The sequence below is a fragment of the Pristiophorus japonicus genome, chromosome 26 (assembly GCF_044704955.1).
Source record: "Pristiophorus japonicus isolate sPriJap1 chromosome 26, sPriJap1.hap1, whole genome shotgun sequence".
Taxonomy (NCBI): Eukaryota; Metazoa; Chordata; class Chondrichthyes; family Pristiophoridae; genus Pristiophorus; species Pristiophorus japonicus.
Window position 1 is genome coordinate 23,490,960 of NC_092002.1, and position 144,179 is coordinate 23,635,138.

General features: G+C 46.9%; 1 long non-coding RNA gene across 1 annotated transcript; it reads left to right on the plus strand.

Moving 5' to 3' along the window:
* Positions 1 to 7,295: 7,295 nt before the first annotated feature.
* LOC139239247 (uncharacterized) lies at positions 7,296 to 92,347 on the plus strand. The gene is made up of 3 exons (XR_011588624.1): positions 7,296 to 7,383; positions 33,657 to 33,730; positions 90,942 to 92,347. It is a non-coding gene; the product is annotated as an uncharacterized lncRNA (long non-coding RNA).
* The last annotated feature ends 51,832 nt before the right edge of the window (positions 92,348 to 144,179 follow it).

The window sequence follows — 144,179 nt, forward strand, 5'->3', positions numbered from 1 at the left end:
TCGCGACCTTATCCAGGGGTTCGCGGATTTCCCATCAAATTGGAGCCAGTTCTCCACAACCTGGAGCAAGTTCTGCATGCGCTTCACCAGTTGGTATTCTGAGCAGTCACAGACTGCTCGGGAGACGTTGAAGGCGATTAGGCAGCAGACAGCTGCAACAAATGCCCTAGGCATGCGTTGCCGGCTGGACATGGCGCTGCACCCCAAGGTGTCGTGTCCAGTCGCAGCGAGACCCCAAGCACACAAGCGAGTACGGAAGACACAGTTCCTCCTGACTCGGAAGTGGAGCCGGAGGCTTCTACTTCCGCTCCGTCACCTCCACCACGGCAGGAAGTCTTGCCGTCACAAACTGCACAATGCATTCGTGTCGGTCTGCGTAGACCAAAACGGGGTGCGAACACGGGGTGGGACAGGATCTGGAGGGAAACGTGGCCGCAGGTAGGGAGGGGGGAATGTTTTTCAAAAGTTCCATCAATGTTATTGTTACTTAAATGTTCACTTGTTATTATTACTTAAATGTTCACTTGTTGTTATTACTTAAATATTAAATTTTTTCATGTTATAACGTTTTGGGGATTTGAGGGAAGGGTGGGTTGGTGCAGGTGGGGGGGGGGGGGAGTTGGAGGGAGGGTGTTGTTCATTTGTGTATTAAAAAATTTCTATCTTTGTTAATAAAAAAAAATTAATTCAACAACTTTTGTGCCTTCCCTCTTAGTTACATTAGTTTTCAAATTTACAGTTTTTCATCCACATTTGTTTGTTTATTCTGTTATTATACCAGTACTTTTATGATGCCAATACTTTAAACTTTACTTAAACTAATTCAGATGATAGCCAGTGCAGGAAAGACAACAAGGAAACCCCACGCAAATGAAATTTTTGATTAACCCTTACTGCAATTGAACATATGACTATCCGCAATTAATAGTTCATAAGAACATAAGAACATAAGAATTAGGAACAGGAGTAGGCCATCCAGCCCCTCGAGCCTGCTCCGCCATTCAATAAGATCATGGCTGATCTGGTTGTGGACTCAGCTCCACTTACCCGCCCTCTCCCGGTAACCCTTAATTCCTTTATTGGTTAAAAATCTATCTATCTTTGACTTGAAAACATTCAATAAGCTAGCCAAATTAATTAATTAACTAGTTCATTAATGAGCTGCTGATGCAAGAGCTTAGCGGCCGTGTAACTGCCACTGGCTACTGGTCTTCGGGAGAGGTGTGGTGGTACCGGTGCAAGATCGCCAGGCTGATTAAGCTCCCCTATGTCCTCGCCCGCGTCCTCTCCCACCTGTTCCTCCTCTTCATCCTCACCGGCTGCCACTTCTTCTCATCTCCTTCTGGAGGTGGACCTGCAGCATGATCTGGCATTATTCGTCCTCTGTTTATAGCTAGGTTATGCAGCATGCAACACACCACAATAAACTCTGCTACCTGATCAGGGTGGTACTGCAGGCTGCCTCCAGAATGATCCAGGCATCTGAAGTGCTGAGAGATATGGCAGATATCGCCAGCTGAAGCTTGAAAAGATCCCGATGCGTAGAAGGCAAGGGCAGCAGTAAACCTCACCTCAACGGACAGTGTGGTTCTGATGGTGCCGGAAGGCTGCAGATCACCCTTGACGAGTTGACATATCTCATCAATGACCTCCTTCCGAAATCGCAGCCTCCTAAGACAAGCATTTTCAGACAAGTTCAGGTAAGATTGTTTTTAAAAGTACCTTCATTGGCTGTACGGTATCCTCTTCTGTCTTCGGCTCCGTCTACGCATTACTCTGCCATCGCTTTGATTGATCCTTTCAGTGACCAGTGTGTGCGCAGTTGCAATTAAAGGCAGGGAAAGCATGGGCCCCATCACTATCAATAATTACTTTCACTAATTTTAATAATCTCTCGACTATATGCTCTCTAATTAGTGTACTCTGCAACCTCTGTACGCTCTACGCTGTATACCAGTCAGTTTGATAGGCAAAAAAATCAGTAAATAACTTCACTATGTAAAAGCTATTTACAAAATAATTTAAATACATAAAAGTTTTCAAAAAACAACTTGATAATACCTTTTTATATTCCCTGTCCCAATATTCTGAGTACAATTATCTTTAAATTAACGAAATAACTCATAACTAATCCTCCACCCTTCCTCTGAAGTTCAAAATGGCTTCCGTAGTGCCCATTATCCTTCTCTTAGGCCCAGAAAAAGCAACTATTTCTCAGCACTCTTTTTGGCCTTGCATCGACCCAGCGAAGTGCATGCTAGGTACTGAAGCTTGGGATGGGCCTTGTGTGGGCTATCATTGGGGCGATCTTCTCGGCGATCAAAGTGGAAAATTAGGCACCTGTTTTTCCGGCGATGTTTTGGGCCTAGTTTCCACTTTTTACTCAAAATGGGTGATAGAGTTCCATTTTGGGCAATAGATGGGCCATAGATGGGCGATGTGAAGTGGAAAATTTAGCCTCACAGAAAATAAGTGCAGGAGTAGGCCATTCGGCCCATCGAGCCTGCACCACCATTCAATAAGATCATGGCTGATCATTCAGCTCAGTATCCATTTTCTGCTTTCTCTCCATACCCCTTGATCCCTTTAGCTACAAGCGCCACATCTAACTTCCTCTTGAATATATCTAACGAACTGGCCTCAACAATTTTCTGCGGTAGAGAATTCCAAAGGTTAACAACTCTCTGAGTGAAGAAGTTTCTCCTCATCTCAGTCCTAAATGACTTACCCCTTATCCTTAGACTGTGACCCCTGGTTCTGGACTTCCCCAGTATCGGGAACATTCTTCCTGCCTCTAACCTGTCCAATCCCATCAGAATTTTATATATTTCTATGAGATCCCCTCTCATACTTCTAAACTCCAGTGAATACAGGTCCAGTTGATCCAGTCTCTCCTCATGTCAGTCCTGCCATCCCGGGAATCAGTCTGGTGAACCTTCGCTGCATTCCCTCAATAGCAAGAACATCCTTCCTCAGATTAGGAGACCACAACTGAACACAATATTCAAGGTGAGGACTCACCAAGGCCCTGTGCAACAGCAATGACTTTGATGAGAGCCGGGGTAGGGGCGGAAACTAGACTGAAGGGATTCAAATATGGAGTTCCCCTAAAGATAGGCACGAATTTGGGAGGCGACAACACGTTTAAGGACTTTGGAGAGGAAAGGGAGGTTGGAAATGGGGCAATATCTATCAAGTACAGTGGGGTCAAGGGTGTTTTTTTGAGGAGAGGGGTGATGATTGCAAATTTGAAGGGGGGACAATACTTGAGGAGAGAGAACCATTAACAATATCGGCTAACATGGGAGCCAGAAAAGGAAGTTGGATGGTCAGCAGTTTACTGGGAATAGGGTCAAGGGAGCAGGAAGTGGATCTCATGGACAAGATGAGCGTGGAGAGATCAATGATCTTGTTGAATGGCGGAGCAGGCTCGAGGGGCTCGATGGCCTACTCCTGTTCCTAATTCTTATGTTCTTATAAGAGGGGAGATCAGTGAGAAACTAGACAAGGATACCAATCTAGAACTAGGACAAGGGGGAACCTCAGAGGAACTTTCCCCCCATGGACTAGGGGAAGGAAGTGAACTGGAAGAGGCAGATGATTGGATGGTTTCAATCTTTGAGACAAATAAGTCCATGAGCTCCTCACACTTATTGTTGGAGGTGAGTCTGGTGGAGACAGGGGAGAGAGGTTTAAGAAGACGTACAAACATAGAAACATAGAAAATAAGTGCAGGAGTAGGCCATTCGGTCCTTCAAGCCTGCACCACCATTCAATATGATCATGGCTGAACATTCACCTCCGTACCCCTTTCCCGCTTTCTCTCCATACCCATTGATCCCTTTAGCCGTAAGGGCCACATCTACCTCCCTTTTGAATATAACCAATGAACTGGCATCAACAACTCTCTGCGGCAGGGAATTCCACAGGTTAACAACTCTTTGAGTGAAGAAGTTTCTCCTCATCTCAGTCCTAAATGGCCTACCCCTTATCCTAAGACTGGGTCCCCTGGTTCTGGACTTCCCCAACATTGGGAACATTCTACCCGCATCTAACCTGTCCCGTCCCGTCAGAATCTTATACGTTTCTATGAGATCTCCTCTCATCCTTCTAAACTCCAGTGTATAAAGGCCCAGTTGATCCAGTCTCTCCTCATATGTCAGTCAGCCATCCCTGGAGTCAGTCTGGTGAACCTTCGCTGCACTCCCTCAATAGCAAGAACGTCCTTCCTCAGATTAGGAGACCAAATATTCCAGTTGAGGCCTCGCCAAGGCCCTGTACAATTGCAGTAATACCTCCCTGTTCCTGTATTCAAATCCCCTCGCTATGAAGGCCAACATTCCATTTGCCTTCTTCACCGCCTGCTGTACCTGCATGCCAACTTTCAATGACTGATGAACCATGACACCCAGGTCTCGTTGCACCTCCCCTTTTCCTAATCTGCCGCCGTTCAGTTAATATTCTGCCTTCGTATTTTTGCCACCAAAGTGGATTACCTCACATTTATCCACATTATACTGCATCTGCCAAGCATGCACATGCCAAAAAACCGGCGCAAATAACCGGGGAAAATTGAGCCCTATATGTGCACATCGGGTCCCATGATGTCATTGGTACCATACCGCTATTGTAACTGGGCGGAGGCCGGTCCCCTGAGCAATTTCTCATGGGATAGGCCTCAGAAACTGACTGGAAGAACTATTTAAAGGGACATTCGCCTGACGTCATTTGAATTATTAGGATCTCTGTACTTTACTGATTACTAGATTCCCAAGCCATTTAAGAGCTAAAAGATTACTTCCTTTTGATATGTTTGCCCTAATCACCCTGAATTAGCAATTTCATCTCATCATGGGCACCTCTTTTGCTTCTCTATTCTGGAGGAAGAAACGGTTGGTGGAAGCGCAGAAGCTGCCTTGGCAACCATGATGAGCAGCAGCTGGCCTATTAAAGCACAACAGGTGAAGAGGACTGCTTGTAAAAGGCCTTACTCGGCCCAAAAGGTTCATATGCCAAGAGTTGCTTTCCTGGACATCTCAGAGGAGCAGTGCATCAGCAGACTGTTACAGATCTGTGCAGCCTCCTGCAGCAGGACCAACTGCTGCTGGACCAGTGTGGCCTGCTTTACCAGTGGCTATGAAAGTTGCACCGCCCTGATTGTATTGGCCTCAGGCTATGGGAGACACCACCCGCTTCTCTCAGTCTGCAGTCCACAGCTGCATTAAGGAGGTCATTCATGCCCTCTGAACCAGAGTCAATCAGTACATTTCTTTCCTAATGGATTCCAACAGCTAGAATGAGAGAGTTCTGAGATTTGCAGCCGTGGCTGGCTTCCCTCATAGCCAGGGCATCATTGACTGCATGCATGTAGCTATCAGGGGGTCAGATTTTGAGTTAATTTCTGGTTTTACTCTTTTTTTTTCTCCTAATCTACCCAATCTGCATTTATTAAATTATCCTCCCTTAAGAAATTCTGTTTAAGAAATTTTACTTACCTTTGCTTTCCTTCTTTGTATTTTGCACTTCAGACCAGGAAGAGTGTTGCCAACAAAGTAGGCACATCAGTGTTGTCTGACATGAACTGGGCAAGTAAGCTTTTCCATGATGCTGAAAGCGTTAACGATTAAAAAAAATAAGATAATTAGTGAATGTAGTTATTCTTAATATGTGGTTGTTGCATACCTCAATTAGTACTAGTAGCTGCAAGATAATTTGATTTAAGGAGTGAGTTATGCCACAAAAAGGCTTGCACTAGAAAATGCAAACCCTGTATGAATTGGTTGAACCAATTTCCAGTTTTATCAATAGTTTCAGATGATAGTATTTTCTTTTGTGAAATGTAATAATTTTTTTTAAGTCCATAATGAGCCTTGTCTTTCTGGTATAATTTGCTCCTTTTTTGAGTATATTCGGTAAAAGAAAAAGCCTTGCATTTATATAGTGCCTTTCATGACGTTAGGAGGTTCCAAAGTGCTTTACAGTCAATGAAGTACTTTTTGAAGAGTAGTCACTGTTGTAATGTCGAGAACCCATGAGCGAAAATTGTGCAGAACATGGTCCCACACACAGCAACAAGCTAATGACCAGATAATCTTTCTTTATTGATTAGTAGATGTTGTTGAGGGCTAAATATTGGCCAGGACACCAATGCAGCATTAATTTACCAGAATGATACCTGGACTCCAAGGGTTAAATTACAAAGAGAGATTACACAAATTAGGGTTGTACTCCCTGTAATTGAGAATGTTAAGGGTGATTTGATTGACATTTTCAAGATATGAAGGGGAACTGATAGAGAGGAAGTATTTCTGCTGGTTGGGGATTCTAGGACTAGGGGTCATCATCTAAAAATTAAAGCCAGGCCTTTCAGGAGTGAAGTTAGGAAACACTTGTACATGCAAAGGGTGGTAGACGTTTGGAAATCTCTTCCGTAAACAACTGATGCCAGGTCAATTGTTAATATTAAGTCCAAGATTGATTTTTTAAAAATTAACCAAAGGTATTAATGGATATGGGACAAAGGCGGGTATATGGAGTTAGGTGACAGATCAGCCATGATCTCATTGAATGGTGGAAAAGACTCGAGAGGCAAAATGGTCTACTCCTGTCCCTACGAGAACTTCCCTGCTGCTTTGAAACAGTGCCATAGAATCTTTTACATCCACCTGAGAAAGCAGGTGGGACCCCGGATTAACGTCTTACCTGAAAGACTCCCTCAGTATTGCACTGGAGTGTCAGCCTAGCTTATATGCTCAAGACCCTGGGGGAAAAAAACACAAGTCCAGAATGAGTCTTGTCTTTCTGGTTTCATTTGCTCTTTTTTTGAGTGTATTCAGTCATTGCCCCAGGACTTTAATGATGTTTCTGTCAGTGCTTACCCAGGTGCTGAAAGCAACCCTACATCTCCCAACAGCAATTCACTGCTCGGGCAACACTATTTTATACACATTTAAAAGTAAAGTCCTTATTTGAATCATGTTAAAAGTAGTAAATATTGAGAATGTAATGCTGAAAGGTTTATGTTGATCACCTCCACTGAACGAGTGCTAAATCTACCAGCAAACACAGCAGCACCCAGCGCCGCGCCACCATCGCCCACCGCCCACGCAACAACCGCCAATCGCCCAGGGCACGCGGCCGGCCGGCGCGCGAGGCCACCAGCAACACACGTGGGCCCCCAAATCCCCGCTCAACCAATCCGCTCTCGCCCTCCTCCTCCCAGCCGCACTTTCTGTCCAATGGGCTGCGGTGTGGGGGGCGTGGCCTGGCTTGGCGCCGGCTGGAGCCGTTAGTGTGGGGCGCGTGGCGGGCAGAGAGAGCGCGCGGGAAACACCAAGCGTGGCTGCGGGCGGAGGAGAGGAAGAGAGGGTGTTCCTCACAACAGTAAGTGCAGCTCTCGGCAAACAATGTGGCGCCGCATCTGCTGCCCCCGGGGATCCGTGTGTCAGGCAAGGGAACCCTCATTCTGCTTTAGCACATACCAGGGGCTCAAGCGGCACAATTGTCCGTATCTTTGCGAGAAAGAATGGTTGAGGCGCTTTAATATCTCTGGAATGTTAACATTTTATTCTGCAAGGGTGGAAATGAGCTGCAGTTCTCGGAAATTGCTAGTTATTCTCTGAGAATTATTATTATTGGACTTTATCGTGACTCAGAATATGAAGGAGCGAAATGCTGCATGGTGCTGGCTCTCATTCTCTGACTCAGACCTCACTCTATATATATATATATATATAAAATATATTTGCCATTTGAAATGAATGTTATACCGCCAAAAAAGCTGCTGGAGTGACAGCCAGCCAGAATTATTCCCCTGAAGATAAAACCGAGCTGAATGGTATCGAGTACATGCCATGCAGTGTGTGGGGGGTTATTGGCTTAATTCCAATAACTCTGTATTTTCATTTATTTGCAGAGGTTCTGCATCTGAGCGAACAACAAACAGGTGTTTCAGAGTTATATTGTGAATTTTGCTTTGACCATAGATGCTTGTCAATTTTGGGTCGTATTTCCACGACCGAAATAGCTGGCAACACTTGGTGCCTTCTCAAAACTCAGGAATTGAATAATTTTTGGAGAATTGTCAGCTGTATGTTAACAAATGATTAAAATATGATTTGGGCTCTAACCAGAGATGTTTTAATCAACACTGGTTGATAACTTGCGGTTATCCAAAATTTGTGTCGTGAACAGAAACAAAACACGGATCGCAGTCCTGCATGTGGGACACAATTCTTCAAACGTGTGGTGTTCATTCTCTATAACTGTGCAGAGAGTGTTTAAAATATTGTAGCATTATTAATGCAAAAAAACCCTCTCTGTAACCATCCAAAACTTATAATTTGGGGGAGGACTTAAAATATACAGAGTTGCTCCAGATGATAAACTATATCTGGAAAGTTCAGAAATTTATATCTGATCTACTCTTATATACTGCAAATACATGCTTTTAAACTAACTGTTTCACGTTGCAACACTACCTGTGCTGAGAATGCACATTTTGTGTTGTATATAGTTGGTGTAATAAATCTGCCTCTGCAGATTTTGCTGCCTGTCTGCTCCCCTGTCAGCGAGAAGCAGAGTCTTGCTGCTGCTGCCCTCATTCTGATGTCATTTTTATTCTATGATTTATGACTTGCATATGGTTAAAAATAGGAAATTAGATCGGAGGCCATTAGAGGACCTTTCTCATTTGGGATGCTAATGATATCCCTTTTTAAAATTTCCATCCGTTTTCCTCCCCATGTCTCTTGAAGGCATTCACGCCTTAGAATACATTAGATAAGAAATAGGAGCAGGAGCAGGCCATACGGCCTCTCGAGCCTGCTCCGCCATTTAATACAATCATGGCTGATTCGATCACGGATTCAGGTCCATTTCCCCGCCCGCTTTCCATAACCCCTTATTCCCTTATCATTTAAGAAACTGTCTATTTCTGTTTTAAATTTATTCAATGTCCCAGCTTCCACAGCTCTCTGAGGCAGCAAATTCCACAGCTCCACAATCCTCAGAGAAGAAATTTCTCCTCATCTCAGTTTTAAATGGATGGCCCCTTATTCTAAGATCATGGCCTCTCGTGTTAGTCTCTCCCATCAGTGGAAACATCCTCTCTGTATCCACCTTGTTAAGCTCCCTCATAATCTTATACGTTTCGATAAGATCACCTCTCATTCTTTTGAATTCCAATGAGTAGAGGCCCAACCTACTCAACCTTCCCTCATAAGTCAACCCCCTCATCTCTGGAATCTACCTTGTGAACCTTCTCTGAGCTGCCTCCAATGCAAGTATATCCTTTCGTAAATATGGAAACCAAAACTGCACGCAGTATTCAATGTGTGGCCTCACCAATACCCTGCACAATTGTAGCAAGACTTCCCTGCTTTTATACTCCATCCTCTTTGCAATAAAGGTCAAGATTCCATTGGCCTTCCTGATCACTTGCTGTACCTGCATACTATCCTTCTGTGTTTCATGCACAGTACCCCCAGGTCCCGCTGTACTGCAGCACTTTGCAATCTTTCTCCATTAAAATAATAACTTGCTCTTTGATTTTTTTCAATATATTACCCCCAACCCCGGCTAACTTCTATAGTTTCCTGCTTTTTGTCTGCCTCCTTTTTTTAAATAGGGGCGTTAAATTTGCAGTTTTCCAATCTGGTGGGACCTCCCCAGAATCCAGGGAAGTTTGGTAACTTACAACCAATGCATCCACTATCCCTGCTGCTACTTCTCTTAAGACCCTAGGGTGCAAGCCATCCGGTCCAGGGGATTTATCCACCTTTAGTCCCATTATCTTACTGAGTACCACCTCCTTAGTGATTGTGATTGTGTTAAGTTCCTCCGCCCTCCCCCCCCCGCATAGCCCCTTGACGATCCACTGTTGGAATATTGTTGGCTTGATGGGTACATTTCCATGGGCAGCTGCTCGCCTCGCCCAAACGGCCACTCTTCGTGTACAAGTCTTGACAGCGAGTGTTGACAGGCTGTCAGAATGCAGGGAAGAGTTGGATGTCACAAATGGCCTGGATCCTGTCCTCACCTGACATTCACAGACATGTAATTCAAACAAGGGCTTGTTGAACACCATTCAGGAGCAGGAACCCGAGCCAATTTGTTTCCACGCCAACAAAGGTATCAAAGCTAATTGTGGTATCCCCGGTGCTGCTCCAACTCAGATCAACGAACTCCGTACAAACCAGGGACAATGGGCCCAAGTTTCCACAAGAAAAAAAACGGGCACCCCTCCGAGCTGGGCGCCCGTTTTTCGCACCTAAAACGGCGCCTAAAAAAATCCTCGGTATTCTCCACCTACTTACAGGTCCTCTGGCCCTCGGCGCAGCCAGCACGAGCTGTGGGGGGGGGCGGAGCCAGGTCCCGGCGCTGAAAACAGTGCCGGGACCTCTGCACATGCGCGCTACAGTCGGCACGCAAGTGCAGTAGCTCCAGGCGCCGAACTGTGTGGGAGGGGCCCGAAGCACGCAGCCCCTAGCCCTGGCTGAATGGCCTCACTGGGGCTGCGTGAATAAGGCTCCTCCCACGGCCAGCTCCTGCTCCCCGCCCCCGACAAGACCGACACCCGCGCCCCCCCCACCCCGCCGACCAGATCTGACACCCGCCCCCCCCCCCCCCGACTGACCCAACCCGCGCTCCTGTTCCCCGACCCGCGCCCCCCCCCTCCCCCACTGGACCCGACTCCCGGACTGGATCCGATCCGACCTGACCTCTCCCTTCACCCCCCCACTCTCTTTCCCCCCCCCCCCCGCTCTCTCTCTCCCTCCCTCCCCTCTCCTCTCTCTCTCCCTCCTTCCCCCTCTCTCCCCTCCCTCCCTCCCTCTCTCTCTCTCCCTCCCTCCCTCGCTCTCTCTCTCTCTCCCTCTCTCTCTCTCTCTCTCTCTCCCCCCCCTCCCGCTCAGCGACATGAACGGCTGCAGAATTCTCCCTGGCTGAAGCACTTTCACACAGGTAGGAAGATGGTTTATTTAATCTTTTCTTGCCTTATAAATGTTTATTCAGGTTGGATTTATCTGTATAATATTTGTAGAAGTATAAATAAGGATTTATTGTCAAATTTAATAAGTTCCCTTCCCCCCCCCTCCCCCCACCTCGTTCTGGGCGCCTAATTTGTAACCTGTGCCTGATTTTTTAATGTGTAGAACAGGTTTTTTCAGTTCTACAAAAATCTTCACTGGCTCCATTCTACTTTAGTTTGGAGTACATTTTCACTGTGGAAACTTTCAAATCAGGCGTCAGTGGCCGGACACGCCCCCTTTTGAAGAAAAAATTCTGTTCTAAACTCGAACTGTTCTACCTGACTAGAACTGCAGAAAAAAAAATGTGGAGAATTGCGATTTCTAAAATAGTCCGTTCTCCACCAGTTGCTCCTAAAAATCAGGTGCGAATCATGTGGAAACTTGGGCCCGAAGTGTGGACTTTCTTGGTCTACACAGCTTAGTTACTCACTGGATAAACTTGGTGAGCCATTGGAAAATGAGAAACTACAATTTGCCTAAACAACATAATTGTGCAAAGCCCAAGATAAAGCTAAATGTTTTATTCCTTGGATTGATACTACCCATAAGCCTTGATAATAAGAAAAAGTATTATGAAATACAGAACAAAGGACATAACAGACTCTCTTTGTTCTTGAAGGAGGGTACATTTATAGTTAATGGTGCATGATGTATTGTTATTGGACAGAAGGTTCATTGAGGTGAAAATGTTAGGCATTAAAAAAAAATCGGTGAATATTTTTGACTTTGTCACATTTCACTGAGATTAGAATTCAGTAAAACATTTCCCACTCGCTGGAAGAGCTGAATTGGTCACAGAGACATGACACTTTTTTTAGGAACAGAAAAAAGCCATTACTTTTGAACAAACGTATCCCTTTTCCATAATCATTGATGTCCTTTATTTTGAAGGCTTTTTTTCTAAGTGCTAAATTTAAATGAGTAAATGTTCCAATGACTCTCTGAAACCTTCAGGACTCAATATTGACAAGATTTATTAATAAAAATAATATTATTAGTAGATAGTCTCAGCTTAGCTTGGTGGTACCACTCCTCTAAATCAGAAGGTGATGCTTTAAAGCTTCACTCCAGAACTTGAGTACATAATCTAGGCAAGCACGAAGTGCAGTACTGAGGAAGTGCTGCATTGTTGGAGGGCCTACCTTTCAGATGAAATGTTAAACCATCAGTCTGTTCAGATGATTAGAAAATACCCCGTGTCTTTTTTTTGATGAGCAGGGAGTTCTCCCAATATCCCCAGCTATTATCCTCAACTGACAGCAGCAACATCGATTGGCTGGTTATTGATCCTATTGGGGTTGTGGGACCTTACTGTGTGCACATTAGCCATGAGATGTGCCACATAAGAACAGTGACTACACTTCAAAAGTAATTCATTAGTGATAATTTGGGGGATAATCTTCGAACATGACAGATGCTTAATTATGCATGTTATTTGTTCTATGTTGACTCGTTACTGAATTGTCAAAAACTTAACAATTTTAACTTCACCAACACAGTAAAATTAAACTCTTTCCTGGAGCAGTGCAAAAACAGCAGCATTCCAATTCCGAGTTGATCGTGATATTACCGTTGATTTTAAAATTGGAATTGGGCTAGTTAGTATGTTTTGCCATTTTGCTAGGTGAGCAAAACTGCTTACATGTGATGAGAACATTTATGCAAGACATTTCTATAACAACAAACATATATCAGCTAGATCTGTATCAGTCTTTCGGCTGAGACATAAAACCAAGACCCTGTCTGGCCTCTCGGGTGGATGTAAAGGATCCCATGGCACTATCTCGAAGAAGAGCAGGGGAGTTATCCCTGGTGTCTTGGCCAATATCCTTCAGCCAACATCACTAAAACAAATTATCTGGCTATTATCTCATTGCTGTTTGTGGGAGCTTGTTGTGTGTAAATTAGCTGCCATGTTACCTACATTACAACAGTGATTACACTTCAAAAATACTTAATTATTTGTAAAGTGCTTTGGCAGTCTTGAGGTAATGAAAGACACTATATAATGCAAGTCTTTTTTTCATTTAAATGTCCATGTTGCCTCACTAATACTAGTAACGAAGGTGACGGTACTTGAACTAAGTTTCAGAATCTATCTATGTCTGTCCAAAGGGGTAAGCTCAATTGCTAACTCAAAATATTCTCACACTTTCCATTACCATTGGAACCAGAAATATCTTTGGGGAAATAACTGAAATGAATTTTTTTTTTAAAAAAGATGTGTAACTATTTTTTATTACAAACTGTGACTCGTTGGAAAAAAAATGAAACGTGACATTCTTCACCAACACCATTTCAAACATTGAATATGTAGATTCTGCCGTTGGATCTTCACTGCCCTAATGAGGAAAACCTTCAAACTGTTCGATTCAAATGCATTGATCCCATTGAGCATTACTGCCAATTGAAGATTTACCGTTCCATCTCCTGGAGATTCACATTTCTGAATCCAAGCTGAAACTATCCTCTCACCTTCGTGACCAGGCTCTGCTACATCATGGTGATGTCACCCCTCCTCCATGGCAAGTAAAATGTTCTTAACCCTAAAACACACTGGGCAGAGATTCTGCTAGTTCCACTGTTTTTTCCCCCACCGCAATTCGCCTGAAATCAGTCACACCAGCACAAAAGATCTAGGAATATCGAACACAAATTACATGCAGCGCAAATCGAGTTTCGCGCTAGTTTAAAAAAATATCGTGCTAGAAGCCGGCCCCGCCCCCAGATCGAATTCATCACCATTGCGAGTTGCCACTAATTGCGCCCATGTGTCGGCCTTTGACGAGGCTCTTAAAATTAAGCTATTTTATAATGGCGCATGGAGAGTCTTCGGCATGTTTTAAAGCTTTTAATTTTTAAAAAATTAATAAGAAACTGACTACTTTATATCAATGTTACTAGTAAATGGTTCTGTTTAGTTTTTTTTAAATAATAGCCAGCTATTTAAGATTGATTTTACTCAGGTGGTGGCCAAGATACTAATTAAAATACTTATTTTTGTGATAAATCCATTTTCAGATGTATTAATAAAACCGCACAAGGTTACATCAAGGAATGTTTTTTAATGCAAACACGTTTAAAATTACTTTCTAAAACACTGTCCAATTGCACTGGTTCATGGAAGGTTTATGTTCGGCATTATTCAAATGTGTTTGAGTGGAAACTTGAGCAAAAAACCCATCTTTTTAAAACTAGTGCAATTTTGAGCAAAATTTGTGCCTGGATCATGATTGCGCCTAAGGTGGAAACTCTTGGCCATTGTGTCAGAACCATCCTACATGTACATTATAAATAGAATACTTTGCAATAGGTTTATTCCAGTCATGAGGGTAACACTGAATAAAAATATTGTTCCATCTAATAATCTTTATTGAATACTATCTGGAATTTTTACTAGAAAGTCAAGAAAGTGATTCCAACTGGAGTATAGTGGGCACTGCACTCTAGGCAGGACATGAAGGCTTTAGAGAAGATATAGAGAGATTTACTAGAATAGTTCCAGGGTGGAGGGAATACAGTTACGTGGATAGACTAGAGAAGCTGGGGTTTTTTGCCTTGAAATCATGAAGGATTTGGATAGAGTAAATAAAGAGAAATTGTTTCCAATGGCTGAAGGTTGGATAATGAGAGGGCACAGATTTAAGGTGATTGGCAAACTTACTCGAGGCGACATGAGGAAAAACGTATTTACGCAAGGGGTGGCTCGGATTTGGAATGCACTGCCTGATAAGGTGGTCGATACAGATTCAATAGTCGCCTTCAAAAGGAAATTGTCATTTTTTCTCCAAGTATTTATCCAATGAAAGAGTGGGGAATGGGACTGATGGACTGAATGATTCGATGTAAGCAAGGAAGGAAAGTATTTTGTTGGTTATGTTTTTGTGAAACTGCACATTCATCCAAGATGCAGGAAATGTAAACCCATCTTCCTGAGAAGTTGAAGGTGGGTCGGGGGATGGGTGGGTGAGCACCATATAAAGAGTCTCCAGGATCAGAACTATGGAGACTATTCTCTGCCGGCCGTCTGGATACTATACAGTAATGATTTCTCTGTGAACTAACTCCATTGCTCTTCTGGCCGGTTACCATCTTCCACCCTCCATACACTTGAGCCCATCCGAAACTCTGCTGCCCGTATTCCTAACCTCCCATTCATCCATCATCACTGTGTTTCCTGACTGTTCGCGCAAATGTTTCCCAGGAAGAATCACTCGACACTCTGGGTCGGTTCCAACATCAAAACGGTCTTTATTACTCTCTGCCAAACAAAGAAATTCAGTGATATTTATATGTTTTCCAACAGTTCACTACAATTACTCAACCTATGCCGGATGGATAAATCCAATTGTAACGATTATAGATTACATACAGGTTTCTTTAGGCCAATAGAATTGACCCTTAAACATCAAGGGGCTGCATGGTCAGCTCATATTTAGCTGGAGCTAATTCATGTCCTTGTGATGTTTTCCAGATCCCCCCTTATCTCTGTTGTCCTTGGGTTCTGCCTGTGCCTGACTTTCTTATCTTAACATAGTTTCAGGGATTCCTTTGTTCAGTGTTCTGCTAGGACATCTTGTCTGGGGTTGTTGATTAAAGACATTCTGCTGAACTGCAGTGCCATCAGCTATCCAGAAATTTAGCCAACTTGGTTAGCTGAATACCCCGTGCTTTGCGGAATCCCTGGCAGCCATTTTATGTCTGGCAGCCATTTTACACATATATATATAGACATATATTCTGCAGGTGCCTTCGCCTTTGAAAGTGCCCTACAATTCTGACCGACACTAGCTCCCGGTCTGGCAATACCTTGATTTCAAAATTCTCATCCTCCTGTTCAAATCGGTTCATGACCTCGTATCTACCTATATCTGTAACCTACTCCAGGCCGACCACCTTTCGAGAACTCTACATTCCACCAACTCTGGCCTCTTGTGTATCCCCCATTTCTTTTGCTCCACCATTGGCAGCTGTGCCATCAGCTGTCTAGGCCCTAAGCTCTGGAATTCCCTCCCCAAACCTTTGCCTCACCACCACTCTGCTGCTTTAAGGCGCTGCTTAATGCCTACCTCTTTGACCAAGCATTTCATCACCTGTCCTTCTTTGGCTCGGTGTCAATTTTTGTTTGATTTACATTCCTGTGAAGCGCTTAGGGATGTTTTGGCACTATCTAAATGCAAATTACTGTTGTAGTGTCTAACCTGCGTTTTCAGATTTCTGTTCCTCTGCCGGGAATTGTTCACTCTCTGCTGGGTTTGTTGCGATCTGCTGGTCCCTATCTTGCTCTGGATTCTGTCCCACCGGTGCTGAGTGCCCTTTGCTCATTAGATTTATTGGGGCTAAAATTCTGGTTGGAGGCTTCCTTCGTAAGAATGCCTCCGACTCCAAAAAATCTACGAATCTACCTGTTGCTCCCGGAGAAATGTAGGATCCCGGTCGGAGGTCTAGATTCGCTGCACATCGCAGGGGGACCTGACTTTAAGGTATGTAAGGCCAAGCTGGAGTCACGTGGGCCTGGACAACCAATCACGATGCAGTATTCTCATTGATAATAATGTGAACTCCGTTTCTCCGAGTTCCCATTACTATCAATGAGAAAACCCCCTAAAACACCCAAACTCAACATCCTAAATAAATAAAACACCTCACATACTTAAAATTAACTGGAATTAAATGTTTTAGAAAAAATATTTTTGTTTTGAATTTTTTTCAAATGTGTGTTAATACAGTTTAAAATAAACTTATCTTAATGGACAGGGTTTTAACATAAAAATGTGTTTTTAAATTTAATTTTTACATGTTTTAAAACTCTGGTAAAAGTTGGCTATACCCCTGCTTTCACCGGGCATAAGAGTTTGAAGGACACTTGCTGGGCATGAGTTGGGCAAATAGCCTAATCTCACCCGCGCGAATGTCCTTCTCCCGGGGATGCGGAAGATCTGTCAGACAAATCTTGACAGATCGGAAAAGCTGGCTTTCGCCACATGCGTATCGCGCCCCGAGAAGCGGCTTTTGCGAGTCCTTGCCAGGTCCGTCCGCACTTCGTAGGCACCCGGTGAGGCTGGAATTTCAGCCCCACTCTCTTTCCTTCTCCAGGATTCCATTCCTTTCAGATTGCTTGCTCCATCATGCTTTATCTTGGTGCTCCCTCTTGTGGTAATCCATACTAAAGTCCTAACTTATGAACATAAGAATTAGGAGCAGGAGCAGACCATATGGCCCCTGGAACCTGCTCCGCCATTCAATATGATCATAGCTGATCTTCAATCTCAACTCCACTTTCCCACCCAATCCGCATATCCCTTGATTCCCCTAGAGTCCAAATATCTATCAATCTCAACCTTGAATATAATCAACAATTCAGCATCCACAGCTCTTTGGGGTAGAGAATTCCAAAGATTCACAAGCCTCTGAGTGAAGAAATTCCTCCTCATCTCAGTTTTAAATGGCCGACCCCTTATCCTGAGACAATGGCCTGTAGTACTAGACTTTGTAGCCAGGGGAAACAACCTCAGCATCAAACCTGTCAGCGCTCCTCTCATAATCTTATATGTTTCACTGAGATCACCTGTCATTTTTCTAAACTCCAGAGAGTTTTTAAAATTCATTCCTGGGATGTAGGAGTCGCTGACAAGGCTAACATTTATTGCCCATCCCTAATTGCCCTTGAGAATACCATGCAATGGAGATACTCCCGTAGTGCTGTCAGGGAGCGAGTTCCAGGATTTTGACCCAGTGATGATGAAGGAACATCGATATATTTCCAAGTCAGGATGGTGTTGTTCCCTTGTCCTTTTAGATGGTATGTCAAATCCATTGATGTCCAGCTGAATTCTACTATTAGAATCATCACTGACATGCTTTTATCGACACCAACATCTTGGCTGCCTGTGCTTGCGAACATTGCACTAACACACCAACGCCGCGAATATAGTCTCCAGAGAATACAACCGCTACACCAGTAAAGGCTTGCTTATCCAGGCCAAATTGAACAACCTACCACCAACCCATCGCAAATCTAGAAGGCCATTTTGGACCGTCGCCGAAGCCCTTCAGCGATGTTCCCTCAGCCTTGATGACCGATGGCAATATGTTTGGAAGAACTGCGACAAATGGAATGGATTCCTTATAGAGGACCCCACAGTACAACCTGAAGGTTCAAACATTCCTCGCAAACAGTGAACAACCATCAACCGCCTCAGAACCGGTTATGGTAGATGCTGCCACCTCCTCTATAGATGGAAGACTAAACCATTCCCATCATGCGACTGTGGAGCTCCGAATCAGACCCTGGAGCACATCATTGAGCACTGCCCTCAGAAAATTCGCAGGCAGCCTACAAGATATCCACGCTGTTATACTGAAAGCTTTGGCCTGGATATCTGACTTAGATATTGACATTTGATTTGCTTTGCTACTACCATACAATAGAAGAAGAAGATGGTAGAGGTCGCGGGTTTTGGAGGTGCGGTCAAAGAATATAAGCCCAATCCACTCAATCTCCCTCATAGGACAACCCTCGCATCCCAGGAATCAATCCAGTGAACCTTTGTTGCACGTCTAAGGCAAATATATCCTTTCTCATATAATGAGACCAAAACTGTGCAGAGTAGAGCGTTTGCTTTGGAAGTCTCATGTCTGGCATGCGGAGCTGATCAAGTGTGGTCAATGCTTGAATGCTGGGGATGTTGGCCTGGACGAGGACGCTAATGTTGGTGCGTCTGTCCTCCCAGGGGATTTGTCGGATCTTACGGAGACATCATTGGTGGTATTTCTCCAGTGACTTGAGGTGTCTACTGTATATGGTCCTTGTCTCTGAGCCATACAGGAGGGCGGGTATTACTACAGCCCTGTAGACCATGAGCTTGGTGGCAGATTTGAGGGCCTGGTCTTCGAACACTCTTTTCCTCAGGCGGCTGAAGGCTACACTGGCACACTGGAGGCGGTGTTGAATCTCGTCATCAATGTCTTGCTCTTGTTGATAAGAGGCTCCCGACGTATGGGAAATGGTCCACTTTGTCCAGGGCCGTGCCGTGGATCTTGATGACTGGGGGGCAGTGCTGGTGGAGGACCTTTGTCTTACGGAAGTTTAGCGTAAGGCCCATGCTTTCGTACGCCTCAGTAAATACATCGATGATGTCCTGGAACTCGGAACTCCTTCACAGCAAACGAGCCAAAGGTGGGCAGAGGAAACATTACAAGGACACCCTCAAAACCTCCCTGATAGTGCAACATCCCACCTGTAGCATATGTAGGCACCATTAGTAATGACTCCACGAGGCAGAGTGTGATACTTAAACTGTGTAGACCTGCAGTCCTTTATTTGCAGCTCCTGAGTGCAGACAACAAGCTGTGTGTTCCTTTTCATACTGGGTTACCTGCAGTGTGCAGGTTACCCTTAGGTCTCCAGCAGCAGCACCCTCTGGTGTACAGGCGAGGTGTGTACAGTGTAAGGGTACATTCAGTGTTGCATAACAGTGTTACAAATATCACACAGTAAACAGGCATGCATACACAACAACACTTCCCCCCGCCCCCCCTAAGCATTTTTCATATCCTTATTGTCATGCCCAGGGGAGGTGATCAGTGGTGGGCTATGGGAGGTTGTTGTGAGGGTTGTGTGGTTTCCAGGTGTGACCCCTGTGCTTGAGGCTGGCCTCGTACGTTTCCCCTCCCTCACACACACAAACCAAGTGGGTGTCACTGTTGTGGGATTCCCTCTGGGGGTAGCCACGGTAGCAGTGGGTGGTGAGTATACACTGTGATGTGGGTAGTTGTGGGGTGGTGGGCAGGGCCACAAGACTGGGTGGGCTCCTTGTCCACCAATTCGGATGAGGGTTAGGTCAACCCAGGGTTTGCCAGGGAAGCTGGAGGGTATTGGCCTCTTGATCCTGGTGTTGGCCCTGGTGGGCAGGGGTTGTGCAGGTTGCCATTGGTGGTGGCTGGGCTGCCCATTGACCACTGTCCCTGTAGTGGGTCTGCTCCCACTGGCTGTGTGTGTGTGTCCTGCAAGGGGCATCACATTAATTCCAAAGGTCCAGGCTACATGGTCAGGTAGCCTGCTGGACCTGGGGGTATCCCACAGGGGGATTCCATTGGCATCAGCATGGTCCCTGTAGGACCCAATGTCCTTTGGTAGTGTCCTATCGGTATACATGATACCTTGGCTCTGATCACACATAGTCGAGCCTGCATTATACATTCCAGCATTTGCATCACTTTTGGGTGACCTGGTTTGAACAGGCATGGGTTATGTTAGGCATTTCACATTCTCTATCATTATTGTTAAGCATAATAAACTTGTTCTTAACCTTACTGACACCTGCATTCATCTCATTAGTCACATTAGTTAAACCAGCATCACAATTCATTGTTACATTGCATACATTTTCATACTTGTACCCTTTAATCACATCTTTAGCTTTAAAGTCCCATGTACTCAAATAGTTGAAACTTTCCCTTTAAATTTCTTTGGTTACCGGTCTCCTTTAAGGGAGCCTTCAAATCTGATTGACCCCTCGATGTCACATTATGCTCCTCCATGTTCACTCGTGCATGGCGGAGGCCATTTTGATTATAGGTTCAGCTGCTTGTGGTGCTGCAGCCATTTTCTGGTCTTGCTGCAGGTAGGCTGTGGTGCTCTTTTCTTCCACAGGTTCGATCCTGGATGTTGGGAATCTATTTATTTCGTCGATGTTCACCTCTTGCATTTTGCCGGGGTGCTGTGGGCAGTTGAGCTGGACAGTGGAACCTCCGGATGCTGCAATGGATCCATGTTTGAGGTCGATTGCCGGAGGCCTGGGAGCAACTTCGCTTCGACAGGCTGCCGTTGTGGTCGATTGGCGGGATTCATCCAAAGTTCTTCAAAGGTCGCTTGGCTCATCACAAACTGGCTTGCCCCTGTGTCGCTCTCCATAGAAACTGGGACCCCGTTGACGTCTACTTTCATCGCCCACAGAGAACTTTCGGTGGAACAGGTATGAGTTCCATACTCTTCTTCCAGGGGTTGAACAACTTCACCTTCCTCTGTGTCGGAGCCCCGGTGATCAGCCAACTCATCAGAGACGCAGTGAGTAAAGCTTTTTCTGCACCTCCTTTGAAGGTGCCTTTTCTCTTTGCATGCATAGTCTTTGTAGCGGCACTGGTGGGCCCTGTGGTTTCCTCCACAGCGCCAGCACGGGGCTAGCCGGTTTGCCCCACGTGGTGGACTCAGGGTTGCGGGACTCGGGGCAGCGTTTCTGCCCTTAGAAGTATCAATGCGGTGCACTGCTCTCGTCAGTTTAGAGTCCCTTAGTACTTCATTTAGATGGTCGACAAAGTCGCACAGTGCAGCCAGTCTCCTTAAGTGTTCCAATCTTTCTACAAAAGCATCCCAATCTTCCCCATCGGTAAATTGCTGAAAGTTGCTGAGATTCGACATGCTGAGTGTGTGGATCGTGACTTCGTATTCCCGTCACCAGTTGTAGCGTATGTAGGCACCTTTAGTAATGACTCCACGAGGCAGGGTGTGATACTTAAACTGTATAGACCTGTAGTCCTTTATTGCAGTATGCAGGTAACCCTTAGGTCTCTGCAACAGCAGCACCCTCTGGTGTACAGGCAAGGTGTGTACAGTGCAAGGTGTGTACAGTGTAAGCGTACATTCAGTGTTGCATAACAGTAAACAGGCATGCATACACAACACCACCAACACCGGGAGTTCCTGGCCAAAGACTACCCTATGTGGAGGAAGTGCATCCGGGAGGCCGCTGAGCACCTCGAGTCTCATCGCCAAGAGCATGCAGAAATTAAGCGCAGAGGAATCTCCCTGTTATCAGCCACTGGGAAGATCATCGCTAGATGCCTCCGCAACTGTCTTCTCCCTGTGGATGAGGAGCTCCTCCCGGAGTCACAATTCCGGGGAACAACGGACATGATCTTTACGGCGCGATAACTGCAAGAGAAATGCAGGGAACAATACCAACCTTTGTACATGACCTTCTTTGACTGTTAACCGCGAGGGACTATGGAGCGTCCTCCTCCATTTCAGCTGCCCCCAAAAATTTGTTGCCATCCTCCGCCTGCTCCATGATGACATGCAAGCCGTGATCCTGACCAATGGATCCACCACAGACCCAATCCACGTCTGGACCGGTGTCAAGCAGGGCTGCGTCATTGCGCTTCTAGATCTTGCTCGCTATAATGCTCCACCTGACACTCAACAAGCTCCCCGCTGGAGTGGAACTAGACTACAGAACCAGTGGGAACCTGTTCAACCTTCGTCGTCTCCAGGCCAGATCCAAGACCTTCCCATCCTCTGTGTCGTCGAGCGACAGTACGCAGACGACGCGTCAGCGCACGAAAAAGACAACTCCAAGTCATAGTCAACATCTTCACTGAGGAGTATGAAAGCATGGGCCATTACACTAAACATCTGTAAGACAAAGGTCCTCCACCAACCTGACCCCGCCACACAGCACTGCCCCCCAGTCATCAAGATCCACGGCGTGGCCCTGGACAATGTGGACCACTTTCCATACCTGGGAGCCTATTAGCAGTAAGGGCAGACATTGACGACGAGGTTCAACCTTGAGGTTCAGTCTTTGGCCGCCTGAGGAAGAGAATTTTCGAAGATCAGGCCCTCAAATCTGGCACCAAGCTCATGGTCTACAGGACTGTGGTGAGACCCGCCCTCCTGTATGGCTCAGAGACGTGGACCATATACAGTAGACACCTCAAATCGCTGGAGAAATACCACCAACGATGTATCCGCAATATCCAGCAAATCCCCTGGGAGGACAGATGCACCGTTGGTGTCCTCGATCAGGCCAACATCCCGAGCATCGAAGCATTGATCACACTCAACCTGCTCTGTTGGGCGGGCCACACATTGTTCGCATACTTGACACAAGACTCCCAATTCAAGCACTCTACTCAGAACTCCTTCACGGCAAACAGGCCCCAGGTGAGCAGAGGAATCGTTACAAGGACACCCTCAAAGCCTCCTTGATAAAATGCACCATCCCCATCGACATCTGGGAGTCCCTGGCCAAAGACCGCCCTAAGTGGAGGAAGAGAATTCGGGAGGGTACTGAGCACCTCGAGTCTCATCAGCAAAAGCATGCAGAAAGCAAGCGCAGGCAGTGGAAGGAGCGTGCGGCAAACCAGACTCCCCAACCACCCTTTCCTTCAACCACTGTCTGTCCCACCTGTGACAGGGACTGTGGTTCCCGTATTGGACTGTTCAGTCCCCTAAGAACTCACTTTTAAAGTGGAAGCAAGTCTTCCTCGATTTCAAAGGACTGCCTATGATGATGATGATGATGTACAATTGTAGCAAAACTTCTTTACTCTTGTACTCCAACCCCCTTGCAATAAAGGCCAACATGCCATTTGCCTTCCTAATTGCATGCTATACCTACATGCTAACTCTGTTTCTGGTGCCTCACCCTGTGTAGATCCCACTTCTATAGAACACCAAAATCTCTGAACGCCGACATTTAATAGTTCCGCACCATTGAAAAAATATTCTGTTTTTCTATTCTTCCTGCTGAAGTGAATAACCTCATATTTCCCCACATTAGACTCCATCTGCCTCCTATTGCCCACTCACTTGACCAGTCTATATCCCATTACAGGTGCTTTGTGTCCTCCTCACAGCTTACTTCCCTACCTATCTTTATATCGTCAGCAAACTTCAGTACATTACATTTAGTTCCATCATCCAAGTCATTAATATAAATTGTAAATAGCTGAGGCTCAGCCACTGATCGCCACGGTCTCTTCGGGAGTGTACCATCATTTCCAGACTGGAAATCCTGGGCTCCATTCTCAGCGCACAGCTCTGGCCAGTTGTGTTGCCAGGAGGCTCTTTGGCAGGCTTGCCATTGCACCTCGCAATTCAGTGTGCATGTCCATCACCCTTCTACTGAAAGGCTCCCCATTGAGGTCCTCATCTGAGTCCTGTGCAGCAGAACCTGCGCGCAATATCGCACTCCGGGGATTAGGCCTCTGAGCTACCTTTTCCCCGTATCTTTGCTGCAGCCCACTCATGCCCGGTGTCTCACCCTGTGTAGATCCTGCTTCTATCGTACCCTCTAAATTATAGCACTGGACCACAAGACCATGGGGCGGAGATACCGCAGAAATTCACCTCTTTGGGTTTTTTTGCTCGGGGCAGATGTCGTGGTGGCTGAGGGGCGGAAGCACCCTTGCAGCGGGTCAGCCGCCCCGACCAGTCATCAGCGCCACGCTGACGCGTCACAACGTCCCTCCCCTTCAGCTAAAGGGGAGAGCCGCTGCGAATTCTGCAAAGTTTTTAGTTGGGTCCTCCGAAGGGCCCGCCCTGGCACTCGTCGCTGTCTCTTCACGAGGATCAACTCTAACTGTCCCATGTTACTCTCTCACCGACCTTGCTGCCCAGCTTGTCCATGGAGGGCTAACCTTGCCAATGTCCTCCCCATCCAACTCATTCCTCCAAGCGCTAACCCTGTGTATGCTGGTAGTGGATCAGCCATCACCGATCCTCTCCGGTTCTCTTTGCAGAATGTCCGTTCACATGTGAACAAGGACCTTGCCATCCATGAGCTTATCGTAGATGATTGCATCGACATCATGGCCCAGACGGAAACTTGGCTGAGGGATGATGACACCTTGCCTTTAAACGAAGCCTCCCTGCCTGGCTATACCTTCCACCACTTGCCCCGTCCAGACTGCCATGGTGGCGATGTGGCTCCCATCAGCAGATCACACCATGGTCTGTCCCCCTACTCCTCCGGTACGTTCTCCTCCTTTGAGCATCTCACCTTATACCACCCCTCTCGCCTCTCATTTAAAATTCTCGTTTTCTACCATCCACACAAGTATGATAAAAATTTTATCACGGAGATATCGTCAATGCTTTCTTCCCTCCACCTCTGCACCGAGCGACTTCTCATTCTCGGTGATTTCAACCTCCATCTCAATTCATCATGCTCTCTCTCCTCTGAGTTCACTACCCTCCTGTCCTCCCTTAATCTCTCCCTCCAAGTGAATTCCTTAACCCATATTCACGGCCACCCCTTGACCTTGCCAGCTCTCGTGGCCTCACTATTCTTACTGTGTCAAATACAGATAAGACCATCTCTGACCATTTCCTTGCATCGCTCTCCACCCACATCCCCCTTCTCCCACCCAACCATACTTCCTTCTGCATCCGCCTCTGGAAAAAAACTCTCCAAACTCTCTTACAACTCCACTTATGAACTCCAAACTGTCCAGCCTTTGGCTCTCCTTTCACCATGACATTTCTGCAACCACTGATCTGCTGAACCACACACTCACATATTAAAACCATTACTCTCTCTTACCCTGGCCGTTGCCCCTGGTACAGCCCTCATCTTCACTCTCTCAAGTCCAAGGGGCGCAGACTTGAATGGATGTGGTCGACAACTGGTTTAGCCATTCACTGCCAGATCTGACTGAATCACATAAAGCATTCTCGGGTCCCTTGTTTGCTAAAACTGCTCACTATTCCAGAACCATTCTGGGATGCAAAGATAACCCCCGGCTACTATTCTATACTGCTAACCGTCTTCTTAAACCCCTCTCCCCTGTCTCCACCACACTCACCTCCAACAATAGGTGTGAGGAGCTCATGGACTTCTTTGTCTCAAAGACTGAAACCATCCGATCATCTGCCTCTTCCAGTTCCCTTCCTTAGTCCATGGGGGCAAAGCTCCTCCCTTGACCCTATTCCCACTAAACTGCTGAGCACCCAACTTCCTTTTCTGGCTACCATGTTAGCCATCATTGTTAATAGTTCTCTCTCCTCAGGTATTGTCCCCTCTTCTTTAATTTTGCAATCATCACCCCTCTCAAAAAAACACCCTTGACCCCACTGTGCTTACTAGCTATCGCCCTATCTCCAACCTCCCTTTCCTCTCCAACGTCCTTGAATGTGTTGTCACCTCCCAAATTCGTGCCCATCTTAAGGGGAACTCCATGTTTGAATCCCTTCAGTCTGGTTCCCACCCCTGCCACAGTACCGAAACGGCTCTCATCAAAGTAACAAAGTCACATCCTTTGTGACTGTGACGAAGGTAAACTAACCTTCCTCATCCTTCTTGACCTGTCTGCAGCCTTTGACACAGTTGACCACTCCCTCCTCCAATGCCTCTCCACTATCATCCAACTGGGTGGGACTGCACTCTCCTGAATCCATTCCTATCTATCTAATCGTAGCCAGAAAATCTCCTGCAATAGATTCTCTTACCACTCCCACATCGTTATCTCTGGTGTCCCCCAAGAATCTATCCTTGGTCCCCTCTAATTTCTCATTTACATGTTGCCCCTTAGCGATATCATCCGAAAACATGGCGTTAGTTTCCACATGTCCGCTGACGACATCCAGCTCTACCTCTCCACCACTTCTCTCTACCCCTTCCTGGCCTCTAAATTGTCAGACTGCTTGTCCGACATCCAGTACTGGATGAACAGAAATGTTCTTCAATTAAATATTGGGAAGACCGAAGCCATTGTCTTTGGTCCATGCCATAAACTGCGTTCCCTAGCCACTGACTCCATCCCTCTCTCAAGCATCTATCTGAGCCTAAACCAAACTGTTCGCAACCTAGGCATCATATTTGACCCTGAAATGAGCTTCCAGCCACAAATCCTCGGCATAATTAAAACCGTCTGTTTCCACCTCCGTAACATTGCCCGTCTCCGCCCCTGCCTCAGCTCATCTGCTGCTGAAACCCTCATGTTTTGTAACCTCTAGGCTTGACTACTCCACCGCACTCCTGGCTCGCCTCCCACATTCTACCCTATGTAAACTTGAGGTCATCCAAAACTCAGCAGCCCGTGTCCTAACTCGCACCAAGTCCCGATCACCCATCACCCCTGTGCTCGCTGACTACATTGGCTCCTGGTTAAGCAACACCTCGATTTTAAAATTCTCATCCTTGTTTAAAAATTCCTCCATGGCCTTGCCCCTCCCTATCTCTGTAATCTCTTTCAGCCTCACAAACCCCTGAGATGTCTGTGTTCCTCAAATTCTGCCCTCTTGAGCATCCCTGATTATAACTGCTCAACCATCAGTGACCATGCCTTCTGTTGCCTGGGCTCTAAGCGCTGGACCTCCATCCCTAAACCTCTTTGCCCCTCTACCTCTCTCCATCTTTAAGACACTCCTTAAAACCTACCTCTTTGATCTGCTTCTGGTCATCTGCTGTAATTTCTTCTTACGTGGCTCAGTGTCATATTTATTTGTTTTGTCTTGCAACACTGCTGTGAAACGCCTTGTTAAAGGTCGATATATAAATAAATTTTGTTGTTGTAGTGTCTCGCCTGCTGCTGCGTTTTCAGATTTCTGCTCCTCTGCCGTGAATTGTTCACTCCCTGCTGGATTAGCTGCGATCCATTGATTTCTGCTGGTCCCCATCCTGCCCTAGATTCAGTTCCACTGCTGCCGAATGAACTTTGCTCAGTTGATTTTCTGCCTTTTCTTCTCCGGGATTTATTCCATTCCTTTCCATTCTCTTTCCTGTCCGTGCTTTATTTTTGAATTCCCTCTTGTGGTAACCCATGCTAAAGTCCTAACGTAAGAACATAAAAATTAGGAGCAGCATTAGGCCATATGACTCCTCAAGCCTGCTCTGCCATGCAATAAGATTATGGCTGATTTCGAACTCAAATCCTTTTCCTCGCCCAATCTCCATATCCCTTGATTCTCCTCGAGTCCAAAAATCTAGCGATCTCAGCCTTGATTATATTCAACGATTCACATTCACAGCCCTTTGGGGCAGAGAATTTGAAAGATTCACCTCCCTCTGAGTGAAGAAATTCCTCCTCCATCTCGGTCTTAAATGGCCAACGCCTTATCCTGAGATTATGCCCCCTAGTTCTAGCCAGAGCAAACAACCTCTCAGTATCTATCCTGTCAATCTACCTCAGAATTTCAATGACATCACCTGTCATTCTTCTAAACTCCAGCGAGTATAGGCCCAATGTACACAATCACTCCTCACAGGACAATCCTCTCATCTCAGGAATCAAGCCAGTGAACTGTCATTGCACCGCCTCTAAGACAAGTATGTCCTTCCTCAGAAAATTAGACCAAAACTGTGCACAGCACTCCAGATGTAATCTCACTAAAACCCTGTACACTTGTAGCAATACTTCCTTATTCTTGTACTCCAACCGCCTTGCAATAAAGGCCAACATCCATTTGTCTTCCTAATTGCTTGTTGCACCTCCATGCTGTACGAGGACACCTAAATCTCTCTGAGCACCAACATTTAATAGTTTCTCACCATTAATAGTTTCTTCTGTTTTTTTTATTCTTCCAACCAACCTCACATTTCCCCACATTATACTCCATCTGGCACCTGATTGCCCACTCACTTAACCTGTTGCAGGCTCTTTATGTCACAGCTTACTTTCCCACCTAGCTTTGTATCATCAGCATATTTGGATACATTACACTCGGTCCTTTCATCTAAGTCATTAATATAGATTGTTAATAGCTGAGGCCCAAACATTGATCTTGCGGCACCCCACTAGTTACCGCCTGCCAACCTGAAAAAGACCCGTTTATTCCGACTCTGTTTTCTGTCCGTTAACCAATCCTCTATCCTTGCTAATATATTACCCCTAACTGCATGAGCCCTTATCTTGCATAACAATCTTTTATGTGGCACCTTATAGAATGACTTTTGGAAATCCAAATATACTGTATCCGCAGGTTTGTCCTTTACCCTACTAGTTGTGTCATGTATTCAACTGTCATTGTAATCCATGTGTAAACTGACCTAAGTTGTACACCGTGAGAACACTGACCACTAGGTGGTGAACTTGTGGGAGACATTCCTAACCTGGACTTTCAGGTATAAAAGGGGAAACTCCACCATCTTCTCCACTTCAGTGCTGGCTAATAAAGGTTACTGGTCACAGAGTGACCTTCTCTCTAGTATGGGCCTCATATGCATTTGTACTGTATAATAAGGACGTATTAATTTGCATCCTCAATAAACTAATACATTTGTCAAACGCAATTTCCCTTTCATAAAACTATGCTGACTCTTGTCTAATCATATTATGATTTTCTATGTGCCCTGATACCGCTTCCTTAATAATAGATTCCAGCATTTTCCCGACGACTGATATCAGGCTAACCGTCCTGTAGTCCACTGTTTTCTCTCTCCTTTCTTGAACAGCAGTATTACATTTGCTACCTTCCAATCCACTGGAAATGTTCCAGAATATCGGGAAGTTTGGAAAATCACAACCAGTGCATCCACTATCTCTGGAGCCACCTCTTTTAGAATCCGAGGATGTAGGCCATCAGGTCCAGGGGATTTGTCAGCTTTTAGTCCCATTAATTTCTCTCATACTTTTTCTCTACTGATATTAATTACTTTAAATTCCTTTCTCTCATTAGCCCTTTGGTTCCCACTACTTTTGGTTGGCTTTTTGTGTCTTCTGCTGTGAAGACAGATACAATTTTTTTTAAGTCTCTGCTAGTTCCTTATTCCCCATTAGAATTTCTCCTGTCTCACCCCTAAGGGACCAACGCTTACTTTTTCTACACTCTTCCTTTTTACATACTTATAGAAGCTCTTACAATCTGTTTTTATATTTCTTGCTAGTTTGTTCTCATTCTATTTCCTCCCTTTTTATGTCATTTTTTGAACATCCTTTGCTGGTTTCTAAAGCTCTCCTGAACCTTAGGCTTACTACTATCCTTCACAACATTAAGAACATAAGAAATAGGATCAGGAGTAGACCATTTGACCCCTCGAGCCTGTTCCACCATTCAATAAGATCATGGCTGATCTGATCATGGGCTCAGCTTCACTTCCCTGCCCGCTCCCCACAACCCTTCACTCCCTTATCATTCAAAAATCTGTCTATCTCCACCTTAAATATATTCAATGACCCAGCCTCCACAACTGTCTGGGGCAGTGAATTACACAGATTTTTAAACCTCTTGAGAAGAAATTCCTCCTCATCTCCGTTTTAAATGGGCGACATTATACGCCTCTTCTTTTAATCTAATACTATCCTTAACCTCTTTAGTTAGCCACAGATTGATCATTTTTCCTGTGGAGTTTTTATTTCTCCATGGAATGCATATTCATTGAGAATATTGGAATATTTCTTGAAATGTTTGCCACTGCTCATCTACTGTCATACCTTTTAATCTAATTTCCCAATCTACCTTAGCCAACTCACCCCTCATAATAATGTACTTGTCTTTATTTAAGTTTCAGATTCGGACTTAAGTATGTCCCTCTCAAACTGAACGTGCAATTCTATCATATTACGATCACTCTTCCTCAGAGGATCCTTTACTGAGCGATTACTAATGAACCCTGTCTCATTACACAATTCAAGATCTAAAATAGCTTGTTCCCTGGTTGGTTCCACAACATATTGTTCCAAGAGAACTATCTCAAATGCATTCCATGAACTTGTCCTCTAGACTATCTTTGACAATTTGATTTGCCCTGTCTATATGAAGTTGAACTCCCTCACGATTACAGTATTACCTTTGTTACAAGCTCCTATTATGTCTTGATTAATACTCTGTCCAACAGTGTGGCTATTGTTAGGGGGCCTATAAACTACTCCCACCAGTGTTTTCTGCCCCTTGTTATTTCTTATTTCCACCCATATCGATTCTACTTCCTGATCTTCTGAGCCAAGATCCTTTCTCACTACTGTCGTTATGTCATCCTTTCTTATCTGCTCTACCCCCCTCCTTTTCCATTCTGCCTCTCTTTTCAAAATGCCAAGTACCCTGGAAAATGCCAAGTACCATGAGTTCCTCGAGATGCAGTAAGTGTCTGCATAACGAGGAACTTCAGCTCAGAGTTACCTAGGGCCCAATTTTCCCCAACCCCTTTTTTTGGCGCACTTACCTTAAATGCGCTAACTTGGCATGCTGGAAACGGCACCGAAAAAAGAGGGCCCCATCCTGCCCGCTTTGCCGAGTCTCCGGTGTCCCAGCGTGGCGTAGCTAGCGAAGTGGGGGGGCGGAGCAACAGACCAGCGCAGAAAGCACTGCCGGCACCTGCACGCATGCGCAGTGAAGTCTGCACGCATGCTCCTGCCCTCCCAGCTTGTCCTGCGGGCTGTGAGCAGGACCCAATGCTTGCAGCCCCTATCCCCAGCCGAAGAGATGCCCCGATCTTCGCCATACTCTATCTCCGGCCGAGTGGCCTCCCGCACTGGCCGACCGGGTTGCTGACTTCCCGAGCCTAGGTAGGACTTCAGTTTTATTTTTTATTTATTGATGGTTGTGCTTGAAAGTTTTGATTGAGGGGTGGGAGAAGGAGGAGAGTTTTGGGGGTGGGGAGAAAGAGTGTTTTGATGACAGGGGAGGGGAGAATTAAAAGAAAACTTGAGTCTGGCATAAAGGTAAGACTTCTATATTTTATTTTTGATATTGATTGATTGCTTATTACTTTTTGTGGTTTGTTTAGTGCTTTGTAAGTCTTGGTGCAGGTCCTCTCAGCTTCCTTGTATTTTTTATTTGTTATTGAATGCTTATTTTTGTGCTTTGTTTAGTGCTTTGTAAGTGTTGGTGCTTTAAATGTACTAACCTGCGCCGAATTCTTAACTGCCCGCAATGCTTTTCAGAGCTGGCCACATACGCTGACCTAAGTCGATTTGGAGTAAGTTTTAGCTGGCCAAAGTGGCATAAATGGCCAAAACTGGCGTAAGTGTCTGGGAACGCCTCCTTTTGGGAAAAAAAGCTGAACTAAAAAAAATCGGACCTAACTGACTTAGTCTGGAGCAAAATTTTTGGGGAAAATGGCATTTTTTAACATACGCCAGAAAAAACAACTTACTCCAAAAAAATTGATGCAAGTCATGGCCAAAATTGGGCCCCTAGAAACTTTGATCCAGGGCAGTCACATCCTTTTAGGTTAGGTAGTGATACAGGTTTGGTTACTGGTCAGGGATAGGAGGGTGTGACAGCGACTCAAGACAAGTTAGGTGCAGTGCTGGATGAGCCTAGGCCGATGCCGTTATCCAACAGGTACGAGGTGCTTGCTGTCTGTGTGGATGAGGGCAAAGTGTGCAGGGTGAATGAGCAAACTGACCACAGCACCATGGTACAGGAGACCATTCAAGTGGGGGCAGTGAGAATGAATGTTGTAGTGGGCATTTGGTCACGTGTCCTAATAGGGGACAGTATAGTCAGGGGGATAGAAACTGGTCTCTGCAGCTGCGACCGTGAGTTCTGATGGCTGTGTTGCCTGCCTGCTGCCAAGGTTAAGGATATTCCCTCACGGCTGGAGAAGAACTTGGAGTAGGAGGAGGAGGATCTAGCTGTCGTGGTCCATGTAGAAACCAACGACATTGGTAAAACTAGGAATGAAGTTCTCCTGAGAGAGTTTGAGGAGTTAGGATCGAAATTAAAACGCAGGACCTCAAAGGTAATAATCTTTGGATTGTTACCTGAACCACGCGCAAATTGGCATAGGGACAAGCAAACCAGAAAAAGGTTTAAATGTTTTATTAGGTAGCACATTTTTATCTTTTACATGGCTGAAAGAGTGGTGTGAGTGGAAGGGAGTTTGATTCATGGGGCACTGGCACCAGTACTGGGACTGTTCTGTTGAGACAGGCTCCAATTAAATCAGGCTGGGACCAGTGACCTGTCAAATCGAATAACTAGGGCTATCGATAAGGCTTTAAACTATAAAGGGCGGAGGGAGAGGTCAGGTGAGAGAAAATGGAGCAGTGTAGCAATTTGGGTAAAGATAAGCAGAGTGTGACAGGAAAGGACAGAAAATTCAACAGTAATATTGCATCAGTGAGTAAGGTGAAAATGGAATAATAGTAAAAAGTTATAATTAAAGGCTCTTCATCTGAATGCACAAAGCATTTGTAACAAGATCGATGAATTAGTGTTAAGCTAGAGATAAATGGGTTTTGATCTAATAGTCCTAGAGTTTCTGGCAGTGTCTGCCTATCTAATGCCTGACTCTCCAGATGAGAATATAATAATTTGTGGGCTGTAAAGCTTTTGGGACGTCCAGAGGTCATGAAAGGAGCACTTAGGTCAAATTGTCATTCCTAGCACTAAATCCCATTCACCACTGAGACATTAGGACAGGTGACCAAATGCTTGGTCAAAGAGGTAAGTTTTAAGCGAGCCTGAAAGGAGGAGCGATAGGAGGAAAGGTGAAGAGGTTTGTCGAGGGAAATCCTGAACTAAAATTGGGCTGTACCATTTTAATCTTGGACTGAAGGTTGGGGAAAGACTGGGCCATTAAGGAGAACCCGAGGATCCTGTAGTGCCCCATGGTGAAAGTAAATCATGAAAAGTAAACGTCTGAGAATTGTGTCTCTGCACCTTGTTACAAACTCACACGAGGCATGGATATCTCAGACACGGTCACTCTGTGACCTTTACTTTATTCCCAGGACTAAAGAGTGCTGATCCTGGGTGGGACCTCCCCTTTTATATCTGGAAGCCCAGGTGAGGAGCTCACTCCCTGTGGTCAGGGTGTGTATTACAAGGGTACAGGTACAGTATGCATGAGTTACAGTTACATACTTATAGTTATTGCAAGATGGTGAAATACATGACAGGAATGATCATAATTAGGCCTGTGTGACAGTGTCCATTTTCTCCCTCTTTTTATACAGTAAAAGAAAGAACTTGAATTATATCGCGCCTTTCATGGCCTCCGGACATCCTAAAGCGCCTTACAGCTAACAAAGTAAGTGTTGAAGTGTAGTCACTGCTGTAATGTAGGAAACACGGCAGCCAATTGCACACAGCAATATCCCACTAACAGCAATGCGATAATGACGAGATTATCTGTTTGATTTTCAGTGATGTTGGTTGAGGGATAAGTGTTGATGGAGTCAGTGAATGTTAATGGAATCAGTGAGTGAGTGAGTCTTCACGAGCAGAATAACAAAAGGTCAACTTTTCAAACTGAATGATAAAGCTAACAGCAGACCATTGTGCGTACTGCTAGCTCTTCAACTGGATCTACCTACTGCTGACCCTTCCCGGCCTTACCCTGGATCCCACAGGGTCCTAGTGCTGATGTTGTGAAGTGCCTCTGGCAGCATTGAGCTGGATGGTTTGGTGGGGCAAGGAAATTCCGCAGCGAGAGGACAGTGCAGGTCAGATTTTAATATTATAATTATGGCAATCAGGCCTCACATGTAATGCCACCACCTTCTGCCGAGCTATGCCCAGCACTCACTCACCTGCTTATCTAGCTGATGGCCGAAAATACAAGGGGGGTGAAATTCGCAACGGGGCGCTGACTTTTCAAATCTGGAAAATTTAGCGGCAGGCGCTAATGATTCTCAGTTTTTTCAAAATTGGGTGTTTGCGCTCCAGGAAGGAAGTAGAGCACTAAATCAAGTGCTACCACTTCCTTTGGAGCGCTGAACCATGCAGGCAGGGCGGTAGTGGTGCAGCGCTGCACAGTGTCTGGTGCAGCGCTGCACAGTGTCTGGTGCAGCGCTGCACAGTGTCTGGTGCAGCGCTGCACAGTGTCTGGTGCAGCGCTCCCGGAATCATAGGCTCCTTCCCTCTCTTAAAGGGAAGGGCTATCGCTGCAGGCTCTACATTGGAACGAATTAGATCGTTGCCGACAGCAACCGTGATGTGGCCTGATTTGGAAAAATTACCATTCTGCATTTGCATCCTCTTTAACTTGCGCCCACCAATCTCCCCGCCTCCCGAACAATGCCTGCTGCAGCTGTCGGTATTGCCGCCAGGCGATGCTGCAGGGCATGGAACTGAAGTTTGGGTCCGGGGCGCTGTCCAGGCGATGCGCAGGACAATAACTTCACCTCACGGGGAATTTAGCGGGAGTCGTTTCTTTCGCAAGCGTCCTGTTATCACCCCCTGGAGGTGAATTTGGAGGAGCCTAGAAGGGCAATTTCTATGCCAAGGACTTTGCACCCGGGGCAGAGTCTCGCTTGACAGGCGCACAGATCAGCGAATCAGGCACTGTGGATTTTATGTATTTATGCTTGGGGTCACCAGACACCAGGGGGCGCCACTGTTGGAGATCGTCGGGCTCTGCGTGCGTGGTCACTAGTATAATGTCACACGGGTTACTTTGGGCGCGAGTAAAGTTGGATCAGGTTTGCACCTGAGGCAGTTTACAGTAACAAGTCTTGTGTGTCATTACATTCATTACATTTGGCGACGAGGTAACTTAAGAACCTTCGCATGTACAATGGGCACTATTGGAATTCTGGAGCGATTCACGGATGGCGAGGATTGGGCGTATTTTATCGACCGCCTGGATCAGTATTTTTTGGCCAACAAAATGGAGGGAGACACTGATGCAGTTCGGCGCAGTACGGTTTTCCTCACCATTGTGGTCCAAAAATTTAATGGCCTCATGAAGAATCTTCTCTCGCCTTTCCGTCCAACGGACAAAGAATATGGGGATTTGTGTGCTTTGGTGCGTGACCACCTTAAGCCAAAAGAGGGGATCATCATCTCACAGTATCGCTTCTACACGAATGTTTGTGCTTAGGGTCAGGATGTATCAGGATTCGTTGCTGACCTGTGACGTCTTGCTGAGCTGTGTAAGTTTGGGAATGTGTTGGAAAACATGCTGCGAGATTTCTTTGTGATAGGCATCAACCATGATGTGATTCTTCCGCAGTTATTGGCCGAAGAAAAGCTGGATTTGAGCAAGTAGCAATTGCCCAGACATGCATGATGACTGATGATAATTTGAGGCAGATATCAGAGAATGTGCCCACAACTGAGCAAGCATGCTGCCGCTCATCACATTGCTGATGATGACGAGTCCAGTGCTGGCCCAGATACACAACCCGAGGAGGAAGTGTACGGTCTGTATTCGTTCTTGGGAAAGAGCCAGCCAATAATCATTAATGTGAAGCTGAATGGCTTGCCTGTAACAATGGAGCTGGGACTGGTGCGAGTCAGTCGATAATGAACCAATGGACATTCGACAAGCTGTGGGACACTAAGCTGAGTCCAGTCAATGCCAAGCTGCGTACTCACACTAAGGAACTCATACCGGTGATTGGCAGTGCAGCAGTCAAAGTGTCGTATGATGGCGTGGTTCATGATATACTGTTATGGATCGTCGCAGGTCATGGTGCAACGCTGTTCGGCAGGAATTGGCTCGAGAAAATCAAGTGGAATTGGAATGATATCAAAGCATTATCATCTGTGGATGACACTTCGTGTGCTCAAGTGTTGAAGAAGCTTCCTTCTTTGATTGAACTGTGGATTGGTAATTTTACTGGAGCCAAGGTGCAGCTTCACCTCGATTTGGATGCAAGGCCTGTCTATCATAAGGTTTGCTCTGTTCTTTACATGATGAGGGAGAAGGTTGAAATTGAGCTTCAACGTGAAGGGGTCATATCACCAGTCGGGTTTAACGAGTGAGCCAGTCCTATTGTTCCTCTGTCGAAGAGTGATGGCACAGTCAGGATTTGTGAAGACTACAAGGTTACAATTAACCGATTTTCGAAACAGTATCAGTACCCGTTACCAAAGGCTGATGACCTGTTCACCATGCTAGCTGGTGGAAAGTTGTTCACTAAACTGGATCTGACGTCAACCTATATGACACAGGAGCTTGTCGGCACTAAGAAGAAACTCACCTGCATCAACAGCCATAAAGGACTGTTTATCTGCAACAAGTTTCCTTTTGGAATTTGTACAGCTGCAGCCATATTTCAGAGGAATATGGAGAGTCTACTGAAGTCCGTTTCTAGAACTGTCATATTTCAAGATAACATTCTGGTCACAGGTGGCGACACTAAACATCTGAACAATCTTGGAAGTCCTACATCGTCTGGACAAAGTGGGGCTCAGGCTGAAACATTTGAAGTGTGTCTTCTTGGCACCTGAAGTTGAATTCCAGGAGAGGAAGATTGCTGCTGATGGCATCAGGCCTACTGATGCGAAAACCAAAGTCATCAAAAATGCACCCAGGCCTCAGAATGTGAGGGAGCTGCATTCATTCCTTGGGCTACTCAACTACTTTGGTCATTTCTTACCCAGATTGAGCACTTTGTTCGAGCCACTGCACGTACTACTCAGAAAAGGCGACAACTGTGTCTGGGGTGTGTCTCAAGATAGAACCTTTGAGAAAGCGAAGAATCTGCTCTGCTCAAAGAAGTTGCTTGTTCATTATGATCTGTGTAAGCGTCTGGTATTAGCCTGTGATGCTTCATCATATGGGGTTGGCTGTGTACTCCAACAAGCAAATGAGTCGGGTAAGCTACAACCTATTGTGTATGCTTCGAGAAGTTTGTCAAAGGCGGAACGAGCCTACAGCATGGTAGAAAAAGAAGCTTTGGCCTGTATGGGGTCAAAAAGACGCATCAGTACCTGTTTGGTCTTCGTTTTGAACTCAAAACGGATCATAAGCCACTCATTTCATTGGTATTAATCCCTTTGTTTTCGGAAAACAATGTACCGTCCCGTATCCAGAGGTGGGTGATGACATTGTCTGCCTATGATTATGTTAATCGTCATAGACCTGGCACTGAGAATTGTGCCGATGCACTGAGTCGTCTGCCGTTGCCCATACCTGAGGTGGAGATGCCTCAACCTGCAGATCTACTGTTAGCAATGAATGCTTTTGAGAATGAAGGAACCCCTGTCACTGCTGAACAAGTTAGGATCTGGACCAGCCATGACCCTATTTTATCAGTTGTGAATCGTGTCCTCAGTGGTGATTGGTCTGCTATACCTATGGAAATGTGTGATGAGATCAAACCGTAGAACCGTCGCAAAGATGAACTGTCCATTCAGTCAGACCGTTTACTGTGGGGCAATCGTGTTGTCATGCCTAAAAAAGGTAGAGAGAAATTTGTACGTGAGCTACACAGCACTCATCCTGGTATTCTCATCATGAAAGCCATTGCTAGGGCTCATGTATGGTGTCTTGGAATTGACTCTGATCTGGAATCATGTGTGCATCAGTGCAATACTTGCACGCAGCTAAGTAAAGTACCAGCGGAATCTCCGCTGAGTCTTTGGTCATGGCCATCTAAACCATGGTCGAGGATCCACATCAATTTTGCGGGCCCTTTCCTGTGAAATATGTTTTTTGTTGTGATGGATGCCTATTCAAAGTGGAAATAGTGTATTATTATGTCATCCTATACATCTACAGCCACTATTGAGAGCCTTCGTGTCATGTTTGCTACTCATGGTTTGCCTAACATTCTTGTGAGCGACAATGGATCGTGCTTCGCAAGGCTGAAGTTTCAAGAGTTCATGACACTCAATGGTATTAAATATGTGAGGTCTGCCCCATTCAAACCTGCTTCTAATCGTCAAGCAGAGCGTGCTGTTCAAATAATCAAGCAGAGTATGAAATGTATAACTCAGGGTTCACTGCAGATTCGCTTGTCCTGTATTCTGCTCAGTTGTAAGACCAGACCTCATATGCTTACTGAGATCTCCCCAGCTGAACTACTGATGAAGAGAAGTCTCAAGAACAAGCTCTCTCTTCATCCCGATTTGAATGCTCGTGTTGAAAACCGACGTCAAAGTCAGCAAGGGTATCATGATCGTGCTTCTGTGTCACGTGAGATCTCTGTCAACAATCCGGTTTATGTACTGAACTATGGTCAAGGTCCAAAGTGGATCGCCAGTACTCTTACAGCCAAGGAGGGTAACAGTGTTTATTGTTGTGCTCAAGAATGGGCAAACATGCAGGAAACATGTTGATCAGATAAAACTGCGGCACATGGATGAACTGGACCCGCTTGAGGAAGATGCAGTTGGTGACCAACCAACCAATGTTCATTCATCAGAGGACTTTGCTGTCATTATTGAAATTGGACCTCCAGTGTCTGATGTGATCATTACCACTCCCTTCAGATCGGTTACTCAGCCTTCAGTTACAACTGACTCAGAATGCTTGCCGAGAACTGAAGTTGAACTGAGACGATCAACTCGTGAGCAGAAAGTCCCAGATCGTCTTAATTTGTAAAAAGACTGATATTAAGATCTTGAAAGGGGATGTTATTATGTGTTTATGCTTGGGGTCACCAGACACCAGGGGGCGTCACTGTTGGAGGTCATTGGGCTGTATGCGCGCGTGTGCGGTCACTGGTATATAAGCGCGGGTACCATGTCACGTGGGTTACTTTGGGTGCGAATAAAGTTGGATCAGGTTTGCACCTGAGGCAGTTTACAGTAACAAGTCTTGTGAGTCATTACATTCATTGCAGAGGACCAGTGCCCCTGACTTGCCGAAATGCAGAGCCATGATGGGAGAGCCACAATCTCGGGGCTAGAAACACGCTCGGGAACTCTGAGCGATGATGTCAGTTAGTTTTATCTAGATTCTTTAGCCGCTGTCATGATGGACGCCAGTAGACAATTGGGTGCCACTGATGCCGGCAGACTGACACCCAGACTGAAGGATGAACAATTGTAAATTGATTGCGTGAGAATCAATAGTTGATCAGTGTAAAGTCCTTACTCTACAGTATGAAACCACACGAGGCACATTCTGGGGACAAGATCACTTTGTGACCATAACTCTTTAGTCACAGGACTCCAAAGACGATGACCCTGCGTGGGACCTCCCTTTTTATACCTGTGTGATCAGGTAAGGAGTGTCTCCCACAAGTTCACCCCTTGTAGTCAAGGTGTGCATCTCGGTTACGTGTATACAGTAATACAGTGGTGTTATGTTACATTGTGGTTACGTACATGACAATCAGGAACACATACAGTCAGCTTATCTATGAAGTGTATTGGTGGAAAGTTAGACTACACTATAAAAACTGAGAAAAGCAGAAATCTGGCAAGGGGGGACTTGCAGCCACTTTGGATAGTGACTGGGAATAAACAGGACAGTTCTCCCCACACAGCCCACCAGCTCCTTGCAGATGTATATTAGGTTTTGAAGTACATGTGGTTCTTTCTTTCTGTTTCACCAAACTGAAGATAAGAAAGAATTCACTGCGACAGGTGGGTGAACATGTTTGTGGTTTAACAAACTGTACCAAGGAGTGGTGGGCAGTGGGTTTGTGCTCACAGCAAATCCTCAATCTCCACTAGGCTGTCGGGGGGAGGGAGGGGATCAGGCAGGAGATAGACCCTTCCCCACAGGGAGTAAAATGGGAGGGTGAGACAGCGCATGTCACTGTAGAATGACACTGCTGAAGACCAGGGAGCAGGTTGTCCACATTTCATCTGGGTTAGAGAATGGAATGGGCTGTGTGTGTACATGGATCGGAAGGGAAAAATGCAAAGTAAGGAACGAACGGAAACTTAAATGGATTTCCTAAATAAATAAACCGTAATAAATGGCTGGGTTGGGGTCGGTGGGGAGGTTATAGGTTTAAAAAACTGAATCCCGACCCCCAACACGCCTCTATCCCGCCCACTTCCAGCTTTAAAGGAGGCGGGACCAGGAGGGATTGCAGCCAATCCTCTCCCAGGAGGCAGGTGGCTCATTTAAATAAGATAATGAGTCTGCTGTGGTTCCGATTTAACCATTATTTAAATTTAACTCTGGCTGGTCGGGATTCTCAGGCCTCGGGGAACCAACCAGCTAAAATAAGGCGAGGACTGCTGGATCCAGGAGGTAAGTGCCATTCCAGCATCCGTGCCCACCCCACCTCCGCCGCCCCCACCGTGATAGGAGACCACTCCCGAGACTTCCAACCCCCCCCTCCCCTCCAAGACATACGATCCCTCACTTGAAAGGCCTCAAATCCTCCCCTGAGGCCTCGAATTCCCCCCACCAGTCTGCTGATCCCCCACCCGTAAAGCTTCAGATCCTCCCACAAGGACTCCGATCCCCCCCCCCCCCCCAACCCCCCTGAGTCCTCCGATCGCCTTCCCGGACTCCTTACTCCAGCCCCGATGATCCTCCGATCCTTCCAACCCAACGACCTCCCCACCCATACCCGAGTGCTCCGGCCCCAATCCTTCCCCACCGCCCTCTCACCTGCCACGATGCTCCGGCCCCAATTCTTCCACATCCTCCTCCTCCTCTTGCCCGTTTTTGATGTGAATTCCTCGATTCAGAATCATTTCCCAACACAATACAAACAAATCCCTCACAATAATTTCCTTCTGATGGTCCCTAATACATGTCGAGGTATCACATCGCCTTGGCTGCTTTTGTTCTGACATCTTGTCCATGATCTGACAGCAAGGCAATAATCTGGTCACAAATCTGAGCTACAGTCTGTGATCTGTGGTAATCCGGTGGTGCATTGTACATGAGAAAACCGAGGAATGTCAGTGCGTTCCCTCTGACCTCAGGGAGCACATTCCTGAAGAAGGTGGCACAGCTCCTTATGTACAAAGTGATCTGGTCGGGGAAGTGTTTGTCAATGTGCCTGGAGATGTTGCTTAAATAGTTCTCATAATCCAGGGTGGTCTCCTCCAAGGTAAGCTCTTGAAACATCTTGGATGTGTTTTCTGACTCCATTACTGGACCGTAGGAATTCAGCATGGATTTGCAGACTTTGATGACTTCATTGCTCTCATCGTTGAGATGCAGCAGCAAGCTGATCAAGGTGGACCTGATGTGCTCAACATGTGGAGGGTTCATTTCCACAGTCCTAAATCTTATTAGCTTCCCAAGTACATTAAACGCTGCAGCTCTCACCTTCTCATGCTGATGTTCAAAGTAAGGCTGAACTGCCAGTGCGACATCGCCAAGAATGGGGTTTGTATAATCCTCCTGGAGCTGATTTGGAACTTTGTAAATGCTCGACATTGCCTCAACAGCAATAAGATTCTTGGGTTTGGACTTCTCGTCAATCACAGATATCCTTGTGGCCAACAGGTTGACACAGTATGTGTCTATCTGTTGAGAAGCTCCGATTGCAGCATTACCCAAACCTTGTACAGTGAGCCAAACATTGAAACAAACGCTCCAGAAGGGTATCCATCAGCAACAGGTCCCACACCACGGAGTGATTTGAAAGCTCCCAAAAGAAGGCAGCTATTGTGATTCTGTGACTCTCTCCTACATTGACGAGGAAAGGAGTGAGTTGCTCCACAATGCTGATCAGATGAGGGGCAGCACACATGGTCAATGTGCTTGCCAGTAGTGTAACCTCCTCATGGTGCTTTGTAGGACTCACAAGGAAATCCCAAACTCCCATTTTGCTCATGATGGTATCATCTCCCTTTCGCTGTGCCAGGACAGCTCGAAGTATCTCAGCTGAGTAATGGCAAGCGTCAGCATCATTAGGTTTTAGAGTAGGGCCCAAGGTGTACCCACCCTTTGGAATTGTCAGAAAGTTGGAAGGAAATTGAACCCAGACACTGAAGCTGAGAGGAATCAGAAGAGTGCTGACTAACTGGGGGTATAGAATGTTTATCACATCCCCTGAGTCAGGCTCGCATATGACTTCACGAAGAGCACAGAGGACAGATAAAGGCTACTGAGTTGCAGCATCTTTTGTATCCGTGACATTTGAATTTCTACCACCGTCATACAATGATATTAAGTCATTCAGTAGGTATGTGGCTGTGGCTGCTGCATTATCTGTCAGTAGGGATCGCCATATGTCACGAATATACCTGTCAAGTGGAATGGGGTAAGTGAGGAGAGTGGACAAAACTGTTGGCCTATAATGTGACGCAGAATGGAGATCGAATGCGTCACTGCAGTTGTCACCTGCGGCTCAGTAATTGAACGCAAGCGACTGCACAATACTTTGATTGTTCCCTGAACGTCTGCAAGGGTGGCTCCACATTTTGTAATGAGGATATTTGTCATAATAGAAGCAATGCAGGAAATGTTCCGTTCCTTGTCTGTCAGCCCTTTAAAGATAGTGAAGAGTAGAGTCCAACTGGTCATGAGCTATACACTTAGATAGAACTGTACCTAAGGATAAGGGGTAAGCCATTTAGGACCGAGATGAGGAGAAACTTCTTCACCCAGAGAGTGGTGAACCTGTGGAATTCTCTGCCACAGAAAGTAGTTGAGGCCAATTCACTAAATATATTCAAAAGGGAGTTAGATGAAGTCCTTACTACTCGGGGGATCAAGGGGTATGGCGAGAAAGCAGGAATGGGGTACTGAAGTTTCATGTTCAGCCATGAACTCATTGAATGGCGGTGCAGGCTAGAAGGGCTGAATGGCCTGGTCCTGCACCTATTTTCTATGTTTCTACCAACAGCAGTGCACATTTGAAAGAGGGCCTGACTGGTAAATTAGTTTAATCCGCCTTTGATGGCTTACAGATGCTTCATTTCCTTATCCTGATGACCCACAGGAAACCCTTCAAGGTGTAACTGGATATAAAGCAATCCATACAAGCTTTTAATGGCCACCTCCCTTACAACATGCGATGAATCTGCATATTGAAGCCCCACACATCCAATAATAGTCACCAAGTTATGTGAGGGCACCTTATTACTAACCCAGTTTCTCCAGGTAGAACGTCACCAGCTGTAAAGTGGTCTCCATTGCCTTTTCTCGCTCATGGACCTTTGTGGCTTGGATCCAGTCTCCATAGTTTTAAATACAGAATGAAGCCCATCAGGGGACAGATCCAAAAGCAAGTATTGCTTCAGAAGATGCTGCAGAGAGGCCATTGTCTCGGTGTGAAGCTTCTCAACATGTCCATGATTGTATTTTTGTCTGCAGTGCTGGTCTCCCAATCTGGCAAGCTGAAGACACTATTTAAACAGATGCTGATCAACTCACTCTCACTGTTCAATGAAGGCTCCAGTTTTATGAGGGCTGCACAGGTGTCCATGGCAGACTTTCGAACCAAAGTGGTCATTGTCTCAGTTGGCTCGGCCGTGATCAGCTCCTGCATGCAGGTCATCAATTCTGCCTTTCTGGTCAAAGTGTAGGGGGGCATGTTCTTCACTTGGTTCAATAGCTTTGGCCAAGAGTGTCACAGTATAGGCCAAACTCAGCTTGAGTGTCAAGTCTTTCACCTTAGATTTCATCCCAAAAATCTTTGTGTTGAAAAGTTACAGCACGTTGTGCAGAATGTCGGTCTCGATTCTGGGCAGAATGAGGTCCCGAGGACAGTGTGACATAATCTGCCCATAGCATAAAATGAGCATGCTTTTCACTTTCATTATGTGATTGTCACCCTGGTATTTAATAAGGTGGAAGAAACTTGATATCCACAAACTGTTGAACTCCATGAAACCCTTCAGTGTTGTGAGCGTGGTGTCTAAGTGTGTTCGAGCACAGTCACTAATTCCAGCAGCTACCCTGTCTCGCTCTAAATCTTCATTGTGGTGAACACTCTGAAGCATCTGATGAAGATTTTCTCTGATGCTGTCTTTGTCTTGGGTCAGTCGGAGCACTTTTGATATAGGTGATAGGTGTGAATGCTGTTGGCCATTTCTTCAATGAGCTGGGCGATCCACACCTTATCCGCGATTGCCTCCAGAGTTTGGGACAAAACCCCCAACAGTTTCTCTTCCCACTCATTCTGGAGATTGGACTTCTGTGAATTCTGCTCAAGAAAGTTACAAAAAATTGGGAATTCCTTTTCCCATACTCTCTCTGTTGCTGGGTAGATGTCCATTGCCAGGAGATATAGTAAGCCCAGAGCAGGAATACTTCTGCCTGTTCCATGACACACACAAGAAGACACAATCAATAGCCGCATTCGCAGTGTACGAGGCTCAGGAAGATTTGGATAGTCCTCGTAATTAAGAACAAATTCTGTATCTCTGGCCATCAGTCTCTTTATTCCAATGCAATTTGAGGAATTGCAGACTATTGTAAAGGCATACTTTTCTGTGATCGCAAACTCCAATAGGTAGGACCAGCGGACATTGCCAATCGGTAATGTTCTCACCATCAATTTCAGCAATCCTTCGCACAATCTCCTTAAATCCTTATCCGTAACCAACGCCATTACGTTGCAGAGCTCCTCTTCGCTTTCAGTACTCCCCGTTCTCCTCGGTGGGCAGAGCACACTGTTGGATGCTAAATTCCACAAGCTACTTTCCTCCCTCTAGATCCAAATAATTGTGACTGGCCATAGTGTATATCACTCGGGCAACTATTCCCTTCACTCTGTTGCTCTCCGATGAAAATGCTGGTTGTACGCTAGTCAGAATCTGATTTTTTCTGACTCTCCATGTTTGAAAGGACAGTATTGAGAAGGTGCCCCAAGTTGAACTTGCTCATTATCAACTGCCAGTTGCATCTGAAGGAACTTTAGTATCTGGCTTGTCAAAGCCGGAGCTAGAACTCTGAAGCAGCAAAGGATTTCCTTTAGCAGTTTCTCAGAAAGAGGGTTGCTGGGTTGTTCCATCACAATACAGATCTGCTTATGTAAACTGATGATCAGACTCTAGTATGTCACTATCCCTCTCTATGGCAACGCACTGTGCAGACACTGAGATCGGGAGAGGTTTCCTTATACATGGAGAGAATGGTTGGAATTAAGTTGGGGAGCTCCTTATGCAGTTTGTTATCGGGTAGTCGGTGATTATCCGGACTACTGCTTCTATTACTGATGTGCTCACAACTAAACTACAGAACCAGTGGGAACCTGTTCAACCAGCGCCGTCTCCAGGCCAGATCCAAGACCACCCCAACCTCTATCGTCGAGCTACAGTACACGGACAATGCCTGCGTCTGCGTATATACGGAGGCTTCACTCCAGGACATAGTCGACGTATTTACTGAGGCCTACGAAAGCATGGGCCTTACGCTAAACATCCGTAAGACAAAGGTCCTCCACCAGCCTGTCCTCACCGCACAGCACTGCCTCCCAGTCATCAAGATCCATGGCGTGGCCCTGGACACCGTGGACCACTTCCCATACCTCAGGAGCCCCCTATCAACAAGAGCAGGCATCGACGACGAGATCCAACACTGCCTCCAGTGTGCCAGTGCAGCCTTCGGCCGCCTGAGGATTAGAGTGTTTGAAGACCAAGCCCTCAAAACTGTCACCAAGCTCATGGTCTACAGGGCTGTAGTAATACCTACTCTCCTGTATGGCTCCGAGACATGGACCATTTACAGTAGACACCAAGTTTTTGGAGAAATATTACCAATGATGTCTCCGCAAGATCCTGCAAATCCCCTGGGAAGACAGGCGCACCAACATCAGCGTCCTTATTCAGGCTAACATCCCCAGCATTGAAGCACTGACCACATTCGATCAGCTCCGCTGGGCAAGCCACGTAGTCCGTATGCCAGACACGAGACTGCCAAAGCAAGTGCTCTACTCGGAGCTCCTTCACGGTAAACGAGCCAAAGGTGGGCAGCGGAAATACTACAAGGATACCCTCAAAGCCTCCCTGATAAAGTGTGATCATCCCCATTGACACCTGGAAGTCCCTGGCCCAAGACTGCCCTAAGTGGAGGAAGTGCATCTGAGAGGGCGCTGAGTCCTACCCACCCCTTCCCTCAACGACTATCTGTCCCACCTGTGACAGAGTCTGTGGCTCTCGTATTGAATTGTTCAGCCACCAAAGAACTCGCTTCCGGAGTGGAAGCCAGTCTTCCTTGATTCTGAGGGACTGCCTATGATGATGATACTCACCTTGGGCTCTTTCATGGACAGCCACGAATTCAAAAACAGATCGTAAGCTGCAGAAATCTTATAGAAGAACAACTCCTTCTTCTGTTTAGTTATTGGGTTCCCCTCTGTGTTAGACAGGTACATTAGAATGCTCTCGCTAAAAAGACTTCATGCAGTACAGAGTCCATTTTATTTCCCCATCGGTTATGCTATTAAACATGGGGAGCATGTTTTTCAAGACTGGCTTGAGCCAAGTTACCGTGCGATACACGTTTGCTCTTCACAGCCTTGCCAGTGTCAGCACCACGTATACATGACCCAGTGCACACTGACACTTATGTGCTTGAAAATTTCAGACTAACGAGGAGGCAACTTGCCGCTTCCTAATGTTCAACATGCTCCGATCTGGTCATGTCCATCAAAGCCAAGTTGGTCAGTTTTTTAGCCAGCTGTATGTGTCAGTGTTGACGGTTATCCTTTATCATCAACATCACAGCCATGAGTAAGGTCGAATATTGTACCGCCGGCAACTTGTTTTTGCTCAGATACTTACGACAGTACTTAAGTACGTATTTATGATTGATCCTTCCTAGTTCTTGTAGTGACTTAGTTAACCTAATTTGAACAAATTCATCTTCATTAGAAAGCAAATTAATAATCATGGCCATCGAACGTTTTATTCTGTTCGTCAACATTTTGCTGGAATTCAATCAATTCTGTTGTTTCAGACAATGTGTCCTAGTGATAAACTGATAAACACACATGTAATAACTCTCTGCTTTTACTCACGGATTATCAGAGTATTGCTGATGTTACATTGTCGATTTGATATTTCGACGTTTATTTGTCTCCGCCCTAACCCAGGCTCGCTCTTTCTCTCCTGTGAATGGATCTTCTCACACACACAGATGTCTGTCCGATGCAGACTTTTCTTTGTAGGTTCCTAATTTGATGGTCTTGAACTAGTTTAATGCTTTAAAGCGTTTGGTTGATTGCTTTAAAAAATGTCTTTTGAAAACTCACTCCCTCCTTCTCCTTGTGGTCAAACACAAAGTTTAATTGCTGGATGACCAAGCAGCCGACAGCTTTATGTGAAAAAGGCGCTGTGTCATTATTTCCTGCTTTTGTGAAGTCACGAAATTCATTGTGACGTCTTGTGACTTGAGCTGTCACATGACCTGCCAGGTGATGACCTCACTGGTAAGGGTGACCTCACAATTGATTGAGTCGTGTATCTATGGGTTGATAAACTGCTTTTAAAATTATTTTTCTGAAAGCTAATGATAAATAATACAGATTGACGTGTAGATTGTGTGAGTTTGTGTTCCTGACCGGGTGCACTGACCCTCCATGCCCCAGATTCCTATTTTGAGCTATCAAAGGGTGAAAACGGTGGTACTGGTAAGAGTGAAAAATTCACGCTGGGGACTAAAGTTTATTAGCCCAGAGCTACATTGACCGTGTAATGCCCTCCTGTGGCGTTAGTCCCAGCATCAGTCCCGAAAATGTGTCCAGAAGCAGTGCTGCATCTTCCAACAGCCTCTGGAAGTGAGGCTATGATTATGCTCGGCATTGAAGGACATTAAAAGGGCGATGCATTGTCGTTTGCTTAAAAGGGCAGTGCTCTTTGAACTGATCACAATAGAAATGAAGTTTAAAAAAATGCTGTTTTCAGCCCTTGCTACTGCCTTTTTTTTTTAAATAACCGTTGAAAAAAAATTCCCAAATATAAGTCTTCAGCTCTTAAAGGTGAATTGCCTTCCACACCTTAAAAAAAATGGGAAAAGTGCTGCAGTGCTAACACAAATGGTTTAGCGAGCCCGGGAATGGGCACCCAGGGTCTCGCACGCAGCTTTGTGCAGGGGGTCAGCACTGCAAGAGAGGCCCTCTACCCACAGGGGCCAGGAGGCCCTCCAGAATGAATGACGTGGGTTCTCATCACTGAGGCCATCACTGCCAGCAGTGTTGCCCCCACCACCTGGCTCCAGTGCCCAAAGAGGCTTCATGGCCTCAGACCACTGGTGAAAATCAGTGAATGCATCTTCAAAAGCCGTCTCCTACCAACTGCACCACTGGCCTCACACACTGCTCAGTGCACAACTCCACACACAATCACTCAGATACCAACAATCTGTATCAATCACAAATCACATCTCCCTTTCGTAGTTTCACCTCACCCCCTTGGAGGAGATGGTGCAGGCCATTCCTGGCAGGGGCTTGGCTGAGTCCTTGGCCAGCAGCAGAGCTGAAAGGATATAAGATGCTGGTATACTCCTACGTTATCCTCCGTCTCTGTCTCTTGCTTTCCCGCCCTCCCCTCACCACAACTCCATCCTTCTGCTTTCCTCATTTTACGCACCCAATATATGCAGCCTGCCCAGCCAGTGGTTGACCAGAAAGAGGGAGAGGACAGTGAATAAGAAGAAACACTGTCTCTCGATTTCACACTCCCAGCCAGATGCTCCTCAAGGTCGACCATCATGGCCATTTCCAGTGTCCCCTACTGAACATAAGCAGGCTTCCATCAGCCACGCTGCAGCACTGCATGACATCAGTAGGATAGGCAAAGGCACACACAAGACACACACTAAGGGAATGCACAAGGGTGATGAGTTGATTTTTTGATGTAATATTGGATGCATATGTGGATAAAGTTGGATTGGAAAGTTTGCTTTGTGGTGGCTTTTACTTCAGCATTGTGGCCAAGAGGACGCTGTGATGGTTAGTAACAGAGGGAAGGGTTATTGGTACCGCAGGCGATGATTCCATCCCGGATATCCTGGCCTGAAAGGGGCTGTCTGGGTTGCATCCTTCCTTCTGCTTCCTCCTCTTCGGTTTCTACTTCTGCTGCATCTTCCTCTTCCCTCTGCGAGCGGATGCTGTAAATCTGAAATAAAAGCAGAAAATGCTGGAAATACTCAGCCAGTCAGGCAGTATCTCGATCTGTGACTTTATTTCTCTCCTCATGGATGTTGCTTGACCTGCTGAGTAATTGCAGCATTTTGTGTCTTCTTGGAGGCCTTCCTTTACCATCCGAGATCTTGCAAGCAGCCAGCTGCACTCCCTGCACACTTTTAAAAAAACGTCACATATTGCACAAAGCCACCGCTTCAATAAAAAATTTTAAAATGCAAAATACAATCCAAAAGCTTCAATGTAAACTTACCTGAAAGATGTGTGTGTCCCTTTAAGAAGTGCTGGTAGCGCCTCTGTCAGTGTGCTGGATGCTGGGATTTCAGAGTGAGTGTAGGACCCAGCACTGAACCCAGCGCTAAGGTCCAAGTTCGCCGAGGTGACGTGACCTCACTCTCTGCCTAATTTAAATTTCTACGGCCATCACTTTTATCGGCAGCGCTACCAGGCCGCGGACAATGGCGAATGCCGCGGGACCCGTCACCAGCCGGTGAAACAGCAGCGGCCGCCGTTTCTTCCTACTATTTTGCCTGCAACGGGTGGTGGGAAACACCAGAAATTTTAGCCCAGAGAGTAAGGATAAACGGGTCATTTTCAGGTGGGCAGGCTGTAACTAGTGGGGTACAACAAGGATCAGTGCTGGGCCTCAGCTATTCACAATCTAGATCAATGACTTAGATGAAGGGACCGAGTGTAATGTATACAAGTTTGCTGATGATAAAAAGTTAGGTGGGAAAGTAAGCTGTGAGGAGAACACAAAGCATCTTAGATAGACTGCGTAAGTGGGCAGTAAGATGGTAGCTGGAGTATAATGTGGGGAAATGTGAGCTTAACCACTTTGGTACGAAGAACAGAAAAACAGAATCATTTTTTAAAGGTGCAAAACTATTTAACTGTTGGTGTTCAGGGAGATGTAGGTCCTCGTACAGAAAACAGAGTTTGCATGGAGGTACAGCAGGCAATGAGGAAGGCAAATGGCATGTTGGCCTTTATTGCAAGGGGGTTGGTGTACAAGAGTAAGGAAGTCTTACTACAGTTACATCGGGCTTTGGTGAGACGACACCTTGTGCACAGTTTTGGCCCCTTATCTGAGGAAAGATCAACATCATAGGCAGACTTGTTTCCACTCTAATGTGAGTTCTTAGGTGACTGAACAGTCCAATATGGGAATTACGTCACTGTCACAGGTGGGACAGACAGTAGTTGAAGGAAAGGGAGGGGGGACTGGCTGGCCGCATGTTCCTTCCGCTGTCTGCGCTTGCTTTCTGCATGCTCTCGGCTATGAAACTCGAGGTGCTCAGCGCCCTCCCGGATGCTCTTCCTCCACTTAAGGTGGTTTTTGGCCAGGGACTCCCAGGTGTCGGTGGGGATGTTGCATTTATCAAGAAGGCTTTGAGGGTGTCCTTGAAATGTTTCTTCTGCCCACCTGGGGCTTGCTTGCCATGTAGGAGTTCTGAGTAGAGCATTTGCTTTGGGAGTCTTGTGTCAGGCATGCGAACAATGTGGCCCACCCAACGGAGCTGGTCGAGTATGGTCAGTGCTTCAATGCTGGGGATGTTGGCCTGAAGGACGCTAACGTTGGTGCGTCTGTCCTCCCAGGGAATTTGTTGGAGCTTCCGGATACATCGTTCGTGGTATTTCTCCAGTGATTTGAGGTATCACTACAGCCTTGTCGACCATAAGCTTGGTGCCAGATTTGAGGGCCTGATCTTCGAACACTCTCTTCCTCAGGTGGCCGAAGGCTGCGCAGGCGCACCGGAGGCGGTGTTGAACCTCATCATCGATGTCTACCCTTGCTGATAATAGGCTCCTGAGGTATGGAAAGTGGTCCACGTTATATATGTAAACCTGTAAATACCTTGTTTCAGCACCAGAGGGCTCATCCCCTGGAGTCCCAAGGGATTCCACAATTCGCTTGGGAGCACCTGTACCTAAGGAGGCCTCACAGGCTCAGGAGGCACTCTGGAAACTTGTAATAAAAGGCCACGGTCACAATTTACTTTGAGCTCACAGTATCTGGTCAGACTCTTTATTCATACACTACAATTGGCGACGAGATACAGATATCGAAGCCCACCGCAACGATGCAGAGAACAGTGGGCATCCTGGAGAAATTTTCTGAGGGAGATGATTGGGAAACCTTCATGGAGCGACTCGACCAATACTTCGTGGCCAACGAGCTGGAAGGAGAAACGAACGCTGCCAAACGAAGGGCGATTCTCCTCACCGTTTGCGGGGCACCAACATATGGCCTCATGAAAAATCTGCTTGCTCCAGCGAAAAGCACAGAGAACTCGTATGATGATTTGTGCACACTGGTCCGGGAGCATCTTAGCCCCAAGGAAACGTTCTGATGAGGAGGTACCGCTTCTACACGTGCAAGAAGTGTGAAGGCCAGGAAGTGGCGAGCTATGTCGCCGAGCTAAGACGCCTTGCAGGATATTGCAAATTTAAAGGACATTTGGAGCACATGCTCAGGGACTTCTTTGTATTTGGCATTGGCCATGAAGTGATACTTCGCAAACTTTTGACTGTAGAGACCCTAACCTTGAGTAAAGCCATAGCGATAGCCCAGGCGTTCATCGCCACTAGTGACAATACCAAGCAAACCTCTCAGCACACGAGTGCTGCTACAAGTACTGTGAACAAAGTAATGTTGTTTTCGAATCGTAACATAGAGGCCAGGCCTCACATGACCTGCAGTTACACGTCCGTAGATGTCTCAGTCCACCATCAAGGGTGATGAATGCTAGGCCATTAACACCTTGTTGGCGCTGCGGGGGTGATCATCGTTTTCATTCATGCCGCTTCAAAGGATAAGTTTGCAAGGGCTGTGGAACAATGGGACATCTCCAACATATGTGCAGGCGAGCTGCAAACCCTGCTAATCCTACAAACCATCATGTTGTAGAGGACGACAGATCGACGGCGGATCACAACGAACCAGAGCCTCAGACTGAGGAGGCAGAGGTATATGGGGTGCACACATTTACCACAAAATGTCCCCCGGTGATGCTGAAGGTTGAATTAAATGGACTCTCGGTGTCAATGGAGCTGGACATGGGCGCAAGCCAGTCCATTATGAGCAAAAAGACTTTCGATAAATTGTGGTGCAGCAAGGCCTTAAGGCCAGTCCTGACTCCCATTCGCACTAAACTGAGAACTTGCACAAAAGAACTGATTCCCGTGATCGGCAATGCTACTGTGAAGGTCTCCTGTGATTGAGCGGTGCACAAGTTACCACTCTGGGTGATACCGGGCGATGGCCACAAGCTGCTCGGCAGGAGCTGGAACTGGGACGATGTCCGAGTGCTCTCGTTTGTCGACGACACTGCGTGTGCCCAGGTCTAAACAAGTTCCCCTCGCTGTTCGAAACAGGCATCGGGAAGTTCCAAAGAGCAAAAGTGCAGATCCACCTAATTCCGGGGGCGCAACCCATCCATCACAAGGCGAGAGCAGTACCGTACATGATGAGAGAGCGAGTGGAGATCGAGCTGGACCTGCTGCAACGAGAGGGCATCATTTCACCGATCGAATACAACGAGTGGGCCAGTCCAATTGTTCCAGTCCTCAATGAAGATGGCAGTGTCAGAATCTGTGATGATTACAAAGTAACTATCAATCGTTTCTCCCTGCAGGATCAATACCCACTACCAAAAGCAGACGACCTTTTTGCGACACTGGCAGGAGGAAAGACGTTCACGAAGCTGGACTTGACCTCGGCCTATAAGACGCAGGAGCTGGAGGAATCATCGAAAGGCCTCAACCTGCATCAACACGCACAAAGGTCTCTTCATTTACAACAGATGCCCGCTTGGGATTTGATCAACCGCGGCGATATTCCAGAGAAACATGGAAAGCTTACTGAAGTCGGTCCCGTGCACCGTGGTCTTCCAGGACGAGGACACAGTCGAGCATCTGCAGAACCTGGAGGAGGTTCTTAGTCGGCTTAATTGCGTGGGGCTCAGGTTAAAATGCTCGAAGTGCGTTTTCCTGGCGCCTGAAGTGGAGTTCCTGGGGAGAAGAATCGTGGCGGACGGCATCAGGCACACCAATGCGAAGATGGAGGCAATCGACAACGCATCGAGGCCACAGAACGTGACGGAGTTGCGGTCGTTTCTAGGACTCCTAAACTACTTTGGTAACTTCTTACCGGGTCTCAGCACACTTAGAACCACTGCACGCCTAACTGCGTAAAAGAGACGAATGGGTATGGGGTAAAAGCCAAACAAATGCCTTTGTAAAAGCTAGAAAACTGTTATGTTCAAACAAATTGCTTGTGTTGTATGATCCATGTAAGCATTTGGTACTAACATGTGATGCGTCATCATACGGTGTCGGGTGTGTATTGCAACAAGCTAATCATTCTGGGAAATTGCAACTGGTTGCTTATGCATCCAAAAGTCTGTCTAAGGCTGAGAGGGCCTACAGCATGATTGAAAAAGAAGTGTTAGTGTGTGTTAATGGGGTAAAGAAAATGCATCAATATCTGTTTGGGCTCAAATTTGAATTGGAAACTGACCATAAGCCATTGATATCCCTTTTTTCTGAAAGTAAGGGGATAAATACGAATGCATCGGCCCGCATCCGGAGATGGGCGCTCGCGTTGTCCGCATACAACTACGCCATCCGCCACATGCCCGGCATAGAAAACTGTGCCGATGCTCTCTGTAGGCTGCCATTGCCCACCATGGGGGTGGAAATGGCACGGCCCGCAGATTTAGTTATGGTAATGGAAGCATTCAAGAGTGAGCAATCACCTGTTACCGCCCGACAGATTAGAACCTGGATGAGCCAGGACCCCTTACTGTCCTTAGTAAAAAAAACTGTGTTTCACGGGAGCTGGTCCAGTGTCCCGTTAGAAATGCAGGAAGAAATAAAGCCGTACCAGCGGCGCAAAGATGAAATATCTATACAGGCAGACTGCCTTGTGTGGGGTAATCAGGTAGTAGTATCAAAAAAGGGCAGGGACACTTTCATTCGTGATCTCCACAGTACCCACCCAGCCATTGTAATGAAAGCGATAGCCAGATCCCACGTGTGGTGGCCCAGTATCGATGCGGACTTAGAGTCCTGCATTCATAGATGTAATACATGCTCACAGCTAAGCAATGCACCCATGGAGGCGCCACTAAGTTTATGGTCTTGGCCCTCCAAACCGTGGTCGAGGGTCCATGTTGACTATGCAGGCCCGTTCTTGGGGGAAAAATGTTCCTAGTGGTTGTAGATGCGTACTCCAAATGGATTGAATGTGAGATTATGTCGGCAAGCATGTCCGCTGCTACCACTGAAAGCCTGCGGGCCATATTTGCCAGGCACGGGCTGCCTGATGTCCTTGTGAGTGACAACGGGCCATGTTTCACCACTGCCGAATTCATGAACCACAATGGGATCAAACATGTCACATCTGTCCCGTTCAAACCAGCATCCAATGGTCAGACAGAGAGCAGTGCAAACAATCAAGCAGAGCTTGAAGAGGGTAAGTAACTGAAGGCTCACTGCAGATTCATCTATCCTGAGTCCTGCTTAGTTGCCGCACAAGACCCCACTCGCCCACTGGATTTTCACCCGCTGAACTGCTCATGAAAAGGGCACTTAAGACAAGGCTCTCGTTAGTCCACCCTGATCTACATGAACAGGTAGAGAGCAGGCGGCTTCAACAAAATACATATCATGATAGCGCAAATGTGTGACGCGAAATTGAGATTAATGATCCTGTCCATAGTTCAACACAAATACAAGGTCCCAAGTGGCTTCCCGGTACGGTCATGGCCAAAGAGGGGAGTAGGGTGTTTCGGGTCAAACTTTCAAATGGACTCATCTACAGGAAACACTTGGACCAAACCAAACTTAGATTCACGGACTATCCAGAGCAACCCACATTAGATCCTACCTCTTTTAAACCCTCAACACACACACCAATGGCAACTGACACAGCGGTTAACCACGAAGCAGAACCCATCACCCGCAGCAGACCAGCAGGACTCACCACACCAGGCAGCCCCGCAAGGCCAGCTGCACAGTAGCCCAGCGAGGGCTCAACAAATGACTCAACAAAACCAGCATTTGCACCGAGACAATCAACCAGGGAAAGAAAGGCCCCAGATCGACTCACCTTGTAAATAGTTACACTATTGACTTTGTGGGGGGGGGCGGTGTTATATATGTAAACCTGTAAATACCTGTTTATCCACCAGAGTGCTTATCCCCTGGAGTCCCAAAAGATCCGACAATCCCTTGGGAGCACCTGTATTTAAGAAGACCTCACAGGCTGGATGGGCACTCTGGAGACTTACAATAAAAGACTACGGTCACACTTTACTTGAGCTCACAGTATCTGGTCAGCTTCTTTTTTCATACACTACACACGTTGTCCAGGACCGTGCCGTGGATCTTGATGACTGGGGGGCAGTGCTGTGTGACGGGGTCAGGTTGGTGGAGGACCTTTGTCTTACGGATGTTTAGTGTATGGCCCATAGTTTCGTACACCTCAGTGAAGATGTTGACTATGATTGGAGTTCAGTCTCTGAATGTGCTCAGATGCAAGTAGGTCGACGACAGAGGTTGGGACGGTCTTGAATCTCGCCTGGAGACGAAGGTTGAACAGGTTCCCTCTGGTTCTGTAAGGGAGCTTGTTGACTGTGAGGTGGAGCATTGCAGCGAGGAAGATTGAGAAGAGGTTGGGGCGTTGATGCAGCCCTGCTTGACATCGGTCCGGACGTGGATTGGGTGTGTGATGGATCCATTGGTCAGGATTACGGCTTGCATGTCGTCGTGGAGCTGGCATAGGACAGAGAAAAACTTGGGGGCAGCCGAAACAGGAGAACACCCCATAGTCCCTTGCGGTTGACGGTGTCAAAGAAGGGCATGTACTGTTCCCTGAATTTCTCTTGCAGTTGTCGCGCTGTAAAGATCATGACCGTAGTGGACGAAATCCGCACTGTGACTCCGGGAGGAGCTCCTCAGCCACAGGGAGAAGATGGTTGAGGAAGATTCTATCGATGACTTTCCCAGTGGCTGATAACAGGGAGATTCCTCTGTAGTAGCCGCAGTTGGACTTGTCCCCTTTTTTAAAGATGGTCACGATTACTGCATCTCTGAGATCTCCCGGCATGCTCTCCTCCTTCCAGATGAGAGAGATGAGGTCATGCATTCGTGCCAATACTTTAGTGCTTCAGCGGGGATTCCATCTGCTCCTATAGCCTTGTTGTTTTTGAGCTGGCGGATGGCCTTTTGTACCTCGTGCCGGGCTGGGGTTTTGCCGAGATGGTGGCGGGTAGCATGCTGCAGCGAGTCAAAGGCAGAGTCTCGGTTTAGGAGATTTTCGCTGTGTTCCTTCCAGCGGGTCCTGACTGCCTCGCTGTCCTTGATGAGTGTCTCCTTGTTCTTGGCCAGCAGTGGGGTGGACCCTTGGGTGCTTGGGCCTTAGGTGGCCTTGACTGTGATAAAGAATCCTCACACGTCATGGCTGTCGGTCAGCTGCTGAATCTCTTGTGCTTTCTCCACCTGCCATCTATTCTTTAGGTCGGCAGTTTTTTGTTGGATCTCGGCCTTAAGCCGTTTATAAAACTGCTTTGCTGCTCCCGAGTTGGGGTATTGTTTTAGGTTCAGAAATGCCCTGCGCTTGCGATTTATTAGCTCTCGGATCTCCTGGTCGTTCTCATCAAACCAGGTTGAGTGACCAAGCGTATCTTCGCTGGCACTGGTTGTGGAGGCCTGGAGGGCAGACCAAGCGCTGTGGACATTCTGCGTCTCAGCCTCCTCAAGGGTCACCAGGTTAGCAGTGAGGCACTGGCTGTATAGGGCTCTCTTAGCTGGGTCTTTGAGTGCCCCGGCATTGATTTTTCTGCGGTACTGTTTCTGCTGCCGTCACCGCTTTGAGGCTATGTTGATGTTGATGTTGGAACGGATTAGGCGGTGATCCGTCCAGCAGTCGTCAACTCCTGTCATGTCGCGGGTGATGTGCACGTCCTTGCGATCCCTGGCTCGAACAATGATGTAGTCGAGCGGGTGCCAGTGTTTGGAGTCGGGTTGTTGCCATGATGCCTTGTACTTGTTCCTCTGGCAGAACACGGTGTTAGTGATGACAAGGCCGTGTTCTCGACATTTTGTCGGAGGTCTGTGTCCTTGCCGACCTTGGCGTCGAAGTCGCCGACGAGGACCAGTTTGTCGGCTCTAGGGACGTGGGACAGGGATTGTTCAAGGCTGGAGTAAAAACCCTCTTTGGTCTCATCTGTTGTGTCGAGTGTTGGGGCATACGCCCTCATAACTGTGGCACATTGGTTCCGGGATAGGGTGAGTCGGAGAGTCATGAGACGTTCGTTAATCCCGCAGGAGGAATCTCTGAGGCAGTCGTCCAGCTCGTTTTTGGTAACGAAACATAGAAACATATAGAAACTAGGTGCAAGAGTAGGCCATTCGGCCCTTCGAGCCTGCGCCACCATTCAATATGATCATGGCTGATCATTCACCTCAGTACCCCTTTCCCGCTTTCTCTCCATACCCCTTGATCCCTTTAGCCGTAAGGGCCACATCTATCTCCCTCTTGATGCCAGTTCATTAGATATATTCAACGACTCTCTGCGGCAGGGAATTCCACAGGTTAACAACTCTGAGTGAAGAAGTTTCTCCTCATCTCAGTCCTAAATGGCCTACCCCTTATCCTAAGAGAAACCGACTCCATGGAAGCAGCGTTCTTCCTCTGGTTTCCCTTTCCAAAAGAAGGTGTAACCTCCACCTTGTTCTTTGAGCTGGCCTTCCCCTGCCTGCCGGGTTTCGCTTAGGGCGGCGATGTCGACATCGAAGCGTCTAAGTTACCGGGCAACTATGGTGGTGCGGCATTCCCGCCTGTCGCTGTTGGAGTAAACCATGAGGGTCCTGACTTTCCAGGTCCTGAACATCATATTGAAGGGTGGAAGATGCTGGTGTGCAAGTTCTTTTAACGTGGGGTGGCCGTTGCACACTGGCTACCACACCTGCTTAGCTGAGCAAGGTCTTGGTCCAGTGGCAAGGGGGTCCAAGACAACTGGAGACTCCGCACTGCTGTATGGGCCTTGTTGCCCAAGATGAGATGCGGGCCGTAAGCTCAGCGCTGAGCAGCGCCCTTCGGTAAGATGGTAAGGGATCTGAGGCCTGGCTGGGGGAAGGCTTTGGGAAGGTCAGAGGTCAATTTTTTGGAAGGAGGAGGTCCGAGAAGTCAGAATGGCCACAGCCATTGTGCACACCACATGCTCGACAGGGATTCCGCTGTTGAGCAGGGCCAGCGACCGGGGGGAGGCCCGAGCGTCGCCGGAGGAAGGGAGGCCCGGACATCGCCTGGAAGGAAGGCGTGCGCGCGAGGTAGGCTCAAACCTGTGTTTGAAGCTGGTCGAAGCCTCACCGCTATTGAGATCGCCGGGGGTCGGTTGGAGCAGCTGAGTCGGCTGGTGGGGAGCAAGGGTCCAGCTGGAAGAACTTGGCAGCGAGGAGGTCGGCCTTGAAGGTAGGCCGCAGTTGGGGGTGGGGGATGGGCAGTGGGCCCTTGCTGCACAGGAATTTAGGGTTTAAGGGGTATGTAAAGTACTTTGAGGGTCGGAGTTAGGACCAGAGGAGGCTTAGACAGTGTGTGGGGGAGGGGTGGGGGGGGCGGCGGGTAGAGGTTTGAGGGAGAGAGAGGTGGAAGATGGCTTCAGATGGTCAGATGTATGCTTGTTCGGAGAGAGCTCCCCAGGGTCCCATCTGCCATCTTGGGTATGAGGAAGGATATACTTGCCTTAGAGGTAGTGCAACGAAGGTTCACTAGATTAATCCCTGGGATGAGAGGCTGTACTATGATGAGAGATTGAGTAGATTGGGGCTACACTCCCTGGAATTTAGAAGAATAAGAGGTGATCTCATTGAAACGCATAACATTCAGAGGGGGATTGACAGGGTCGATGCTGAAAGGTTGTTTCTCCTCGCTGGAGAGTCTAGGGGGCATAGTCTCAGGATAAGGGGTCAACCCTTGTCAGGGTTACACGTTTCAAGATCAAGGCACAGCAAGAGGCCACGGATTAAAATGGTTTTAAAGAAAGGGAACCAGCCTGGGGTAGGTAGTGACTCATAATTGATTCATGCGATTTCTGGGGTCAGGAGCGAGACCCGATTAACATTGAGACAAAGGGCTTGATACAATCAAGCAGAGGAGCCCATGGATTAATTGGCCTGACGGGGAAAACCAGTTGCCTATGGAGATTACAAGTCTGCAAAAACCCAAGACCACAAAGGATCCCACAAGGCGTGCATTTCTGGAAAGCGAGGCACAAAAGATACGAGGCTAGACTTTCCACTTTTTTTGCAACGATACTGCCCACTTAACGTTCATTTTAACACTGAGATGAGGTATAACGCCCAGATATCACCCATTTAGGAACAAAATGGAAAATAATGCTGACTTATCATGCACTTATCGGCGAGCGTTACTTTCGACATGTACTTAACGCTGAGAAATAATAATACCGCCGTCCACTTTTTTTTGTCATAAAGATCAGATTTGCCGAAACTAACGCCCAAACTATCACCGAACGTTACTTTCGGCACCTCGCACACATATGCCGAAAATATTTATCGCTGGAAAAAACGCTGCGAAAAAGTTGCTCTCACCTGAACTAATCACAGCGGTATGGACGCCATTTTGTAAATCAGAGGTCGGTTCATTTAAAAGGCTGCTTCAACTTCTGGGTACTCTGGAGGTCTTTTAAGGTGATTTGAACATCTGAACAAACATCTTATCATACTGTGTTCGATTGGAATTTAGTTTAGGTGTCTTAGTGGGAAAATTTATTGTTTGTGAATAATACTGATAGTTATTGAAATGGGGCCTCTCATTTCTCTGCCTGTAGTGATGTCCACGCACATGCTGCAGACTAGAGATGGCAGAAAGTATATTCAACAGCATTATGTGCCCAATCTAAGATGAGACCTTACACCCCACGCACTTACAGGGAGAAGTGGTCTTCCCTGAACTTGTCCGATAACACATGTCTTGGAGACTGCGCTTCCACAAAGAGTTTATCAGTGAGATATGCCAGCTCATCAGAGGAGGACTAGGAGGTGGATCTCTAACCCGAGGTCAGCGCTCATGCTGACGCTGAAACCATGCCCCGCCCCCCTGTAGACCGAAGGAAAGGATCCATGGTGGCTACATTTATGCAAGGCTCTTATGTCAGCAGCTCATAAATGAGCACTTTGCTTGAAATAATGTTGCTGGTATTTACTGCTGTGTCTGCAGCTCATACATCAATGGTTCGCATCACCTTGGTGACCGTTAAATTTTATGTTGATTCATGTTAAGTTTAATTATCCCCTTTCATGTTGAGGAATCACCAGTGTGTAACGGTGCAGCTATCTGAGACAATGTGCAACAATGTTAAATGAAAAACATTTAAGGAGAACATTTGTATGAAATCATAATTATAACTGTAAAAAACACCCCACCCCACCACAAATTTATAACATTTAGATCAATCAAATGGTCAACATTTCCAACACAGAACATAAATGCAAAACAACAATGTAGCTCCCTCCCCCCTTCCTCCAAACCTCCCAGCAAAATAGCACCAACAACGTAAAAATATGACCAAGACAACATCTGCGGCCATGCACCTCACTTTCCTTCCTCCCCCCGGATTCTCCTCCCCACCTCTACCCCTTCCCCTTCCCCTCCTGACTCCAAGCCGCCTGGCTGAGGAGCTCCTCAGGCAATGCTTCATTGGGGGGTATGACGGCAGAATTGCTGGTTGGACGGATATCGGAGAGGACGGTCCCGAGGTGGGAACGTGCTCTGAGCCAGAAGCAAGATCTTCCTCCTGGCTCTTGTGTCGTTGGCAATGGGGGTGCGGCACCTTGGGGTGCAGTGCTGTGCTCCGGGACCACTGGGAGGCCTCAGCCACCAGTGTTCCTGGCTATCACCTCCAGGGCCTCCGCCACCCGCGGCACGTACTCCGTCATGGTGGCGGACATGCTGACCAGCTGTTGTAATATGACCCCTACTGTCTGTAGAATCTGCTGACCTATGTCAACACTCCTATTGGACAAGTATACCATATCCCCGCTCAGACCTGCCGCTCGTGGAGCAGACCTGCCGCTTCGAACCAACCTCCGCTTGGTCGGCGCTGTGCTGGAGATACCTCGGTTGTCCTGTGGCAAGGTGCTTATGGCCCGGTACCACAACGGTGGAGGTGGGAATGGCCGCAGGAGCACTAGATATCTTTGGTGTGGACTGCATTATGGAGCTTGGTGATGCAGGCACCTCAAAGTCGGCACTGTCACTGTGGAGAAGGGACCCAGCAGATCCACGGGCGAGAATCGGGGCTCCTCAGCACCAGATGTAGGATAGTCCGGCCCCGCCTTCTGGGCTCGGTGGTCTTGCACGGGGCCACGCTGCTGGCTGAACTGCAAAACACAAATGAGGTTATTAGAGGAGAAGCGGGTGCTAGGATCACAAAGTGATTTCAGCGCTACGCACAGCATATGCACGACAAAAGCACCACCACTATCAAAATCATCACAGACATCACATTTCATGACCATCACCAAATTCTACATTGCAATGATTCTCATGAGGCCATCATTATTTAGAGAACACTTTTATCATTTATCATATATTATTGGTCGGATATGAGTGGGTGTGGCATCTATTGACTTTAAATCACGCAATGGTGTAGACTTTACTCACGTGGCATCACATGAGATTCTGCAGCTGCTTGCGTGGCCAACCAGGGGGTGGGGCTCCCCACGAGTGCCAGCATCCGCTCCTCAATGTCGGTGAAGTCGTTGATGACTGGTGACCCGCCACCCGTTCGCCTCTGCTCGGCCATATTCCTCAAAAGCTTTTTCTGTAAAAGGTAACACCAGCATGACATGGCATGAGGTCATTGTATGATATCATTGCTAGGTACTGTCACAGAGACTGATACAACACATAACTGACAGATGTAATCATGATTATTATGAAAATTATCATTCTTTACCTGAAGAAGTACACCGTGAACACAGGCTTTTGAGTACAACATTCCCGGTATAAGTGCAAGACATCACATCTGATTTTAATCATGCATTACACTTACAATTCAAATTTATATAAATATGTAAGTACATGTAAATAAATGTAATACTTATTCTGGCGAATCAGACAAGGTCGTTCCAGCAGTTGAGGCACTGATTATCCTCATGTACCTCATTGATCACTTTGGCTATGTTGGCCCATATCCTCTGTTAGACCTTTGGGGTGGGCTTCCCATGCCCACCCTGGGTCAATTGACCCCAGCGTGACTCGACCTCTTGTAGGAGGGAGGCATTTGCCTCATCTGAGAATTTCATCGCTCTCTTTCGTCCTCCCAATTGTTCCTCTCCCAGTTCACTGCTTTCGCCAGTGTCAGTCTCCACAGCGGGCTGTGTCGCCTCGTCCATCCCTTCCGTTGTAAAAAAAAATGTTCCCGCAAAAAGCTCGGTGGGAACCAAAGTTATTTGTGCTCTGAATTCTTTTTGCTGCTGGAAAATCTCCTTCCTACCTCCCAAAACAGTTAAACAAGCACAAACCACACCCACAAACGCTTTAAGTTCCTCTCTGCTCCCTCTCTCTGCGCATGTAATGATAACCCCTGACCTCCTGAAATGCGGGAAACGACCGTTGCCATGCCGTTGCTATGGACGCCAACACTTTACAGCAGAAGGTCAACATTTTTTAACGGTAACGCCCATTTCAGATTGCTCGCGGTAATGCCCATTTTATAAAATGGGAAGTTGGAGTTTTGAAAATGGATGATAATCCTGCAATCTCAAAACCATATTTACCGCCAACGCTGGAAATAATGCCCATTTTTGGGCGATGTGCACAGAAGTGGAACGTCTAGCCTAAGGAGTTATCTTTGGCCCTGCTGATTCCGTGCACAGAACGAGGTGCAAATTGTCACCATCCAAACAGATCCAGACCCCTCATCACAGCCAACGAGACTCATCCAGATGCATTAACTGAAAGCAGCCCAGCAGGAGACTTGTATAATCAAATGACTATATACGAAGCAGCTCACAGAAGTAAAACACCTCAGAACAACAGGTCAAAGGAACAATGACCATGAATGGGAACAATGGAAAGAAGACCGAGACGATGAGAAGGAAGCACAAGAAGGAGGAGGGACAAGTGCAGAAGCAAGCAGCCAGGACCCAACACCTTCCCTCACTCCATGAGCCTACAATCGACAACAGCAGCAACTGGCTGGATGGGTGATTGTATGTCTTTGATCAACCACTAAGCTCTGTCATTTTTAATTAGTTTATTACACAAAAAACAAGTTAGGTTTAAGCCTAAACTTTGCGTTACGTGGAGTTCTTCCTGTAATTCCTGTGGTCTATGAATCAAAGTAGAGTAGGAAACGAACACCCTACATAAAATGGCGACCGCAGCAGGACCTCAGAGTTTGGAATAGGATCACAGACACAAATCAAGGGCAAGAAACCCTGGGGAGGCTTGATTAAGTCTCAGGTCGGTTAAAGTAATCTCGGGCTGCTAGGGCAACCAGAGGAGGGAAACAGTCTTGGGTAGGCTGAAGTAATCCGGGGTTGACTAGGGTAGCCACCGAGAAAGGTAATCACAGGTAGGCTGCGAAGGGGTCTCAGCGAGACCAAGGTAATCTCAAGGGCGACTAGGGTAGCCGAAGAGCTCAGGCTGACTACGGTAGCCACAGAGAAAAGGCATCGTGGGTAGTCTGCGAAGGGGTCTCGGAGGCCAGAAGTAATCTCACGGATGGCTAGGGCAACTGGAGGAGAGAAACAGTGCCAGATAGGCTGGAGTAATCTCTGGTTGACTGGGGTAGTCACAGAGAAGGGTGAGGTCATTTCAAAGGCGGCTAGGGCAACCGGAGGAGAGAAACAGTCTTGAACAGGCTGGAATAATCTTGGGTCGACTAGGGTAGCTACAGAGAGAAGCCAGAGTAACAGTAACCGCAGGTCACTGCGAGGTGGTCTCAGGGGAGGCCAAGGTAGTCAGGGATAATTTCTCAGCCAAAGACACTGAAAATGGACTCACCGCAGCGAAACGCAGTAGAGCCAGTAGCAAAGAGTAGTCATAGGAAGTCCATGGAGGCTAAGATAGCTGCATATATATGCAACAAACTGGACATTTCGGAGCCATGGGCACAAGAAATGCTACACTCTGGGGATCCGCAGGACAGTTAGTAGTAACCACAAAGGGTCAAAAGAGAAGGCGATTTGGCTTGTGCCTGCAGAAACAAACACAACTGTTAAGGGAAAAGGTCGGACAGCTGGAGGTTGAGAGTAGGGAATTAAAAGGTGAGATAAGCCATTTTAATAGAGAAAAGCAGGACCAAAGTATTAAAGAAGAAATGGCACGTAGTCACCTAGAATATTTACAGTGTCAGGTGTCCGAGTGTAAAAGACAGCAGCAGGCGTACATCGAGTAAAGTGAAAGGCACTTGGAGAGAGCCAAGGAAGCAGAAGAACAGCTAAGAAAGATAAAAATAGCATATCAGGTAGCGCAGAAATAGGGTTATGAGAGTGCAGATCACGGATCCTGTAAAGAAAAGATCCGCCAGTTAACGGCAGAGTTGGAAGGGGCCAAAGGGATGGTTTGTCTTACGGCACCAGGGGAAGGCGAGGAAGTTTGGGACTCAGAGGGGAAGGAGTCAAACAATGGGCCCCAGTATAGTGAGCATCGGTCGGCTCCCGAGGCACCGGAACCCCTGAGACCGATGTGTCCCTTGAGACAGCAGACATTCGGCCCACCCCCACCAAATGGTGGTCCTGCAATATTACAGAGTGACTATGTGATCCCATACACGCCACTTCAGCTGCAGGAGATGCTGACGGTATTATATCTTCAGTACAACTCACAAACACACACAAGCTGTAAGATGGCTTCTAACATCAGGAACTCCATTCAGATAATACCCTTCTTTATTGTTGTAAACAGCACTAGCTGCAGTGCCACAGGAGTCCACCAGATGGAGCTATATATATTACACAATATTACACTTCTCCCTCCTTAATGAAGAAGTAATCATAACAACTAATCATCATACATACTTGTATGGTTATACATAACAAAAGATATGGACTTATTTTGCCATAAATCAAACTTACCACTTGTTTTCTGTTTCGAAGAGGATACCTTCGCTCTCAAACAGAACCTTCCAAACATGGTATCAAACTTAGACTCATTCTAAGCTGATCCTGAAGAAAGTTTTTCTCCAAGGGATGCCCTTGATTTCCATTTAAATCTCTCTAACTTCAGACTGTTTGTCTGTCTGACTCAGTTTCAGACTTAAATTATGACTTTCTCTTGGATTTGTTTCCAGTACATTTGATGTGGGATATGCTACTGGTACTTTACTTGTATCAAAACTATCTGATGAGTCAGAAATAATCGAATCATTCCCACCTTCAACCTCTTTCATGTCTATAGGTAAAATATGATCAATGTGAACAAACCTAACCTGTCCATGATCAAACATCTTGACCAAATATGTGCGAGGACAACATATCTTCACCACTCTTCCTGGTAACCACTTTAACCATTTATGGTGATGGTTCTTCACTCTCACCTTCTGATTTAATTTCACACTTCTCTCTTTTACTCTACCTCTATCATGAATCTCTTTCTGTCTTAATTGTTTCTCTTCTACGGACGGTGCCAAGTTTGGTTTCAACAATGAGAATCTGGTTCGTAGCTGTCGTTTGAGAAACAACTCTGCTGGTGTTCTACCAGTAGTTGTATGAGGATATTATGATACATAATTAGAACATTAGCCAATTTGTGGTGCAATAACAACTGCCGTTTCTTTGGATTTGGATCCAACATTTGTTTGATGAGGGCATATTTTACAATTTGTACTGTGCGCTCTGCTGCGCCATTTGAAGCAGGGTGGTATGGTGCAACCTTGGTATATTTCACACCATTTTTGCTCGTGAACTGTGCAAATTCTTCTGAACAAAATTGTGGTCCATATCAGAAACAATTTAATCTGGGAGGCCAAATGAAGAAAATAATCTTCGTAAAATGTCTAATGTTTTACTTGTTATTTTCCACATTGGAAACACTTTGACCCACTTCAACTGGCTATCAATCACAATGAACAATTGTCCTTCTAGCTCAGCAAAATCGATATGTAGCCTTTGCCACACCCTTGGAGGCCATTTGCATGGCTGCAATGATACTGATGGTGGTGGTTTCTTGCTTACCGATTGACATGTTGTACACTGACTGATGATGTATTCAATATCTTTATCTAGATCTGGCCACCATAAATAACTGCGTGCAAAACTCTTGGTCAAGCACATTCCCAGGTGCTGGTCATGGACGTCTCCTAATAATTTGTACCTGAATTTATTTGGTATAACCACTCTTGCACTCCACATGATACAATCTTTATCAACTGATAATTCATTCCTACAAAGAAGAATGGATGAATATCTTTGTCTGTTACCTGGTTTGGCCATCCATTTGCAATATAATCGTACACCTTTGACATAACTGGATCACGTTTGGTTGCTCTACCAATCTTTTCGGCTATGACTGGCAGTTCATCAATGTATGAAAAATAGAACACTTCTTCCCTATTGGGTGTAACTTGTGATGGGGAAGGCAATCTAGACATAGCATCAGAATTACTGTGATCAGCTGATCGTCTTATTCAATATCTTATGTATATGCTGACAAAATCAACGCCTATCTTTGCATTCGGGCTGCAGCTAATGTTGGAACTGGGGACTTTGGATGGAGGATTGCTGCCAGGGGCTTATGGTCCATAACAACGCTACAAGTATTTGTGGAACTTCTTGACCCCAAAAATTAATGCCAAAGCTTCCCTTTCGATTTGCGCATTATAACGCTCACTGGCACTGAGAGTGCGTGAAGCAAAAGCAATTGGTCTCTCCTCCCCACTATGTAGAACATGAGAGATCACTGCCCCAACTCCATACGGAGAGACATCACATGCTAGCTTGATCGCCTTCAATAAGTCATAGTGAACTAACATGGTGCTCTCTACCAATTTGCTTTTACACTCATTGAATGCTATATCGCATTCTTCTGACCACTTCCAATGGACCTGTTTTTTCAATAGTTCATTCAGTGGATGTAATAGTGTAGCCAAATTTGGTAGGAACTTCCCATAATAGTTCAAAAGACCTGAAAATGATCGAAATTCAATTATATTCTTGGGAGTGGGTGCATTTCTGATTGCATCCAGCTTTCCCTTGGTTGGATGTAAACCATCTTTGTCTACTCTGTACCCTAAGTACTCCACAGACCTTTGAAATAACTCACACTTGTGAGCAGACACTCGTACTCTGTGCTTCTCTAGCCGTTTGAGGACTTCATTCAATATGTTATTATGAATTTGCCTATTTGGTGCTGAAATTAGTATGTCACCTAAATAACATACTACCCCTTCAATATCTTGCAAAATCTGGTTCATCACCCCTTGGAATATGGCAGGGGCGGAAGACACTCCAAAAGGAAGCCTATTAAATTGACATAGGCTTAGATGAGTATTTATAGTCAAGCATGACTTGGACTCCTCATCCACTTCTAGTTCAAGTTGTTAGTAGGCCTTTGTAAGATCCAACTTTGAGAAAATCTGGCCACCTGTCCGTGTTGTGAACAAATCTACATTTGGCAATGTATTGGGGAGATTACCTTCTCGAACATGGTTTACGGTTACTTTATAATCACCACACAATCTTACCTTACCATCGGACTTGGGTACAACAATAATGGGTGTAGCCCAATTACATAGATCTATCTTAGAAATAATGTTCTCAGTCTCTAGTCTTTTGAGTTCTTGCTCAACTGTCTCCTTGAGTGCATAACGTACGGGACATGGCTTGCAGTAAACTGATCTAGCGTCCTTCTGTACCCTGACACTCACCTTGAAGCCTTGGATCGGACTGCCTGTTTCACAGAACACCTTCGGACAATTATTGATGACATCTTTTGATGCAAATCTCATTTCAACACGAAAAATCTCACTCTAATCCAGCTTCAGTGATCCCAACCAATTACCAATTTCTTCTTAGTAAGGCAGGCTTGTCTCCTGGAACAACCAAGACGCAAGCTCTGAATTTGACCCTTGTATTTCACCGGTACGGTGATATGACCTACCACAGGAATGTTCTCTCCCAAGTAGCCTTGCAGCTCTATGGGAAATCACGCAATTTGTCGAGGTATAGCGACTCCGGTACTACACTCACGGATGCACCAGTGTTGATTTCCATGGGTAGCTTGGATCCTGCAACATCTATGTGGAATATGATACTTTTCGAATTGCTGTTAGTTAGTTACCTTCGTGCTCCTGATGATGTGTAGCTCTAAAATCTTCTTGTCCTGTTGTTTTCCTTCCATGCTATGTAGTCTCTGGGGATTTCCACTTTTCGCTTTGAAAGCTGGTTTACCCTTCAGTTGGCATGCCTCCGCAAGATGCCCAGTTTTCCTGCAGATGAAATACTCTGCCTTCACAAAGAGAGATGCAAACAGAAAAGTCCATGGAGGGGAAAAAACAGTTCCCTATGGAGACTACAAGTCTGCGAAAACCCAGGACCACAAAGGATCTCACAAGATGTGCATTTTTGGATAACTGGGCACAAAAGATAAGGAGTTATCTTTTTCCCTGTCGATTCCATGCACCGAAGCAAGTGTAAATTGTGGCCAACCAAACAGATCCAGACTCATCATCAGAGCCATCGAAACTCATCCAGACGCATTAACTAAAAGGAGCCCAGTAGGAGATTTGTATAATCAAATGGATATATATGTAAGAGGAACAGGTCAGAACAGGTGGACAAACACCTCAGTACAGCAGGTCAAAGGAACAACGACCATGAAGCAAGCAGCGGGGACCCAACACCTTCCTTCGCTCCATGAGCTGACAATCGACAACAGCAACAACTGGCTGGATGGGTGATTGTATGTCTTCCATCAATCTCGAAGAAGTCTTGTTGTGTAATGTTTAGTTGTTTTTTGTGTAATAACCAAACAGTTGGGTTTAAGCCAAATCCATGCGTTACGTGGAGTCCGTCCTGTAATTTCCGAGTTCTATGAATCAAAGTAGAGGGAAATGGACACACGACATGTGCCTGGTAAAAGCAGCAACAACGCCTACTTTTACCAGCATAAGAGTTTTAAAACATATAAAAAACATAAAAAACTAACATTTAACAACACATTTTAATGGTTAAAAACCCTGCCCACTAAGGTAAGTTTATTTTAAACCATAATTACAAAAATGTATTAAAAATCTGAAAAATATATATTTTTTGCAACACATTTATTAAATTTAATTCAAATTAATGTTAAATGTGATTTTTCCCTATTTGTTATTGGTGTTTTGGTGTGTGTGGGGGTGGGGGTGGGGGTGTTTCTCAATTATAACAATGGGAACTCCTACTTACGGATTTGCCATTATTATGAATGAGAATACTTGACCTGGATTGGTTGCGCAGTGCCAACATCGCTCTGCCCATCTGCAAGACGTGAACGCGCTCCGCTGCGCAGGGAGAGGAGGCCTCCGTCCGGGATCGCCGGAGAGAGCGCAGCACCAAAAGGTCGGTGCAAGGCCCGCGGGAAGCCCAGCACTGGAATTTCAGGCCCATTATAATGGGGAAGGAGGAAATAGCAGAGATGGTCAACAAATACTTTGTGTCTTCTACTGTGAAGACAAACACAAAGAACATGTGGGAAACCAAGGGTTTAATGGAGACAGTAATGAGACTAAAAGGCGACAAAGCCCCTGGACCTGATGGTCGACATCCTAGGGTCTTGAGAGGTTGCTATGGAGATAGTAGATGCATTGGTTTTGATGTTCCAGAATTCCCTCAATTCTGGAATGCTCCCAGAGAATTGGATGGTAGTAAATGTAACTCCACTGTTCAAGAAAGGAGGAAGAGTGGAAATAAGGAATCAGTAGTAGAAAAAGCTCGAATCTATTATTCTCTTCTTAGACAGTCCCCAAACGTCGAGGATAATTGCTTCCACACGAAGATGATTTCTAAGGTGACTGATGGGCCCAATGTGGGATTTACAGTCTCTGTCACAGGTGGGGCAGATGTTGGTTGGAGAGATGGGTGGGTGGCTTGCTGGATTTGTCGTGTGCTCCTTCCGTTGTTTGTGCTTGGTTTCTGCGTGCTCCCGGCGAAGAGACTCAGTGTTCGGTGCCTTCTCGGATGCTCCTACTGCAATATGAGCGGTTTTGGGCCAGGGATTCCCAAGAGTCGGTGGGAATTTTGCATTTTTTCAAGGAGGCTTTGAGGGTGTCCTTGAAGCGCAGGTGAGCCCAATCCACTCATCATACCAACATCGACACAACACGGACAATATGGCAGCGAGCAAGATGGTGGCGGCCCAATGACCGAGTGTCCTCAATCCGATGACATCGGGCGGCGGGGGACAAGAGAACCGGGAAAAACACTATAAAACGCGGCACCGGGGGTTGAGGGGACGCGGGCGGTGAGAATTGGAGGATCGGCGGTCAGTGAGGAGCGAGGTTGGGACCCAGGAAAGGTACACCACGGGCCATCAGTTAGGTCAGGACCCAGTTTGGTAAACGGTAACTAGTGGGGTGCAACAGGGATCAGTGCTGAGGCCCCAACTATTTACAATCTACATTAATGACTTGGATGAAGGGACCGAGTGTAATGCAGGCAAGTTTGCTGATGATACAAAGCTGGGTGGGAAAGCAAATTGTGAGGGGGACACAAAAAATCGACAAAGGGATATAGCCAGGCTAAGTGAGTGGGCAAACATTTGGCAGATGGAGTATAACATGGTAAAATGTGAGGTTATCCTTATTGGCAGGAAAAATAAAAAAGCAAATTATTATTTAAATGGAGAAAAACTACAAAATGCTGCAGTACAGAGGGACCTGGGGAATCCATGTGCATGAAACATAACAAATTAGTATGCAGTACAGCAAGTAATCAGGAAGGCAAATGGAATGTTGGTCTGTATTGCAAGGGGGATAGAGTATAAAAGCAGAGAAATCCTGCTACAGGGTATTGGTGAGGCCACACCTGGAGTACTGCATACAGTTTTGGTCTCCTTATTTAAGGAAGGATATACTTGCATTGGAGGCTGTTCAGAGAAGGTTCACTAGGTTGATTCTGGAGTTGAGGGGGTTGACTTATGAGGATAGGTTGAGTAGGTTGGAGTTCAGAAGAATGAGAGATGATCTAATCGAAACATATAAGATAATGAGGGGGCTCGACAAGGTGGTTGCAGAGAGGATATTTCTACTGATGGGGGAGACTAAAACTAGGGAGCATGATCTCAGAATAAGGGGCTGCCCATTTAAAACTGAGATGAGGAGAAATTTCTTCACTGAGGGTTATAAATCTGGAATTCTCTGCCCCAGAGAGCTGTGGAGGCTGGGTCATTAAACATATTTAAGGCAGAGATGGACAGATTTTTGAGCAATAAGGGAGTGAAGGGTTATGGGGAGTGGGCAGGGAAGTGGAGCTGAGACCGTGATCAGATCAGCCGACTCATGCTCCTATTTCTTATGATCATTTCCTTGTGTCATTGTCCACCCACATCATCCTTCCACCTCCTGATCCTCCTTCCTTTTGTGTCCGCCCAAGGAAAAAACTCTCTCCCAACTCACTTACAACAGCACTTTCCAAATACCAATTGTCTAGGCTTTAGCCATCCATTCATTGCAGCATTTCTGCAGTTATAGATCTACTCAACCACACCCTCACTTCCACCTTTGATGCCCGAGTCCCCATTAAAGCCATTACTCTCTCTCACCCTGGCCGTTCTCCCTGGTAGAGCCCTCATTACTGTTCACTTAAGTCCACGTGAGGCAGATTTGAATGGATATGGCAGATAACTGGTTTAGCCAATCACTGCCATTGGCATAAAGCACTATCGGGTCCTGCCAAAACTACTCACTATTCCAGGATCATCCTGGAATACAAAGATACACCACCGCTAACCTTCTTAAAGCCCTCTCCCTTTTCCCCTCCACCCTCACCTCCAACAACAAGTATAAGGAGCCACACGTGCTATCCGATACAAGCCATTTCGAGCTTTCAGGTTATCTGATCAAAAGGTTGTCGTTGTCTGGAGATCTTTGCTCACCTCCCACTGCATTGACCCGATGTCTGGGAGAGTGGCCCGGCGGTCAATGCAGTTTTCTTAAATGGTAAAAAGACGAGCACAGAAATGTCTCCAAGAGAAAACTATCCATTTACTATTCTTAACAACACTTTCCTGACTTGCACCAGAATGTTTGGAAAATTCCCACTTGGTGGTATGCTTTTCCTGTTTCTATCTCTCATCTTAAGTCGGGCATGCTATTAATTACTACTCATATTCATGAGTTCGATCAAACATCGATCAAACGTTCGAACATCGATCAAACGTTCCCACTTAGTCCAAGTTAGCAACACATTTTTAACGATTCTTTATAACCAGCTATATTGTGCCTGAATAGATTTCATCATTTCAAACGTATCACAAATCCAAACAGCAGTATTGTTGCAATGACAGCTTTTGTTAATGTTCAATTTTATTTCCTCACAAACCTTTCTCTTGATACGCAGCAATTATCCCCTTCAGTTAGGTTTTCCTTTCTTGAGTGTTTGAATTGTAGCTTTGCTAAAGAGCCGAAGGAGTTAATTTGTCAAATCATAATTTTCCTTCTTGCACATGGGAAAATGTTCACTTAAAATGAAGAAACTTAAATTAATAATGTCCAATACCTTTAAAATGTCATTCAGCAATACTAAAGTTGTTTGGTGAACAAAAACCCAGCTGTCAGTGGAAAGGGTTAACTCCTGTGCAGGTTTGTAAGAGGGCGGAGCAAATATTGTCAGACGCACGCAATTGGGTCACTTTACCGAAACAAAAATTTACAAACCTTCCCTGACACAAATGTTTTTTTGTTCCCAACTCTTTGTACCTTTAAAACTTCCTCTCTCTATTTTACAAATCAACGGTGTCTTAACATTAGAGACACAAGTGCTCGCAATTTATTTCCAAGGTAACTTCCCCACCTCGAGTACTTGTGTCTCTCATCAGAGAAAATGACATTTTAGATTCTTTCTAAACTTTTTAGTATTGTTTCTTTTACAAGGTTTCCAAACCCAAGATTTTCCAATCCAACCAAAATGTTTAACAAGGAGAATCACCTCAAGGGTCTTAAAATTCCAAATCAAATACTGACAATATTTTTTTTAAATGTGAGAATTTCTTTTATGGAACAAGAAACTCTCAAATAATTTAAAAACTAGAATTTCACTGTGGTCACAATGTAAGTCGGGTTATTCACAATTTAATAGGTAAGCTAACTTCAATCTTATTAACTAAACACACGATAGAGCAGATCAAAGTTAAACAAATCAAATCAAATTGCACATGTTATTTGAACAATTTAACAATTAGAGTAAATGGATATTTTACAGCGTTACTCAACTCTTTTCTGAATTTCGTCTGAGCTAGCGCATAAATACATGTGTTTGTACAGGAGCTGAGCAGTTGGAACATATCTCCGGTGTATTCAGCGATTAGCAAAGGGTCTGTGTAATCACTTGGGTTGTAATGGTTGAACGTGATCCGGGAAACTAGGAAAAACAGAACATAAGGCATCCATAACACGATGAAAGTACCAGAAATGGCGAAGAGTAAAATGATGGATTTTCTTCGGCTCTGAATCTCTCGATCGCTGTCATTGGCACTCTGGTGGTGGCCCCGAAGTCCCCTACGGATTGTATTGACCATCATAACATGCCTTATGGTCAGAGCATTAAAGAATAAAATCAGAAGGTACGGGACCAATGGACATAGGATGGTGTCGAGCCAGTCGAACACCAGCCAGCCAGGTCGCACGTGGTAGCTGTCTGTGAAGGCGGCCCCCCACTCTATGTCGTCAATTATAGAGACCGGCTCAAAGGCAAAGTACAAAGGCAGGTTTTTTACACAGAATACAACACACACGGTGCATGTAAGGGCCGTCGCCGTTCTCTCGCTGCAATATTTGGTTTTCAGCTTCTGGCAACAAATAGCCACAAATCGATCAACGGTGAAAGTGACGGTGAACCAGACTGAGCAGTCAATAGCCACATAGTTCATAACTTCGTTCAAGCGACGCACGGTTGTGTAGTTCAGGAATGAAAATGGGAAATAGTAAAAAAGAATATAACGGATCATTACATTAGATAAGATCACCAGCAGATCCGCTGTGGTCATGCTCAATAGGTAGAGAGTGACTCCTCCGGATAGACCGCACTTTGCTTGGGACAGAACGATGATCGTCAGTAAATTCGCTGCAAAGGAAAGAGGAAAATGGGGAAAATTAGGATGCAAGATTACACATTAATGGGATAGAAAACAAACTGTGGCAATGAAGTGAGAACTCGATTAGTAACCGGGTGCACACAGCGGCAATGAAGGAGAAACACTCCGTCTGTGAAGTAGGAACTAATGTTTGCCCATGAGCATCAGTTTCAAGGTGTCCATAGTTGTGCATGCAATGAATCAGGATGGGACAGACTGGGACAGGATGTGGTTAATCTTAACTGCCCTCCCAGTTGTACCAAACTGCTACGACAAAGTCAACACTATGGGAGTACCTTCAACACACGGACTGCGGAGGTTCAAGAAAGTGGCTCACCACCATCTTCTCAAGGGCAATTAGAGATGGGCAATAAGTGTCAGCCTTGCTGGCAATGCCCAGATCCCGTGAACTAATACATAAATAAAAGAATGGACAGGATGGGACAAGATAGGACAGGATCTTGTTTCTGTTAAGTTAGTTCTTAGTTTATTATATAGAGGTATTGCTGGGCAGCTCAGTCCCGTGGAATACATATTTTGTGCCATGTGAGAAGTCCTGGATGCTTCGCGTGGCCTGGCGACCACATGTGTAGGAAGTGTCACCAGCCACAGCAGCTCGAGCTCCGTGTTTTGGAGCTTGAGCGGCGGCTGGAGTAACTACAGTGCATCCACGAGGCTGGCGTGGATAGCATGCTTTCTGGGGCGATCTCGCCGCAGCTTAGGAGTGTGAAGGCAGAGAGGGAATGGGTGACCACCAGACAGAAGAGGAGGAACAGACAGGTAGTGCAGGAGTCCCCTGAGTGCATCTCGCTCTCCAACCAGTATTGTGATGGTTCCTCTGGGGAGTGCAGCCAGAGATATGTCCCTGGTACCACGGGTGGCTCAGCTGCATGGTGGGGGAGGAATAAAAGTGGAAGAGCAATAGTGGTGGGTAACCCGATAGTTCGGGGAGCAGACGGGCGTTTCTGCAGCTGGAGACATGACTCCAGGATGGTATGTTGCCTCCTTGGTGGTCAAGGATGTCACTGAGCGGCTGCAGGGCATTCAGAGGGGGGAGGGTAAACAACCAGAGGTTGTGGTCCATATCGGTACCAATGCCATAGGTAGAAAGAGGGATGAGGTCCTGCAAAGGTAGTAATTTCTGGATTACTTCCGGTGCCACATGCTAGTGAGTACAGAAGTAGGAGGATAAAGCAGATGACTGCATGGCTGGAGAAATGCTGCTGGGGTTGGGGGGGAGCTTTAGATTCCTGAGGCATTGGGACTGTTTCTGGGGGAGGTGGGACCTGTACAAGCCGGATGGGTTACACCTCAACAGAGCTGGGACTAATACCCTTGTGAGGGGTGGGGTGGAGTTTGCTTGTGCTGTTGGGGAGGATTTAAACTAGCTTTGCAGGGGGGTGGGAACTGGAGAGTTGATTCAGAAGGGAGAAAAGCAAAGCTGGAATTGGAAAGCAGAAAATTAGAAAGAGAATTTGGAAGGCAGAGGAAACAGAGAGAAAAGAAACTACAAGGGAATTTGACAATGCTAAATGGTATGTACTTCAATTCAAGGAGTCTAGGGAATAAGGCAGATGAGCTGAGAGCACAGATAGACACGGAGTATGATATTATAGCTATTACTGACACATGGCTGAAAGAAGGGCAGGTATGGCAGCTCAACATCCCTGGTTACAGGGTTTTCAGACGGGATAGAGAGGGGGTAAAAGAGGAGGAGGGATCGTAGTATGAATTAAAGAAAGAATGACAGCTGTGAGGAAGGATGAGATGTTGGAAGGATCGTCAAATGAGGTCTATGGGTTACTGAAGAATAAACAAGGGGTGATCACACTGCTGGGAGTGTACTATAGACCCCCAAACAGTCAGAGGGAGATAGAAGAACAAATATGTCGGCAAATTGCTGCGAACTGCAAAAACTATAGAGCTGTAATAGTGGGGGATTTCAACTCCACTAATATGAGGGGCTAGATTTAGTGTTAAAGGTAGAGAGGGTGCACAATTCCTTAACTGCATTCAGGAGAACTTTTTCAGCCTGTATGTTGCTCGCCCAACAAGGGCAGTTCTGGACTTAGTTTAAGGGAATGAAGCTGGGCAGGTGGAAGGGGTATCGGTGGGAGAGCATTTTTGTACTAGTGATCAGAATTCAGTTAGAAATAGGGTAGTTATTAAAAAGGACAGTGACAGACCAGCAATAAAGGTTCTCAATTGGGGGAAAGCCAATTTTACTAAGCTGAGAGGTGATTTAGCCAAGATGGACTGGAAACAACTACTGGGAGGTAAATCAGTGCCAGAGGGAGGCATTCAAGGAGGAGATCCTGAGGGTTCAGAGCAATTATGTTCCCTTAAAGTAAAAGGCTGGACTCACAAATCTGGAGCCCGCTGGATGTTATGGGGCATGCAGGGTAGGATAAAGGAAAAAAGGGAGGCTTATGACAGATACCAAGGGCTCAATACTGCAGAAATCCTCGAGGAGTACAGAAAGTGTAAGGGTGAAATTAAAAAGAAAATTAGGAAAGCAAAGAGAGAGCATGAGAAAATGTTGTCAATTCAAATCAAGGAAAACCCAAAGATGTTTTAGAAATACATTAAGAGCAGGTGGATAACTAAAGAAAGAGTGAGGCCTATTAGAGACCTTGAAGGTAATCTGTGTGTGGAGGCGGAAGAAGTGGGTATGGTTTTAAGGAATACGTTGCATCTATTTTCACAAAGGAGTGGGGCGATGCTGCCATTGCAATCAGGGAGGAGGAGTGTGAAATATTGAATAAAATAAACATCATGAAAGAGGAAGTATTAAGAGATATAGCAGCATTGATAGTGGATAAATCCCCAGGCCCAGATGAAATGTATCCCAGGCTGTAAAGAGAAACAAAAGAGGAAATAGCAGAGGCTCTGACCATCATTTTTCAATCCTCTCTGGCTAGAGCTGTGGTGCTGGAGGACTGCTGACATTCTACCTTTGTTTAAAAAAGAAAGGGATAGACCGAGTAATTACAGGTCAGTCAGTCTAACCTCAGTGGTGGGAAAATTAATGGAAAAAATTCTGAGGGACAGGATAAATCTTCATTGAGAAAGACACAGATTAATCGGGGACAGTCAACATTGTTTTGTTAGGGGATTGATTTTTCTGAGGGGGTACAAACAGGGTTGATGAGGGTAGTGCATATGATGTAGTGTATATGGATTTTAGCAAGGCTTTTGATACGGTCCCACATGGCAGACTGGTCACGAAAGTAAAAGCCCATGGGATCCAGGGAAACGTGGCAAGTTGGATCCAAAATTGGCTCAGAGGCAGAAAACAAAGGGTAATATTTGATTAATGTTTTTGTGACGACGGCTGTTTCTCGTGGGGTTCCGCAGGGCTCAGTAATAGGCCCCTTGCTTTTTGTGGTATATAATCAATGACTTGGACTTGAATGTAGGGGGTATGATTAAGAAATTTGCAGATGATACAAAAATTGGTAGTGTGGTTGATAATGAAGAAGAAAGCTGGAGACTGCAGGAAGAAATCAATTAACAGGAAGAATGTTCCCAATGTTGGGGAAGTCCAGAACCAGTGGTCACAGTCTAAGGATAAGGGGTATGCCATTTAGGACCGAGATGAGGAGAAACTTCTTCACCCAGAGAGTGGTGAACCTGTGGAATTCTCTACCACAGAAAGTTGTTGAGGCCAATTCACTTAATATATTCAAAAAGGAGTTAGATGAAGTCCTTACTACTAGGGGGATCAAGGGGATCACGCCTTACTCTGAAACATTCAACAATGCATCCTTGGAGTCATATGATCTCCTGGGAGAGGCAAAAACCAGATAAAACCCCAGGCCAATTGGGGGAAAAAAAAATCTGGGAAACTTCCTCTCTGACCCATCTAGGCAATCAAAATTAGTCCAGGCGATCACCCCGGCCGTTTCGATTCCCTGCAGTACTTACCATCGTATCTGTGCCGTCCAACAAGAGGTTATCCAGTCTAATCCCAATTAGCAGCTCGAGGTCCGTAACCCTGCCGGTTACGGCACTTAAGTGCCCCTCCAAGCAACTTTTAAATGTAGTGAGAGTTTCTGCATCCACCAGCCTTCCATGCAGTGAGTTCCAGATCCCCACAATCCTCTGCGTGAAGAAGCCTCCCTTCCACCTGCCCAGCTTCATTCCCCAAAACTAAATCCAGAACCTCCCCCTCTCATGTTGGGCTTGTTACATACTGACTAAAAAAGTTCGTTTAATGCATTTTAAGAATTCCGCATTCTCTATACCATTCAAACTATATTTGTCCCAATCAATATTAGGATAGTTAAAGTCCCCTACTATTACTGCCCTATGGTTTTTGGACTTCACAGCAATTTGCCTACATATTTACTACTTTATCTCCCTCCTACTATTTGGAGGTCTATAATACACGCCCAGCAGTGTGATCGTCCCTTTTTTATTGTTCAGTTCGACCCATATGGCCTCATTTGATGATCCCCCTAACATATCATCCCTCCTCACCGCTGTAACAGTTTCTTTAAGCAGTTACGTGACACCCACCCCTTTTTTTACCTGCCTGTCTTGTCTAAAAATCCTGTAACCAGGAATATTGATCTGCCAAACCTGCCCCTCTTTCAGCCATGTCTCTGTAATGGCTATAATGTCATACTCCCAAGTATGTACCTGTGCTCTTAGCTCATCCGCCTTATTCGCTATACTTCTTGCATTAAAGTATATATCATTTAGCACAGGAAGATCTCCTTGATTACTACTTACTAAGCCCTGTTTCCTCTGACTTACAGATTCGTTTTCAGGATTCTTGCTATCCAATTTCTGCTTTACTTGCTTCCCTATTGAATTTGTTCTCAGGTTCCCACCCCCCTGCCAAGCTAGGTTAAACTCTCCCCAACAGCACTAGCAAAACTCTCTGCGGTGATATTGGTCCCGATGCTGTTGAGGTGCAACCCGTCCGGTTTGTACAGGCCCCATCTCCCCCAGAAGTGGTCCCAATGCCTCAAGGATGGAGAGGATGGACAGGGTGGGACAGGATGGGTAGAATCAGATAGGATGGACCAAAAAGGACAGAATGTGGGCAGTGTTAGGAAATATGGTTATAATAGAAGCTCTGTAGGCAGGTAATGAGCAGTAAAGCGATTGGCTCTAGACTCAAAGTTCTCAATCAGCCTCCTTTGTTCCAATGAAAATAATCTTTCCACATTGCTAAAATTGTCCAGTCCAGGCAAGATCCTCATAAATCTCCTCTGTCATCATCATAGGTAGTCCCTTGAAACGAGGATGACTTGCTTTCATGCCAAAAAGGGTGTTTCAATGAAGGACCTAATATTCCAGATCCCAAACTACATTGTGGAGGGTGGAAGTGCATTTTTTTTACTGTGTGATGCGCCGTTGCACACCAGCCACCACACGGGCCTGACAGAGTTAGGTCTTGGTCCAGCGGCAAGGATTACCCAAGACGACTGGAGACCAGCTCTACTGCGCGGACCGAGCACGCACACATATCGCAGTGTGGGCTGGCCCGTGTTGCCCCTGGGCCTTTGCCTCTTCTGGGCTCCAGACTCACACCTCTCCTGGGCCCTGGTCACTTCCTTCTATAAACTCTTGCCGCTCCTTCGCCCCTCCTGCTGTGGCTGCCCGCTCTGTAATCAACGACCTGACTTTGCAGCCGTCGCCCTCCTGCAGTGGTATGCCGTCGGACGCTGCTCCCTCTGATGGCCCTGGCCTGCTGATGGTCTTGCAGGCTGGGACTGCGCCGATTTCCGGTCCGGGCCGGGCCGCACGCTGCTCTCTCTATACCCTCTCTAGTGCAAGCACATATTTCCTATAATGTGGTGACCCGAACTGCACACAGTACTCTAGCTGTGGCAGAACTAGTGTTTTATACAATTTAAGCATAACCTCCGTGCTGTTGTATTCTATGCCTCAGCTAATACAGGCAAATAGTCTGTATGCCTTTTCTAACTGGCTTGTTACATTTATGTATCTGTGGCCATGCACTCCAATGTCACTTTGATCCGCGACACTTCTCAGAGTCCTACCATTTAATGTGCATTCCCTTGACTTGTTAGCCCTCCCCAAATGCATTACCTCACACTTCTCCGGATTGAATTCCAGTTGCCACTGTTCTGCCCACCTGACCAGTTCATTGATAACTTCCTGCATTCTACAGTTTACTTCCTCATTGTCAACCACACAGCCAATCTTTTTATCATCTGTAAACTTCTTAATCATACCCCCTAAATTCAAGTCTAAATCATTGATATATACCACGAAAGCAAGGGAGCTATTATTGAGCCGTGCCGAATCCCATGAGAAACAGCCTTCCAGTCCACAAAAACATTCATCAAATATTACCCTTTGTTTCCTGCCTCTGAGCCAATTTTGGATCCAACTTGCCACTTTTGCCCTGAATCGCATGGGCTTTACTTTCGTGACCAGTCTGCCATGTGGGACTTTATACATTACATCATACGCACTGCCCTCATCGACCCTCCTTGCTACATGTAGGTCGAAGCGACAGTAACGATGTGAGTGATGGAAGTTTCTTATTGTGCTAAGGGAACGGTAGGTCGAAGCGACAGTGACGATGTGGGTGATGGAAGTTTCTTATTGTGCAAAGGGAACGGAGGAGGAGTAGCAGTATTGCTGAAAGGCAATGTTACAGTTGAATGGAGCATTAGTGATTCTCCCTCTGGGGTTCTGTGTTCAGTTTTGGGCACCGCACCTTAGGAACAAGGCTTTAGACTTGGAGTAAATGCTGCACAGATTCACCAGAATGATAGAGCTCTTAGAGGATTAAATTATGAGATTTATTGCATAAACCTGCCCTGTATTCCCGTGAGTACAAGAGATTGATGGTGCGCAGACTGAGGTGTTTAACATGATTTTATAGGTTAGATACAGAAAAACAAGTTTCCTCCACTGAGGGGAATCAAGAACAAGGGGATATAACATTACAATTATAAGGGGATATAACATCGACAATTCAGGAGCGAAATCAGGAAACAGGTTTTCACACAAAGGGTCGTAAAATCTGGCACTTTCAGGATTGGGATAGATTTCTGTTGAAGCTATGAAGAAATATGGAGCTAATGCGGGAAGATGGAGATGAGCGAAACATCAGCCATGAAGGAATGAATGGTGGAGCAGGCTCGAGGGGCAGAATGGTCTCCTCCTGTTTGCAATGTTCCAATGCGTCCGAATTGTGCAGCTTCTCAGTTAGTCCTTCCTCATTTCTTCTAACTCACACCAAGAGGCCACGCTGTTTGTAAATATTCCTGTGTAATCTTTCCCCTTCATCCTCATTCAATGTCCTGACCTTATAACCGGAGTCTATTCAGGGTTCTCGTTCCAGAGACAGAAGCATTCCCTTTCATCCACCTCATTGCCAGTACATGATCAGATGGGAAGCTGGGAGACCTGCAATAAGGCCCAATAATCCTGCTGAAGAGTCTGGGAAGCAACAGTTTGTTATTGGCCTCCAGATTTCTCATTTCTTCCACTGAAGAAGTGAACCTGTGTTGATGTATGCTCCCAGCGTACCATTCACTGTCCAGTAGCTCGCCCAAGTGACTATTCCTCCTGTGTGAGCAAGTAACTGCTAGCTACTCAACCAAGAATGCACAGTGTAGAATTTACCAATATTTTGCAAAGATTCCTTGTACCTTTCCCCTGCAGAGGAGAAGAATCCCTTTCTGGACTTTTAAAATGGAAGGAAAAACTTCGGGACACGAATGAGTTTACAGGGGAAGACGAGGCCTGCAGGAGATCAAAGGGGATGCATTCATGGAGGGCCCCCCGCCGTCCCCCCAGTGTTTGGACTCATAGGAAAGGGAATTTAATTTGGAACTCGATGAACATTTTGGTATCCTAGGAAAAACTCTGAGGAAGATACCCAAGAGCTTTACAAGTTTAAGATCTCTAAAGGAACATTTTGGAACGGACTGTCAGGGCAGAAGGTGGAACTTCACTCAGGAATTGGGTATTGGAATTAATTCAATCTGTCTGGGAGAATGAGTCGATCGATAACTAACAAGAACTGTGAGACATAAAAATTCGCTCCCTAGTGACAATAAACGCATCAAGAGCTATCAGGCTAATCACCGGAGACCATTAGTGGTATGCATGTGCAAATAGACCTATAGAAATCACGGGCCCAGCCCAACGGCCCAAGAGTTTAAACACTGCTCCAACAATGCCAACAGATGATTTTCCACATTAACACAACATAATCAAATTACTGCTGAACGAGCCTGACAAATTCTGACAAAGAAGAGAGCTCAAAACTAATGAGCAGCTCCCTTGAAACAAAGAGCTGGGCCAGATTTGGTGGGAGATAAAGAAGCCTTTTTGGGGTATATCTATTCCCAGTTTTACAAGGAAAAGAACACAAGCAGCCGGAGGTGGGGAGTGAAGAAATGGAGTAGTGGAGAAAACTACAAGAAATCATCAAGGGCCGACCGGCACGAGGCCCACAAAACGGAAGGTTGTCAGCAACCAAATTGACAACCTGGGCCACCACAACCAGCGAAACGACCAACCGAAACCAACTCAGCAAAAACCAAAGAATCGACATTTATTTCCACTCTACAATCTACCTCTGAACAACCAACGGGTGAGAAATTACCAAAAAGGACTAACTAAAACTATTCCTAACCAAAGAAAGTGGGTACTTACCCCATACATCCAAAACGCAACTTACCGCATCAACGGACTCACCCCAATTGAAGACTACGCAGTCCGAAGTCCTCTCCTCCGTCCGGGTTACGGCTCGCCGAGAAGGCCAAGTGCAGCGAACCCCGAAACCGCGATTCACCGGCAACTGTCAAAAGGGATTGGTGAGCATAGCCCATGAACCCCCAGAGCTATAACTTAGTTGGTTAGCGGAATTGGGAGGGGGAGGCTGGGTTAACTTGTGTAAACATATCTGCATTCTCCTCTTTACCCCATTTAGAGTTTAAGCTGTATTCTTTTCCCCACAGGCCGTATGTTGACAATTTATTCAATGTGTTGTACCCCTCAATGTGTTTTGGTATCGCTACTCTGTGTGTGTTATTAAAGGTGTGCCTTTTACTTCCTTTTAAACACAATAAAGCCATATCTGCTTCCTACCTTGAAACCGATTGTCTGTCACAGTCCCTTCATAATTCCAGAGTCTAGAACCAAGGGTGTGGGAGCGATTCGAAACCGCTCTTATAAGGTCAGAAGGGAAAGCTGACCCCACCCCTCGAAGACCACCCCTTACAAAATGGCGACCACGAAGGGACTCTGGGGCAAGGGACGTGATAAGAGAGAGACTGGTTTCAGGAAAAGAAGCAAAATGGAAGAGGGGATTTCCTCGTATGTGTTTAAGAGGGTAAAAGTGTCGAAGTAGTGGGTACTCGATCTATTGTATGCTGAGCGTCCAGAAGATGCTGCAGCTCAATGGAGCGAGAGCAAGGACCATAAAAGGTCAATAGAGAAGGCCATTTGGCTAATTTGCCTTCAGCGACAGATCCGGCTTCTAGATGAGGAAAATGAGAAATTAAAGGGAGTATTGAGGCAGGCAGAAGAGAGGTCCAGTGCAAGGGCCACAGTCGAGGAAAGGTTGTGGACAGGCAGTTAAAGGAAAGTAGAGAGCTCACTAATGAAAGGCACAAAACCTAACTGGACCTTTTACAGTGTCAGATTATTGAAGCCAAGAATAGCGAACTGGCGTTGTGGGAAGAGAATTCCTGCCTCGCCAAGCAAGTTAAAGAGTACGGGGAGAGGGTGAGAGACTTTCAGGTAGCCAGTACCAGGGAATTTGAGGCAGGAGACCACGGCCCCTGCCAGCAGCAGATCCAAAGCTTGAACCTTGCTCTATCCCAGGCTAAAGGCACAATATGCCTGATAAACCTGGGTTTAGCTCAGGAACACCATTTGAGCAAGGTGAAACCCCTCAGTCACCGCCTGCATCTCCGGAACGGCCCGGAGCAGCAGGGGTGTCAGCCAGAGTGCGGGGCAAGCAAGGATTGCGAACGACCAACACCGGTGGCCCCGAGTTTTAACTCGGCTTGGCAGCAGGGGGAAGCGGGCGAGCCAATACAAAGAGGGCCGGAACCAGGGCCAATGCACCCGGTCCGGCAGCAGAAGTTTGGCCCGCCTGGCGCCAATGGAGCAGCAGGACCCCTAGAAAGCAACTTCGTAGTCCCCCACGACACCCAAAAACTGAGGGCTATGATAGGAGGCCACCTAGGTAAGCTCACCCAACAGGGGGATCTCTCGGTACACTTCCTGGAAGTGGAACGGGTGCGATGGTTTGGAGCAGGCTAAGCTGTTGCTCTTCTCACTAGACACCAAGCTGTGCCATTCTCTCTCGGCAGACAGCAGAAAGGGGCGAAACACGTACGCTGCGGTTCTAGAGGCCATGGGTATGAACGACGGGAGTCCTTTCTCCCGCGTGGAGAAGACAGTACAGCTCTATGGGGAGACTCCACAGGCTTTCGCCGACAAATTGTGGCCTGTAGTGGGGTTCTTGACCGGGCCCACCTGGCCCCTAACGAGCTGGCTCACTGGCTCCGCAGCCTGGTGGCAAACAGCTTACCTGGAGTAAAGGCAAAAGCCGAGGTCTGGTTCGATCCAAGAGATCCCAGAACCACCGAGGAGACAGTGGTCAGACAGCTGATCCTGTATTAACGGAACGGTGGAAGGACAGAGGAGCCCTCCTCTATAGGGAAGGTCCATGAGATTAAACCCAGCCAAGGTAAGAGAAAATGGCATCAGGAAGGTAGGAACCCTCCCCACAAAGGGGGCGAGTGTTTTGGGTGTGGAAAAAGTGGGCACTGGAGAAAGGACTGTAGGAACCCGTGGAAAGAGAAGAAGGGAAAGGCCGCTCCAGCCCGTAAGGCCGGGGCAGGAACACCTGACTCATATGAGACACTCGTAGCTGCCCTACAGACACTTATAAACGGACAGGGAGCAGTAGCTACCGCAACCGGGACAGTAGCCGGTACGGTAAAACCCTCTGCTCCAACCCACCCAGATGCATGACTAAAGCCAGCGCAGCCTGTGTACCTGTGTTCCCTAGAGTACAATGCCTGGAAGAGACCGTGCGTTACGATGGAGGTGGAGAAAGTGAAAGGGACCTACCTGCTAGATACCAGTACTCCCAGCACCCTTGTATATGCAGATAACCAGGCTATCTCACCTCTATCGAACAGGGTCCCGTACAGTCTAGTGGGGTTCACAGGCAATGAGCAAACTGGTTCGTTTTCCATCCCGCTCACCATTCAGTTAGGGACACTCAAAACCAAATGGAAGTGTGTCCTGATAAAATGGGAGCAGGAGGGAAAAGGGATCCTGGGGGCTGATTTTATTATTAGCCAGGAGATTCGAGTGGATCTTAGGAACCACTGTTTATGGGGAGCCATAGGGATAGACAGGGAAAGTGAGGTGGCGGTGATTCCAGAAAAAGGGGCCAAGGGAACGTTGTGTACTGTGAAGCCAAAGGAGGGTTACGACTTGGAATTACTGGTCAGTAACACCCCAGTGGAGTACCAGGCATATGTATGGGCACACCTTGCAGCATTCGCCATCCACAAACATGATAATGGAAGGTAATGGGGGTGGAAGTTAGTATAGAAGGGGACCCCATGCCCCGACCACAAAAGCAATATAACTTCCCCAGGGAGGCAGAGGCAGACCTGACAACGGCGCTGGGATCACTGGTCGAGCAAGGGGTGCTAAGACCGATAGCTACCCATGTGAACTCTCCACTGTGGCCAGTTAAGAAACTGGACAACTCATGGAGGGCCACCGTGGACTATTAAGTACTAAATAAGAATATCCCTGCCTATGCACCCACTGTAGCAGCCGTAGCGGACCTCATAGGGAGTATTCCAGCATCCGCGACCACTTTCACGGTGCTGGACATTTCAAATGGGTTCTGGTCCATTCCTTTAAAACGGGAGGACCAGTACAAGTTCGCCTTTACCTTCAAGGGCCAACAATACACGTGGAACTGCCTTCCCTAAGGCTTCCACAACAGCCCCAGCATTTTTCACCAATGCATGGCAAACTGTTTAAAGGGCTTTAGCAGACCATCGTAATGTACGTGGTGACCCACCCCGAGGAATTCCCTACCCCGTACACGATTTGTTCGGACAGTATGTTCACCTGCAATTCATGTACGGAGTACCTGGCTATCTGGTCCCATCGCGGATACACGTCTGCTGACGGGAGACCCCTGGCAATCAAGCCCCTGCTGGAGAAAATCATGACAACGGTGGGGGAAGAGGGAAAGGTCTACATACATAAGGTGAAGGTCCATTCAAAAACCGAACCCCGTGCAGAGGGAAACCAACAGGCTGGCAAACTGGCCAAAGAAGGTGCCCGCACAGGAAAGTTCTGGGACCCCTATGACACCGGCCGCATAGCAGCGGTCAAGAATCAGAACAGGGCAGCAGAGAGTACAGGAATAGCTTTGGCCCCGGACTTAAAAACAGTTCAGGCACAGGACCCGGTCCTGAAAGCTGTCCTGAATGCGCTAGCTAGAGGAGAGAGAATAGAAGGTCCGTACAGCACAGCAGCCATTACCGTTAAGGACGGCATGCTGTTTAAAGAGGGACAATGGGTCGTGCCACAGCAGCACCAGAGGGAATTCCTAAAACTGACCCATGAGGGTCCAGGAGCGGGACACCCCGGGCCTGAGACCACCTGGCAACGGGTGGAAAAGGCAGGATGGTGGCCGGGACTCAGGGAGGACTGTGCGAACTGCCTGGTGTGGGCTACGAACAACCCTGACCCCCAGAAAAGGAAGGTGTCCCTAGGACACGTCAGGAGGGTAGAGGGAACATAGCAGTCAATCCAAATTGACTACATCGGGCCCCTACCCACTGCCCAGGGAGGCTACAAATACTGCCTAGCCCTGGTGGACGTGTTCTCAAAATGGGTTGAAGCCTTCCCCTGCCGAACAGCCACCGCACTAGGGACAGCTAAGATTCTAGTGAGGGAAGTGTTCTCCCGGTGGGGACCCCCACAGTATGTGGAGTCGGACCAGGGGAGCCATTTCACCGGGCAGGTAATGCAGGCAACCCTTAAGGTGCTCGACATTGAGGGGAAATGGCACGTTGCCCACAACCACAGTCATCGGATATTGTGGAGCGTTTAAACCACACCATTAAAGAAAGGCTGCGGAAGGAGACGGGAGACTCACCCCAAAAGTGGGTGGAGGTCTTACCATTGGTCCTAATGGGGATTCGAGCCAGCCAGTCAAAGAGCACGGAGTATTCCTCATACGAGCTCATGACTGGCCGGATCATACGGACCCCCAGCCATGTCCTAGCCCCGGTGCTCACAGAAGGTCAGCTCAGAGGGGTGAACCGGGACCGGTTTGTCAGGAACCTGTTTGAACACCTCAAACAGATTCACTGGCAGGCTGCTAGTAACATAGGCAGACAGCATCGGAGTAACCGATTGCTGCTAGAACCCAGCAAACACCACGAATGGGAGATAGGGGACCAGGTCATGGTGAGGAACTATGCTCGGGTCGGGGTTTTTGAAGCATTATATATGGGGCCATACAGCATTGTCGACAAGGCAAGCCCGATGGTCTATGCCATGAAGCTGCCCCGCCGTACTAAGTGGTTCCACATCAACCAGTGAAAGCTGTACAACCCAGGGTCAGCCAAGCACACAGGGCAGCCGGGAGGGGTGAACTGTCCTCAGGACAGGGAGCCTCCGTTGGCCGCCCCCGACGGTGGAGGGCCCACAGAGAATGTGGCAGGCTCAGAAACCGTGCCAAAAGGGGTGGTGAATTGCACTACTGGAGGGGCTATCCCACCCATCGTTTGGGATTCGGATGCATCCCAGTAACCGAAGCCCTGAGAAGGACCCTCTGTACACCACGGCCAAAGATACCGTGGTCACCGGCATCTGAGCCTCAGCGATTCTACCTTAGGAGAAGGGCAGCCCGACAGGAAAGGCCGACGGTCGGAAGTACAAAGGTCGCTCGGAGTAGGGACCCCCAGCCAGCCGCCTCCAGCGGTGAGGGTCTCACAGGAGCAGTAGCAACGAGCTGTCCCAGAGACAAGTGTCTCCAGCTCACCAGCTGCGGGGAAACCCTAGCATCCAGGCGGCTATCAGGCCGCACAAGGCATGGGCCTCACAGGCATTAACCAGGCCACCTGGAGACGGGTGGCGGTTGTACATAGCTCTAATTTTAGTTTAAGGCAACTGACTGCACCATTTTACATTTTAAGTTTAGTTTAGAATTAAGGTTAATGTTGCAGTAATGTTTAGGTGATTGCTTTGAGTTTGTCTTGTGTGTCAGCCAGCCTGAGAGCAGTTCTCAAGGGCAGGATCCAGACATTACCGGGTGATGGACAAACCTCAGGAGACCAATTGATGTTGTTTGATTTTAATCTATGTTCTTCCTTCTGTAATGTGGTTGTACGTTGCCTACATGCTGGTGAATATAATGTAATTGAAATGAAATGTAACTGTGCTGAAATGCAATTGTACTGATTGAACCCCCTCCAAGCTGGGAGGGTGTAAATGTAAAAAGTTTGTACCTGTAAAGGGAAAAGTGTGCATCTATGGTGATGTTGCATAAGTGTAATGCATATTTTGGGTATCAGTTTAGTTATTCTATGGGGGAGTCAGGAATTTTGCTTACCTGGAAGATGATACCATGGGCCCAAGTTTCCACATTATTTGCGCCTGATTTTTAGGAGCAACTGGTGGAGAACGGACTATCTTAGAAATCGCAATTCTCCACATTTTCTTTTCTGCAGTTCTAGTCAGGTAGAACAGTTCTACTTTGGAACAGAATTTTTTCTTCAAAAGGGGGCGTGTCCGGCCACTGACGCCTGACTTCAAAGTTTCCACAGTGAAAAGGTACTCCAAACTAAAGTAGAATGGAGCAAGTGAAGATTTTTGTAGAACTGAAAAAACCTGTTCTACACATTAAAAAATCAGGCGCAGGTTACAAATTAGGTGTCCAGAACGGGGAGGGGGGGGAAGGGAACTCATTAAATTCTACAATAAATCCTTATTTATACTTCCACAAATATTATACAAATAAATCCAACCTGAATAAACATTTATAAGCAAAGAAAAGATTAAATCTTCCTACCTGTGTGAAAGTGCTTCAGGCACGGAGAATTCTGCAGTCAGCCTGAGGCGCCCGTTCTGCCCGCGGGGGGAGGGGAGAGGAGGCGCCCGTTCTTTCCTGCGAGGCGGGGGGAGGCGCCCGTTCTGCCCGCGGGGGGGGGGGAGGGGAGAGGAGGCGCCCGTTCTTTCCCGCGGAGGGGAAGGAGACAGCGGTTTGCCGCCGCGGAGGGGAGGGAGGGGAAGGAGACAGCGGTTTGCCGCTGGGGAGGGAGGGGAAGGAGACAGCGGTTTGTTGCCGGGGAGGGAGGGGAAGGAGACAGCGGTTTGCTGCCGCGGAGGGGAGGGAGGGGAAGGAGACAGCGGTTTGCCGCTGGGGAGGGAGGGGAAGGAGACAGCGGTTTGTTGCCGCGGAGGGGAGGGAGGGGAAGGAGACAGCGGTTTGTTGCCGCGGAGGGGAAGGAGACAGCGGTTTGCCGCCGCGGAGGGGAGGGAGGGGAAGGAGACAGCGGTTTGTTGCCGCGGAGGGGAGGGAGGGGAAGGAGACAGCGGTCTGCCGCCGCGGAGGGGAGGGAGGGGAAGGAGATAGCGGTTTGTTGCCGCGGAGGGGAGGGAGGGGAAGGAGTCAGCGGTTTGTTGCCGCGGAGGGGAAGGAGACAGCGGTTTGCCGCCGCGGAGGGGAGGGAGGAGAAGGAGACAGCGGTTTGTTGCCGCGGAGGGGAGGGAGGGGAAGGAGACAGTGAGAAGGCTGCAAGTGCTGATGTGCTGATGGCAATGTGCTTTTATTAAAATAATGTTCAAAAATTAAACAGCTACAAAGAACTACAAAAATGGGCGAGTGCCAATGTTTTTTTCACACTGAGCATGCGCGAATGCTCCAACGCGCACGCGCAGCGTTGCCGGCAGGAAAAAAACTAATTTAAATAGTACCCGCCCCCTCCCACTTACTAAATCGGCGCGAGTGGAGGCTCTGCCCCTCTGGGCGCCGCGCCGAACAGACAAGGAGCTGCAAAGTGCTCCAGAATAGCGCGTTTTTTTTCTGGCGCCGTTTTAGGCGCGAAAAACGCCGCCCAGCTCGGGGGGGGGCGCCCGTTTTTTATCCTGTGGAAACTTGGGCCCCATAAGTGATATGGTATCACAGCGGGGAGTGTAGAATTTACCAATATTTCACAAAGATTCCTTGTACCTTTCCCCTGCAGAGGAGAAGAATCCCTTTCTGGACTTTTAAAATGGAAGGAAAAACTTCGGGACACAAATGAGTTTAAAGGGGCAGACGAGGCCTGCAGGGGATAAAAGAGGATGCATTCATGGAGACCGCCTCCCACCACCAGTGTTTGGACTCATAGGAAAGGGAATTTAATTTGGAACTCGATGAACATTTTGGTATCCTAGGAAAAACTCTGAGGAAGATACTCAAGAGCTTTACAAGTTTAAGATCTCTAAAGGAACATTTTGGAACAGACTACCAGGACAGAGAGTGGGACTTCACTCAGGAATTGGGTATTGGAGCTAATTCGATCTGTCTGGGAGAATGAGTCGATCGATAACTAACAAGAACTATGAAACATAAAAATTCGCTCCTAGTGATAATAAACGCATCAAGAGCTATCAGGCTAATCACCGGAGACCATTAGTGGTATGCATGTGTAAATAGACCTATAGAAATCACGGGCCCAGCCCAACGGCCCAAGAGTTTAAACACTGCTTCAACAATGCCAACAGGTGATTTTCCACATTAACACAACATAATCAAATTAGTGCTGAACGAGCCTGACAAATTCTGACAAAGAGAGCTCAAAACTAATGAGCAGCTCCCTTGAAACAAAGAGCTGGGCCAGATTTGGTGGGAGATAAAGAAGCCTTTTTGGGGTATATCTATTCCCAGTTTTACAAGGAAAAGAACACAAGCAGCCGGAGGTGGGGAGTGAAGAAATGGAGTAGTGGAGAAAACTACAAGAAATCATCAAGGACCGACTGAGCACGAGGCCCACAAAACGGAAGGTTGTCAGCAACCAAATTGACAACCCGGGCCACCACAACCAGCGAAACGACCAACCGAAACCAACTCAGCAAAAACCAAAGAATCGACATTTATTTCCACTCTACAATCTACTTCTGAACGACCAACGGGTGAGAAATTACCAAAAAGGACTAACTAAAACTATTCCTAACCAAAGAAAGTGGGTACTTACCCCATACATCCAAAACGCAACTTACCGCATCAACGTACTGAAGACTACGCAGTCCGAAGTCCTCTCCTCCGTCCGGGGTACGGCTCGCCTAGAAGGGCAAGTGCAGCAAATCCCGAAACCGCGATTCACCAGCAACTGTCAAAAGGGATTGGTGAGCATAGCCCCTGAACCCCCAGAGCTATAACTTAGTTGGTTAGCGGAATTGGGAGGGGGAGGCTGGGTTAACTTGTGTAAACATATCTGCATTCTCCTCTTTACCCCATTTAGAGTTTAAGCTGTATTCTTTTTCCCCTCAGGCCGTATGTTGACAATTTATTCAATGTGTTGTACCCCTCAGTGTGTATTGGTATCTATGTGTGTTATTAAAGGTGTGCGTTTTACTTCCTTTTAAACACAATAAAGCCATACCAGCTTCCTACCTTGAAACCGATTAACTGTCCAAGTCTGTCACAGTCCCTTCATAATTCCAGAGGCTAGAACCAAATGGGAGCGATTCGAAACCGCTCATTTCAGGACAAAAGGGAAAGCTGACCCCTCCTTGAAGATCACCCCTTACAACAGCATCCCCTTTGCAATAAAGGCCAAGATTCCATTGACCTTCATGATCATTTGCTGTACCTGCATACTAACCTTTTGTGTTTCATGCACCAGGACCCCCAAGTCCCGCTGCACTGCAGCACTTTGCAATTTTTCTGCCAAAGTGCATAACCTCACACTTTCCAACATTATACTCCATCTGCCAAATTTTTGCCCACTCACTTAACCTATATAAGTCCTTTTGCAGGTTTTTTGTGACCTCCTCACACATTGCTTTTCCTCCCATCTTTGTATCGTCAGCAAACACACTCGGTCCCTTCATCCAAGTCGTTAATATAGATTGTAAATAGTTGGGGTCCCAGCACTGATACCTGCAGCACTCCATGAGTTACTGATTGCCAACCCAAGAATAAACTATTTATCCTGTCTCTCTGTTTTCTGTTAGTTAGCTAATCCTCTATCCATGCTAATATATTACCTCCAACCCTGTGAACTTTTATCTTGTGCAGTAACCATTTATGTGGCACCTTGTCAAATTCCTTCTGCAACTCCAAATACACAACATCCACTGGTTCCCCTTTATCCTCAAAGAATTCCAGCAAATTTGTCAAACATGACTTCCCTTTCATAAATCTATGCTGACTCTGCCTGACTGAATTATACATTTCCAAATGTCCTGCTACTGCTTCTTTAATAATGAACTCCAACATTTTCCCAACCACAAATGTTAGGCTAACTGGTCTATAGTTTCCTGCTTTTTGTCTGCCCTAGGGTATTAAAAGAGATGGCAGAAGTTATAGCAGATGCATTCATTATAATCTACCAAAATGCTCTGGACTCTGGGGAGGTACCAGCGGATTGGAAAGCAACTAATGTAACGCCTCTGTTTAAAAAAGCGGGCAGACAAAAGGCAGGTAACTATAGGCCGGTTAGTTTAACATCTGTAGTGGAGAAAATGCTTGAAGCTATCATTAAGGAAGAAATAGCGGTACATCTAGATAGGAATAGTGCAATCAAGCAGACGCAACATGAATTCATGAAGGGGAAATCATGTTTAACTAATTTACTGGAATTCTTTGAGGATATAACGAGCATGGTGAAGAGAGGTGTACCGATAGATGTGTATTTAGATTTCCAAAAGGCATTCGATAAGGTGCCACACAAAAGGTTACTGCAGAAGATAAAGGTACGCGGAGTCAGAGGAAATGTATTAGCATGGATCGAGAAGTGGCTGGCTAACAGAAAGCAGAGAGTCGGGATAAATGGGTCCTTTTCGGGTTGGAAATCGGTGGTTAGTGGTGTGCCACAGGGATCGGTGCTGGGACCGCAACTGTTTACAATATACATAGATGACCTGGAAGAGGGGACAGAGTGTAGTGTAACAAAATTTGCAGATGACACAAAGATTAGTGGGAAAGCGGGTGTGTAGAGGACACAGAGAGGCTGCAAAGAGATTTAGATAGGTTAAGCGAATGGGCTAAGGTTTGGCAGATGGAATACAATGTCGGAAAATGTGAGGTCATCCACCTTGGAAAAAAAAACAGTAACAGGGAATATTTTTTGAATGGGGAGAAATTACAACATGCTGCAGTGCAGAGGGACCTGGGGGTGCAGAGGGACCTGGGGGTCCTTGTGCATGAATCCCAAAAAGTTAGTTTGCAGGTGCAGCAGGTAATCAGGAAGGCGAATGGAATTTTGGCCTTCATTGCGAGAGGGTTGGAGTACAAAAGCAGGGAGGTCCTGCTGCAACTGTATAGGGTATTAGTGAGGCCGCACCTGGAGTACTGCGTGCAGTTTTGGTCACCTTACTTCAGGAAGGATATACTAGCTTTGGAGGGGGTACAGAGACGATTCACTAGGCTGATTCTGGAGATGAGAGGGTTACCTTATGATGATAGATTGAGCAGACTGGGTCTTTACTCATTGGAGTTCAGAAGGATGAGGGGGGAATCTTATAGAAACATTTAAAATAATGAAAGGATAGACAGGATAGAGGCAGAGAGGTTGTTTCCACTGGTCGGGAAGACTAGAACTAGGGGGCACAGCCTCAAAATACGGGGGAGCCAATTTAAAACCGAGTTGAGAAGGAATTTCTTCTCCCAGAGGGTTGTGAATCTGTGGAATTCTCTGCCCAAGGAAGCAGTTGAGGCTAGCTCATTGAATGTATTCAAATCACAGATAGATAGATTTTTAACCAATAAGGGAATTAAGGGTTACAGGGAGCGGGCGGGTAAGTGGAGCTGTGTCCAGGGCCAGATCAGCCATGATCTTGTTGAATGGCGGAGCAGGCTCGAGGGGCTAGATGGCCTACTCCTGTTCCTAATTCTTATGTTCTTATGTTATGTTCTTTTTTAAATAGGGATGTTATATTTGCAGTTTTCCTATCTGCTGGGACCGCCCCAGAATCCATGGAATGTTGGTAAATTACAACCAATGCATCCACTATCCTTGCCAGTACTTCTCTTAGGACCCTAGGATGCAATTATTCAGGTCCAGGGGATTTATCCGCCTTTAGTCCCATTATCTTACTGAGTACCACCTCCTTAGTGATTATGATTTTGTTAAGTTCCTTCCCCACTATAGCCCCTTGACTATCCACTGTTGGGATATTTTTAGTGTCTTCCACCATAAAGACTGATACAAAATATTTGTTCAGAGTTTCTGCCATCTCCTTGTTCCTCATTACTAATTTGCCATTCTCGTCCTCTAAGAGACCAACATTTACTTTAGCCACTCTTTTCCTTTTTATATATCTGTAGAAACTCTTGCTATCTGATTTTTTATTTCGTGCTAGTTTACTTTCATAGTCTATCTTCCCGTTCTTAATCATTTTTTTAGTCATTCTTTGCTGGCTTTTAAAAGCTTCCCAATCTTCTGTCCTCCCACTAGTTTTGGCCACATTGTATGCCCTTGTTTTTAATTAGATACCGTCCTTTATTTCTTTAGTTAGCCACGGATGGCTATCTTTTCTTTTACACCCTTCTCACCGAAATATATTTTTCTTGAGAGTTATGAAATAGCTCCTTAAATGTACGCCACTGTTAATCAACCGTCCTACACTTTAATCTATTTTCCCAGTCCATTTTAACCAATCTTCCCTCATACCTTTGTAGTCTCCTTTATTTAAGCTTCGTACGCTGGTTTGAGATCCAACTTTCTCACCCTCCATCTGAATTTGAAATTCAACCATGTTATGGTCTCTCATTCCAAGGGGATCCTTTACTCAAAAGGAACATATTCAGAAAGAAAGACTTTCTTGGAGCTCAGAGCATAATACAGTTTCAATAATGATGTACAAATGTGTAAATATAATAAATGGAGCAAGGCTCATTAGACATAAAATGAACCATGGAATGCACCAAGGAGAACAGAACACACACTACAATATCAGGCAGACACAAAGACCAACACGACAGTCAAACACATAAAACACATCTGGTTTTAAATCTCACCAGGAAGGCCAAAGACCGCCAGGACGTGATAGTAACTGAAGACTATCTGTAGGATGGGTGGTAGTTGCATTTTCTGGGAACAGAGAACAATGGCGAGTGGGCATTCCTGGCTGTGGTGGTGACACACACAATATTCAGCCAGAGCCGCCGTTATTTGTACCAAAGGGAAATCTCCAGTGATGCAGGTAATGTGCTGAGGGAGTGGAATTTGTTACAGTGCTTTGAACAAACAACTTAAGGTCAAGCGTGTGTAATCTGGTCATGTTTTATGTAACTTATTGCAAGAAAGTAGAGGTCTGGAATTGTGCAACATTCCCTTTGTTCCAGAGGTGAGTGGTGGGGACACTTGCATCAATGTGCACTGTGACAGCAAGTACAGCAGCAACTGGAGCCAGGTTATTGGCCCACGGCTCGAAACCCTGCCACGACTTCACCGAGAAGGACTTGAGTAGCATTGTCATACTAAGACCAATACCGGCACACTTATCTCCAACTCATCAACTCTCCACATGTATATGACCGTCCCGTCACTGGCACTGACTCATTGCCCTCCAACCCCCGACCTTGGATGGTGGGGGCGCCATCAGCAGAGGAGCTGCAGTGGTCCAAGGAGAAGGTGCAACAGCCCATTGTCAGGGCAACTAGGGGTCAGGGGTCACCCACATCATCCCAACAAACAGGAACAGTCACCCACATTAATAAGCTGACAGCATTATCCATCTCTTTACATAGAAACTGATTACAGGGAACTTCGAAATGCCCTTGAGCTTTTTCAATGTATTGCCCTGTTAATACTGAGAACTCGGGCAGCAAGGAGTTCAGCTGTTTGATTAGATTCTTTATTCAGGTAAATAACATTGAAGTAATACAAAGATTGCAAATCATGAAACTTACAGAACATTGTAAATCCATTAATATGAATTTTCGATACAAACACAGTATAAAAGCAGGGAAGTCTTGCTACAGTTGTACAGGGTATTGGTGAGGCCACACCTGGAATACTGCGTGCAGTTTTGGTTTCCATATTTACGAAAGGATATACTTGCTGTGGAGGCAGTTCAGAGAAGGTTCACTAGTTGATTCCAGAGATGAGGGGGTTGACTTATGAGGAAAGGTAGAGTAGGTTGGGCCTCTACTCATTGGAACTCAGAAGAATGAGAGGTGATCTTATCAAAATGTATAAGATTATGAGGGGGCTTGACAAAGTGGATGCAGACAGGATGTTTCGACTGATAGGAGGGACTAGAACTAGAGGGCACAATCTTAGAATAGGGGGCGCCCATTTAAAACTGAGATGAGAAATTTATTCTCAGGGTTGTAAATTTGTGGACTGAGGGTTGTAAATTTGTGGAATTCGTTGCCTCAGAGAGCTGTGGATGTTGGTACATTTAATAAATTTAAGACAGAAATAGACAGTTTCTGAAACGATAAGGGGTTATGGGGAGCAGGCGGGGAAGTGGACCTGAGTCCACGATCAGATCAGCCATGATCTTATTGAATGGTGGAGCAGGCTCAAGGGGTAGTATGGCGTACTCCTGTTCCTATTTCTTATGTTCTTATATGAATAGACCCTTGGAAGGAAGAAAGGGAGCAGGCTAATGAACATAAGAATTAGGAACAGGAGTAGGCCATCTAGCGCCTCGAGCCTGCTCCGCCATTCAACAAGATCATGGCTGATCTGGCCGTGGACTCAGCTCCACTTACCTGCCCGCTCCCCATAACCCTTAATTCCCTTATTGGTTAAAAATCTATCTATCTGTGATTTGAATATATTCAATGAGCTAGCCTCAATTGCTTCCTTGGGCAGAGAATTCCACAGATTCACAACCTTCTGGGAGAAGAAATTCCTTCTCAACTCGGTTTTAAATTGGCTCCCCCGTATTTTGAGGCTGTGCCCCCTAGTTCTAGTCTCCCCGACCAGTGGAAACAACCTCTCTGCCTCTATCCTGTATATCCCTTTCATTATTTTAAATGTTTCTATAAGATCACCCCTCATCCTTCTGAACTCCAACGAGTAAAGACCCAATCTACTCAATCTATCATCATAAGGTAACCCCCTCATCTCCGGAATCAGCCTAGTGAATCGTCTCTGTACCCCCTTCAAAGCTAGTATATCCTTCCTTAAGTAAGGTGACCAAAACTGCACGCAGTACTCCAGGTGCGGCCTCACCAATACCCTGTACAGTTGCAGCAGGACCTCCTTGCTTTTGTACTCCATCCCTCTCGCAATGAAGGCCAACATTCCATTCGCCTTCCTGATTAACTGCAAACTAACTTTTAGTGATTAAATCACAAGGACCCCCAGGTCACTCTGCACCGCAGCATGTTGTAATTTCTCCCCATTCAAATAATAATCCCTTTTACTGTTTTTTTTCCCAAGGTGGATGACCTCACATTTTCCGACATTGTATTCCATCTGTCAAACCTTAGCCCATTCGCTTAACCTATCTAAATCTCTCTGCAGCCTCTCTGTGTCCTCTACACAACCCGCTTTCCCACTAATCTTTGTGTCATCTGCAAATTTTGTTACACTACACTCTGTTCCCTCTTCCAGGTCATCTATGTATATTGTAAACAGTTGTGGTCCCAGCACTGATCCCTGCGGCACACCACTAACCACCGATTTCCAACCCGAAAAGGACCCATTTATCCCGACTCTCTGCTTTCTGACAGCCAGCCAATTCTCTATCCATGCTAATACATTTCTTCTGACTCTGTGTACCTTTATCTTCTGCAGTAACCTTTTGTGTGGCACCTTATCGAATGCCTTTTGGAAATCTAAATACACCACATCCATCGGTACACCTCTATCCACCATGCTCGTTATATCAAAGAATTTCAGTAAATTAGTTACACATGATTTCCGCTTCATGAATCCATGTTGCGTCTGCTTGATTGCACTATTCCTATCTAGATGTCCCGCTATTTCTTCCTTCATGATGGCTTCAAGCATTTTCCCACTACAGATGTTAAACTACCCGGCCTATAGTTACCTGCCTTTTGTCTTCCCCCTTTTTTAAACAGAGGCGTTACATTCGCTGCTTTCCAATCCGATGGTACCTCCCCAGAGTCCAGAGAATTTTGGTAGATTATAACGAATGCATCTGCTATAACTTTCGCCATCTCTTTTAATACCCTGGGATGCATTTCATCAGGACCAGGGGACTTGTCTACCTTGAGTCCCATTAGCCTGTCCAGCACTACCTCCCTAGTGATAGTGATTGTCTCAAGGTCCTCTCTTCCCACATTCCCGTGACCAGCAATTTTTTTGGCATGGTTTTTGTGTCTTCCACTGTGAAGACCGAAGCAAAATAATTGTTTCAGGTCTCAGCCATTTCCACATTTCCCATTATTAAATCCCCCTTCTCATCTTCTAAGGGACCAACATTTACTTTAGTCACTCTCTTCCGTTTTATATATCGGTAAAAGCTTTTACTATCTGCTAAGGCCACATTGGTGTGGGGACTGGAGTCACATATAGGCCGGGCTGTGGGCAGGTTTTCTCCCCTAAAAAGGACATTGGCGAACCAGTTGGGTTCTTACCACAATCCGACAGCTTCATGGTCACTTTTACAGAGACCAGTCCTGAAGTTGAATGATCAGCCATGATCTTATTGAATGGTGGTGAATGCTCGAAGGGCTGAATGGCCTACTCCTGCACCTATTTTCTATGTTTTTATGTTATGCGCAAGTTTACTTTCGTAATCTATCTTTCCGTTATTGCTTTCTTAGTTATTCTTTGCCGTCGTTTAAAATTTTCCTAATCTTCTAGTTTCCCACTAACCTTGGCCACCTTATACTCATTGGTCTTTGATTTGATACTTTCCTTTATTTCCTTGGTTATCCACGGCTGGTTATCTCTTCTCTTGCCGCCCTTCTTTTTCACTGGAATATATTTTTGTTGAGCACTATGAAAGATCTCCTTAAAAGTCCTCCACTGTTCCTCAATTGTGCCACCGTTTAGTCCTTGTTTCCAGTCTACTTTAGCCAACTCTGCCCTCATCCCACTGTAGTCCCCTTTGTTTAAGCATAGTATGCTCGTTTCTGACAACTTCCTCATCCTCAATCTGTATTACAAATTCAACCATATTGTGATCACTCATTCTGAGAGGATCTTTTACTAGGAGATCATTTATTATTCCTGTCTCATTACACAGGATCAGATCTGAGATTGCTTGCTCCCTTGTAGGTTCTAAGAAACAAGCTCGTATGCATTCTATGAATTCCTCCTCAAGGCTACCCCTTGCGATTTGATTTGACAAATCGATATGTAGGTTAAAATCCCCCATGATTACTGCCGTTCCTTTTTCACATGCCTCCATTATTCCCCTGATTATTGTCCGCCCCACCGTGAAGTTATTATTTGGGAGCCTATAAACTACGCCCACCAGTGACTTTTTCCCCTTACTATCTCTAATCTCCACCCACAATGATTCAACATTTTGCTCATTAGAGCCAATATCGTCTCTCACAACTGCCTTGATATCATCCTTCATTAACAGAGCTACCCCACCTCCCTTCCCCTCTTGTCTATCTTTCCAAATTGTCAGATACCCCTGTATGTTTAATTCCCAGTCTTGGCCACCCTGCAACCACGTATCAGTAATGGCCACAAAATCATACCCATGTGTAATGATTTGTGCCGTCAACTCATTTACTTTGTTTTGAATGCTGCGTGCGTTTAGGTAAAGTGTTTTAATACTAGTTTTTAAACCATGATTTTTAGTTGTGACCCCTCCTGCAGCCCCTTTATATTCATACATATTGTCCCTTCCTATCACCTTGTGGTTTACACTTACCCCAGTGCTACTCTGCTCTGTTGCCTCCTGCCTTTTGCATTCTTTCTTGGGGTTCTGTTCATCTGAGCTCTCACCCACCCTAACTAGCTCAGAGCTCTCTCCTGGGTTCCCTGCCAAGCTAGTTTAAAGCCCTCCCAACCGTACAATCAAAACCACCCGCGAGAATGTTGGTCCCGTCTCTGTTGAGGTGTAACCTGTCCGACTTGTACAGGTCCCACCTACCTCAGAAGTGGTCCCAATTGTTCAGGAAACTAAAGCCCTCCCTCCTACACTCAACGGGAGAGTGGAGAGCACGAGTTGCAACTGTCACAGGAGAGAGAGTGGAGAGCACCAGTTCCAACTGTCGCAGGATGGGAGAGTGGAGAGCACCAGTTCCAACTGTCACAGGACGGGAGCATGGAGAGTTAAAGACATGATATTAGTTAACGACAGTAACTTGGCACTGGCACATAAGAACATAAGAATTATGAGCAGGAGTAGGCCATTCGGCCCCTCGAGCCTGCTCTGCCACTCATTAAGATCATGGCTGATCTTCTGCCTCAACACTTTCCTGAACTATCCCATTTTCCCTTGATTCCCTTAATATCCAAAAATCTATCGATCTCTGTCTTGAATATACTCGAAGACAGCCCTCTGGGGTAGAGAATTGCAAAAATTCACCACCCTCTGCGTGAAGAAGTTTCTTCTCATCTCAGTCCTAAATGGCCGACCCCTTATTCTGAGACTGACCTCTGGTTCTAGACTCCTCAGCCAGAGGAAACATCCTCCCTGCATCTACCTTGTTGAGTCTTGTAAGAATTGTACATGTTTCAATGAGATCATCTCTCATTCTTCTAAACTCTAGAGGGTATAGGCCTAGTCTACTCAATCTCTCCTCATAGGACAATCCCCCCATCCCAGGAATCAGTCTGGTGAACCTTCGTTGCACTCCCTCAATGGTAAGTATATCCTTCCTTAGGTAAGGAGACTAAAACTGTACACAATACTCCAGCTGTGGTTTCACCAGGGCCCTATATAATTGCAGTAATACATCTTTACTCTTATACTCAAATCTTATTGTAATAAAGGCCAACATACCATTTGCTTTCTTAATTGCTTGCTGTATGCATGTTAACTTTTAGTCATTCATGTACAAGGACACCCGGGTCCCTCTGAACACCAACATTTCCCAATCTGACATAATTTAAAAATACTCTGCTTTTCTATTTTTCTTACCAAATTGGATAACTTTACATTTCTCCACATTATATTCCTCAACCTCAAAAAACTATAACTAATTTGCCAAACATGAATCCCCTTTCATAAATCCATGTTGACTCTGCCCAAACAAGACTGACTGAATAGCTGGATCCCAAGCACCGATCCTTGCGGCACCTCACAAGTTACATCCTGCCAACCCAAAAACGACCCGTTTATTCCTACTCTCTGTTTTCTGTTCATTAACCAATCCTCAATCCATGCTAATATATTACCCCCAATCCCATGTGCCCTAATTTTGTTCAATAACCTCTTGTGTGGCACCTTATCAAATGTCTTCTGAAAATCCAAATACACTGGTTCCCTCCTTATCTATTCTGCTAGTTACAACCTCAAAAAACTATAACTGATTTGTCAAACATGATTTCCCTTTCATAAATCCATGTGATTCTGCCCAAACAAGACTGATAAAGAGAGGTGGTTCAAACATAAATAAAGAAGTAATGAGCCACAAAGCTGAGGGTTATTATAGTGTACAGATTAGCGGAAAGACACAGATTAACACATTAAAGAGTTGTCTATATACAGTGGAGTTAGTATTGTCGGAGAACTCTAGTAGACTTGTGTATAAGGCACAGGCACAGTGGGACAAACTGCCACCTTCTGTGCAGTATCATTTTATGATTCTGTGATATAGAATACATTTATAATTGTGGGACATGTGAGTGAGCCTCGGAAAGGACAACAATTGGCATTGATGGGCTCTGCCCAGCAAACTTTTTTTTCATTGGCAGTCTTAAAGTGAGGTTACAATTATGCTGATAATAAAGGATGAAACTGAGTATTGAATGCAATAAGTAAGTGTGACCTGAGCTCCTTTAATTAGATTCCAGGGTGCAGATACCGCATGGATGACCTGCTTATACAGTGCTCCCAAAGGATGCTGGGCTCCCTTGGGACTCCAACAGGTAGGCCCTCTGGTGGTGGTGTGCTACAGGTTGCCAAGGGTTACATGCATAACATCACTCCCTCGTAAAGTCAATAGTATACTTATTTACAGCGTGAGACGATCTGGGGCTTTTCGCTCCCTTGTTTGGTTCTTTGCTGGGCAGCTGGCCTTGCCGGGATGCTGAGGATGGTGAGTTTGGCTTCATGGTCAACCGTGATGTTGGTTGCCACTTGCGTGTGTGTGTGTGTGTGTGTGTGTTGGAGGGTCGAAATTGGTGGTGTCCAATTGCTCGTGGCTGTTAGTGAACCGCAATTTGATTTGGGCCAAATGCTTTCTGCACGTTAGTCCATTGGCCAATTTGACCTGAAACACCCTACTCCCTTCTTGGGCTATGACCGTGCTAGTGAGCCATTTGAGAACATGTCCATAGTTGAGTACAAATACAGGGTCATTGACCTCAATATCACGTGACAAGTTTCCGCGATCATGGTACATGCTTTGTTGATGCCGCCTGCCCTCGACATGATCATGGAGGTCAGGGTGGACAAGAGAGAGCCTTGTTTTGAGCGCCCTTTTCATGAGCAGCTCAGCTGGGCGAACCCCGGTGAGCGAGTGGGGTCTGGTGCGGTAGCTGATCAGGACTCGGGACAGTCGGGTCTGCAGGGAGCCTTCTGACATGCGTTTCAAGCTTTGCTTGATGGTTTGGACTGCCCGTTCTGCCTGGCCGTTGGATGTGGGCTTGAACGGGGCAGATATGACATGCTTGATCGCATTGCGGGTCATGAATTCCTTGAATTCAGCACTGGTGAAACACGGCCCATTGTCGCTGACTGGGATATCAGGCAGGCCGTGTGTGGCAAACATGGCTTGTAGGCTTTCGATGGTGACGGTGGATGTGCTTACAGACATTATTGCACATTCAATCCATTTTGAATAAGCATCCACAACAACCAAGAACATTTTGCCTAGAAATGGGCCCACATAGTCAACGTGGATCCTAGACCACGGTTTGGAGGGCCACGACCATAAACTTAGCGGTGCCTCTCTGGGTGCATTGCTCAGTTGAGAGCAAGTGTTGCACTGGCGCACGCATGACTCTAAATCTGAGTCGATGCCGGGCCACCACACATGGGATCTGGCTATGGCTTTCATCATTACAATGCCTGGGTGGGTGCTGTGTCGGTCGCGTATGAACGTTTCTCTGCCTTTCTTGGGCAAGACCACGCGATTACCCCACAAAAGACAGTCCGTCTGTAAGGACATTTCTTCTTTGCACATGTGGAGCGGCTTAATCTCTTCCTACATCTCCGCTGGGACGCTGGACCTGCACCCATGGAGGACACACTTTTTTTTACCAGGGACGGTAAAGGATCCTGGCTGGTCCAGGTCCTGATCTGGCGGGCCGCAATGGGTGACTTTTCGTTCTCGAATGCATCCATCACCATGAGCAAATCTGCAGGCTGGTGGGCAATAGCAGCCGACTGAGAGCATGAGCACAGTTCTCTGCGCCCGGTCTGTGGTGGATTACATAGTTGTATGCCGACAGCGTGAGCACCCATCTTTGGATGAGGGCAGAGGCATTGGCATTAATCCCTTTGCTCTCTGAGCGGCTTATGGTCAGTTTCTAGCTCAAACAAATACTGGTGCATTTTTTTCATCCCGTAAACACACGCCAGAGCTTCTTTTTCAATCATGCTGTAGGCCCTTTCGGCCTTGGACAGATTCCTGGATGCATAGGCGACCGGTTGCAAAATCCCCGATTCGTTAGCCTGTTGTAACACACACCTGACCCCGTATGATGACGCATCGCAAGCTAGCACTAATCGTTTACATGGGTTATACAGAACAAGCAGTTTGTTTGAACATAACAATTTCTGGCAGCCTCTTGTGACTTCCCCCATACCCAGTCGTCTCCCTTGTGCAGTAGCACATGTAGGGGTTCTAGCAAGGTGCTTAACCCCGGTAGGAAATTACCGAAATAGTTGAGGAGTCCCAGGAACGACTGCAGCTCCATCACGTTCTGTGGTCTTGGCGCGTTCTTGATGGCCTCTGTCTTGGTGTCGGTGGGTCTGATGCCGTCTGCTGCGATTCTTCTTCCCAAGAACTCGACCTCCTGCGCCAGGTAAACACACTTCGAGCGTTTCAACCTGAGTCCCACGTGATCTAGCTGACTAAGAACCTCTTCCAGATTCTTCAAGTGTTCGATGGTGTCCTGACCTCTGACCAGTATGTCGTCCTGGAAAACCACGGTGCATGGAACCGACTTTAGCAGGCTCTCCATGTTCCATTGGAAAATTGCCGCGGCCGAACGAATCCCGAACGGGCACCGGTTATAGATGAACAGACCTTTGTCCGTGTTGGTGCAGGTGAGGCCTATTGAAGATTCCTCCAGCTCCTTCGTCATGTAGGCTGAGGTCAGGTCCAGCTTGGTGAACGTCTTTCCTCCAGCCAGGGTCGCAAATAGGTCGTCTACTTATACTGTAGCGGGTACTGGTCCTGTAGTGAAAAACGGTTAATCGTTACTTTATAGTCCCCAGATTCTGACCACGCCATCACCTTTAAGTACCGGGACAATCGGACTGGCCCACTCATTGAATTCCACCGGCGCGATGATGCCTTCTCGCTGCAGCCTGTCCAGCTCAATTTCCGCTTTCTCTCGCATCATATACGGTACCACCCGTGCCTTGTGGTGGATGGGTCGTGTACCAGGAACCAAGTGGATCTACATTTTCGCCCCCGAGAAACTTCCAATGCCTGGCTCGAACAACGATGGGAATCTGCTCAGAACCTGGGCACATGCGATGTTGTCGACGGACGAAAGCGCTTGGATGTCGTCTCAGTTCCAGCGGATTTTTTTCCAGCCAGCTTCTGCCGAACAGTGTGGGGCCATCCCCTGGCATGATCCATAGCGGGAGATCGTGCACTGGTCCATTTTAGGAGACGTTGACTTCTGCGCTGCCAATTACAGGGATCAGCTCTTTGGTGTAAGTTCTTAGCTTGGTGTGAATGAGGCTGAGCTTGGGCCTGTGTGCCTTGTTGCTCCACAGCCTGTCGAAGGCCTTTTTGCTCATTATGGACTGATTCGCACCCGTGTCCAGTTCCATGGATACTGGAATTCCGTTCAGTTCAACTTTTAACATAATCGGTGGACATTTCTTGGTGAAGGTGTGTATCCCAAACACTTCTGTCTCCTCGGTCCGAGTCTCTAGTTCAGCCTGATCCACCATGGATCGATCTTCTCTGCAACGTGGTGGTTTGCAGGGTTTGCAGCTCGCCTGCACATTCGCTGGAGGTGTCCAATGTTCTGCAGCAGTTGCACACATAGTGCTTAAAGTGGCATTGATAGGCCCGATGATCACTTCCACACCGCCAACAAGGTGTTAACTGCCTCACATTAACGATTAATGGTGGACTCTGGGTCATCTGAGATCGTGCAGCAGCCGGCATGTACGTTCTGCCATGTATATTCCTGCTCGAAAATGATATTAATTTGTGCACAGTACTGGCCTAAGCCTCTTTATGCTGCGAAATTTGTTTGGTGTTATCGCTGGTGGACAGAAATGCCTGGGCTATCGTTATGGCTTTGCACAGATTTGGTGTTTCAACAGTCAATAGTTTGAGAAGGATTACCTCATGGCCAATGCCAAGCACAAAAAAGTCTCTTAGCATTTGTTCAAGGAATCCATCAAATTCGCAATGTCCTGCAAGGCACCTTATTTCGGCGACGTAGCTCGCCACTTTCTGGCCCTCCGACCGTCGACACGTATAGAACCGATACCTCGCCATCAAACCGCTTTCCTTCGGATTTAGGTGCTCCCGGACCAGCGTACACAATTCTTCATAGGATTTGGTTGTTGGTTTTTCCGCAGCTAGAAGATTCTTCATGAGGCCATAGGTTGTTGCCCCACAGACGGTAAGGAGGATCGCCCTTCGTTTGGCAGCATTATCGTCTCTTTCCAGCTCGTTGGCCACGAAGTATTGGTCGAGTCTCTCCACGAAGGCCTCCAAATCGTCCCCTTCTGAGAACTTCTCCAGGATACCAACAGTTCTTTGCATTTTCGCACGGTTGTTCGTTACCTCATCGCCAATTATTATGCTCATAATAAAGGATGAAATTGAGTACTGCGAGCAATGAGTAAGTGTGACCTTAGCTCCTTTAATTAGACTCCAGAGTGCAGGTATCGCGTGGGTGGCCTTCTTATATATAGTTCTCCCAAGGGATGCTGTGATCCCTTGGGACTCCAACAGGTAGGGCCTCTGGTGGTGGTGCCTCTGTGCTGGGGCCCCAGCTGTTTACACTGTACATTAATGATTTAGATGAGGGGATTAAATGTAGTATCTCCAAATTTGCGGATGACACTAAGTTGGGTGGCAGTGTGAGCTGCGAGGAGGATGCTGTGAGGCTGCAGAGCGACTTGGATAGGTTAGGTGAGTGGGCAAATGCATGGCAGATGAAGTATAATGTGGATAAATGTGAGGTTATCCACTTTGGTGGTAAAAACAGAGAGACAGACTATTATCTGAATGGTGACAGATTAGGAAAAGGGGAGCTGCAAAGAGACCTGGGTGTCATGGTACATCAGTCATTGAAGGTTGGCATGCAGGTGCAGCAGGCGGTTAAGAAAGCAAATGGCATGTTGGCCTTCATAGCAAGGGGATTTGAGTACAGGGGCAGGGAGGTGTTGCTACAGTTGTACAGGGCATTGGTGAGGCCACACCTGGAGTATTGTGTACAGTTTTGGTCTCCTAACCTGAGGAAGGACATTCTTGCTATTGAGGGAGTGCAGCGAAGGTTCACAAGACTGATTCCCGGGATGGCGGGACTGACCTATCAAGAAAGACTGGATCAACTGGGCTTGTATTCACTGGAGTTCAGAAGAATGAGAGGGGACCTCATAGAAACATATAAAATTCTGACGGGGTTAGACAGGTTAGATGCAGGAAGAATGTTCCCAATGTTGGGGAAGTCCAGAACCAGGGGTCACAGTCTAAGGATAAGGGGTAAGCCATTTAGGACCGAGATGCGGAGGAACTTCTTCACCCAGAGAGTGGTGAACCTGTGGAATTCTCTACCACAGAAAGTTGTTGAGGCCAATTCACTAAATATATTCAAAAAGGAGTTAGATGAGGTCCTTACTGCTAGGGGGATCAAGGGGTATGGCGAGAAAGCAGGAATGGGGTACTGAAGTTGAATGTTCAGCCATGAACTCATTGAATGGCGGTGCAGGCTAGAAGGGCCGAATGGCCTACTCCTGCACCTATTTTCTATGTTTCTATGATACAGGTTGCCTAGGGTTACATACATAACAGTTACAATATTTAAGATGCAGCCGGAGAGAAATGAGAAAATCAAACATAAATGGCACTAGCAAGCTATTCTAGGAAGTATATTATCCGTAGAAAATTAGCCAAGAGTAGGACTGCAAAGAGATGGAGAAGCAATGGTAGTGGAGAGTGAGGGTCTGGATAAGATAGTAATGTGACTGAGTTTTCCGAGAGGAGATGGATGCTAGGATTGTAGAACGACCATACAATGCACCTCCAGCAATGGCTTCTCCTCCAGCACTCACATCATCTTGTTTCATTCGGCTACATCCTCAGTCCCTGCTCTATCGAATCTATACAAGGCCACTCGGTGACATGGCCAACTTCCACAGGATTGTCTAATACACCGTTTAGCTACGTTACAGGCCCTATATAAATGTAGCTTGTTGCTGTCTACCAAGCCCCATTACCATTACGCCGCCACTGTGCTCCCAGACTGTAAGTAACTTTAAAGGGCGTGTTTATTTGCAACACCTAAAGCTCTGATTGATCCCCTTGGATGGCAAGCCACAGCCAGCAGTTACTTTGGAATGTTCAACTGCGTCTTAATCAGTGACTGTGCAAAGTGTCATTGCAGCCATTCTGACTGCCTTATCCACACACAACACAGCTCACTTGGATCACACAGGGTCAACTCTCAAGGGTTAAGATCTCCCACCCCCCCACAGTACAGTTCCTGCCACCCAAACCTCCCCACGTTCCTGACCTACGCCACCCCCGCCCAAGTTCCTAACCCAATCGGACCCCCGCCCAAGTTCCTGACCTTTACCGCCCTGCCCGAGTTCCTGACCTTCTCCCCCCTGCCCGAGTTCATGACATTCTCCCCTGCCCAAGTTCCTCCCCAGAGGATGATGACCTTCTCCCCCCAACAAGTTCCTGACCTCCCACCGCCATAGAGGGGGCATTGTGTGCGGGTCACTGAATGTTAACGGGTTTATTGGGTATGAAGTGAATAGTGACAGTGTCGTGACTTTCGGATTTCACCCAGCCCAATGATGTCACTTGGCACACACACACCGAGTTTTCCGAGATACCAACCGGGGGTCGGGGAAGAGAGGGAGCACATGCTGCGGGCGGGAAAGGGTTGGAAAAACATAATCCGTCTTACCATCGGGATCGCGTTCTCACTCAACACCTCCTCCCCCCCCACCCGACCCCCCACCCCACCTTTAGACCTGGATCTGTTCTTCCACCATCCCCACTGTGCTCTCCGTGCTCTTTATCCCCTTTCTCTCCGTCTCCTCATTCCCTCTCTCTACCTCCACCCGCATTCCTCTCTCTCTCCCTTCCCCCATTTCCTCCCTCTCTCTCTCCGATTCTCTCACCATTCTCTCTCTCCCATCTCAGAGTCCCTCTCTCTCTCCTGCCCCCATTCCCTCTCTCTCTTCCTCCCCATGATTCACTCTTTCTCTCCCCCGATTCCCTCTCCCTCCATCCCTCCGATTCCTTTTCTCAGTCCCTCCAATTTCTTCTCTCTCCCTCTGATTCCCTCTCTCACTCTTTCTGATTCCCTCTCCCTCTGACACCCTCTCTCTCTCCCTCCCTCCATTCCTCGCTCTCTCACTCCACCCGCATCCCTCTTTGTCCCTCCCTGACTCCCTTTCTCTCCCTCCCCCGATTCCCTCCCTTCCTCCCTCTCTCCCGGATACCTTCCCCCCCATTCCGCCTCTACCTCTGGCTGATTCACTCTCTCCCTCTGATTACCTCCCTCTCTCCCCCCCGATTATCCCTCTCCCTTCCCCCGAATCCCTCTCTCCCTACATCCCTCCGTTTCCTTCTCTCTCTCCCTTCTTCAATTCCCTCTCTCTTCCTTCTCCTCTGATTCCCTCCACTCTCCATCCTCCAATTCGCTTCTCTCTCCCTCCCTCATTCACTTACTCGCCCTCCCCCCATTCTCACTCGCTCCCACCCTCAATTACCACTCCCTCTCTCTGCCATTCCTTCCCTTCCCCATTCCTTCTCCCTCTCCCCACTCTCTCTCCCTCCTAATCCCATTCCCTCTCCTAACCCCCATTCCCTCTCTCTCCCTCTCCCCATGCACGCTCCCTCCCTCGCCCCATTTACTTTCACTCCCTCCCCACATTTCATCCCTACATAACACCATTTCCTCTTCCTCCCTTCCATCTCTCCCTCCCCCATTCCCACTCTTCCCTGCCCCATTGCCTCTCCCTCCCCCATTCCCTCTCCCTTCCTCCCTATTCTCTCTCTCTCCCTCCCCCTTTCCCTCCTCCTCCCTCACCCATTCCCTCTCCCACCCTCCCACATTCCTGCTCCCAATCCCATTTGCTCACTCCCTACCTCTAATACCATCTTTCCCCTATTCACTCTCTCTCCTTCCTCCGATTCCCTTTCTCTCCCTCGCTTTTCTGCTCCCTCTCCCTCCCTTCCCCCTCTCAAATTCCTTTTCTGTCCATCACCCCATTCCCACGCCCTCCATCTCCCATTACCTCTGTTTTCCTCCCTCTGATTCCCTCTCTCTCGCTCGTCCTCCTTTCCATCTCTCCCTTCTCCATTCCCTCTCTCTCCCTCTCCCCATTCCCTCTCCCTCCTTCTCCCTATTCCCTCCCCCCATTCCCTCTCCCTCCCTCTCCCTATTCCCTCTCCCCATTCCTTCTCCCTCCCTCCCATTGCCTCTCCCCACCCGGCCAGTATGGATCCAGTGATGGAGCTGAACGTACATGGCCCGCGCTGCACTGCAGCCACTGCTGTGGGGATACTGCGCGTGCCCGGCCGGACCTCGGTGATGCAGATAATCACTTTGAACTTTAAATCAGGGATGAGCCAGAATTTCCTCCCATTGAAAAGAGCGCAGACCCATCCATCTCTTTCTGGGCTGGAATAAACTCTCCATAATCAGCCAGTGACCCCTTCCTTCCCTTGGCTGCTGGCTCAGGCAGGGTGTGAATGTACACAACCTCAGCATACTTTGCAACCCAGACCTGTGCCTCACAGTCAGATTCCCTTCCAGCACCATCGCCACCACTAGACTCCATTTCCTCAATGTCCCCTTTCCTGCTCTCCACACCTCCACTTTCCATGATGCCAAATCAGCTCAAATGTTCCACATTGACCCCGCTCGCCAACGGCCCATGGCCCAGATAATTTATGTAAATAAAATAGTTGTGTTTTTACATTATTTTAATACAGAACAATACAGAACAGCTAATGCAGCAATTACTGTTAAACCACATGAGTACATTAAAATTGGTTTGACCTGTACACCGGCATGTCTTAAATTTTACATTGCGTTACATGGAATGATCAACTCAGAAACAGGTCATTCGACCCATCTGCTTCCTGCACAAAACTCCTCCCACCCCTCTTCATCTAACCCTATCAGCATATCCTTCTCTTCCTTTCTCCCTCCTGTCTTTATCCAGCTTCCGCTTAAATGCATCTATTCGATTCGCCTCAAGCACTCCCTGTCGCAGTGAGTTCCACATTCTAACCACTCTCTGGGGAAATAAGTTTATTCTGAATTCCCCATTAGATTTATTGCTGACTATCCTATATTTATGGCCCCTCATTCTGGTCTCCCCAACAAATGGAAACAGTAACTCGATCCTATCCTATCATCACCCGTCATCATTTTACACAGCTCCATCAGCTCACTTTCTAGAGAAAAGAGCCTCAGCCTGTTCAGCCCTTCCTAATACGTATATCCTCTCAGTTCTGGTATCATCCTTGTAAATCTGTTTTGAACCTGCATTAGTGTTTCTCTATCCTTTTTATAATATGGAAACCAGAACTGTGCGCTGTAAACTGTGCTCGAACATGTGTGGCTAATTTTAGTGATTTATTGATCTGCACCGAAATCCTTTGTTCCTCTGCCCCATTTAGACTCTTGTTTTCCCAGCATTGTGTGGGCTCCTTATTCTTCCTTTCAAAATGCACCACCTCACACTTATCCATATCGAAGTTCATTTGCCAATTACACGCCGATTCTGCAAGTTTATTCATTTTGTCCAGACTTGATCCAGACTAACTATACCCGATGTTATTTTATTTTACTATATGTCATTTGTCACTATTCGCAGGACAAAAACTATACCTTGGGAAGCAAAGGTTGCTGCACGATGAAAGCTTAAACAATGTGGCAGGCTTTAGAGCAGGATATTAACCAGGACATGAGGTCTCTATTGGTGCATGTTCAATGCCGTTCGGTAATAAAACACCCCGAATAAAGTCAAGCTCAACAAGTCGTTGACAATGCTTGATTGTTTTGAAACATTATTAACGACAGATACAAGGAAAAACTCAATTAGCTTCAAGGAAAGCTGCTGTTAACAGCTTGGGACACAACGTGCTCGGGATTCCCGGGGAGTTATTCCAGTACAAGTAAAACACTGGCATCTTCCCGAAAAAGTGGAACATTTCCCAGGTATGTTCTATCCACAAAAAGCAGGACAAATCCAATTACCATCCCACCAGCCTACTCTCAATCGTCATTAAAGTGATGGAAGGTGTTTTCCACAGTGCTATCAAGCGGCAATTAGTTACCAATAACCTGCTCACTGATGCTCAGTTTGGGTTGTTCGAGGCCAATCATCACAGCCCCAGGACATCGCTGAAGAAATTCCTCAAGGAAGTGTCCTCGGCCCAACCATCCCCAGGTGCTTCATCACTGACCTTCCCTCCATCGTAAGGTCAGAAGTGGGGATGTTCGCTGATGACTGCACAGTGTTCAGTTCCATTCACAATTCCTCAGATAATGGAGCAGTCCATGCCCACAAGCAGCAAGATAAGGCAGGATTTGCTATTGGATCCAATAATGGGGAATGAACCAGAGCAGATAACAGAAGCTCACGGGTTTGGGGTAATATATTAGCATGGATAGAGGATTGGCTAACTAACAGAAAACAAAGAGTCTGGATAAATGGGTCATTTTCAGGTTGGCAAACTGTAACTAGTGGGATGCCACAGGGATCGGTGCTGGGGCGCCAACTATTTACAATCTATATTAATGACTTGGATGACGAGACCGAGTGTAATGTAACCAAGTTTGCTGATGATACAAAGATGGGTGCAAAAGCAAGTTTCTGTCAAAAAATCTGTCCTTAAAAGCACATTTGTGCTTATTAAAGGGCTTATTAGAACATAACGGTACACATTAACGAGAGACGTTACATATCAATACATAGATTACACTACCCCAGAAAGCTGTAAGCGGCAGCATCCCCTGCTCTTATTGTTCCTTATGCACAAAGGCTGCATGGCATGACATGACATGACATCATTGGTATATTGCATATTACATTATAATTACAGGACCTCACATTACTTTTTAATACTGTTTGACACATTACTCACAAGACGCATAGCTGGGTTGCACCAGACCGCGGGTGGTGACCGAACAGCTTTCATGGCCCACCAGCGCAGCTGCACACTCCTCGAGGTCCGTCAGAGCCCACTCCGGTGGGCCTCTGCTCCACGCGGTTGTTAGATATCTTCTTCTGCAAACGAGGAAGGAGCATGGCATAAGCTAATTGACTAGGTAGTATCATGGAGACACAACAGTTTAAAACATTACATGCAAATAGGATCATGCACGGTTGCTTAGGAGCGACAGCTTGACACATATACATCTCTCTATACTGCAGCAGCCAGAGAGACTTCCATCCCATCCAACACTCCCAGGGCAGGTACAACACGGGTTTGATACAGAGTAAAGCTCCCTCTACACTGTCCCATTGAACACTCCCAGGGCAGGTACAGCACGGGTTAGATACAGAGTAAAGCTCCCTCTACACTGTCCCATCACACACTCCCAGGGCAGGTCCGGCATGGGTTATTCATACATGTATTCCATAAATTCCATGTTAAGGTCCGGACAGGGCTCTGAACCTGGGACAGTGCAGAGGGAGCTTTACTCTGTAACAAACCCTGTGCTGTACCTGCCCTGGGGGTGTTTGATGGAACAGTGTCGGGGGAGCTTTATTCTGTATCTAACCCGTGCTGTATCAGCCCTGGGAGTGCGTGATGGGACAGTGCAAGGGAGCTTTACTTTGTATCTAACCTGTGCTGTACCTGCCCTGGGAGTGTTTGATGGGACAGTGCAGAGGGAGCTTTACTTTGTATCTAACCCGTGCTGTACCTGACTGGGAGTATTTGATGAGACAGTGTAGAGGCAGCTTTATTCGGTACCTACCCCACACTGTACCTGCCCTGGGAGTGTTTGATGGGACAGTTTAGAGGCAACTTTACTCTGTATCTAACCCGTGCTGTAGACCGAGGAGTGTGTGATGGGACTATTGTGTATGTAGGCACTCTGTTAATGACTCCACGAGGCAGGGGTATGGTACTTAAACTGTGAAGACTGTAGTCCTTTATTGCAGCTCCTAGAGTGAGGACATCAAGAGGTGAGCTCCCTTTTATACTGGGTTACCTGCAGTGTACAGGTAACCCTTAGGTCTTCAGCAGCAGCACCCTCTGGTGTACAGGTAAGGTGTGTACAGGGTGAAGGTACATTCAGTGTTACAGTACATTATAAACCTGCATACATAACAACACTTCTCCCTAAGCATTTTTCAAGTCCTTATTGTCATGACCTGGGGAGGTGACCAGTCGTGGGCTATGGGAGGTTGTGGTGAGGGTTGTGTGGGTGCCAGGTGTGATCCCTGTGCATGAGGCTGGCCTCATACATCCCCCCCCCCGCACCCCCAGCCTCACACACAGACCATGTGGGTGTCACTTGTGGGATCCCTCAGTGGGGGAGCCAGTGCAGCAGTGGGTAGGGTACATACTCTGTAGTGTGTGTAAGTGTGTGTTGGTGGGCAGGGCCACAGGACTTTGTGGGCTCCTTGTCCTCCATTGGTGATGAAAATGGTTATCCCAGGGTCCGCCAGGAAAGCTGGATGGTACTGGCCTCTCGCTCCTGGTGTTCGCCCTGGTGGCCAGGGAGTGTAGGGCCGATCTGGGGAAGGTTGCCAGTGGTGGCTACTGTGCTGCCCATTGACTGCTGTCCCTGCAGTGGGTCTGCTCCCACTGGGTGTGTGTGAGCCCTTCCTGGGGCATCATATCTGTCCCAAAAGTCCAGGCTACATGGTCAGGTAGCCCGCGGGACCTGGGGGTCTCCCACGGGGGGACTCCTCTGCCATTTACATTGTCCCTGTAGAACCCGGTGTCCTTTAACAGTCTACTTCCTGTATACATGACACATTGTCTCCGATCATACATAGTCGAATCTACACTGTTATCTGTTTACATTGTCACTTAAGCATTTACATCACTTTCTTGTATCTCGGTCTCTCCATACATGGTTATATTTGTCATTTTAAAATTTCTATCATCATTATTAAGCATTACAAACTTATTCTTACCATCACTCACACAAGCATACATTACATTTTTCTCATCAGTTACTCCGGCATCACAATTCCACGTTACATTATCGTACCTGCATTCGCTAACTGCATTTTGAACTTTAAAATCCTTGTTATCTTCAGAGTGAAACTGTCCCTTTAAATCCTTTAAGGGGGCCTTCCAATCCGGTTCGCCGCTCGGTGCCACATGTCACTCCTCCAACGCTGCCCCTCGTGGTCTGGTCGTGGCCATTTTGATTTTAGGTTCTTCGCCTCGTGGTGCGGCCACCATCTTCTCGCTCTCCTCCAGGTAGGCTGTGGTGATCTTTTCCTTCTCAGCCACAGACGTCAGGAATCCACTTGTTTCGACGATGTTCTTCCCTTGGAGGCCTGCCATAGCCTGCAAGGTGAAGTCTGGACGTTAGGTTATGGTGATCTCGCCACGGTGTTGTGAAGTCGTTACCGCAGTCGAGCTGGACGGTTGGATTTCTAGGTGCAGCGATGGATCCATGTTTGGGACTGCGTGGGACGTCGATTGCTGGAGCCCGGAGGCCATCATCATTTCGACCGACTTGGACCTGCTTCATCCAACTTCTTTCCAGCAGAATTGGACCATCGGCAGCAACAATCCACAGAGGGAGTTTGTTCATCACGCCGCCCTGGGAGACCTGTCCATGCTGCCAACGACTGGGATGGTGCCTTTGGTGTAGGTGAGCAGCTTCACCTGGACAGGAGACAGTTTTGTTCTTTGGCGGGATTGATCCAAAGTTTTTCAAAGGTCGTCTGGCTCATCAAAGACTGGCTCGCCCCTGTGTCGATCTCCATCAAAACTGGAACTCCATTGATGTCTACGTCCATCTTCCATGGGAAATTTTGGTGGAGCAGGTATCAATTCCATCCTCATCTTCTCGGGGGTTGAGCAGCTTTGTCTTCATCTGTGTCAGCACCCAGGTGATCAGAGAACTCTTCAGCAATGCAGTGAGTAAAGCTTTTGCTGCACATTCTCTGAAGGTGCCCTTTCTCTTCGCAGCCTTTGCAGGTATAGTCCTTGTAGCGGCACTGGTGGGCCCTGTGGTTTCTGTTATATATTTAACCCCTTGTAACCTGTATTACACTACCATCAGAGGGCCTACCTGTTGGAGGCCTAAGGGATCCCAGCATCCCTTGGGAGCACAGTATATAAGCAGGCCACCCACGAGGTACCTGCACTCTGGAGTCTTATTAAAGGAGCTAAGGTCACACTTGCTCATGTGCACAGTACTCAGTTTCATCCTTTATTATGAGTGTACCAATTGGCGACGAGGTAACGAACAACCGCGCGAAAATGCAAAGAACAGTTGGTATCCTGGAGAAGTTCTCAGAAAGGGACAATTGGGAGGCCTTCGTGGAGGGACTCGACCAAAACTTCGTGGCCAATGAGCTGGAAGGGGACGAGAATGCTACCAAACGAAGGGCGATCCTCCCAACTGTCTGTGGGGCAACAACCTATGGCATCATGAAGGATCTCCTAACTCTGGCATAACCAACAGAGAAATCCTATGAAGAATTGTGTACGCTGGTCCGGGAGCACCTAAATCCTAAGGAAAGCGTTTTGATGGTGAGATATCGGTTCTACACGTGTCAACGATCAGAGGGCCAGGAAGTGGCGAGCTATGTCACCGAACTGGGGCGCCTCGCAGGACATTGTGAGTTTGAGGGATTCCGAGAACAAATGCTCAGAGATTTTTTCGTAATGGGCATTGGCCATGAGACAATCCTTCGCAGACTGTTGACTGTAGAAACTCTGAATCTAAGTAAAGCCATAACAATAGCCCAGGCATTTATGTCCACCAGCGACAACACCAAAGAGATTTTGCAGAGTAAAGAAGTTTCGGCCAGTACTGTGCATAAAGTAACGTCGGTTTCAAGCAGAAATATACATGGCAGAACATACACGCCGGCTGCTGGTGCCCGACTTCAAATGATCCAGAGTCCGCTATCAATCATTAATGCGAGGCAGTTAACACCTTGTTGGCACTGCGGAGGTGATCATCGGCCCCATCAATGCCGCTTCAAGCACTATGCATGCAACGGTTGCAGAACAATGGGACACCTCCAGCGAATGTGCAGGCGAGCTGCAAACCCTGCAAACCACCACGTTGCAGAGGAAGATCGATCCACTGTGGATCAGGCTGAATTGGAGACTCGTACCGAGGAGGCAGAAGTTTACGGGGTACACACATTCACTGCAAAATGTCCACCAATAATGTTGAAAGTTGAACTGAATGGTTTTCCAGTATCTATGGAACTGGACACGGGTGCGAGTCAGTCCATAATGAGTAAAATGGCCTTCGACAGGCTGTGGGGCAAAAAGGCACACAGGCTCAAGTTCAGCCCCATTCACACCAAACTAAGGACTTACACCAAGAAATTAATCCCTGTAATTGGCAGTGCAGCAGTCAAAGTCTCCTATGACAGAGCAGTACACGAACTCCCGCTGTGGATTTTGCCAGGGGATGGCCCCACATTATTTGGCAGAAGCTGGCTGGGAAGAATCCGCTGAAACTGGGACGACATTCGAGCGCTTTCCTCCATCGACGAAGCCTCATGTGCCCAGGTTCTGAGCAAGTTCCCATCATTGTTCGAGCCAAGCATTGGAAGCTTCTCGGGGGTGAAAGTACAGATCCATTTGGTTCCCGGTACGCGACCCATCCGCCACAAGGCACGGCCGGTACTGTACATGATGCGTGAGAAAGTGGAAATTGAGTTGGACAGGCTGCAGCGAGAAGGCACCGGTGGAATTCAACGAGTGGGCTAGTCTGATTGTCCCGGTACTTAAAGAAGACGGTTAGAATTTGTGGCGACTATAAAGTAACGATTAACCGTTTTTCGCTACAGGACCGGTACCTGCTACCCAAGGCAGACGACCTACTTGCGACCCTGGCTGGAGGGAAGACGTTCACCAAACTGGACCTGACCTCGGCCGACATGACGCAGGAGCTGAAGGAGTCTTCGAAAGGCATCACCTGCATCAACACGCACAAAGGTCTGTTCATCTATAACCGGTGCCCGTTTGGGATTCGGTCGGCCGCGGCAATCTTCCAACGGGACATGGAGAGCCTGCTAAAGTCAGTTCCTCGCACCGTGGTATTCCAGGATGATATATTGGTTTGGTCACTTGAAGAATCTGGAAGAGGTTCTTAGTTGGCTGGATCGTGTGGGGCTCAGGTGGAAACACTCGAAGTCTGTTTTCCTGGCGCAGGAGGTCGAGTTCTTGGGAAGAAGAATCATGGCAGACGGCATCAGACCCACCGACGCCAAGACGGAAGCCATCAAGAACGCGCCGAGACCACAGAACGTGATGCAGCTGCGGTCTTTCCTGGGACTCCTTAACTATTTCGGTAATTTCCTACCTGGGTTAAGCAAAATTCTCGAACCCCTACATGCACTACTGCGCAAGGGAGACAACTGGGTATGGGGGAATTCAAAAGAGGCTGCCTTTAAGAAGGCCAGAAATCTGTTGTGATCAAACAAACTGCTTGCCTTGTATAACCCCGGTAAATGATGAGGGCTAACTTCCGATGCGTCGGGTCGGGTGTGTGCTACAACAGGCTAACGAATCGGGGATCTTGCAACCGGTCGTATATGCGTCCAGGAATTTGTCCAAGGCCGAAAGGGCCTACAGCATGATTGAAAAAGAGGTTCTGGCGTGCATTTACGGGGTAACAAAAATGCACCAGTACTTATTTGGCCTCAAGTTTGAGCTGGAAACTGACCACAATTCGCTCATATCGCTATTGTCTGAGAGCAAAGGGATTAACACCAATGCCTCTGCCGGCATCCAAAGATGGGCGCTCATGCTGTCGGCATACAACTATGTAATCCGCCACAGGCCAGGCACAGAGAACTGCGCAGATGCTCTCAGTCGGCTGCCATTGCCCACCACTGGGGTGGAAATGGTACAGCCAGCAGACATGCTCATGGTCATGGAGGCATTTGAGAACGAAAAGTGCCCCGTTACGGCCCGCCAGATCGAAACCTGGACCAGCCAGGAACCTTTACTGTCCTTGGTAAAAAAAACTATGTCCTCCATGGGAGCTGGTCCAATGTCCCAACAGAGATGCAGGAGGCGTTTAAGCCGCTCCACAGGAGCAAAAATGAAATGTCCCTGCAGGCAGACTGTCTGTTGTGGGTCAAATGCGTGGTCTTGCCCAAGAAATGCAGAGATACGTTTATTTGTGAACCCACCCAGGCATTGTAATGATGAAAGCCATAAGCAGGTCCCATGTGTGGTAGCCTGGCGTCGACTCAGATTTAGAGTCATGCGTGCGCCAGTGCAACACCTGCTCTCAGCTGAGCAATGCACCCAGAGAGGCACCGCTAAGTTTGTGGTTGTGGCCCTCCAAACTTGGTCGAGAATCCATGTGGACTATGCGGGCTCATTTTTAGGCAAAATGGACGCTAACGCAAAATGGATTGAATGTACGATAATGTCTGTAAGCACATCCACGGCCACTATTGAAAGCCTACGAGCCATGTTTGCCATGCACGGCTTGCCTGATGTCCTCGTCAGCGATAATGGGCCGTGCTTCACCAGTGCTGAATTCAAGGAACTCATGACCCACAATGGGATCAAACATGTCACATCTGCCCCGTTCAAGCCCGCATCCAATGGCCAGGCAGAACGGGCAGTTCAGACCATCAAGCAAAGCTTGAAACATGTGTCAGAAGGCTACCTGCAGACCCGGCTGTCCCGAGTCCTGCTCAACTACTGCACCAGACCCCACTCACTCACCGGGGTTCCCCCAGCTGAGCTGCTCATGAAAATGGCGCTAAAAAAAAGGCTCTCTCTTGTCCACCCTGATCTCCATGATCACGTGGACGGCAAGCGGCATCAACAAAGTGTGTACCATGATCGCGCAAATTTGTCATGCGATATTGAAATCAATGATCCTGTGTTTGTGCTCAATTATGGACATGGTCCCAAGTGGCTCGGTGGCACGATCACAGCCAAAAAGGGAAGTAGGGTGTTTCAGGTCAAATTGGCCAATTGACAAAAGTACAGAAAACATTTGGACCAAATCAAACTGTGGTTCACCAACAGCTACAAACAACCCGAAGAAGACACCACCAACTGTGACCCTCCAACACACACACAAGTGGCAACTGACATCATGGTTGACCACGAAGCCGAACTCACCATCCCCATGGCTGGCTGCCCAACAGCCCAGTGAAGAACTAGCCAACACACCCACACCCGCATTTGTTCCGAGACGATCGACAAGGGAGCGAAAAGCCCCAGATCGTCTCACCTTGTAAATAAGTATACTGTTGACTTCATGGGGGAGTAATGTTATGTATTTAACCTCTTGTAACCTGAATTACACTACCACCAGAGGGCCTACCTGTTGGAGTCCCAAGGGATCCCAGCATCCCTTGGGATCACGGTATATAAGCAGGCCACCCACGAGGTACCTGCATTCTGGAGTCTTATTAAAGGAGCTCAGGTCACACTTGCTCATTGTACACAGTACTCAGTTTCATCCTTTATTATGAGTGTACCAGTTTCCTCCACAGTGCCAGCACAGGGCTAGCCGATTGGCCCCATGTGGCAGGGGCAGAGTTGCGGGACTCGGCAGCATTTCTGCCTTTAGAAGTCCCCATTCAGTTCACTGCGTTCGTTAGTTTAGAGTCCTGGGTGTGGGTCATCATTCGCCTGGAGTTGCCGACCGAAATCATGTAGGCCTGGCTCACTTTAATTGCCTTCTGCAAGGTGACTGTGATGTCCGCAGAGAGCAATTTGTGGAGGAAGCTCTCGTGGCCGATTCCGATAACAAATATGTCCCTCAGTGCTTCGTTAAGGTGGTCGCCAAAATCACACGGTGCAGCCAATCTTCTTAAATCTGCAGCATACTTCGCAATTTCTTGGCTTTTAGGTCGCCGTGGAGTGTAGAACCGGTACCTGGCTGTGAGGATGCTTTCTTTGGGTTTTAGTTGCTCTTGTATTAAGGTTACAAATTCCCCATAGCTCTTGGTTGTTGTCTTTGCCGGGGCTAGCAAGTCCCTGACGAGGCAATGGATAGTGGGCCCACAACTGCTAAAAAGGATGGCCCTGCGCTTGTTCGGTAGTGTAGCCGGTGGCTCCCCATCCAGGTCGCTGGCTATGAAGAAGTGTTCCAACCTTTAATCGGTAGTTCATGATCTCGTCGCCAGTTATTGTGTATGTAGGCACTCTGTTAATAACTCCACGAGGCATGGGTATGGTACTTAAAGTGTGAAGACTGTAGTCCCTTATTGCAGCTCCTAGAGTGGGGACACCAAGAGGTGAGCTCCCTTTTATACTGGGTAACCCTTAAGTCTCCAGCAGCAGCACCCTCTGGTGTACAGGTAAGGTGTGTACAGGGTGAAGATACATTCAATGTTACAGTACATCATAACATTATAAGCATGCACACATAACAGGGACGGTGTAGAGGGGGCTTTACTCTGTGTCTAATCTGTACTGTACCTGTCCTGAGAGTGTTTGATGGGACAGTGTGGAGGAAGCTTCACTCTGTAACTAACCCTGTGCTGCACCTGCCATAATAGGACGGCGAGCGACCCCGGGAGCAGCGTGGAGGCATACTACTCCAGAGAGCAGCGCGAGCTGGTGCAGGAGGACGATGGCAGCGAAGACTGACATCATCAAGGTCCAGGACGGTGATTGGAGCTTGGGCAGATACAGCAGGAGCGGTGAGAGACTATAGAGGGACATGATCGGGGCCCAGGAGAGGAGTGAATTCGTGGCCAGGGCCCCAGGAGCAGCACGGGCCAGCCCACACTGCGATATGTGTGCACACTAGGTCCGTGCAGCAGAGCACGTCTCCAGTCGTACTGGATAACACTTGCCGCTGGACCAAGCCCTAGCTCTGTCAAGCCTGTGTGGTGACTGGTGTGCAACGGCCACCACATGTTAAAAAAATCCACGCACAGGCATCTTCCACCCTTCAGGATATAGTTCGGGACCTGGAATATTAGGTACTTCATTGAAACACCTGTGATCTCATCCTTTTTTGATGTGGAAGCGTCATCCTTGTTTCAAGGGACTGCCTATGATGATGATAAGATGAGAGGGAGCCTTACTCTGCATCTAACCCGTGCTGTAACTGCTCTGTGAGTGCTTGTTTGAACAGTGTAGAGGGAGCTTTACTCTGTATCTAACCCATGCTGTACCTGCCCTGGGAGTCTTTGATGGGAGAGCGTCGAGTGAATTTTACTCAGTATCTTACCCGTGCTTTACCTTCCCTAGGAATGTTTGGTGAGACAGTGTCGGGAGCTTTACTCTGTATCTATCCTCTGTCTGGTGTAAAAATAAAACGGGGAAGGTGGCTCAACCGTAAGTGAATTAGGGATAGTGTTAAAACCAAGGAAGAGGCATATAAATTGACCAGAAAAAGCAGCAAACCTGACCCCACCTAGTGACAATATATATTAATGATTTAGACAAAGGAATTGAATGTAATATCTCCAAGTTTGCAAATGACACTAAGCTGGGTGGCAGTGTGAGCAGTGAGGAGGATGCTAATAAGCTGCAGGGTGACCTGGACAGGTTAGGTGAGTGGGCAAATGCATGGCAGATTCAGTATAATGTGGATAAATGTGAGGTTATCCACTTTGGTGGCAAAAACAGGAAGGCAGAATATTATCTGAATGGTGACAGATTAGAAAAAAGGGAGGTGCAACGAGACCTGGGTGTCATGGTACATCAGTCATTGAAAGTTGGCATGCAGGTACAACAGGCGGTGAAGAAGGCAAATGGCATGTTGGCCATCATAGCGAAAGTATTTGAGTATAGGAGCAGGGATGTCTTACTGCAGTTGTAAAGGGCCTTGGTGAGGCCACACCTTGAATATTGTGTGCAGTTTTGGTCTCCTAATCTGAGGAAGGACATTCTTTCTATTGAGGGAGCGCAGCGAAGGTTCACCAGGCTGATTCCCGGGATGGCAGGACTGATATATGAAGAAAGACTGGATCGACTAGGCTTATATTCACTGGAATTTAGAAGGATGAGAGGGGATCTCATAGAAACATATAAAATTCTGGCGGGATGCAGGAAGAATGTTCCCGATGTTGGGGACGTCCAGAATCAGGGGTCACAGTCTAAGGATAAGGGGTAAGCCATTTAGGATCGAAATGAGGAGAAACTTCTTCACTCAGAGAATTGTGAACCAGTGGAATTCTCTACCACAGAAAGTTGTTAAGGCCAATTCGTTAGATATATTCAAAAGGGAGGTAGATGTGGCCCTTATGGCTAAAGGGATCAAGGAGTATGGAGAGAAAGCAGGAATGGGGTGCTGAAGTTGCATGATCAGCCATGATCATATTGAATGGTGGTGCAGGCTCGAAGGGCTAATGGCCGACTCCTGCACCTATTTTTTATGTTTCCATGCGGTAACTGCTATTTGAGTGTTTGATGGGATAGTGTATAGGGAGCTTTACTCTGTATCTAACCCCTGCTGTACCTGCACTGGGAGTGTTTGATGGGGCAGTGTAGAGGGAGCTTTACTCTGTATCTAACCCGTGCTGTACCTGCCCTGGGAGTGTTTGATGGGACAGTATAGAAGGAGCTTTACTCTGTTTCTAACCTCATGCTGTACCTGCCCTGGGAGTGTTTGATGGGACTGTGGAGAGGAAGCTTTACTCTGTATCTAAACTGTGCTGTAATTGCCCTGGGAGTGTTTGCTGGGACAGTGCAGAGGGAGATTTACTCTGTATTTATTCCCCTGCTGTACCTGCCTGGGAGTTATTGATGGGACAGTGCAGTGGGAGGCTTACTCTGTATCTAACCCGTGCTGCACCTGCCCTGGGAGTGTTTGATAGAAGCGTGTAGAGGAAGCTTTAATCTATATCTAACCCCGTGCTATACCTGCCCTGGGTGTGTTTACTGGGACAGTGTAGAGGGAGCTTTACTCTGTATCTAACCCGTGCTGTACCTGCCCTGGGAGTGTTTGATGGGTCAGTGTAGAGGGTGCTTTAGTCTCTATGTATCCTCTGCTGTAACTGCCCTACGTAAGTTTGATGGGAAAGTATAGACGGAGCTTTACTGTGTATCTAACCTGTGCTGTACCTGCCTTGGGAGTGTTTGATGGGACAGTGTAGAAGAAACTTTACTCTGTATCTAGCCCGTGCTATACCTGCCTTGGGAGTGTGTGATGGGACAGTGTCAAGGAAGCTTCACTCTGTATCTAACCCATGCTGTATCTGCCCCGGGAGTGTTTGATGGGACAATGTAGAGGAAGCTTTACTCTGTATCTAACCCGTGCTGTACCAGCTCTGGGAGTGTTTGATGGTATAGTGCAGAGGAAACTGTGCTCTGCATCTAATCCGTGCTGGGAGTGTGTGATGGGAGAGTGTAGAACATAATAAGAACATAAGAACATAAGAATTAGGAACAGGAGTAGGCCATCTAGCCCCTCGAGCCTGCTCCGCAGTTCAAAAAGATCATGGCTGATCTCGCCGTGGACTCAGCTCCACTTACCCGCCCGCTCCCCATAACCCTTCATTCCCTTATTGGTTAAAATCTGCCTATCTGTGATTTGAATACATTCAATGAGCTAGCCTCAACTGCTTCCTTGGGCAGAGAATTCCACAGATTCACAACCCTCTGGGAGAAGAAATTCCTTCTCAGCTCGGTTTTAAATTGGCTCCCCCGTATTTTGAGGCTGTGCCCCCCAGTTCTAGTCTCCCCGACCAGTGGAACCAGCTCTCTGCCTCAATCTTGTCTATCCCTTTCATTATTTTAAATGTTTCTATAAGATCACCCCTCATCCTTCTGAACTCCAACGAGTAAAGACCCAGTCTACTCAATCTATCATTATAAGGTAACCCTCTCATCTCCGGAATCAGCCTCGTGAATCGTCTCTGTACCCCCTCCAAAGCTAGTATATACTTCCTTAAGTAAGGTGAACAAAACTGCACGCAGTACTCCAGGTGCGGCCTCACCAATACCCTGTACAGTTGCAACAGGACCTCCCTGCTTTTGTACTCCATCCCTCTCGCAATGAAGGCCAACATTCCATTCGCCTTCCTGATTACCTGCTGCACCTGCAAACTAACTTTTTGGGATTCATGCACAAGGACCCCCAGGTCCCTCTGCACCACAGCATGTTGTAATTTCTCCCCATTCAAATAATATTCCCTTTTACTGTTTTTTTTTCCAAGGTGGATGACCTCACATTTTCCGACATTGTATTCCATCTGCCAAACCTTAGCCCATTCGCTTAACCTATCTAAATCTCTTTGCAGCCTCTCTGTGTCCTCTACACAACCCGCTTTCACACTAATCTTTGTGTCATCTGCAACTTTTGTTGCACTACACTCTGTCCCCTCTTCCAGGTCATTTATGTATATTGTAAACAGTTGTGGTCCCAGCACTGATCCCTGTGGCACACCACTAACCACTGATTTCCAACCCGAAAAGAACCCATTTATCCCGACTCTCTGCTTTCTGTTCGCCAGCCAATTCTCGATCCATGCTAATACATTTCCTCTGACTCCGCGTACCTTTATCTTCTGCAGTAACCTTTTGTGTGGCACCTTATCGAATGCCTTTTGGAAATCTAAATACACCACATCCATCGGTGCACCTCTATCCACCATGCTCGTTATATCCTCAAAGAATTCCAGTAAATTAGTTAAACATGATTTCCCCTTCATGAATCCATGTTGCGTCTGCTTGATTGCACTATTCCTATCTAGATGACCCGCTATTTCTTCCTTAATGATAGCTTCAAGCATTTTCACCACTACAGATGTTAAACTAACCGGCCTATAGTTACCTGCCTTTTGTCTTCCCCCTTTTTTAAACAGAGGCGTTACATTCGCTGCTTTCCAATCCGATGGTACCTCCCCAGAGTCCAGAGAATTTTTGGTACATTATAACGAATGCATCTGCTATAACTTCCGCCATCTCTTTTAATACCTTGGGATGCATTTCATCAGGACCAGGGGACTTGTCTACCTTGAGTCCCATTAGCCTGTCCAGCACTACCTCCCTAGTGATAGTGATTGTCTCAAGGTCCTCTCTTCCCACATTCCCGTGACCAGCAATTTTTGGCATGGTTTTTGTGTCTTCCACTGTGAAGACCGAAGCAAAATAATTGTTTCAGGTCTCAGCCATTTCCACATTTCCCATTATTAAATCCCCCTTCTCATCTTCTAAGGGACCAACATTTACTTTAGTCACTCTTTTCCGTTTTATATATCGGTAAAAGCTTTTACTATCTGTTTTTATGTTTTGCGCAAGTTTACTTTCGTAATCTATCTTTCCTTTCTTTATTGCATTCTTAGTCATGCTTTGCTGTCGTTTAAAATTTTCCCAATCTTCTAGTTTTTCACTAACCTTGGACACCTTATACGCATTGGTTTTTAATTTGATACTCTCCCTTATTTCCTTGGTTATCCACGGCTGCTTATCCCTTTTCTTACCGCCCTTCTTTTTCACTGGAATATATTTTTGTTGAGCACTATGAAAGAGCTCCTTCAAAATCCTCCTCTGTTCCTCAATTGTGCCACCGTTTAGTCTGTGTTTCCAGTCTACTTTAGCCAACTCTGCCCTCATCCCACTGTAGTCCCCTTTGTTTAAGCATATACGCTCGCTTGAGACACTACTTCCTCACCCTCAATCTGTATTACAAATTCAACCATACTGTGATCACTCATTCCGAGAGGATCTTTTACTTGGAGATTGTTTATTATTCCTGTCTCATTACACAGGACCAGGTCTAAGATAGCTTGCTCCCTTGTAGGTTCTGTAACATACTGTTCTAACAAAGCTCGGTGCCTCAATGCAAGGAGTATTCGGAACCCAGGAGAGGGCTCTTTTGTTCATTCGAGCCAATATCGTCTCTCACAACTGCCCTGATATCATCCTTTATTAACAGAGCTACCCGACCTCCTTTCCCTTCTTGTCTTATCTTTCCGAATTGTCAGATACCCATGTATGTTTAATTCCCAGTCTTGGGGCCCCCCCTGCAACCACGTTTCTGAAATGGCCACCAAATCATACCCATTTGTAATGATTTGTGCCGTCAACTCATTTACTTTATTTCGAATGCTGCGTGGGTTTAGGTAGAGTGTTTTAATACTAGTTTTTAAACCATGATTTTTAGTTTTGACCCCTCCTGCAGCCCCTTTATATTCATACATATTGTCCCTTCCGATCACCTTGTGGTTTACACTTAACCCCAGTGCTACTCTGGTCTGTTGCCTCCTGCCTTTTGCATTCTTTCTTGGGGTCCTGTTCATCTGAGCACTCACCCACTCTAACTAGCTCAGAGCCCTCTCCTGGGTTCCGAATACTCCTTGCATTGAGACACCAAGCTTTCATGCTTGCTTTTTTATTACACTTTGACCCTTTAGAATTTTGCTGTACAGTGGCCCTTTTTATTTTTTGCCTTGGGTTTCTCTGCCCTCCACTTTTACTCGTCTCCTTTCTGTCTTTTGCTTTTGTCTCCATTTTGTTTCCCTCTGTCTCCCTGCATTGGTTCCCATCCCCCTGCCATATTAGTTTAACTCCTCCCCAAAAGCACTAGCAAACACTCCCCCTTGGACATTGGTTCCGGTCCTGCCCAGGTGCAGACTGTCCGGTTTGTACTGGTCCCACCTCCCCCAGAACCGGTTCCAATGCCCCAGGAATTTGAATCCCTTCCTGCTGCACCACTGCTCAAGCCACGTATTCATCTGAGCTATCCTGCGATTCCTACTCTGACTAGCTCGTGGCACTGGTAGCAATCCTGAGATTACTACTTTTGAGGTCCTACTTTTTAATTTAGCTCCTCGCTCCTTAAATTTGTCTCGTAGGACCTCATCCCTTTTTTTACCTATATCGTAGATACCAATGTGCACCACGACAACTGGCTGTTCACCCTCCCTTTTCAGAATGTCCTGCACCCGCTCCGAGACATCCTTGACCCTTGCACCAGGGAGGCAACATACCATCCTGGAGTCTCGGTTGCGGCCGCAGAAACGCCTATCTATTCCCCTTACCATTGAATCCCCTTTCACTATCGCTCTCCCACTCTTTTTCCTGCCCTCCTGTGCATCCCGGCTGTCGTGCTGATGACTTGTGCACCAGAACCAGCCGCACCTCTAGCCAAGCTGTTCCAGTACAGATACAACACTGGCAGCTATCCGACAATGTGGAAAACTGCCCAGGTATGTCCTGTCCACAAAAAGCAGGAGAAGTCCAAACCGGCCAATTACCGCCCCATCAGTCTACTCTCAATCATCAGAAAAGTGATGGGAGATGTCATCGATAGTGCTATCAAACGGCACTTACTCAGCAATAAGCTGCTCACCGATGTTTAGTTTGGATTCCGCCAGGACCACGCAACTCCAGGCCCCATTACAGCTTTGGTCTAAACATGGAGAAAAGAGGTGAAGTGAGGTTGACATCTCAGTAGCATTTGACCGAGTGTGGCATCAAGGAGTCCTAGTAAAACTGAAGTCAATGGGAATCCGGGGAAAAACTCTCCACTGGCTGGAGTCATACCGAGCACAAAGGAAGATGGTTGGAGGTCAATCAGGAGTTCCTCAGGGCAGTGTCCTAGGCCCAGCCATCTGCAGCTGCTTCATCAATGACCTTCTCTTCATCATAAGGTCAGAAATGGGGATGTTCGTCGATGACACCACAGTGTTCTGTTCCATTTGCAACACCTCAGATAATGAAGCATTCCATGTCCACATATATCAGGACCTGGACAACATTCAGATTTGGGATAGTCAGTGGCAAGTAATATTCGCGCCACACAAGTACCAGACAATGACTATCTCCAACAAGCAAGAGTCTAACCACCTATCCATGACATACCACAGCATTACCATCGCTGAATCCTCCACCATCAACATCCTGGGGTCACCATTGACCGGAAACTTCACTGGAACAGTCACATAAATACTGTGGCAACAAGAGTGGGAAGAAGCTGGGTATTCTGCGGCGAGTGTCTCACCTCCGGACTCCCCAAAGCCTTTCCACCATCTACAAGACAAAAGTCAGGAGTGTGATGGAATACTTTCCACTTGCCTGGATGAGTGCAGCTCCAACAATGCTCAAGAAGCTCAACACCATCCAGGACAAAGTGGCCCACTTGATTGGCACCCCATTCACCACCTTAAACATTCACTCCCTCCACCACCAGCACACCGTGGCTGCAGCGTGTACTATCTACAAGATGCACTGCAGCAACTCGCCAAGGTTTCTTCGGCAGCACCTGCCAAATCCGCGACCTCCACCAGCTAGAAAGACAAAGGCAGCAGGCGCATGGGAACACCGCCAGTTCCAAGTTCCCCTCTAAGTTACACACCACCCTGACTTGGAAGTATATCACTGTTCCTTTATCACCACTGAGTCAAGATCCTGGAACTTCTCCCTAACAACACTGTGCACATGCACGCCAAGTTCCTTTTGTTCCTCTACACTTCAGGATTGCGCCTTCGCAAGGCAGGTTTGGAAAGAGATGCAGTGGTTGCTGTCGAGGTTCATCCCGAGCAGCTCCGTAACACAGGACTCGGTGCTCTACGGGCTGTTCCCAGGGACACACACCGAGACAGACATCACCTGCTGCTGGAGGGCCACCAACTCGGTAAAAGACGCTCTTTGGTCTTGCCGAAACTTGCTGGTCTTCCAGAGCAAGGAGATGTCCACGTCTGCGTGTTGCAGACTGACACAATCCAAGGTCCAGGAGTACGTGCTGAGGGACGCACTTAAAATTGGTGCAGTCGCCGCAAAGGCACGGTGGGGAAGGGCCACAGTTTAAAGCCCTTCTGCCACGGTAAACCCGGGGGCAGGAGTCAGTACAAAACTCCCCTCGGGTTGTACTTGCAACTTCTTTTTCGTGTACATGGAGCACCATGATCTATCAACACCTATGTAGTGGCATGTACAATGCAAGGTCTGTTTCTTAATGCATGTTGAAAAGAAAAAAAAATGTAAATGTACCGTCACCCATTCCGTGTACTGTATAGTGACATATGTAATTTTTTTTGTTGAATGTACTACAAGGTATCCCGTATTGTACCAAATTGTACTTCAACTGAAAAGCAAGGAAATGTATCGAACGGAAATGCCGTCAGCACCCAAATGTAGTGTATGGGATTGCTGACCGCAGCTAAACGTACTGAACTGCTTTTGAATGTACTGTACAAATTTTTTATATGAATAAAGTATATTTTGAAATTAAAATTTTTAAAAAAAAATTTTGTTCCTCTACATTTCTCAGTGTCCTACCATTTAATGTGTATACCCTTTCCTTGTTAGCCCTCCATAAATGCATTACCTCACATTTCTCCGGATTAAATTCCATTTGCCAGTTGATTGATATCTTCCTACAATCGCAGCTTTCTTCTTCATTATTAACCACACAGCCGATTTTAGTATCATCTGCAAATTTCTTAATCATACCCCATACATTCAAGTTTAGATCATTGATATATACCACAAAAAGCAAGGGACCGAGTACTGAGCCCTGCGGAACCCCACTGGAAACATCCTTCCAGTCACAAAAACACCCATCACATATTATCCTTTGCTTCCAGCCTTTGAGCCAGTTATGGATCCAACTTGCCACTTTGCCCTGGATCCCATGGGCTTTTACTTTCGTGAACAGTCTGCCATGTGTGATCTTATCAAAAGCTTTGCTAAAATCCATATACACTACATACACACTGCCCTCATTAAACCTCCTGGTTACCTCCTGCAATCAAGTTAATCAGACACTACCTTCCCTTAACAAATTCGTGTTGACTGATTAATCCGTGTCTTTCTAAATGTAGATTTATCCTGTCCTTCAGGAATTTTTCCAATAATTTTCCCATCACTGAGGTTAGGCTGACTGGCCTGTAATTACTCGGTCTATCCCTTTCTCCCTTCTTAAACAAAGGTTCCACATTAGCAGTCCTCCAGTCCTTTGGCATCACACCTGAAGCCAGAGAGGATTGGAAAATGATGATCAAAGCCTCTGCTATTTTCTCTTTTGCTTCGCTTAACAGCCTGGGAAACATTTCATCTGGGCCTGGGCACTTATCCACTTTCAAAGCTGCTAAACCCCTTAATATCTCTTCTCTCACGGTTTATTTTGTCATGTATCTCAGACTACTGTACATAACTATCTTACCATGCTATACATGACTGTAACTAGAGATGACCTGTAACCACTAGCTTACCTTACCACCAGGGGTGCACTTGCAGGAGACACTGGATACCTGTCCCAGACAGATATATAAGGACAGGTCTCAGGCAAGTGTGGCATTCGAGAGCTGTGTAATAAAGGTGCAGGTCCTGTGTGACCTTGACTTCAGCATGTGCCTCGTGTGAATCTGTACTGCAGGGATAGGACTTTACAGTGGCGACGAGTTACGGGATTACAGAATCCACAAAATGTCAACCAACGGCTCAGATGAAAAATACAATGCTGGGGATAATTGGGAGGACTTTATAGAAAGGCTCCAGCAAAGCTTCGTAACCAAAGACTGGTTAGGCGATGATAAGGCAGACAAGAGAAGAGCCCATCTCTTGACCAGCTGTGGCTCGAAAACATATGCCTTAATGAAGGACCTGCTGGCACCCGAGAAACCAGCAAGCAAGTCGTTTGAAGAGTTGAGCACACTGGTGAAAGACCACCTGAAGCCAGCGAGCAGCCTACACATGGCCAGACACACGTTCTACAATTGCAGCCGCTGTGTGGGCCAGAGCATACCCGACTTCGTGGCGGAACTTCGGAGGTTGGCTAGCTTATGTGCGTTCTCCGATGAACTAAGGGGAGAAGTACTGAGAGACTTTTTTATTGAGGGAATAGGCCATGCAGGCATATTCCGAAAGCTCATAGAGACCAAGAACTTGACCCTAGAGGCAGCAGCACTGGTTGCACAGACATTCTTGGCAGGAGAAGAAGAAACGAGGTTGATCTACACTGCGGGTACGACAACTAATGAAACATCGGAACAAGGGGTTCACAGCGTGAAACAAGCAGCTACCCCCACACACAGACAAAGGCAGGAGAGCATGCCCTCAACAGCAGCCAGTGGCGCCAGAAGCCATCAAGGGCCACATGAATGGCCGTTCACACTTCATCAACCCACAATGCGAGCAATCAACTACAAACTGAGAGAAGCTCAAGAGAGATCAGCCAGACGCAGCTCATCCTTTGGAAACAATGGAAGCGGTCTGGCTGGAGTTGTGGGGGAAGGCACTCATCAAGGGGGTGTCGATTTCAGCATGCTGTTTGCAGAAACTGCGACTATACAGGGCATCTGGCCTGCATGTGCAGAAAAACGGCAGCTCAGCTGGTATACGAATCGGAAGGGTCGGACAGTACCCGGGACACCAAGGTACAGCGGGTCAACACGATCAATGGCCACTGCTGTTACAACAAGACGCCTCCAATAATGATGAGGGTCCTACTCAACGGGATACCCGTCAACATGGAGCTGGATACGGGAGCAAGTCAATCTCTCATGAGCGCTCAACAATTTGAACAGCTGTGGCTGCACAAAAGAGACAGACCAAAGCTCACAAGGGTCGACACCAAACTAAGGACCTATACCAAAGAAATCGTCCCAGTCCTTGGCAGCGCCATGCTCTCAGTCACACACAAAGGGACAGTGAACTGACTTCCCCTGTGGATTGTCCCTGGAGATCTCCCAGCACTGCTGGGGAGAAGCTGGCTGACAAAATTAAACTGGAAATGGGATGATGTTCACGCCATGTCATCAGAGGAATGGACCTCCTGCTCAACAGTTCTAAGTCGATTTGAACATCTCTTTCAGCCAGGTGTGGGCACCTTCAAAGGGGCTAAAGTCAAAATCTACATCACACAGGATGCTAGACCGGTCCATCACAAGGCTAGAGCTGTGCCCTATGTGATGAGGGAAAAGATTGAACATGAACTGGACAGGCTTCTGCGGGAAGGCATTATCTCACCCGTGGAATTTAGCGACTGGGCAAGTCCCATCGTCCCAGTCATGAAGCCTGATGGATCCGTACGAATCTGTGGGGACTACAAATATACCATAAACAGAGTCTCCCTACAGGACCAATACCCGCTGCCCAGAGCGGAGGAATTATTTGCCACATTGGCTGGAGGAAAGTTTTTTTCAAAACTAGATCTCACATCTACGTATATGACGCAAGAATTGACCAGCGAGTCTAAGCTACTCACCACCATCAACACACATCGAGGCCTTTTCATGTACAATCGATGCCCATTTGGCATCAGGTAGGCAGCTGCTATATTCCAGCGCAACATGGAGAGTCTGCTCAAGTCCATCCCGGGGACGGTTGTATTTCAGGACGACATACTTATCACGGGTAGGGACACCGACTCCCATCTCCGCAATTTGAAGCGGTTGGATCGGGTGGGCCTAAGAGTTAAGAAATCCAAGTGCCTGTTTCTCGTGCCCGACGTTGAATTTTTGGGCAGAAGGATTGCCGCTGATGGAATCTGCCCAACAGAATCCAAAACAGAAGCAATTCGCCTGGCACCCAGGCCCCAGAATGTCAGAACTGCGCCTTTCTCGGGTGACTCAATTACTTTGGGAACTTTATTCAGAACTTAAGCACGCTGCTGGAGCCTCTCCATGTGCTACTCAGAAAGGGGTGCGAATGATTTTGGGGGGACGCCCAGGAACGCGGCTTCAATAAGGCATGCAACCTTTTGTGTTCCAACAGAGTTTTGGCTTTCTTTGATCCAGGTAAAAAGCTAGTTCTTACATGTGATGCGTCGGCGTACAGAGTCGGGTGTGTTTTACAACATGTCAATAGTGCGGGTAAATTACAACCCATAGCTTATGCCTCCAGGTCACTTTCGCGGGCGGAGCGCGGGTACGGAATAGTGGAGGAGGCGGCACGCGCGTGCGTGTACGGTGTCAAAAAGATGCATCAATACCTTTTCGGGGCCAAGTTCGCATTAGGAACCGACCACAAGCCCCTCACTTCCTTACTATCCGAGAGCAAGGCAATAAACGCCAACGCCTTGGTGCGCATTCAACGGTGGGCACTCATGCTGGCCTCTTACGATAACACCATAAGACACAGACCAGGCACAGACAACTGTGCCAACGCGCTTAGCAGGCTAACCCTGGAAACCACGGAAGGGTCTGACGAACAGGACTGTGAGATAGTCATGGCAATCAATGCCTTTGAGTTCACAGGTTCGCCCATGACGGCTTGCCAAATCAGAGCCTGGACGGCCAGCGACCCCACGTTATCCTTAGTAAAAAGATGTGTCCTAACTGGTGACTGGGCAGAGGCGCGCAATGCCTGCCCCGAGGAGATCAAACCTTTCCATAGACGCGTGCATGAGCTGTCAGTACAAGCAGACTGCCTGATGTGAGGCAGCTGAGTAGTTATGCCTCTGCGAGGCAGAGAGGCATTTGTCCGGGAGCTCCACCGCGAGCACCCGGGGATCGTTCTCATGAAGGCCATAGCCAGATCCCACGTCTGGTGGCCTGGCATTGACGCGGACCTGGAGCTCTGCGTCCGACGGTGCACCATTTGTGCCCAACTCAGTAATGCCCCCAGGGAGGACCCCCTGAGCCCCTGGCCCTGGCCCACCAAACCATGGTCATGGGTGCACATAGGCTATGCGGGCCCATTCATGAGCAAAATGTTCCTCGTAGTTGTAGATGCATTTTCAAAGTGCATCGTATGCACCATTTTAAACTCAAGCACCACCTCCACCACTGTGGAGAGCCTTAGAATGCAATGCGCAGCATTCCTGACATATTGGTGAGTGATAATGGTCCGTGCTTCACCAGCACAGAATTCCAAGATTTTATGAGTGACCGCGGCATAAATCACGTTAAGACGGCACCGTTCAAGCCGGCCTCCAACGGCCAGGCGGAGCGAGCAGTGCAGATCATTAAACAAGGCATGCTCAAAATCCAAGGTCCCACGCTGCAGGGCCGCCTGTCACGACTGCTGCTGGCATACAGATCTCGTCCGCATTAATTGACTGGAGATCCCCCCGCGCAACTATTGATGAAACGGATATTAAAAACAAGGCTCTCATTAATCCTCCCAGACATGCATGAAATCGTTGAGGCAAAGCGCCATAAGCTAATTGAGTACCAAGACTGAAATTCGAGGGGGAATGAGTAGGGGACTAAGTGTTTGTGCTAAACTATGGCAGGGGCCCAAAATGGCTTGCAGGGACAGTAACAGGCAAGGAAGGAAACAGGCTACTGGTGGTACAAATGGACAATGGCCAAACCTGCCGGAGGCATGTAGACCAAGTCAAAAGTAGATTTACCAACAACACTGCTGAACCAGAAGCAGACTACAATGCGGAACTCACACCACACCTGGTGGACAGACAGAGGGAACAACCTGAGGAAAGGGAAATCCTAACAGACAGCCCAGGCGAGACACCCACAACCACACTGAATGAAACAGACAGCCCAGGCGAGATACCAGCAATCACACCGAAAGAAAAACAGGCACCAAGGCAAACAATTGAACCACAACTAAGACGCTCCACACGAGAGCGTAGACCACCTGAGTGACTGAACCTATAAAGACAATAAGACCTTGGGGGAGGGTGATGTCATGTATCTCACACTACTGTATATAACTGTATCTTACCATGCTATACATGACTGTAACTGGAGATGACCTGTAACCACTAGCTTACCTTACCACCAGGGGTGCACTTGCAGGAGACACTGGATACCTGTCCCAGACAGATATGTAAGGACAGGTCTCAGGCAAGTGTGGCATTCGTGAGCTGTGTAATAAAGGTGCAGGTCCTGAGTGACCTTAACTTCAGCATGTGCCTCGTGTGAGTTTGTACTGCAGGGACAGGACTTTACATATTTCATCTAATATTTCACACTCCTCCTCGATTGCAGTGTCTGCATCGCCCTTCTCTTTTGTGAAAACAGACACAAATTATTCATTAAGAACCATACCCACATCTTCAGCCTCCACACACAGATTCCCCTTGTGGTCGCTAATAGGCCCTACCCTGTCTTTCGTTATCCTCTAGCGCTTAATATATTTATAAAACATCTTTGGGTTTTCCTTGATTTTATTTGCAACAAATTTTTACTGTTCTCTCTTTGCTTTCCTAATATCCCTTTTAGTTTCACCCCTGGACTTTCTATACTCCCTTGGCCCTGTATTTTATGTTAACCATGCAAATATTTGTTCAATTTCCTTTTGAATGTTACTATTGAATCTGCGCCCATCACCTTTTCAGGCAGTGCATTCCAGGTCACAACAACTCACTGCATTAAAAAAATGTTTCACATGTCATCTCTGGCTCATGTCCCAATCCCCTTAAATCTGTGTCCTCGGGTTACTGGCCTTCCACCAGTGGAAACCGTTTCTCATTATTTACTCGATCAAAACCACTCATGATTTTGAACACCTCGATCAAATCTTCTCCTAACATCTAAGCTCTAAGGAGAACAATACCAACTTCTCCAGTCTCTCCACATTGATGAAGTCCCTCATCCCTGGTACCATTCTAGTCAATCTTTTCCTCACCCTCTCCAAAGCCTTGACATCCTTCCTAAAGTGCGGTGCCCAGAATTGGACACAATACTCCAGCTGAGGCCTAACCAGTGTTTTATACAGGTTTAGCACAACGTCCCTGCTGCTGTACTCTCTGCCTCTATTAATGAAGCCCAGGATCCCGTATGCTTTGTAACAGCCTTCTCAACTTGTCCTGCCACCTTCAAAGATTTGTGTACATACAGCCCCCGGTCTCTCTCTTCCTGCACCCTCTTTAAAGATTGTACATTTAGTTTATGTTCCCTCTCCTCATTCTTCCCACCAAAATGTATCAGCTCACATTTCTCTGCATTCCATTTAATCTGCCGCGTGGCTTCCCATTTCACCAGTCTGCCTGTGTCCTCCTGAAGTACGCCGCTGTTCTCCACATTTCCTCGTTTTATATCGTTTGAAAACTTTAAAATTTTACCCAAGTCCAGGTCATTAATATTTATGAAAAAGCCCCGTGGTCCCAATACAGATCCCTAGGGAATACAATGCTAGATTTCCCTCCAGTTCACCTCTACTCTGTCCCTTAGCCAATCCGTATCCACTCAGCCACTGCCCTTTAAACCCAAGGGCTTCAATTTTGCTAACGTGGTTCAAGTTTTGTGCCTGGATGCGTGGTCACTGTTTACAATTGTATAAAATCATTGCCATTTTATTATTGAGTTTACATTGTAAACCGTTGCATGAAAACATAAAGGCATCAGACCTTGCTGGCTGGATCAGTGTTGGTGTTGTAACTGACAAACTCCATTTTGGAAATAAACCTGTTTAAGATAATCTTCTGATCTTTGAGATATTTCCCTTTAATTGCAGGTGTGACATGGTTCCCACCGGAGCACCAACGGCTGAGGTAATGTGTTTGTTCAAAGCATTAACTAATACTGATGATAATTGTGTCACTGGAGATTTCCCATGGATATAAATCTGGGCATGAAGTTGCGCTGTAACCAGACACGGAAGCTGCTGCCTGTAGAACCAACAGGACAGCGCCCTCTGCTGGGAAATGGGCTATGTGGTCATTCATCAGGCAAGAGCCATTTATTACCCGATTCTTGCAGCTATCGGCATCCCTGGTAGGTTATTGAACACAAATATCAGTTTAGAAATCAGTGTTATCCGTGTTCGCTGTCTTTTCTCCAGTTTTCTCACCATGTAAGATTTTCCCTCTCGTGTAGTAGTTGCGGTTACTGTTGTCATGTCCTGACTTCCCTCTGATTCCTCATTGCGATATCTGATTTGAACCTGTGATGATCTTTGAAGATTTAACACATGCAGTACTACTTGTCGATTGTCCACCTCCCCATTTCAAGTTCCTGGCTACATCGAGGGCTGGCGTTGAATAATGCACAGGTGCTGCAAGGTGCATGTGACTTCCAATCCATTGGACTGGGTGGCGGATGGCGACACAGAGCGGAAGAACACGCTCACACATATATTCTAATTGTGGGAATGTAACTGATGACTGGACTCACTGCTTCCCGTTTGCAGGGAACAAACTCACTGTCACATTTAATTCCAATGTAAATTACATCATTTTCTTTCAGAAAGGCACATTTTGGGATGGAGTGTTTGAGTAATTGGAGACATCACATGTGCTGAGTGCAGCTCGGGAGGAACAGGTGAGTTTGGACCAAAGGTTCCCAAAGCTCTCCCCCACTGGGCTTTTCCTCAGCACATGTCTGAGGCTCTTGTAAACTTATTGATAGAGATTGATTGCTCGATTAATTGGCAACTCCATTATTGTACCATGGGGCTACCAGGGCGATAGAAGGCCAACCAGATACCGTGTGATTTCTCATCAAGCAATTCCCATGTTTCTATGTTGCAATCGCTATTACAATATTTTTGTTGAGTGAATGTATGGTATAATAAAATGTTTTAATTTTGAAAGTTATGTTCATTCAGACTGTATAACATTGTTTTGAAATGGCTTACTGACGCCCTGTGACATCCTGAGGAGATGAGGGTGTGTTTTGCTAAGGTTTAGAGTTTAGTTCTACTTGATAGTTCCAAGTGCAACTAGAGGGATAGCAGGGCAGCTCAGTCCCGTGGCTTGCACATTCTGTGAGATCCTGGATGCTTCGCGCAGCTGGGATGACCACGTGTGCAGGAGGTGTCTCCAGCTGTACCAACTTGAGCTCCGTGTTTTGGAGCTTGAGCGGCGGCTGGAGTCACTGCGGTGCATCCGTGAGACTGAGAACTACGTGGATAGCACGTTTCTAGAAGTGGTCACCCCACAGCTTAAGAGTGTGCAGGCAGATAGGGATTGGGTGACTGCCGGACAGAAGAGGTGGACTAGGCAGTTAGTTCAGAATTCCCCTGACTCCATCTCGCTCTCTAACCGGTACTCTGTTCTGAGTACCGGTGAGGGTAATGGTGGCTCTGGGGAGTGCAACCAGAGCCAAATCCACGGCACCACGGGTGGCTCAGCTGCGCAGGGTGGGAGGAAGAAGAATGGAAGAGCTATAGTGGTAGAGGATTTAATTGTCAGAGAAGCAGACAGGCGATTCTGCGGCCGCAGACGCAGATAGGATGGTATGTTGCCTCCCTGGTGCCAGGGTCAAGGATGTCACTGAGTGGCTTCAGGGCATTCTGGGGGGAGAGTGTGAACAGCCAGAGGTCGTGGTCCATATCGGGACCAATGATATAGGTAGAAAGAGGAATGAGGTCCTACAGGCAGAGTTTAGGGAGCTAGGAGAGAGATTAAAAAGCAGGACCTCAAAAATAGTCATCTCTGGATTACTCCCGGTGACACGAGCTAGTGAGTACAGAAATAGGAGGATAGAGCAGATGAATACGTGGCTGGAGAGATGGTGCAGCTTCCTGAGGCATTGGGACTGCTTCTGATGGAGGTGGGATCTGTACAGGGTTGCAGCTCAACAGAGCCGGGACCAATATGCTCGCGGTGGGGGGGGGTTTGCTAGTGCTGTTGGAGAGGGTTTAAATTAGCTTGGCAGGGAGATGGGAACCTGAAAATAGATTCAGTAGGGAGGGGAGAAACGCTGGAATTAGAAAGCCAAAATAAAGAAAGTGAGTTTGAAGGAGAGAGGAAACAAGCAGGAAAAAAGGGTAAAAAAACAAATTTAAAGGCACTTTGTCTAAATGCACGTAGCATTTGCAACAAAATAGATGAGTTGACGGCACAAATAGATACAAATGGATATGATCTTATGATCTGATAGCCATTACAGAGACGTGGTTGCAAGGTTACCAGGACTGGGAACTAAATATTCAGGGGTATTTGACAATCCGGAAAGACAGACAGAAAGTAAAAGGAGGTGGGATAGCTCTATTGATAAAGGATGGAATCACTGCAATAGTGAGAAATGATATTGGTTCAAATGATCAGGATGTTGAAACAGTTTGGGTAGAGATAAGGAATAATAAGGGGAAAAAGTCACTGGTGGGCGTAGTCTATAGGCCCCCTAACCGTAACAACTTTGTTGGTCAGAGTATAAACCAGCAAATAGTGGGGGCTTGTAAAAAGGGAACAGCAATAATCATAGGTGATTTTAACCTCCATATTGATTGGACAAATCAAATTGGTCAGGGTAGCCTTGAAGAGTTCATAAGGGACGGTTTCCTTGAGCAGGATGTAACAGAACCAACCAGTGGGGCAGGCTATTTTGGATCTGATCCTGTGTAATGAGACAGGATTAATAAACAATCTTCTAGTAAAGGATCCCCTTGGAATGAGTGGTCATAGCATGGTTGAATTTCAAATTCAGATGGAGGGTGAGAAAGTTGGATCTCAAACCAGTGTACTAAGCTTAAATAAAGGAGACTATGAATGTTTGAAGGCAGAGTTGGCTAAAGTGGACTGGGAAAATAGATTCAAGTGTAGGACGGTTAATGAACAGTGACGTACATTTAAGGAGATATTTTGCAACTCTCAAGAAAAATATATTCCAATGAGGAGGAAAGGGTGTAAAAGAAAAGATAGCCATCCGTGGCTAACTAAAGAAATAAAGGACGGTATCCAATTAAAAACAAGGGCATACAAAGTGGCCAAAATTAGTGGGAGGACAGAAGATTGGGAAGCTTTTAAAAGCCAGCAAAGAATGACTAAAAAAATGACTAAGAACGGGAAGATAGACTATGAAAGTAAACTAGCACAAAATATAAAAGCAGATAGCAAGAGTTTTTATAGGTATATAAAAAGGAAAAGAGTGGATAAAGTAAATGTTGGTCCCTTGGAGGACGGGACCAGGGAATTAGTATTGGGGAACATGGAGATGGCAGAAACTCTGAACAAATATTTTGAATCAGTCTTTACGGTAGAGGACACTAAAAATATCTCAACAGTGGATCGTCAAGGGGCTTTAGTGGGGGAGGAACATAACACAATCACAATCACTAAGGAGGTGGTACTTAGTAAGATAATGGGGCTAAAGGTGGATAAATCCCCTGGGCTTGCATCCTAGGGTCCCAAAAGAAGTAGTGGCAGGGATAGTGGATTCTTGGGAGGTCCCAGCAGATTGGAAAACTGCAAATGTAACACCCCTATTTAAAAAAGGAGGTAGACAAAAAGCAGGAAACTTTGGACCAGTTAGCCTAATATCTGTGCTTGGGAAAATGTTGGAGTCCATTATTAAAGAAGCAGCAGCAGGACATTTGGAAAAACATAATTCAGTCAGGCAGAGTCAGCATTAGATTTATGAAAGGGACAGTCATGTTTGACAAATTTACTGGAATTCTTTGAGGATGTAATGAACAGGGTGGGTAAGGGGGAACCAGTGGATGTGGTGTATTTGGATTTACAGAAGGCATTTGACAAGGTGCCACATAAAAGGTTACTGCACAAGATAAAAGTTGATGGGGTTGGGGGTAATATATTAGCATGGATAGAGGATTGGCTATCTAACAGAGAACAGAGAGTCGGGATAAATGGTTCATTCTCTGGTTGACAACCAGTAACTAGTGGGGTGCCGCAGGGATCAGTGCTGGGATCCCAACTATTTACAATGTATATTAACGACTTGGAAGAAAGAACTGAGTGTAACATAGCCATGTTTTCTGATGATACAAAGATGGGAGGAAAAGCAATGCATGAGGAGGACACAAAAAATCTGCAAAACGACATTGACAGGCTAAGTGAGTGGGCAAAAATTTGGCAGATGGAGTATAATGTTAGAAAGTATGAGGTCATGCACTTTGGCAGAAAAAAAATCAAAGAGCAAGTTATTGTTTAAATGGAGAAAAATTGCAAAGTGCTGCAGTACAGTGGGACCAGGGGGTACTTGTGCATGAAACACAAAAGATTAGTATGCAGGTACAGCAAGTGATCAGGAAGGCCAATGGAATCTTGGCCTTTATTGCAAAGAGGATGGAGTATAAAAGCAGGGAAGTCTTGCTACAGTTATACAGGGTATTGCTGAGGCCACACCTGGAATACTGCGTGCAGTTTTGGTTTCCATATTTACGAAAGGATATACTTGCTTTGGTGGCAGTTCAGAGAAGGTTCACAAGGTTGATTCCGGAGATGAGGGGGTTGACTTATGAGGAAAGGTTGAGTAGGTTGGGCCTCTACTCATCGGAACTCAGAAGAATGAGAGGTGATCTTATCGAAACATATAAGATTATGAGCGGGCTTGACAAGGTGGATGCAGAGAGGAGGTTTCCACTGATGGGGGAGACTAGAACTAGGGGGCATAATCTTAGAATAAGGGGCCGCCCATTTAAAACTGAACTGAGAAGGAATTTCTTCTCTCAGAGGGTTGTAAATCTGTGGAATTTGCTGCCTCAGAGAGCTGTGGAAGCTAGGACATTAAATAAATTTAAGAAAGAGATAGACAGTTTCTTAACCAATAAGGAGATGAGGGGTTATGGCTGACCGTGGAGTTCCACAGGGCGTTCTGGGATGTCCTGGGGGGCAACTACGCGCGGGTCCTGGGGGAAAGTCTGGCGACCGGGGAGATGCCCCTCTCTTGGCGCAGGGCAGTCATCGTCCTGCTGCCTAAGAAGGGCGATCTCCGCCTCCTTAAGAACTGGCGCCCGGTCTCCCTCCTCAGCACGGACTACAAAATCTTCGCCAGGGCGATGTCTGCTCGCCTTGGCGCCGTGCTGGACCACATGATCCACCCTGACCAGTCCTACACGGTCCCAGGCCGGACAATCCACGATAACATCCATCTGGTCCGGGACCTCATCCATCATTCCCAGGAGGCTGGTCTGTCGGTCGCCTTCCTATCTCTCGACCAAGAGAAGGCGTTCGACAGGGTGGTTCACGACTATCTGTTCGGGACTCTGCGCGCTTTCGGGTTCGGGACGCATTTCGTCGCCCGGATCCGACTTTTGTACGCCGCCGCGGAGTGTCTGATTAAGGTCAACGGGTCCTTGACGGCGCCCCTTCGCTTTGGGAGAGGGGTGCGCCAGGGATGCCCCATGTCCGGCCAGTTATATGCCATCTGCGTGGAGCCTTTCCTGCGCCTCCTGCGGACGAGGTTGACGGGACTGGCTCTGCAAGGGCTGGGCGTGGAGGTCGTCCTCTCGGCTTACGCCGATGACGTGCTCCTCACGGTAGAGGATCCCGCTGACCTGCGGAGGATGCGTGAGTGCCAGGAGATTTACTCGGCCGCATCCTCCGCAGGGATCAACTGGGAGAAATGTTCCGGACTCCTGGTGGGTCAGTGGCGGGTGGACTCCTTGCCGGAGGAGCTCAGGCCTTTTGCCTGGAGCACGACCCATCTCCTCTATCTGGGTGTCTACCTTAGCCCCGACGAGGAAGCCTGGCCGGCGAACTGGCAAGAGCTGGAGGCCAAGGTCGCCGCTCGCCTAGGGCGCTGGACAGGACTGCTTCGAGTGCTGTCCGACAGGGGTCGAGCACTAGTCATAAACCAGCTGCTGGCCGCCATGCTATGGTACCGGCTGGTCACTTTGACCCCTCCCCCTGCGTTTGTCACCAAGATACAGAAGAAGCTGGTGGACCTTTTCTGCAACAGGAAGCACTGGGTCTCTGCCGCGGTCTTGAGTCTCCCGCTTGCGGAGGGCGGTCAGTCGTTGGTGTGCGTCAGCACCCAGCTCGCGATTTTCCGTCTTCAGACCCTGCAGAGATACCTTTACGTCGAGCCCCTTCCTAGGTGGCGTGCTCTGGCGACGTATTTCTTCCGCCAGCAGCACGGCCTCAACTCCGACACGCAGCTCCTGTTTGTGAGCTCGGGGGGCGTCA